Below are 144,179 nucleotides of genomic sequence, written 5' to 3'. Positions count from 1 at the left end.
GCAGACATATACAGAATGTGATGGGAAGTGTTAGTGGTCGCCCAATCCTCCCACTAGTCCTGTGACAGTGTTGAACAATACAAGAAATGAACAAAAACATAAAAAATAACGCATATGATAAGCAACATAGATGTCAGGCTTATAATTTAGTACAACAGTCTCAATATGACTCATCAATGACGCTTTGATACAAAGAACGCATATGATCAACAACAAAGAATAAGACTCATCAATGACGCTTTGATAATAGAAGTTGCAAAGACAATCAATATTACGAAGAAATTTACCATAACAACTCGGAAAATTGGGTGTGGGAAAAACTGCTAAGGGAATCTCTACATGATGGTAAAAAACACTTCGTTTTGAATATAGAATAGTTTATGTGTTATATTCATTCAACAAAACACAAACAGGGTAAATAGACATGACCTAAACCAGTGAATAAATATTTGCAACACTGTGAAATAGTGGATAGATAACTTCTCAAACGAAATAGACTGGTGAATATAGAATTTTATGACCAAAAAGATAAAAGGCTTTACATCGTGTCAAGCGGCTGATATTTGTGATATCTATACAAAGAAAACCTGATAATCTATTTATCGTTCTAATACTGGTCCTTTTCCCCTACTTAACACAGTTTTACTCTTGACGAAAGCCAGCTTGATATCGTCTCCTCCTCACACATTGTGACGTCCCTTATAACTTCTCCTCAGACATTTTGATGTCACAGTTAATGACTGCTCTCGTCTAAAAGCCGTGTTACAAGGATTAGGGAGCGACAAACAGGTCGATATGGGCGTAAAGTAGGACAATTATGTGTTTTATAATTCTTCAGGTGAAAATGCAAGATTTTGATTGGCTAATACGACGGAGAAAATGTACTCTATGATCTATCCCATTGCTGAACGGGCGACAATTTTTTTGAATGCCACCCTGTCATGCAGACCAATCAAAAATCGATAATTCAAAGGACATTAAATTGAATTTACATCGATCAATTAAAGACCATGCTCAAGTTCAAAGTTATGTTGATTTTTTTAAACATTTTGTACGTAACTTAGTAAAATATATAGCTAAGAAAGTCATAGGACAGATTGGTACCCAACGAAAAAGACTTATTGATCTTGACTTTCCCTCGGTTGATTATGTTTTCTCGGGGTAACAATCTGATCTATTACCCTCTCAGCTATTTATATAAAGTAGTCCAAATAATAATGAAAAATCCTTAATACCATCATTTTCGTGAAAATTGTTTACAATGAGTGTGAATTTGCATTGCTATAAGACGTTTTTCGGTATTTTATACATCCGACATTTTTGCATTTATTTTTTGTTTTGTTTCTGTTATGGTTTCGGTTAGATAATTTGTTATGTCTTGTCGTTTGTAGTCCAAACAATAGACTTTAAATGCCATTATTGCATATTATTTACATAAGTACGCCAACGTTAACTTCGTGGTCTGTCACTGAAAGAAGACAATTGAGTTCTGAACATCGGAGTAATAGTGTTGCCTTATTTCGACAGTTTCTTTATCGTTGCTTGTTTCACAACTGTTCCCATTTATGATAATGGCTATAAATTAAACTGTTAGTTATCTATAGCTAGATTAGATTTCTTCAAATAGTCACTACAAACCTTTTATATAAAATTTCTATTTAATTTTGCTGTAGGTTATTGTTCACTGTATTGTCGCTGGTCCTTGGGTTGTTTTCACACAGCCAAATATATTTATATAGTCTCTTTTTTTTTTAGATTGCTCACTTGATCGAATTGATATTGTTTCAAAATATATTTAATTGGGAACACGCATATAAGTTTGTAAATTTAATAGAACCATTACTTGATTATTGCTGTAGAAACATCCCAACTGCAACCTTCTGCAGATGAAATGTTTTGCACTTAAAATGCATAAAATATCAATAAAAGAGGATCGATTGTTTGTTTATATTTGTATACAATATTCTCAGTATTCGTACAGAAAAAATATTATTCTTAATATGAATATGACTTATCTAGCTAGAGCATTTACATAAGAATGCGTTTAGATAATAGCAAAAAAAAATCGTTTAAATATTTAAGTTATTCTACAAACAAAAGATTGTGACTTCAAAAGACATGGCACGAATTCAAGTATTTATAAGTTATGCGATTTAACATCTGACATCGATTGAATATAACTAATGTGTCTTTAACAACGGCACTATTAATTGGATAGACATTGTCAAACTGCTAACTTTAAAATACCAAATAAATATAAAAACCAGAAACAAACCAACAGTTGTAATTTTGAACTTTCATTTGAATATGAAGTATTGATATGTCACACTTTGATGATTAGTTTACCTAAAGTAGCACTCCACAGTTAGGTGTGTAGTTTCGCATTTTGGCCCCTGTTGATTTTTCCAATATGAGAGCTAGTGTGCATTAAAATTCATTTCTGAAAAGCTGAGTACTAAAATAGCCTTCGTATTGGGTTTATATGAACATCAAGATTATGTATGACAGTCCGTATTTGCATGTCCATCCCATACATTGGTCCGGCCATTATTGTAATGTTTGTTTTCCAACTTGTTTGTCGCACGAACTTTGTGATTAGATTTTACGAAAAAATGAGGCAAAAGACACCCATTTTTTATTTGAAGATTAATGTCAACAGTTGCTAAAAAGGTATCAATCAAAGTCATTGAAATTATAGTTTGATCCAAATATTTTTTTTTGAAGGGGGGGGGGGGGGTGATATGTGACATGATCACCCTCCTTTTTGTAATATATTATTGTTAATAAATGCAGAATGTTGCAGGATACACATAAAAAGAATTATATGTCACCCTTTTAACTTTTGAAAATCAAATCTATGGAAGATACTGATTACAGACAGATGCACATGTACAACACAACCAGTTAGTTAATGATGAAACATTTTGGGGCTCATTTTTTAATTTGAATTTCTAACTGTGGAGTGCTACCTAAGCTACCTTGTCGGGTGAAAACGTCGATTTTATTGTTTTGAATGATCAAAAGACGATATCGTTTTTCAAGGAAAATTTATGACAGTGTTGACTGCTGTAAATTTAATTTTGACGTTTTACCAACTAACTGATTGTTTTTCTTAAACTTTGTTGTCAATATAATAGAATTATGTGCGATTATCATACACGTGAGAGAATATGCAATTTAGAAAATCAGGTTTAATCCACCCTCTCCTAGATAAAGCAATGAATTTACCAAGCTAAGGAATATACAGTTGTTTTTCCTTTCGTATGATGTTTTTGAGCGTTTGATTTTGCCAGTTGATATTTGACTTCTCATTTTGAATTTACCTTGGAGTTCTTTATTTTGCATGTTGTTAAGCTTTGGTCGTTTTCAAAACCCGTCGAAATTGGTTTTTATAGAAACTGAGATTTTATTAATTCAATTAAATGATAGATATTCTAATGAACTTCTAGTTATGAACAAAATCTAAAATAAGGAGTCTTAATGCAACTGTCAAAATCATTTTAAATGCCAAATGAGATAACAAAAAATATTAGAACTTGTCAACTGCATGACGATAGCATTTTTTTGTTTGATATCTCAATGTTTGATACTCATAAATGATGACCTTTTCATTATACTTATACATAACTATATAACAAAAATGTCCAATACATAACAACATAAGGCCAATTATCATGTAGTTCACCGCTATGTAGTGGACGTTTTCACACTTTGGGGCATTTATTAGTTCCACTGATGCTTCGACATCACACAAACTGTGCTTTTTTCTATAAAACACAAAAAAAAAAATAAGGATTATAGTGATAAAGACAAGGACATTATGTATCATTGTGATTGTGATAAAAAGTCCAGCCGTGCGTTTCGTCTACAAAATACTCATCAGTGATCGTTGAGTTAAATAAAGTTAAAACGCCAAATAAAGTACGAAGTTGACGAGAATTGAGGACCAACACTTCCTTAAAGTTTTGCCAAATACAGCTTTTATAGCTTAGGCATGTTATATGAAAAAAAGAAAATGATAGTAGTTATAATATAGCAAGTAAAAACGTTTTCGTTATGTGGTTGACAAATTATCAAGTACACATTAAAACATAAGGTAAATCTGAAACCAAAGCGAACTACTATATACTTAAAGGCTGTATTCTCAATCTCATAACAGATTTTGTAAGATTTTTTAAAAAATTTAGATATATCTATTTTGGTATTTTTTAGTTGAGACATGCAGTTTGGTGACGATTTTTAATAAAACCCACGGATTTACTGCAAGTAGTAAAACTTACGTTGCTTTATGCAAGACACATACATTCAAATGATGATAAAGCCGGATTGTCCTCACAGGTCACCTGTACAAGAATATGGGCATATTTTGAAAATGACCCTTGCATTGTATATATAAGATAAAACACAATCAACTCGAGATACCTATCAGGTTTAAAATTTGTTTTTAGATTTCCTTATGTCTTATTGTCCCTCATGCATTAAAGAAATAATAATGAAGAGTTATTTTCTTTTCTTTCTTCTACACACTAACACATGTGTAAAAGATGCTAACAGAACAATATGACGCAACAACAAAGACCCACATGTTAAATAAGTGTCAATAGGTTTAAATATTTATCTTTTATATCAATGTGTCAGATATAAATAGCAATCAGTGGGATTGTGTTAAAGGAATGCAATACAAATGTTACATCCGGGTCAGTATGCATGTTCATATCTATCACAAAACAATAAAAACGTAAGTGTTTTTTTTTCTTTTTATATTATTTGTAACCACGCATTTTGTTATCAGTGACTTTAAGGTAAAGGTTATGTTTTATTGCTATTTCCACTAAAAATATTAATGTTACACTTGATTAAAAGTTTACAACTTAAATAAAATGAAGGTCAAACTTAAAGGTCAATACTAAAAAAATATTTCCGAAGCAGTTTTTCATCTGATAGAGTAATAGCTTTTGGAACAAGAGATTGACGGTAAATGCGAACCTACAAAAAATGTTCACATTTCAATGTGTTCGTAGATAACAAAGATACCAGGTTGATAATTTGATACACCAGTCGCGCGTTTCGTAGAGAAGACTTACATTTGTGCATTATAAACCTGTCGATGATGATATTGGGCAAGGTATTAATATGAATATAATAGAAAAAATTCAATTCGGATCAATTTTACTAGAAGAATATAACAGACAACAAATCAAAAATATTTATGAATAACATGAATAACCAGCTGATCAGATACACATTTAACCAACGCAATAACAAGAGATGCGGCGTAAACACCAACAAGATTGCATACAACACCGGAACCAAGACTCATTAAATGGCATGCACAATGATGCAGTCTTTAATAATAAACGAGTTACCTACAAAAGAAAGATACCAGAGGGACAGTCAAAATCATCAATCAAACATCTCCATGGCTAACCAAAAAAGACACACAGATAAAAAAAATAGTACACAAACACAGACGAGCCCTGACAAAACGGGGGGTGATCTCAGGTGCTCTGAAAGGGTAAGCAGATCTTGCTCCTCGTGTGGCACCCGTCGTGTTGATATTTTATGACAAACCCGGTAATCTAATTAGGTAAGTAAACTTCGTGAAAAGAGAAGGGGATTGAAGTTACGACATAAGAACACATCCGATCCCATCTGAGAAACGGTTATTCTATAACGGTAAACCCACTCGTAATGATGTCCGTGAAATGTATGAAGAGATGATTTCAACTTTACCAATTGGAACTTTAGGTTTAATAGCTTCATTGTAATTAGCAACCCAGGTAATGTCGTATCAATTAGGAGACATAAACGCCATATGCAGACGCTGCTGGAATGTTGCTACATTTTGTACCAAGAAATGAAAAATTCACAATTGGGAAGATGAAATCATATCTTTTTTTGTACAGTTCGAGTTTTTTTAACAACCTTCGTTGTTAATTTTAGACGTAAGTCAAGATATGAGGCAAACTTAAATGTATCTGTTGTATTCTTATCTCTTATTCGATGGGATAGATTCGTTCGACATTTTTTGAATTAATTAATGAAAGTACATCATATATATAGCGGAAGGTAAAGTTAAAATATATTGCTAACTTCTTATCATTCTTTCTTAACATTGCTCACAAGGAAGCTATTAAACCAAGAGTTCCAAATGGTGAAGTTGAAATCATCCCTTCGTAAATTTTACGGACGCCATCACGAGTTGGTTGACCGTTATGATATAACCGTTTCACAAATGATATCGGATATGTTCCTTACGTCGTAACTACAATCCCCTTCCGTTTCATGAATGTGACCTACCGAATTAGACTATTTACCGGATTTGTAATCACATAAGCAGCACGACGGGTGCCACATGTGGAGCAGGATCTGCTTACCCTTCCGGAGCACCTGAGATAACCCCTAGTTTTTGGTGGGGTTCGTGATGTTTATTCTTTAGTTTTCTACGTTGTGTCATGTGTACTATTGTTTTTCTGTTTGTCTTTTTCATTTTTAGCCATGGCGTTGTCAGTTTGTTTTAGATTTATGAGTTTGACTGTCCCTTTGGTATCTTTCGTCCCTCTTTTTCTAATGAAGGCAGCCTCATTATAATAAATCAACACGTACAATTTGACTTTCCCTTACATGTTTTTTGAAAGGCTCAGACAGATATAACGAAATGGAATGACTCAGTTACCTGTACCTTGTAAGGGAGTGCCACGTTTTATTAGTATTGTGAATAAATCAAACAGAGGCAATTAGATATTTTTATTTACTAGATATAAGATTTTTTAAAAGTATGTTGTAGTTGATGATCAAAAGGAACACTTAAGATAAAATATTTTCTAGGGAGTTGAAATATTGTTATGACGTACTTAAATTGTTGAAAAAGTACTTTTTTAAAACGATATTCTAATATTTGTTAATAGAAGATTTCGGCGACTCTATTCTAAAACTCATTTTTTAAAAATGTAAAATCTACTATCAACAGGCAGACATAATGCACTTTTAGTTCAATGATTGAATGTTACGAAATGTCAAAAAAAGAAGTATGGTATGTTAGCCAATGTGAAAACTACCAGAGAGATCAATTCATAAATATATGAGCAAGCAATGGCCTTCAACCCTGTGCGAAATTCCGCACCGGAAAAAAATATTGTAAAGGCGACAGTTCACAAGCGACAAAATAAATCTTAAGTTTCTAAAGGTCAATACAATAAACTGAAATGATTTTAAATAACCAACACAAGCATGATATTTTAGAGAAGCGAATCAGGTTTTTTGAAAACATCTTGTAAATAACTCTTTTTCGTTTTTACACATTGTAATTTATCAATGTTTAGTTCATTTTTCTTCGACATCAAGTGAGGAGCCTCTGGCCTTTGTAAGCCTTGTATGATTTTTAGTTTTAGTTTTCGGAATTTACTATGACGTCCACTGTCACTAAACTAGCATAGGTTTTGGTTTAGGGGCCAGCTGAAGCACGTCTATGGGTGCGGTTATTTCTCGCTGCATTAGAGACCCGTTGTTGGCATCCGGCTGTTGTCTGCTCTTTGGTCGAGTTTTTATCTCTTTGACACATTCCCCATTTCCATTCTCAATTGTAACTGACTTTTTAAGATGTAAAGAATCTTCTGGTTTATTATCGTATTCTATAATATGTATTACAGTTAACCTCTAACTATATCTATAAATAAAAGCAACAGTAGTATACCGCTATTCAAAAGTCATAAATCAATTGAGAGAAAACAAATCCGGATAACAAACTAAAACCTAGTGAGACAATCAACGATAAGAGGAAAGGAATAACAGGACCTTTGAAAGGCAACAAAAACAAACGTCAACTTACATAGACACGAACTGTTTGATAACAACTGCCATATTCCTGATTGAGTACACAATATTTTAACAACATGATGAGTTAAACCTGTTGTAATGACTATCCTAACTTCCCGCTTTATAAAAATGTAGAAAAATATCGTTTAAATAACAACACTATGTGACAAAAATACAGCAGGAACACGCAAGAGCATTCACCACAAAGAAACGTACATACTAATAATATGATATTTGACACAATATGCCAACCGCAGAACAGAAACAACGAACACACTCCATCAACGACAAACACAACAGGATATAAAAAAATGACACTGTTACGTTAATTATATGCATTCTCGAACTTTATATAATTATTCTACCTATACTCGTCCAAACAATTATCACGACAATGATGTTACGGAAAGACAACTATATAATTATTACGAACGATAAGACATAACGAACTAAAAATGAAAGTAGACAAAGCGTTGTCAGATTCCTATTATCAAATTAGATTGAATATGCTACCCATCATGAAGGTTGTTAATATTTGATCATCCTTAAGTATACACAGAAAAGTATAGTATACAATGGGACACATTAAAAAATTTGACGCAAAACCTAAATTCACCCCTTGTTTTTGGAGGGTTTGTGAAACTCAGTTTTGCCTCTCCATGTTTTGTGAACTTGTTCTTTTGATTTGATGCTTCATTCATTCATTAATGCCACGACGAAGACGATGCTAATGACGACAAATATGATAATGATGATGACGATAATGATGACGATGATGATGATGACGACTATTTCCGGATGAGGACATGTTAGAGTAAATTTGCATATTACTTCTGTTTTGAACTAGACCAGCCTGATAAGTATTTTTTGAAATACAAAGGTTTTCTTATCCCAGGCATAGATAACCTTAGCCGTATTGAGCACAATTTTGGGGAAATTTTGGTCCTCCATGCTCTTTAACTTTGTACTTGTTTGGCATTATAACAAGTTTGGCCTGAGCGTCACCGATGAGTATTATAAGTCTGATAGACGAAACCCACGGCAGGCGATAACTATTCATACTAAGATTTTCATTTCTATTATAGTATAAAAATTTCATTATTCGTTTGAGCGAAACGTTATGACAGAATTAAGCACAAACAAATAAGACCTTCCATTGGTTTGGCTTTTCTGTTGAAGGAGCTACCCACGCAATCAAATCGTGTGTCGGTTTTGGCGTTTGTAACGAATGCAATTCAAGAAAAAAAACCTTACCTATCAAAGTGTTTTCCTTTTATAAGTAGAGGAAAGAAAAATATATATGACACAAGAAGTACACATTTAACACACAGTTTAACAGATTTAAATATATAACAATATTATGTGCGATTAAAAATAGAATTTGTGTTCTAAATAGGGAGTGTAATATTCCTCTGATAAAAAGGTAGTTCCCGGGTCATTTTTCATGGTCATATAAACGAAATACAATAAGCCAGGTAAGTTTATTTCTATTTCATTTGTTTAGCATGCATTATGTTTACGATGCCTATCTAAAGAAACATGAAGTATGTGTGCATCTATTTTAATAATGCATTAAGTCTACTTGATAAAAATAACACGACAATAATAGTATGACAGTTTCTTTTGAAACAATTAGGTCAATCGACATAAAGTCATTTCTGATATATTTTTCTGTGATATTTATGACACAGATTTTCATTTTAAGGATAAAGTGTTCTCATTTAACTTTTTGTCATTTTTTTTTCTTATCGGTGTTTTCAGTTTCTCTCCCTGCACTGATTAACTTCACATTTCCACTTGATATATTCTGTTCAATTTTTTTTAAACTGGATTAAAACGTTTACACTTAAATAGATAACATTTCCTAGACTTTTGATATGGAGTTTTCTTATTCGTAATTCTATTTCATTGCCTCCTATATTAGAAAGACGAGATATAGTACGTATTGAAAACACTAGGAAAACGACGTTTTCAGTAGGGTTTATGCTCCTTATCTTACTGAATGTTTAGTGAAGTGACTTTATGATTTTTTTTAAATGTTGCTGTTTTCCGTTGTGCCAGGGTGCTGTCTGTTTTAGTGGACCTTGTTATTTCTAATTTCCCTATTAGATAATCTCCCGTCACTTTTGAAAAATATCATCTTCAGTTTTATTATTTTAAAAGTTTATGTTTTTTTTTTTTTTTATCCTTGTGACATGTAATAAATCAAAAAAAAGGAATCAAAATGTATGATAAAGGTTATAGGTCAATCAAAAACGTATCTTTTACATTGACAAATATGTATCTGGAGTTATACCAAAAACAACATAGTAGCCGAGTTTCAATTGTATGTTGCGTATCAATTTTTTTTTTATTTTATGTATTAGAAAAGAATAACCAATAAAATGTCAAACTCCAAAGAAAATTCGAAACTGAAATAGATAAAAGAAAAGATAGTATGAGTGCCAATGAGACAACTCTCCGTCCAAGCAATAGTTTGTAAACGTAAACCATTATAGTTCAAAGTAATGTCTTCAACACGGAGCCTTTGCTCACACCGAACAGCAATCTACGAAGGCCCCCAAAAATACTAGTGTTAAAACCATTCAAACAGGAAACCCAACAGTCTAATCAATATGAAATTCGAGAAACGATAAACATTTATGAACCACATCAACAAGCTACAACCACTGAACACCAGGAAATGTTATATTCTAATATGTTCATTGCACAGATTCGATGGTTGTATAATATTAACTCTAAGATATAATTGTCAAATTGATAGTTATTAATCATTTAGGACAGTGTTTTTGATTAAGGACGTTCCGTTTTGAATTTTCCTCGGAGTTCAATATTTTTGTGATTTTACTTTTTTCAGCGATTTAACCAAATGTTAAACTATCTCGTAAATGCCAGTTTCAAGTTTCAATTAACGACATCTTGTTGTAAATGCATTTTTTTTTATAAAAAGGGTAAACACATTTTTCTAGATCGGCGATGGCTGTGTTTTTCAAAAAGGGAAGATTTCATCACTGAGCAACGCGGGCTTAAAAGTATTGATCAAGGACAATAGCTTGATATCAGTACACAATCATTCAATGATTTGGAAAAGCATGTCTGTTTATTTGTTTGCTGCAATAGGTAAAAACACGTCAATTGTACTTTTTGTGTCAGGTTCTATAACTCTATCACGTTTGCTTTAACCTTTTAAATAAAAAAATCTAATGTCCACGTACATATTTTTAGTCAAGTTTTAACACACAAATAAGATAAAAAAAAACGATTATCAAAAGGTTTTTAAAAACTTCGACGAGAGGTTCGTATTCGGTCTTTAAGAATTAGTTTTGAAATCCAACTCCCTATGCTTCAATCAAAGGTAATTGGTATATTCATATGATCATCATGATCATTGAGACCTTTTCCAATGGGATCAATGCCAGTTGAATGGATTAACGATTTGCACTTTTTTACTCAGTCTGCGCTTGTTTCGGTTTGTTTTTATTATGTATTGTAAACTGCACCTCGTCGTAAACAAGTTCATTGCATGTACTGTTGATACATTTATTTTCATGGGTACCAACTTTCGTGGATAAAGGAGATCTTGTCTGTTCGTGGATAAAGGAGATCTTGTATGTTCGTGGATAAAGGAGATCTTGTATGTTCGTGGATAAAGGAGATCTTGTATGTTCCATGATAAAGGAGATCTTGTATATTCGTGGATAAAGGAGATCTTGTATGTTCGTGGATAAAGGAGATCTTGTATGTTCGTGGATAAAGGAGATCTTGTATGTTAGTGGATAAAGGAGATCTTGTATGTTCGTGGATAAAGGAGATCTTGTATGGATATTCATTTTTTTTTGGTTTTCTTGAGGTCTACATACAAGCCTATAGAAAATTTGCCATTCGTTGCACATTTAATTTCGTGGTTTACCTGAGTTCATGAAATCAACAAAGATTGGTATCCTACGAACTATAATGAATCCATAGTATACTGAATTTGATACCCATTGACAAGGTTAATATTTTCTAAATGTGTGTTAACCAAGAATCGGAATTATTTTCTTCCTGCAGGTTTCTGGACAAGAGTATTGGATATAACAGTCATAGATAACTGGAGTGGAGAGGAATCATAACAGGAACATTGAATGCCAAAAACATCTATAATGACATTCCTGCAAATGATATTACATTACAGTCTAGTTGTTTCTTTGTGCTTAAGTTTTAAAGATAATTGGGCGACATTCTATTTGGATATCAATTCAACATTGAACAAAACCGGTAAACAGGTCTCACTGAACTGGGGAGTGCATCATGATTCGTCTAAACTTAGCCTCAGTAGTGACAATTCAACAATAGTTTGTGGAAACAATGGAAGTCTTAAAATAGAATTGACCTTAACAATTGTTGTCAGGAAACAACAGAACGGAAGTCTTATTTGTTTAAACCATCATCATAAAAAAAATCGTGAACAGGAGTGCCAACAGTTTAAGCCGCAGCCATCGCTTGCTGGCTTTGTCACTCAGTTTCCATTAAATTGGATATTTGATGTATACGAAGGGGATCAGATAGAGGTGACAATAGTTGGTAAATCGTCGATAAAAAGGGTCAGCTCTTGGAACCGACTTTTATTGTACTACTTGTAACATAAATAAACGATATAAACAAAGGAATGGAAACATAACTATGTCAAAACATTCTACCACAAATTAAGAGCAACGATCAAATAGGGCAGCTTTACATTCATTTTTTGTTTGTTTGTTTATCAATGTTTTGAAATTTGTTCAGTAATAAAAATAGAAAAAAAAATGATAACTTTAGTTAGCAAACCTTTCGACGTTTATGGTTACCAAAGTTTTTCGTCTCCATTCTTTTTGGTATGCTAACTTTGTTGTATTCAATAGTCATGTGTAAGTCGTTTGTTGTAGGCATGCGCGTCTGGCGTTCACAAGTATGAACCTAGTTATCTTTATGAAGTTTTGTGTGCAGAAAATATGTATTTCTACGTGTTGTCACCCTCTTCGAATTATCAATTTGAAATGACCCTCCGGAATGTTTCAACGCCATGTGTATTTGAACTATTAAAAAGCATTATATTTGCAGAAAAGAAATATATTTAAATTTGCAAAAATGGCAATCTTTTTGTGTTTATACCTCTAACGTATAGTATGGATATTTCAGGGAAAAGATGGTTACATATTGCTAAATACAAGGATTGTTTTAGGTTGTCTGTGGTAGCAAATATAGCAGGTTTACGGGTAGACATATTGACCGTCCGTCCGATTCTCATAATTTCCTAGTACAACATTATCGATTCCAAAGGATATTCAAAACTGAGAGACCTTAATTAAATGTCAAAAGCAAACATTTAACACATGAAACAAATGAAAGACAACTGTCATATTTCTGACTTGATACAGGCTTTTTACCCCGAGAACATTAAATTGTGACTTAAACCTAGTTTTATAGCTAGCTCAAGCTCTAACGTGTATGACAGTCGCATACAAAAAAATATTGAATGTAAATGTGCACTATAAATCTAACCTTTCACAGTTCAGCTCCAGTTTTATTTTAATTATCCCACCATATTTTATGAAATCTATTGTTATAAGGGCTATGTGCTTTGAAAAATGGACGATACATGATGATATATGATGAAAAGAATCATTGAAAAACTGACAACACATTGGCAATACCCGCCACAAAAATACCAAAATAAACCCGGTTCAAAATGTCGAGGCTATGATTGTAATGAATTTTGTATTCATATTTCAGCAGAAAGCACATGTAAACAAGTGATATCATAGAACGTCGATAAAAAGTAAAATCACAATGAAGGGATGTATAAGTACAGAGCCATGTCAAATGAATATCAGAAAAAAGGGGACAAACGGTAAAAGTAATCATGTTATACAGACAAATACAATAAACGTATTAAGATGATAAACAACATCAGTACGCATAATCTATACTCCAAGTCGATCATGTACTATTTGTGAAGTTGATACAGTTCGTGCAATGTTTATGATCTACTCAAAACATAAACATACTTCAATCCAAACACTAATAGAAGTAACTTAAAGTAATAAGTAAAATCCAGCATAAGGTTATTTGTTTGATTAACCTTTCAAATGAAATAAAATTTTCAATTTAGCTGTTTAAATAGAAATCCTTTCAAGGTTGTATTGAACTTAAGGTGTTTAATTTTTTAAGCCTTGAACATCTCTGATAAATTGTGGAAATGCGTATCTGAAGCATTAAAATTGGCACCGTATATGTTATTTAACATCACAGGTAGACAGAAATAAATTTGCGAAATAGAAGACAGGCAGAATGTATGAGAACCATCTACTGGTACCGTTTAGCTATTCCTACTATTCATGTGATTCTTTAATTTATATTTAGTATCAAGATTCATGGCTAGGAACATAACATTACTGATACTATGTTAAGATAATTCAAGCGAAACAACACTGTCAGTGGTACAAGCTTAGAGTATCCATGCACAATAACTTGGTATTCAACGTGTTTTTGAAGTAAAATACCAAAAATAACAATACCAAAGGAAAATTCAAATCGGAAAGTCCCTTATCAAATGTGAAAATCAAACGTTCAAATACATCAAACGAATGTAGAACAACTGTCATATTCCTGGCTTGGTACAGGCATTTCCTTATGTATAAAAAGATTAAATCTGGTTTTATAGAAAGCTAAACCTCTCATGTGTATGACTGTCATTAAAAGTTAAAACCACATGCTATTATCTTTTATAAACGTCGGACTACTGATACTAGTTGAACATTATTTTTATATCTGTGACAATTTTATTATATAAATAGAATCGATTAGTCGACGTGATTCAAATTTTTGCTGACCCCGTTTGTCTGTTCGTACGTTATATTGTATGCAGGGATAAAGGTGTAGTTGTTTAACTTTTAGGTTTTATTTGATAGAACAGCCGAAGGATATAGCTTCATTATGATTATCAACGTGTTCTGCTTGTAAAGTAAAAATGTTCAAATTTTGCCTTATTTAACACATTGTTAAAAAAAGTTAAATAAAAAAATAAAAAATACCAAACACTGAGGAAAATTCAAAACGCAAAGTCCCTTATCAAATAGCAAAATAAAGACCTCAAACACATCAGACTTATGGATTACTACTGTCACATTTCTGACTTGGTACAGACATTTTCTTATGTAGAAAATAGAGGATATAACCTAGCTTGATAACTAGCTAAAATTCGCACTTGTATGGCAGTCGCATGATATCCTATTACATTGACAACGATGTGTGATATGAACAAACAGAAATAAAACTTAAAAATTTCAAAGAGTTCAAAGCCTTCACCTAGAAATTGAAAAAATCAACTTCTTCCGGTGTTTTGACAAATATTTTTAAATAAAGAACATTTGATAAAAATCTAATTCAATTGTAGTGTTTATTTTGATTATAAAATACTGATTCACATCCGGTAGTGAGGTACGACAACCGTCTTTGGGTAGATCAGACTAACCCATTAACCTGTAATACAGTGATTTATTGTTTAGGCAAGCATTGCAAGTAAATCACCTAATTATATTAGATATGTCTGCAATGAAAGAAATATGAAAAGAACTTAAAACTTTATCGTGGAAAAATATTAAAAAACGAAAATAAAACTTAATATCTTTTATGTTTTTTACATGTCTTCACTTTAAATAAAATCTGAATTAACATGAGAAAGTTTTTGTCAATTTTGGCAGTGAATCTTTTTGGTATGAGTTATAATCAAAATGAAAATGTTCCGTGGGACGTATATCGACCGATTTGTTTATAAGAGTTGTCTAGCTGCCAATACTCTTACTATTTTACTGAATTATATATTTTCATTCTTTTATTTTCGTATAAAAAGTATATACTGTAGCTCAAATATAACAGTTGTTATTATTTCTAGATATTTATATCAAGAATAGAAAAAATGGTGATCTTTTGTAATATGAGTATGTACTGGTAATCGACAACTAATTAAAGTTTATATAATCTCTCAATATACTGCTTTCAATTGTGTTTTATTATATAATCAAATATCATTTTTTCTTCTATAAAATCTAGAAAAGAACTGTTTGTCATTGTGTAAAACAAACGCAAATATTGTGATATGAAATGTATGCCTAAATACCCTCTTGAACTTCTGAACATAATTGTTGAATTTTTGCCTTATAATATAGCAAAATAGGAAATCTAAATAAAAGTCTCCCCCATTGTATTATTAAAAAGTGCATATTCAGTTTTCTCTTGTAGTGTTTATTTAAAACGCCTTTTTCAATTAACGTGTTTTACCATATATTGTCTAGTTTATTTATTAAAGGAATTACATCAAATATTAATGTTTCCGATTAAATTTTAAAAGCGGATCATCTTTTTTCTGAAATAGACCAGCATATTTTTTTATCTAAAGATTTAGTTTTTAACCTAACCGATTTAATCGAAGGGAACAACAGGGCTTTTACGTTTTTTTAAATACGAAATTGGCGAATGAGTGTTTTTCAAGATTTCAATTTCGCGATAAAAGATTAATTCAGCTAAAAATATAGCAGTTATATTTGTATATGTTAGTCTTGGTTAATTAACAGACATACACTTAACATTGGGAATCGAGCAGTCCAAGAAATTCGATTGATAAAAAAGTTACGCTTTGTGTCATCTTTTTTATTGCTCTATATTTATCTTAGAATAAACAAATCAGACATTTACCAAAATGCACATTTGCAAAAAAAAACGAAAGCAATGGCGGAAAATGGCACTATTTCGAACTTAAAATATTGACCCTTACTAGATATGTATATTGAAAGTCTCAATATTTTTTCAGGGAGACTAAGTTTAAATCGAGCAATAAATACATCATTTTGTTAAGCAGGATACATGAACTTTAGACAATATTGAAAAATAACGATATATTGACGATTTATTCTGATGACTTAATGTTTTCCTTGCGTTCTTGCTACCATTCTTTTGATAGTAAGAGATGACCTTCTGGAATAATCTTATAAGGTTTATTGAACCTGTTATATATATGTCATTCAGATGTGGACGAATCAAAATTCCAAAGAGCTGCTAAGTGTGTTTTATCAGAATCTTTCAATTTCACTATGATTTTGGTTTTTTCTGCACTTACATTTCTTTTCCCGAAATTCAATTGACAGATTTACTACATCGTCGAATTACAACAAAACAAGGATACGCATGTTTTCAAGAACTACACAGATTCCAAAAATTAAATACAACGACAATTTTATCATTTTGACCAACAATATATTTGTTGGATTGATATTTCAGCAGATAGTCTGATTCCAAATGGTTGTAATTAGCGACTTGTTTGATTTGTACCTTTTCACTGAATGCGATTGATCATGATGATAAAACATCAATAGCATAACAGGAAATGCTTACCCACAGTCGTTTATTAAAACTGACGAAGTCAGACTATATCAACCTAAGGAACAAATGACAAACGAAAATGCCACTTTACAGATTTGGTATAGACATTTTGGAAGAATCTGTAGGTTACACATAGTGTAAAAAAACTCATTATTTACCAGGACTAAACTTTATATATACGCCAGACGCGCGTTTCGTCTACAAAAGACTCATCAGTGACGCTCGAATCCAAAAAAGTAAAAAAAAAAAAAAAGCCAAATAAAGTACGAAGTTGAAGATCATTGAGATCCAAAATTCCTAAAAGTGTTGCTAAGGTAATCTATGCTAATAGATGTCTTTCCAAAGTCTAGTGGTTGACATTCAGTTGTTGACATTAGTTGCTGTCTGTCATGTATATGTTTTTCGTTTATCATTTGGTATTAAAACTGGTCATAACTGAGAACGATACTTTTCTTTTAATTTGAAAAATGTCGATCACTATCAAAAACTTTAAAATTACGGTATTTTTCTATCAAAAAGTTAAATATATTATACACCAATTTCCATTATTTATGAATGAATGTTAAATCCTCTGTAATATAATCTGTTAATATTATACGTTATTGATTGTCGTTATATAACGTTATTTATGCGTATTTTAAAGGTAAAAGTGAAACAAAATAGTTTACTCGGTTCAATTCTCAGTCTTCCCACACACTGCATAAAATTTATGAATGAAATTAAATGCCTCGATTTTATAGTTAATATTACTTTTTAACCTAAACCTCTTCAGTCATAGATATTAGAGAGGGGAAAATATTTGAGCATCTAATTAGGTTTATTTCATTCAAATGTTTACAGTTTTCTGTGATCGAGATAATTGTTAATGATTAAGTGATAACAAGAATCTGTTCTTGGATGGCCAAAAAGGCAAATAGTTATCACTACTCTCACAATTCTGTGTATTCATCTTTAACGATCATCAATAAGGAATGTTATATACATGATCATCGATAACGAATGTCATATACATGATCATCGATAACAAATGTCATATACATGATCATCGATAACGAATGTCATGTACATGATCATGAATGTCATATACATGATCATCGATAACGAATGTCATATACATGATCATCGATAACGAATGTCTTATACATGATCATCGATAACGAATATTATATACATGATTATCGATAACGAATGTCATATACATGATCATCGATAACGAATGTCATATACATTATCATCGATAACGAATGCACCACCATATATCATAACAGATAACGAATATACCGTACAGGATCACCGATACTTTATTCATATTTTATAAGCATGGAATGCAAACTTAATCATTTTAAACGAATGTATAATTCCTGCTTCCCAATAACTTTTGTATCATCCTTCATTACCGAGTACGAATGTGTAACTTCGTATCACCGATGCCGAATGTATAATTTCTTATCACCGATGAATTATACCGATTACGAATGTTGAATTCCTGATGAGTGATAAGTACAAAAGGTTCGCTAAATTGTTTGATTCTGTTTTCTCAAATTTCTGAAATAAGGAAGACCAAAGCTCGGTTGTAAAGAAAATAATTTAAAATATATATATATATATATAATCTTCATTTAAATGCTTATTTCCTGGAACTCAATAAATCGTTATTTAAAAGAGGGATGAAAGATACCAAAGGGACAGTCAAACTCATAAATCGAAAAGAAACTGACAACGTCATGGCTTAAAACGAAAAAGACAAACAGACACACAATAGTACACATTACACAACATAGAAAACTAAAGAATAAGCAACACAAACCCTACCAAAAACTATGGGTGATCTCAGTTGCTCCGGAAGGTTAAGCAGATCCTGCTCTACATGTGGCACCCATCGTGTTGCTTATGTAATAACAAATCCGGTAAATAGTCTAATTAATTCGATAGGTCACATTCATGAAACTCAGGATGTGTTTCTGAATATTTAAGATCAGAATGTACATAAAATAAACAAATTAACATAACTTATACAAGTGAAAAGTTTAGCTAGCTATAAACACAGGTTTAATCCACCATTTTCGACAGAAGGAAATGCTTATGCCAAGTCCGGAACATGACAGTTGTTATTTTTTTGTTTGAATGATTTTGCGCTTTTGATTTTTCCATTGTTTTGGTCTTTCCGTTTAGAATTTTTCAGAGTTCGGTATTTTTGTTATTTCAATTTCTTTTATGCAAAGGAAATTAAAATGAGATGAGTATTCTCTTTTAAATGAATTTTGGATTTGGTTCATGATAACGAATTATTCAGACACGGTTTTCTATTCAAAATGTCAATGATAGGTTTTTTTTGTAACTCAGTGGAGCTGTGTTAACTACTACAGTACTTAAGAATAAAACTCATCATACACATTAAGCAAACGATTTTAGTGTGACAAACAAGCCTCATCCGTGCTGTCGAATAAAATCAGCTTATAACGGAATGTCTTTTGTCATAATGAGACGCACATTCATCTTATGGATGAACCAATTTTACACCGTGACAGCCAAAATCAATTGAAATCAACTGTATAAGGAACCCTTATTCTTAAAGCTAGTTCCATTACATTTAATTGCAATTTTTTTTACTGCAGAGGTTTTTGAAAGTGAGTAAAACTGCAATACAAATTATGAGGTGTGGTACAAAGTTGCATAACTCGAATGTGAAATTTTATCATTAGACACACATTAGTCCTTAAAATCCGTCTATAATTAAATTATCGACTGATACATTCCGCTTTATATTATTTTATTATGAAATTCTATTATGTTTTCATCCAACGGAAATGAAGGGGACATATTATGATAAAAATAACTTCGTGACATATTTAACAAGATATCTGTAACAAGACATTTGTAATAAAAAAATCCATTTCTATGTATGTTGGCGTTTGGTTTGTTTTGATGCAGTTCAGGGTTTCTGTTGTTTCATTTTTTCCCATTTATAGTTGAGTTGTTTCCCTCGGGTTTAGTTTGAAACCCGGATTTGTTTTCTCTTTATCGATGTATGAAAAAAAAATCTACAACAGTTATAAATTTGTTGGGGAGGAAGTAGGGTAGTGTTTTTTTTTCAAGAACTTTTTTCATAGTTTTTATAATGATCGATAAATAATATCTTTCAGAGGCTTCACTATTCCGGTATTCAAATCTTGATAAATAAAACAAGAAAAAATCAGGATAAAACAAAACCTGAAAAATGGAGGAGAATGAATTGTTTTGCCTTGAAGATAATATTGTCTTTTTACACGCTTCTAATGTATTAGATTTACATGTGTTTATCCTGAAATTAGATGAAAAATGTTAATCATGATTATTTAACAATATATGATAATAACAATTATATGACAAAATAAAGTTCAAATAGACTTTTTAATATCATTTGTTATTATTAGATTTGTTATTATTTTTATACTGTCAAACAAAGATGAGGTTAAGCTTGCAATAAAGCCAGGTTTAATCCAACATTTTTGACATATTAAGTAAATGCATGTTCCAAGTCAGAAATATGACAGATGATTTCGATTTGTTTAGCTTTTGATTTTTCTACTTAATATAGGACTTTCTGTTTTTGAATTTTCCATGGAGTTCCGTATTTTAAGGATTAGTATCTTAAAGAGCTTTTCTCTTTTTCCGAATATTTATTTCCATCAAGGTTTACAGTCGGGTATTCAGATTTAACTGAAACATAGTAATGCATGAGTGAAAACTTGGAGAATTGACTGCTAGAACTAATGATGAGTCCTTAAAACCTGACAATCATTGAAAATAAAAGCAAATAATCTAACATTTCTTAATAGTTCAATTTCATTAAGTAGATTTATATATGAACAAAGGAAGAGTCCAAGAAACACTAAATGTATAGATTGATAGTTGTATTGATCAATTTATTGAAAATGTTAACACAAGAAAAAAGCTTTCTTAATTTAAATAATCGTTATCGTTAGATGTCTATATATCTATAGCTAACTCATATATAAGATAATATAAAGGAGACTAAGAAAACCAGTTTTATTCTTTGGTTGCACAAATGCACTTATTGTTAAACTGAATATTGAACTGAAAGTGTGTATACATATATATACTTTATTGAGCAGAACTATCATCATTTTTAACAAATCTAGAGCATTAGAATTATTATTTTTTTTTAATTATTTTTTTTTACATTTATATCAATCAGGTAAGAAAACGCATTAAAGGAAAAAAAAAACTGTTACATTAAACAGTGACCTCCTTCTTGACATAAAAAAGTAATATTTTTAAACGAATCTAAATAACACTTTTATTTACTTATTACTGTCATGTTAGGTCTTATTACCAAATCTGTACTCAAATAAAGTAAACATTAGACTCTAGAATTTGTAATATCTTATTAACCGGATATCTTATGAACCGCCTTCATTTTGTTGTCGATTTAAACAGTGCCGTGCGCTCGTCTTGTAAATATTTCATTCAGAGTGAATTGACTGCAAAACAAGATAGTATCTAACAAGCAGTCTAAAACACTTCACACGCAGGTTTCCTTTGTCTTTGTTTTCACAGTAAGCAATAGCGTAGCTTATTGTTTAGAAATTTTATCTTAGGTGCAATACGAGTATAACATTTCTTTTAATCAACGAAAATCTGCAAGATAAAGTATAAGTAACAAGATCCTGTGCTTTAGCATTATACCTTCATCTTATACATAAAAACAAAAGCATGTAATGCGACCATTTACAGTAGATATAGTGTCTGGCTAGGTTCATGTAAACAGAGTGACCACCTTATTTCGTGTGAATATGATAAAAAATGTAAACAAACTGACTTCTTATTTTGTAAGACGTGAAATGTAAAATAACGGAAATACTCAAAATTCTAAAATAGATGCTTAAACTTTATCTATCCGATCATACAAGGTTTGTTAGTATTGATGATAAAAAGCAATCATCACCGCTACATTTATTTGTGATCTAAAAGTTTATTTTAGATTTACAATGCTATAGACTATAGCTATTTAAACATAAGTTCCAACGAAAATATCAAAGGATATGTACATGTATATTTGAAATCTATTCATTCTTAGTTTTATAACGCTTTATCAAGATTCCTGAATTTACATTGAGAAGAAAATTTCTAGAATAAATTTGTTTTTCATATGTCCATATGCATTTTTTTGGGGAGCAGTCCTAGTTTTAGTACAGTCCTGGTATTGATCGAGTGATTAAACAAAATTCCAATGGCTTGAATTATTATATGTCAGTGCGATTACATTTAAAATAGACAAGTTCTTTTCAAAGTACGAAACTAATGTATTTCACTAGTTTAACTATATTTCAGTACGTAAATTCGTATATCTTTTATGTTACCAATTGCTTAAGCTTACAATTGCATGGACACCATCATTAGTATATTGTATTGTCATACCAGTGAGGGGTTTAGCTAGCTATAAAACCCGGTTCAATCAACCATTTTCTACATAAGAAAATGTCTGTACCAAGTCAGGAATATGACAGTTGTCATTCATTCGTTTGATTGTGCCATTTGATTAAGGACTTTCCGTTTTAAATTTTCCTTGGAGTTTAATATATAAGGCTATGTATTTGGATTTTTTTTTTATAATCCACTGAATTCAACTTGTATCGATTTCAATCTTTGTTATATATCAGTATTCTGCATATATATTTAAGCGTTTTTAGTTACAATAAAATATTTAGAAATAACCCAAATGAAATAAAGAGTAACGGGTTTTGCGCGGTATTAAAAGTTCATCCATAGTAATCACTAGCTTGTTAGTTTCTAGGTTATTATTTCGAATAGGAGAGATATGTTCGACACAAATAATTTGTGACAAGGAGAACTAGTTGATTGCGAATTCTCTCTAATACTCTAGCTGTTTCAACGTAAACACAAGGACCTCCATGATAAAGGTATTAGTGCTTAAATGCTAAGCACATACATACAGCGGAAAAAAATAAACTTAACCAAAACACATTTAAGCATTACACATATTAAAACCACTAAAATCATGACAATTAGAATCAATAACGTGAAAACTGTGTTAACATGTCAAACTTGTTAAAAAAATCTGAAAACAAGCGTAAGGTGAAAACAATTTCGAGGTGTTAGATACCAAAAGAAAATGTCAATCAATAATCGGAATTCAAACTGACCATTTAATAAGAAAAAAAACCAATTCTCTGTAATAATAGACCAAATACGAAAAATTTTGGCCACATTATTTTTTTTCGAATACTTTTTTTAAAAGTTAAAATGCTCCAAATTAACAATCAAATAAAAAAAAAATCAATAAAAAAAATCTGTATAGTCTGGTTGCCATGGAAACAACGTGACATCATATGTTTATTTTAGTATAGCAAGGAGAAATGCCTAACATTCTATTTTATGGTAAAAATGAGATAAATAAAGGCAACAGTAGTATACCGCTGTTCAAAACTCATAAATCCATGGACAAAAAACAAAATCGGGGTAACAAACTAAAACCGTGGGAAACGCATTAAATATAAGAGGAGAACAACGACATAACACCGAAACGTAACAGACACAGAAACGGACCAAGCATCAGACAAAACACCACGAGAATAACAAGTATAACATGAAAACCAAATACATGAATTTGGGATAGACAAGTACCGTGCCACGTCTTATCTCAATTTCTCAAAAATAAGAGAATCACAAACGACTCAACGTTAAAATGCAACACACACAGAAACGAACAATAATATAACAATGGCCATCTTCCTGACTTGGTACAGGACACTTTTAAAGGGGAATAAAAGTGGTGGGTTGAACCTGGTTTTGTGGCATGCCAAACCTCGCACTTTAATGGCAAAGTTAAATATAACATTGAAATGACAACATAATATTACAGGACTACAATACAAATTAATAGAACATATTAGACAAAGAAAAACATGATTAATAGATAACAAAAAGCATCAGGTTTAAAATTCAATACGCCAAAAACGCGCCTTGTCCACACAAGACTTACAAGTGACGCCCAGATATAAAAGATCGAAAGTGAAAAAAGTACAAAGTTGTACAACACTGAAGATCAAAAGTTGAAAAGGTTTCGCCAAATACGGCATTGTTTTTATGCCCGGGATAAGAACATTCTTATTATATAGAACAATTCATGCTATTGCAAACAGTAAATTTTATCAAATGAATATGAAAGAGATATACATAAAGAAACTGAAGTATTAACTAATTACAGAAAACTAAATCCGAATACCTAACGCCCAGATATAAAAGATCGAAAGTGAAAAAGGTACAAAGTTGTACAGCACTGAAGATAAAAAGTTGAAAAGGTTTTGCCAAATACGGCATTGTTATTATGCCCGGGATAAGAACATCCTTATAACTATAACATTTTTTGTTATTTTCATGGGTATAAGAGAAGATTCCAATCATTTAAACTGCTAACTGACAAATTTTTCGAATAAAAATAGTTTTTTGGTACATAAGGTGGTCCACTTAACACAAAAATCGGCATGATTTTTGTCATTTTTCACATCTGGTTTTACCGAAAACGCAGAAATCCTCACATAGAGGATATAAAATATCAAATTATGGATGTTTTGTCAGCAAATTCCTGCAAATTTGTTTGGGGTAAATGTTGCAGAAAGTTGCCAATAGAGGAATACTAGTCATTGTAATTTACCCTGAAATTCCCTTTTATTTACGTTTTATTTGTAAATAAATATTTTATATGAATATTTTCATGATAAAATAGTCCTTTCTTATGAAAAAAACTATTTTAGTTGTATTGAGGGTAATTATATATCCTGCATAACTGTTTTGTTCTTTATTTTTATTATAAAAAGTGGCAAATTTAGAAAAGATTAAAATTGTTGCTTATGGGGGATAACAACTCCCATTTTCCCTATACTGATAGCAAGGGAAATCAAAATCGATAAAATTTTAGTTATATAGTGCAATATAACTTTTGGTAAATGTGATTTTTATCACCAAGAATCAGAATTTCCGCAGGCATTTTGCGAAAACAAATTGTGGCGGTTAAGATTTATTATTGATAAAATACTTTGGCGAAAAAAATATAACGGTTCGTTGTCCATCTTGTTTATATTGTTTCAGGTTTCTCGGATTTAACCTTGAACTCATCAAGCGTTACGATTTTGACAGAAAATCAATAATCAGTTGATTGCATTTTAATAACGAAATCGGCTATAATGGACTAATAAGTAAAGGTGTTGATTTTATTAGGTCTTTCCACTTTTCGTGGAAAGACCTTTTGTTTTTTTTTCTGATTAATGTTTTTTTTTTTTCTGCCGTCTGAGATGCTTTTTTGTCTCACAACATATCGAGTGGATTTTTGGTCAATGATGTTGTACAGTAATGGGGGTTTCATAACTCACCCTGTGTGACCGAATACTTATTCTTATAGGAGATATCTCCCTGCGTCCCCTTTTTCTTGTCATCGCCATATCTCTAAAACCGTAAGAGATTTTAGCAAACTGTTTTCACCAAATTGTTCGTCTACTCTTAAGAATGATTTGGTTTATTTTGACTTGAGTGATCGGAAGACATCTTATGGGAGTTAATTCCCTTTGAAAATTTAAGATAGGCGATTTGTTGGATAAATTCATACGTTATAAGTCGTAGAGGCCTACAGTCTTTTGAAATAAAGTCCTTGGTCCATTTGAAGGAAATTGAGATCAAGGTCAAAGGTCAAGGTCATGTAATAAATTTTGAATTTTGCTTGGTATCGGTATTCCAAAGAAACTGTGACAGTAAATGATATGATGTGTTTGCCAAATAACTGTTTATAAAAAGGCGCAACTTCAACCTATTTAAGTCTAAGAGTTTTGGTTAACCCGTATAGGAGTTTTCTCCCCTTTTGCATTTGAAATCAGTATTTCTCCACAACCATACAAGTAATTGACCTCGGGCCTTCCGATTTGAGATCACTGACCTATGACCTTGAAATTGAGGTCAAGGTCAAAGGTCAAGGTCATGTTATACAATTTGGAATTTTGCTTGTTATCGTTATTCAAAAGAAACTGTTACAGTTAATGATATGATGTGTTTGCCAAATTACTGTTTACAATAAGGCGCAACTTCAACCTATTTCAGTCGAAGTGTTTTGGTTAACCCTTATAGGAGTTTTCTCCCCTTATGTATTTGAAATCATTATTTCTCCACAACTATACAAGTGATTGACCTCGGGCCTTCCGATTTGAGTTCACTGACATATGACCTTGAAATTGAGGTCAAGGTCGAAGGTCAAGGGCTTGTTATAAATTTTGAATTTTGCTTGTTATTGTTATTCAAAAGAAACTGTTACAGTTAATGATATGATGTGTTTGCCAAATTACTGTTTACAATAAGGCGCAACTTCAACCTATTTCAGTCGAAGTGTTTTGGTTAACCCTTATAGGAGTTTTCTCCCCTTATGTATTTGAAATCAGTATTTCTCCACTACCATAAAAGTGATTGACCTGGGGTCTTTTGATTTGAGATCACTGACCTAAGAACTCAAAATTGAGGTCAAGGTCAAAGGTCAATTTGACATTCTAGATTTTGACCTTTGCTAAAAATTCTTTCTGGTTCATTATAAAACAATTAAGTCTTCTGCATAAACCTATTAATCTTATTTTTTTTATCAGTTTGATTTACCACATTACATCAACATTTTCTCACATCGTTTTTTAAATTTCATTCGTATTATCGAGGTGGAAAGACCTTCAATTGTTCTCTGAAGAATTGGTTTTTAATTGTTTATTGGAATTGTGTTGTTGAGATGGATCATTGATATATACTTTGTCAGACAGAATTTTCCTATACTTTGCCAAACTGAAGATTTTACTATGCTTTTTTCAAAAATATAATAAAAAGTATGGGTCACCGTGCTATTTGTCAAGCTACAAGTCGTTCAAAATTGCCCTAATTTGCATAGATTCTTCATGAAAAAACGCATCTTTTGTGAATAAAAGGAAATCTATGAGATAGAATTTTGATTAGCAAATATGAAAATTTCACTATTTACAGTATAAACATTTTTCTATAAGTGATCTCCCCTTAAACGGCCAAAATGAAAAATTGATTCTAAAAACACAAATATTGGTTTTCGTTTGAACTGTTTGGATAATGATATAAATCACTTATTTTTCTGTATACAAATAAACAGTCTTACATGGTTTTTTTCCATTCCTTTTTTCGTACGTAAATTAGGTCGTTAGTTTTCTCGTCTGAATTGTTTTACATTTGTCATTTCGGCCGTTTATAGCTGACTATGCGGTATGGGCTTTGCTCATTGTTGAAGGCCGATAGTTGTTAATTTTTGTGTCATTTGGTCTCTTGTGAATAGTTGTCTCATTGGCAATCATACCACATCTTCTTTTTTTATATTTACACATTGTGTTTATTTATAATGTACATTGATGATTAAAAAATAGATATGTAGAATTTTTATTGATGAGACCTAAAAGCTGCAAAGTGATTTTTTTTTGTAAGCAAGTAGGGAAATTTAAAACAAAAAATATGTTTATATAAGTTGGAAAACTAAAAATGATCGAGGGGAAACCCTGACAGGAATTTATATTATTGCCAAATTCAGGCGTATTGTGCTAATCATTACAATGTAAAACAAGCAAAAATCTGAAGATTTTTCTATCCTATAATCATGTATGATGGCATAATCGAATTAACTCTGATTCAAAGGCCAAAACGATTTTTTGATGGAAACTTTATCTTTCTTTTAATATTAAGTAATAACACAAAACTAAATAATCCAATAACAATGCACATTTAAACAAATAAATCAACCTTCTTTTGCTAAAGATTGTTTAATAAAAATACAACCATACAAACTGATCCGAATATTTTTAAAACTAATATTTTTGGAGAACGGGGGGACATGCAGAAAAATATTTATTAAGAAACATGCTTATATGATTTTGCAATAAGGCCATACAAATAGCTAAGAGTATTCTTTATAAATATATGAAGTTTTCTCACATAGCTAAATTTATCTTTATTCAAAGCATATTATAAAATTGTTGCATTAAAAAACTACAAACCGTAACATCTAAAAAAAATGTAGTAAAGTTATACGTGAATTTCTAAGAAATGAACAGTTGACGATATAGCATTTCAAATAGAAAGCATGTTTGTTCATTTAAAGAATAACAGTCATCACTACAAAAGTCAAAAAGTCTGAAAAGACCGTTTTTTGTCTGAATTTGCATGAATTTTTACTCGACATTCTTTCTTTGTCTGAAATATTTTTACAAATTCTTGACAAAGTCTGAATTTGTCTATTAAAGTTCTTGATTTTTTTGACATATGCTTGTGATGAGATGATTGAAGCTGTTAATTTTCTCCTTGATAATATTTACGTACGTTTCGGCAACAAAGTTTATCGACAGGTTGTAGGTATCCCCATTGGCACTAATTGTGCCCCTTTAATAGCAGATTTGTTTTTGTACTGTTACGAATCACAGTTTATGACTAAACTCAGTAAAGACCCGTCGAAATTGCATTTAATTGATAAATTCAACAACACTTACCGTTATCTTGATGATATTTTTTCGTTAAATAATCATGAATTTTCTCAATATACTGCTGAAATTTACCCAAGGGAACTTACTTTAAAGAAATCAAATTTATTCGGTAATAACTGTCCTTTCCTGGATTTAGATATCTTGGTTTTAAACGGGAAACTCCACACTAAAATTTACGACAAAAGAGACGATTTTTCGTTCCCTATTATTAATTAATACACAACCTATGTATTACTGGTAAATTATTAAACCAGGGATATCGTTACCATAAATTACTTAAAACCTTTACTAAATTTTTCCATAGATATAAAGATTTGGTTTAGAAGTTTGGTTGTACCTGTAGAAAACTTATTTAAAACTATCTCAACAGTATATATTTCACCTGAATTGTGTATAGACACATTCCTGACAGTTTAAACACTTTCTTTTGTTGTTTTATACTCTATCGCTAAACTAAACTTAGAAGAATTAGGATACAATAATACATTGCTAATTATAAAAAGCCACATTTTGGTACAATAGTTGTTTATTTACCATATTAGCATTGAATATTATGCATGAAACATAAAATATGTCTACAGTGTGATTGGTTTCAATCATTAAGTAATTATTTATAAGATTTATAAATCAACATTTGTAATTATTTACAAACCCACATTTTAATTGGTTTATATCAATATACTCACATTTGTATTTGTTAATATTTTAAATTTCATACCTATATTTGTATTTATAAAAATATTTATATACTCAAATTTTTAATCATAGAAATATTTACATGCCCAACTTTAACTTGAAATAACAGTTTATTCTATAAAGAGAAATAAATATAAAGATGTATCATGTATATTGGTCATGATTTGAAATAACAGTATATTCTATAAGGAGAAATAAAGATAAAGATATATCATGTATATTGGTCATGATTTGAAAAAACAGTATATTCTATAAAGAGAAATAAAGATAAAGATATATTATGTATAATGGTCATGATTTGTAAAACTCAGAATTGTCCATTAAATTTAAGACACAATTCAAAATGTTCAGAATATGTCAAGCCATACTGAGAAAAAAAAAGAGTGTCGAGAACCTGTCGAGAAATTTCAAGACAGTATTCAGATATCTAGAATTTGTTACAAAATTTTGAGACCATATTCAGAATGTCGAGAATTTGTCGAGTAAATTTCATACAAATTTAATATAAATCAGAAATTGTCAAGAAAAATTAAGACACAAGTCATAGTTTTGGAGAATGTCGAGTAATTGTTTATGCAAATTGAGACAAAAATTGGTCTTTTCAGACTTTTGTACATTTGAAGTGCATCTTCTTCACTATAATCGTGTTCTGGATACAATTCACGACCACATTCATTACATGGTGGGCCATTATCTGGTCCACAAACGTCATCATGTTCCAAACGTGTTCCATTTTTATTATAGTTCTTTGGGGTTGTACATTTTTTTACAGCAGTAAAATTAACCACTAAATCCCTGCAATTTACCTATATCGTGCATTCTTTGACATTTCATCTTTGTCCCATCTATTAGTACCTGCATGCCGGGCCGTTTTCCAAGTTATCCGGCCCAATTAGTCCGTCTGTGCCGGTAGGAGTAATTTGCTGATTACCGGTCATTACACTCCGTCCACAATATAACATATTGGTAATGGTAGAATCTTTTGATTATAGTCATTTCCTCTGCATGGTCGGAAAACCATATTTACTTTATCCAACTCATTCATCTTTTTATTTGGTGAAATTCCAGATTTCAATCTTCAGACTATACCCCCATTTTCCAGTCGCTCCATATCCTCGTCGTCAGAGTACATCATAACGCTAAATTGATCGAATCTTGTCAAACCACGTATTTTTGTCAACGCTTTTATCTTTGTATTGGTAATCATCGGTATTTAAATATTGACATACCTATTGGCATCTTTACGTTTCAACTCGTGCTGAAATTATATGTGTACAATCAATAACTTCATGATTAGATGACTTTTCGAGAAAGGTAGAAAGTGAAAGTAACTGGATTCAAGTAGTTACGATTATGTAATTGTCCCAGGTTAGTGGGAGGGTTGAGCGCTCATAAACATGTTTAACATCGCAACATTCTTTATGTGTCGATCCCAAGTCATGAGCCTGCTGTTCAGTGGTTGTCGGTGGATCATGTCTGTCATATTTGTTTTGTTATAAATTAGGCCGTAAGTTTTCTCAATTGAATTGTTTCATATTTTTCATTATGGGGCCTTTTATAACTCACTATATTGTTTGTGTTTTTCTCATTGTTGAAGGACGTACGGTTGCCTCTAATTGCTTAAATCTACTTTATTTGAGCAGGGGTAGATAGTTGTCTCATTGGCCATCATAGCACATCTTCATATTCTTTATATGTGGTTTGTGAAAATATGAGATGAGACACTGTCTATTGAGTAAATAAAGGCAACAGTAGTATACCGCTGTTCAAAACTCATAAGTCCATGGACAAAAAACAAAATCGGGATAACAAACTTAAACTGAGGGAAACGCATTAAATATAAGAGGAGAACAACGACACAGAGTAACCGGACATCGCGAGATATGCATTGTCCTTTTTTTATGTTAATACCAAAAGAGAGAACAATGGATTTTTTAATTTCTCAAATCTTGTCTTTCTTGAATGACGTAGAAGAATATGTTAGATTCACAGTTCTAGTGTGAATTCCTCCTTTTCAGATAGACATTCAAAGTAATAATTTTTGCATATGAGAATAGTATTGTTGTGAGAGGCTTTGTCTCTGTTTCAACACAAATTAACCTATTCTATTGCGACGTTGCTGTTTACAATTATCTTATCCAATAGCTTCAATTATGTATCCCTGAAGCTAGATATTGAATATTTAGGGAGAATATTAAAAAAGGAAGATAGAGTTAGGTACATTCATATAGTTTCATTTTCACAAAGTCATATGTTTACCGGAATATGTATTCGCAGATTTTTTTTTTAACCGTGAGTGTCCTAGTGATAATTGGTATTCTTTTGGTGTGCAAGACTAATAACTAGGCAATCACAGATGAACTAAACTAGGGTTTGAGTAATAAACTCAACTGGAATGCTAATAGTTTAAATAAATCGGCTTGCCACTTTTAGCTTTTTTTAAATTTCCTTTTTTTGTCAATTTAAGAAAATGCACTAGACCTAAAATAAAAAACGACACCTGTTAGTTGCGTGTCTTCAACTGATCGTTTTATACTATATCTTTATATTATCCTTGATTCTTTCAAATACATTGCCTAGCTTTGATTCATCTGGCGCACTAACCCCATTGTCTTGCAAAGTCATCAAATGCATTCATTAGTAGTCTGAACTTCTTCTAGTTGATTCACTTGAAACTTTTGCTAAATATCAAAATGTGACCACGATTTTGAATATACAATTTGAAATAAAATTGAAAATGGAAATGGAATTTGAAAGAATGCGTTCAACTAGAAAAATACTTTATGAATGATCAAACAAAAATTACCAGTGCAGTACCTTTCAAAGAGATGACGCACAAATTTCAATATTGCAGTGCTCTTAATTATTGTTTAGTCGTTACAAGGGGGAAGTTAGGGATTAACAAATAAAGCAATTAAGCTGAAATCAACCAGGATTTATTTTTGTGCTATAGCGATCATTAAATAATGAAACTTGTTTAATGATAATTTAAGTGCATTTCGATATATATTTGTCTTGTAAATCTCTTAATTTGTACTCAACAACCTATGTTCCAGTATTTAATTCATTGATACGCGTGTGTTAAGTTATTATAGGATTGCTGTAATTAGGTCTTTCCACTTTTCTGTGGAAAGACCTATTGTATTTGTTCTGATTATAAGGTCTTTCCACTTTTCCTTAGAAAGACCTATTGTATTTTTTCTGATTATTAGGTCTTTCCACTTTTCTGTGGAAAGACCTATTGTATTTCTTCTGATTATTAGGTCTCTCCACTTTCTGTGGAAAGACCTATTGTTTTTGTTCTGATTATCATTATTAGGTCTTTCCACTTTTCTGTGAAAGACCTATTGTATTTGTTCTGATTATTAGGTCTTTCCACTTTTCTGTGGAAAGACCTATTGTATTTGTTCTGATTATTATTTTTTTTTCTTCCGCCAAATTTGTTTTTTACGATAACTTTTTGTTTCGCAATATGTCGCTTAGCTATTTCTCATATTGTACCGTATAGTTTATGCGCTTTTAAATTTCACTCTGCTTAGCCGAACCATTTTCTTTGTAAGAGTTATCTCCCTATTCACTGTTTATCATCAGAGTGCATCTCCTTCGTAACAAAAACAGATATCGACAAAATTCTTTTTACAAATTGTTCGTTACATCCTCAGGAATTTTTTTGCTAATTTGGATCGAAGCGATTCGATGAAAGTTTATAGAAGAGGGACGAAAGATACCAAAGGGACAGTCAAACTAATAAATCTAAAACAAACTGACAACGCCATGGCTAAAAATGAAAAAGACAAACAAACAACAGCACAAATGACACAACATAGAAAACTAAAGGATAAACAACACGAACCCCACCAAAAAACTAGGGGTGATCTCAGGTGCTCCGGAAGGGTACGCAGATCCTGCTCCACATGTGTCACCCGTCGTGTTGCTTATGTGATAACAAATCCGGCAAATAGTCTAATTCGGTAGGTCACATTCATGAAAGGGAAGGGGATTGTAGTTACGACGTAAGGAACATATCCGATAGAATTTGTGAAACGGTTATTCCATAACGGTGAACCAACTCGTGATGGCGTCCGTAAAATTAACGAAGGGATGATTTCAACTTCACCATTTGGAACTCTTGGTTTAATAGCTTCCTTATGAGCAGCAACCCTCTAGCAAGAAAATCATGATAGGAAATTGAAGCACGGGAATATCGTATCAATTGGGAGATATATACCCCGTATTCAGGTGCTGCTGGAATGTTGCTACTTAGAAATGGAAAGTTCACAATTGGAAAGCTGAAATCATCTCTTTTGTCGTAAAGTTTTATTTTCAACCGACCCTCATTATCAATTTCTAAATGTAAGTCAAGATATGAGGCCGACTTAAATGTATCTGTAGTATCCTTTATCTCTAGCTCGATGGGATAGATGCGTTCCACATAGTCACCAAGTTTTGAATTATTTAGTGAAAGAACATCATCTATATAGCGGAAAGTAGAGTTAAAGGAGATTGCTAACTTCTTATCTTTCTTCCTCAGAAGTTCCTGCATGAAGTCAGCCTCATAATAGTAAAGAAACAAGTCGGCAAGTAGAGAGGCACAGTTTGTTCCCATTGGAATGGCGACAGTCTGCTGAAAAACACGTCCTCCGAACGTAACAAATATGTTGTCAATCAAGAAATCAAGCATCTTGATAATATCAGTTTCAGATAATTTTTTGTTTGAATTAGAGTGATCCTTTACAAAGTAGGATTTATCCCTCCTATAGGAGTTATCTACCTCTACAAATAAATTTGTCGGTATGTGTTTTCAACTCATCAACTATTAACCATATAACCCTGGAATGTTTTTGTTTGAGGCCCTTAGGTCCTAACTTAAAATTAGTTCAAGGTCAAAGGTCAAGGTCAAGTTCTAAATTTTGACTTTTTCCATATACATTAAAGAACAAGTGCAAAATGTTTGCTTTATTGTAAAGAAGATATGTTACATTTGGTCTGATACAATTAAATGGCATCTTATAGGAGTTAGTGTCCCCGAAATGTCTCAATATAAGGTTATTTGATTATAACTTCAACTAAGTTCATTATAAAGCCATATGACCTTGTACTTTTTTCATATCAAAGTACTCAGAAACCATATATTTTGTAATTTAAATACATTTACTTATCACTAAAGACTAGAAGTGACTTTCTGTAAACCGAAAGTGGTCAATTATATCCCGGTTTACAGGCAAAAGTATATAGAAACTATATATTTTTGGAATCAGTGTGAAAGAAGCTATCATATGAGATCAAAAGTAACATTTACTTTACCGGAAGTAGCATATGATCTCCTTTAGTTCACCTTCAAGCATATCATATCCTTTTTTTTTTTTTTATCACATCAGTCTGAAGCAACTAGCTTCTTTTCAAAATTTCTTTGGTGTGGAAAGGCCTTCAATTGTTCTCTGAACAATTGGTTTTTAATTATTCATGCATTTGTAAACAAAGAAGGAAACAATTTCAAACTTAAAATAATATATTGAAGTCTCGTGGTATTTCAACCCTTTCTCAAGAAAAAGGAGTGGTTATGTTTTTATTTGACCTCAGATTTCAAGACTTCGCTCATTTTTTTAGTACACATACCTGTGTGCAAATACATAATACTACTTAGTTTATCAAAAACTGAAATGATAACAGTTATCATGTAGTTATGTAAATATATTTATTATGTAGCACAAAGAGGAATACCGATATATTAAGAAAATCAACAAACTCGGACGTAATTTGAGAACTGTTTCTGACACAAAAATACGAATATTGTGCTATCTATATTTGTTGTTATATAATTTCGAAATCATTTTGAATTAAGAAACGACCTCCCTCGTGCTTATATCTGATTCCTTTCCGGATTTGATATTATTTTCGGACTTTTTGGTTGTAAGTTTCTTCATTGGGATCTTATGTATATCTAATGTATTGCACAAGGAACGCGAGACACGAAAAATTTGACAACAAACAAAACAATTTTATTCTTTGAAAGCTGTCAATATTGTCCTTGAAAGAAATAAGTCCGAATTAATGTCTAGTTTACCTAAATTTGCATATTTTTATTGTTTTATTAATTTTCAGCATATAATATCAAACAGTCGTTGTTTAATTTTTGGTTCAATATTTTTGTTTTTCCCCAAATACTCCTTTAAAGGTCGCGTCAAGCCTTAACTAAGTGACAAAAGATATAATTCCCATTTTCCAATTGTGAACAATTCTATTTTTGGTGTAACAACGTTCTAATAGATACTGTATATAGATTACTAGTATATATCAAGGATGTGATATGATCTGATTGATTGATTGATTGATTTATTGGTGTTAAACGCCACTTTCAGCACTATTGTGATATTTCGTTGCGCTCAGTTTTTACTGGTGAAGGAAGCCACAGTGACCGGAGAGAACCAATGGCCTCGGCCGGAAAACTGACAATCCTTGTCAATTAAGATTGGAGTCGAGTGCACCTGTCATGTGCGGGATTGTCAATTAAGATTGGAGTCGAGTGCACCTGTCATGTGCGGGATTGTCAATTAAGATTGGAGTCGAGTGCACCTGTCATGTGCGGGATTGTCAATTAAGATTGGAGTCGAGTGCACCTGTCATGTGCGGGATAAGAACTAAAACCCTCAGTGTTGACAGGCTAGTGATACAGTAGTTGGACTACTCAGACCACTCGGCCACCGAGGCTCCCTGATACGTTTCTTATAATGATTTGCTTTTGTTTTAGCCCATTGTTTATAGCAAAAAAAAATATTATATTTATAGAACGTTGAATGAATATTTATACACATGTTTGAATTATCAGGCATGTTAAATGCTACATATCATATTTGTTGTAATAATCTGTAGAGTGTTTGTCGCGGAAATTTGTCTAAATCTTTTACCATTGCCTTAATGTTGTGCATGAAAACAAACTATCTAACAAACTTTTAATAATCAATCTATTAAATCATGATAACATTATAAAAGGTATTCTGTGTCTACATTCGTTTTTCTTACATTAACAAGGTCCAATATGCGTCAGAGAATTCAAACTGTGATTACGTAGTAAAAGTTTCTTTGAAATCAATGTCATACCTTATGTAACTAGTGATTAATATTGACAAGTCGGCAATCCTTTTTATATGATTATATACCCGGATTCGAAATCCTACACAAGCAAAATATCCTACATTTTTAGAAGTCCTTACTTCGTATATAAAAGACGGAACTTTCAAACTTTATGGCAATTCGTTAACTATTCTATATTATGCATTAGGGTAGGTATTTTGTTATAATTTTATAATTGATTCAAATGCGTACTAATTGAGCAGTTATTCATTTTAATTCATTGTATTCTTGTCTTTGCTTATGTCCTTTGTCTTTAGAGTGTATTATGATTTAGTCCTTGATTCAAATGAGTATCTGTTAATATTCCTAGACATGTTATTTATCTTGGTGTTACATTTAAATTTGCAAGTCACATGTTTTAATCTGGAATCGCATAGATTTAGAAGACAGAAGTTTACGGATGTTCTAATCCCGAAAATCGATTACAAAGAGACAAATTAAGGTAACAAACTGAGGTACTAACATTACATCCAACAGGAGCGAGGTCGGTTGCGTAGACAGGTTAAACGTCTCTTGTTATGAATGCATCACCCGCAATGCGAATCCAGATTCAGTCAATATGTCTCAGTCGGGAATAAAACACTATCGTACTGGTATTAGAAGGTATCAGACCAGGAAAACATGTCTCAAGGGCGTTTAGACACCAATACATCATATCGAGCAACCAATTCGTGATGGTGACGGTAAAAATATTGTAGCGTCGATTTCAGTCATCTTTTTCATAGATCTTGTCAGGCAGTTTTTGCGTAAGCAGCACGTCCTTGTTAGTAAAGTCAGAGAAGTTCAGGACTAATACTTTTCCTCAATATCTAGGCATGAAAGTATTGCATTTGGTGTTGGTTTTATATTCAAATTAATTGTAATTTAGATTTTTACTTGGTTTCTTCATTGGGATCTTATGTCTATCAATAATTAAAAATAGCGTATAAGTTTCATCAAGACGCTGGTTTTAATCACAATTGGAAGACGTGGTTTTAAAAAGACATTCTGCAATCCTATAGGGTCAAACTGTGCACTTTTTATTGCCGGCTTTTTCCTTTATATATGTATAGATTATTACTTTGCATATTTCATATCAAACACTTTATCGGCACTTTTCATGATAGCCGAAAGGCTCGGGGGATGATATCATCAACGAGGGCCAATGAAGGGTTTGATGTGAAATATGACATGTATTGATCCTTTCATCATATACTTCAGCAGAAGAAATACAGACAAAAACTATTTTTTTTAAATTTGAATAAATTGCTTTATGACTGACGACTAAATCCATTTAGATTCTAGTACTTTAATAATACACAAAGACATGATTTTAACAACTGTTAGAAATCTCTACGATACAATTATATATTTAATCAGTTAAACTGTAACTCAATCCGGTAGGCGTTACTTAGAATAAATGCACGTGTAAAGGTAACTTTGTTAAAGTAAAAACAAATAATTTATATCGTTACAATTCCTCTGTGAAGAAACTGTAATAGTAATTTAATGTTCTTTCAGTGAAACGATAAGAAATTACAGAAGTAATATTTACAGTATTTACAAAGCAAACGATTAATCGCTATTGATGTTTGCATTTCACAGAAAGGTTTCAAGTCATTAAAATAACCAGACACAATTTTGAAATAATTGTTGTAATGCCTTAGAACAGAGTTTACTATCAAATACAAGTGTACTGAATTATAATTAGATTTAGTTGACTTATACAATATATTGTCTGATTATTTAAAATAAATCTTAACATAATTATAAGGTCAGAGTAGACTGCTCTGCCTTCCTACCCCTATATCTGAGCAAGGGTTTAATTGTGACCCTTCGTGACTACTCAGATCTCGACTGACTATTCTAATTAACATAATCTTTATATCTGATCGGTGATCTAACTGTTCTGCTTGTGTAATGTTGTTCCGAATTCTTCGAGTGGTTTTCTATCTCTATAGTCATGTCCTTGTTTGAATGTTCAATTGGAAGTTCATCATCTAGTGAAATATTTTCACAGTTCTCATTTGTCTTTATGATATGCCCCGTATTTCGGCGATACGTATTTCCATTTGGAGTTTGAATGGTGGATGACCTCGGCTGGTCAAGTTGATCAGTTATTATAGCTGACTTCCACCGGTTATTGTCCTGATAACGAACGGTTTGTCTTTTCCTAAATTTCTGTTGTTTTTTATATCTCTATCATAGTAGTTCTTTTGTTTAATTTTGGTGTTTTTCATCTTTTGGCGTGTGGTATGGATGTTCGGGACCTTCGAAGTAAGTAGTTTCTGAGAAGCCAGTAATTGTCCCCTAATCCGTCTGTTCATGAGTTATTGCGCAGGTGAACTTACATTGTTTATTGGAGTATTTCAGTAGTCTATAAAGTGATGTATGGATCTCTTTCGTCAGCTTCAGTTTTGTCAAGCAAGGTTTTAACAACGTTAACATATTTTTCTGCTAGTCCATTTGTTGTTGGTGATACAAACTCGATGTAGTATGTTGAAAATTCCAAGTTTTAGCAAATTTCTGAAATTTAACGGATGAATATTGAGATCCAGAATCACAACGAATTTTGGTTGGTATGCCATGACGTGCGAATATTGATTTAAAATCACTGTTTTTGCACTGATGTTTTTCTAGCTTGGCAATCTTTAAATATCTTAAGTAATAATCCACAACCATCAAATAGTCAGATCTATTCCAATGAAATAAATCAGTTCCGACTGCGTGCTAAGGAAGATTTAGTATTTCGGGCGGCTCCTTCTATTTGAATTTCTGTGTTCTAAGCATATTCCATATTTTGTAATAATGTCATAAATCTGTCCATTTATGCCTGGCCTATATACAAAATCTCTCGCTAACTTCTTGGTTTTTTTTCTGTTCAAATGTGACATTCATTTAGTCTTTTCAGCATTCCATCTTGGACTAGTTGGGATAAATAAAAACCTTTTAAAACGATTCATTTGTCTTCCGTAAGTTCATCTTTACAGTTCCAATATTCATTAATTGTATTTGGTACGTCACTTTCAGGCCAACCTTCTAAGATATATTTTTTTAACTATTGACAACTTGTCAACTTTTTATGTCTCATCTGTTATTTCTTCCATTTTCTTATCCGATACCGGCATATTTTCAATTACCATGTTGGTGAAGAATTCAATGTCTTCATTAATGTTATCTCGGTCATCTTTTATGTATGCCTTTGATAGCATATCTGGTACGAACATTAATTTCCAAGGCTTATAGTTTACAGAAAAGTCATAAGTCTGTAATCTGAGTAACATCCTCTGTAACCTTGGTGGTGTATTTGCTAATGGCTGTTTCACGATAGCTTCAAGTGCTTTACGATCAGACTCGACAAGTATATATTTTTATATATGTACTGATGTAATCTCTCAAGTCCATACAATATAGCTAATATTTCTTTCTTAATGTTTGCATATCGTGTTTCGGTCTCGGTCATAGATCTGGAAGCAAACGCCAAAGGTTTATCATCTTGTAATAACAAATCTACAAGCACCCGATTTTGACCCATCACAGCTTACTTTGACTGGTTTAGTAACATTAAAATACGTCAGCACAGGATCATTGGTTAAAATGTCTTTGATACGTTCAACTTCGTCTTTGAGTAATTGTCTTATAGTTTCTGTTATTGTTGACATGTTTGGTACAAACTTTGCTATATAATTAGCAGTACCAAGTAGCCTCTGCACTCTTTATATTGTTATTTGTCGTGTCTTTTATTGCCTTGATTTTCTCTGGATCCGGACGGATTCCATCTTTGCATAGTACATGTCCTATGTACATTGACATATTTCTAAATTAAGCGGTAAACCTACTTCTTCACATTTCCGTCAAGCCTACGACAGTGTTCTTCTTCTGTTAAAACCCAAATGATATTTTCAAATATTTGAGAGATGCGTTTTTGGTATACCTCTTGTGAGCTTTGGATTCCGAACGAAATTCTCATAAAGCAGTACTTGACAAAAGAAGAACTAAAGGATGTCAACAATTGTTTTTTTTCATCCAGTTTGAGCTTCCCATAGCATTGGTTACAATCAGCTTTGAAGAACCATTTTGCGCCGAATGTTCTCAGTGTTATGTCTTCAATTGTTGGTAATTGGCACAATTTCCTTTTTTTATGGCAACATTAAGGGATCTTGGATCTAAACACACTCCTAATTTGTTTGATATTGGTTTTCTAACAACAATTTGTGAGTGTCAATTGTTTCGTCAAATTTCCTATAACATGTTTTCTTCCATTCTTTCAAAGTCTTTCAAGTTCTTTCGTAGCTTAGCTGGTATGTTTCTCGGTGCATTTACGACAGGCTGAATACTTTTGTCAATTTTAATGAGTTAAAGTTTCTCTAGACATCCTAGTCCATTGAATACCTTCGGAAATGCTTTAATTGGGTATTGTTCCGGTTTCATGGTCATGATTACTTGTATTAGTTCCAAATCATTGGATGCTTTTAATCCAAGTAGTGGTGATTCTTCAGTCTCAGTAACAAAGAAATCAAATTGTTTATCTTGTAATTCTAATTGACATTTACCTTGTACTTTCAGTTTATCACCATAATAGCTTGTTAGCGTTAGCGTTGACATTAATTTTACATTAAAGAGCGTGTCAAAAATTGCGGACGGTAAACTATTAACTTCTGCGCCAGTATCAACTTTAAACTTAATTTTCTTACCTTGAAATGTGTATGTTGTAATGCATTTATCTCTGACAATTTCCGTTTTCCTCTTTTCGGTGACGCTTCCAACGAAGAATTCGTCCTGATCGGAATCACTATTTTATTCATATTCCTCCAATGCGTGTACTTTACGTTTGGATCTGTAAAATTTTTGAATGTGATTCAATTTACTACATTTTCGGCACTTTTTTCCATAAGCAGGACAATTTCTTTTTTTCTGTCGAATTCCGTATTTTCCGCAATTGAATGATTGATCTTCCTTTCTTATTTGTTGTTGATTTTCATAACGTGGTCTTCTTTTGAGTACGTGCACAGCTTCCTCCTTTTTTAATGTCTTAATTTGTCGTTGTGATTCCTCGTCTGCTCGGCAAACAATTATTGCTTTTTCGAGTGTTGGTTCGTCATCTTTCAGTAATCTTCACTTAACCCCTTGTTGAGTTTGTCCCACACACAGTACGATCCCGTACAAGTTCTTTATTTATTGCGGCAAACGCACAATTTCGTGTCATGCTCCTTAAATCCATTACAAATTGATTTATCGACTCTGATTGTTCGTGTACCTATGTGTTGAATTTGTAACTTTCCATGGTTACATTTTTTTCTCGGTATGCAATATCTTTCAAAATGTGTGAACAGTGGTGCAATTTTGTCTTTGTCTGCTTCCTGGATATAAAAGGTGTTAAAAATATCCCAGCTTCCTCTCCGATGACAAAAAGCACACGTTGCATGTATCCTTTTCATCTATTTCGCTCATAGCTACATCTAACTATAACTCCATTGTCTGACGCCATTTCGTTCATATTTCCGTCACTGGAAAAGTTCATTTCAGGAGGCTGCTTCCATGTTACTTTTTTTCGGTGCCTGCGGCAAACAATAGTCTTGACATTCACGAGTTGTCTTACATCTGACACCATGTTATATTCATCAACTGCTTTATGACCGATGACTAAATCCATATAAATTCTAATTCCTTAATATCACACAAAGACATAATTATAACAACTGTTAGAAATCCCAAAGACACAATTATATATTTAATCAGTTAAACTGTCACTCAATCCGGTAGGCGGTACTAAGAATAGATGCACGTGTAAAGATAATCTAGTTTAAGTAAATACAAATGATTGATATCATTGAATTACCTAATACTTGTTTTTATGCTACTTTGTTATGTTTTTTCACTGACAACGTTTCATTGGGGTATATTTCCTGAATTTGCCGAGTGACGTCCAAATGCCATGCCATAACGTGATGGAAAGGCATGCGATAATAACCGGACGCGATTAGTAATGTTATTCATCAGCCTCCTAAGCACCATTTCGGAAAATATGGAAGTCACGTAAATTTAATGCTATTATCATACTGTAAAAAATATAAGTTATTTACTCTAAGTGTATGATAAACAGGCGTTCTTTAAAAAGATTATAAAAAGATATCATTATCATTTTACCTCGTGTTTTATATAAAGGATTTTCTCTCACTAAATTATTCAATTTTGGTAACTATGTTAAACGCATATCTCCTTTTAAACATAATATAAAGGATAGCACAAATACATTTAATTCTGCCGCATATCTTGATTTGCATCTAGAAAGTCTATAAAAACCGACAGAATCAAACGTTATAAACCAATGAAACGAGTGAAAAAACAACTTGTATATTCCTAACTTGGTACTTGTCATTGTAGTTAAATGAATCTTTGTTTCAAATGAAAATGTTTATCTACAATCAATCATATACTCTGAAAGTAAATATCTTTAGTAAATTTGTTACTTGATTTTATTTTTGATAGGAAGTTCACAAGTATGAATTTTGTTAGATTTTCGATAGTGTTGTTCCTCATAGACATAGTTTCATGCCACCCTGTGAAGAATGTTGGATTTTATAATCTGGATCCAAACAGTGTCATTGCTGTCCCAAAACGGAGTCCATTGAAATGGAGACAACTCTCTTTTGAATCGAATTTCAAATTAGCTAAGAAAGGAGAGGAGATAGTAGTACCAAAAGATGGCTTAATAAAGGCTGAAGTAACAGTTTCTGTCGGAGCAACTAAGAGAAGATTGGCAGTTGATGTTTGTGTCGAGTTGATTCAGTCTAACAACAAAACATGTCAGAGAATCAAACACGGAGATATAGTGTTTCTGAATGAAATATTTTCAGTTAAACGACATGATAGAATTAGAGTGATTGTATTAGGAACTGACCAAATATATGCTTCATTTGAATACAACCGATTTAGATTATATTACATATGACAGTTATTCAATATTAGAACAATTCGATGTAGAAACGAGTATTTCTTATCTTTTCCTTTTAAACGTCATTTCTGAAACTGACAATTTTTTATATTAGAGTGATGATTTGTTTTTTATGCCGATTCATCATCTACTAAATGATATTTTGAGTACGTCATTATTACCCTGGTAATAAATATTTTGTTGTAAGCCTGCTGTTTATCTATGCACTATGTGTACATCCTGCTGTTTACTAATACACTATTTGTATGTTGTAAGCCTGCTGTTTTATTAAATACAATTGAGAATGGAAATGGGGAATGTGTCAAAGACACAACAACCCGCCAAAGAGCAGACAACAGCCGAAGGCCACCACTTGGTCTTCAATGTAATACATTATGTGTACGTTGTAAGTCTGCAGTTTATTACCATAATCTTATAATTCGTATATGATTGGTATATCTACAAATAATTGAATCGGATTGGTCCGTTTGATTTCTTCTCTTGGTTTACACTTCGATATACCATGTTGCCAAATCAACTTTCATAACATTCAATGTGATATCATTACTGGTCTATTTTCTATTTTAATGCATAAAAGATATAAGACAATAAAGCTTGGAAAATGTACTGATTAAATTAATATAGCACTCCGCTAAATTTCATGAATAATCGAATTAACGTCACGGTAAAACGTGACGTTATAAGAACGAAAACTATCAAACTTAAGATTCGGATAATATCTCATTATAATGAAGTTTTGTTTATGTAGCATCAAGGCCATAAGCACCAAAGAGAGTCATTTAGTAAATTATCATGTCACTATCACAGCTCCGCTTAAGGCCTCCTCTGAACATTTGAAGGTCCCCACAATGTATTGGTTACCTAAACTAATCAAAAAACTCGTAAAATATCGTTTAATCACGGCCTTAAGTTAGTGTTCTACTACTGATCTTTCGGTGCTTTCAACGAGTTCTTTAACTACTATCAAAGAATTTATCATTAGTTTTTTTCTAATAAAACATATGAAAATAGTGGAATTAATAATTTTTGGAGTGTACAAAATTCTTTGGATGTTTTAGATAAATAACGTGCTTTTGAAGGTCCTTTTGATTTGGTTGACAGTTATGACTTTTCCAATCTTTATACTACACTTGCACATAATCTTATCAAACCAAAGTTTTTCTTTTTTATTAAATGGTCGTTAGATAAGTCTGATTGCAAATTTAGTTGCTGCAACTTATATAAAGCCTTTCATTCAAATGAGAAAGGTAAATATGCTAGATATTTTTACTGGAGGTGTGATGAGATGGTAAAAGCCCTAAATTTTCTCCTTGGCAACATTTATGTACGTTTCGGCAATAAAGTTTATCGACAGGTTGTAGATATTCTTATGGGCACCACACTTCTTACGGTGTTTATATATCCTAATGTGTTCGCTTTGCCCGTGTCTGTAGTGACGTTTTAGATTTCAATGAGCGTAATCTGTGAATAACTAATGAGAAATGTGGCTAAGAATTATAAGGATTCAACACATTGTTCTAGAGTTTATTGATGCGTAAACTGGGTCGCTTACTCACAAGTCCTGAAAAGTGTGTTATATGGTCAACAAATAGGATAGTTTTATCGTTAAAATCTATGATAAGATGCGATACAGCTTTTCCATAGCGCACAGTGTCCTTTGGCCCAGTTTACCCTTCCAAAGCACCTGAGATCACCCCCAGTTTTTGATGGGGTTCGTGTTGCTCAGTCTCTAGTAACTATGTTGTGTTTTGTGTACTATTGTTTGTCTGTTGGTCCTTTTCTTCTTTTTAAGCCATGGCGTTGTCATTTTATTATCGACTCATGAGTTTGAATGTCCCTTTGTTATCTTTCGCCTCTCTTTTACACATTGATAACCTGTAAAAAATGTGTTTTAATTCTATATGAATGTAGTGTTTTGTTGTTCATTAATATATATATAATATTTGCCTCCCACTAGTTTATATGATTTGTGGTGTTTTCTTTCCTCTTGTTATTCAGTATGATTTTTGTATGCTGTAGCCTCCCACTAGTTTATATGATTTGTGGGGTTTTCTTTCCTCTTGTTATTCAGTATGATTTTTGTATGCTGTTGCCTCCCACTAGTTTATATGATTTGTGGTGTTTTCTTTCCTCTTGTTATTCAGTATGGTTTTTGTATGCTGTTGCCTCCCACTATAAGTTATATGGTTCGCTACTGACCCCCTACGGATCCATAGAGGGTTAGTAAAATCCATAGGGGGTGAGGCCGGAGGCCGAGTCCCCTATGAATTTTATTCACCCTCTATGGATCCGTAGGGGGTCAGTAGTTAACCGTATAACGAATTTATCGGACGCTGGACTTTTTCTGCGGCGTTTTGTTGAAAAATAAACAATGAAACACAACAACATTAATAGATGACGTCGCCATTAACGCGTCATGAACCCCATATGAAACTTACTAACCCCATACGGTCTCATAGGGGGTCACCACGTGACGGCATTTAACCAATCACAGCGTGATAATTCATCTGTGGTCCGATAATAGTTTATATTATTTGTGGTGTTTTCTTTCCTCTTGTTATTCAGTATGGTTTATGTATGTTGTTATATCTTACTGTTGATTTATATGATTTGTGTATGTTGTATCTTTGGATTAATCGATGTAAGTGTTGTATGATGTTATAATATAAATAAGAAGATGTGGTATGAGTGCCATTGAGACAACTCTCCTTCAAAGTCACAATGTGTAAAAAGTAAACAATAATAGGTCAAAGTACGACCTTCAACACGGAGCCTTAGCTCACACCGAACAGCAAGCTATAAAGAGCCCCAACATGAATAGTGTGAAATGGTTAACTCGATCAGAAAGACATATAAACAAAAGCAAGCAAACACATACTGAACGAAAAAGTTCGACCCATGACACAACACATCACATTTCGAAAAAAAAAGATGCAGAACAATGTCAAAAAGACAACTTTTACCTGGGAAAAAATGGCGTTAAATAATGTAACGTACACAGGTAAATTTAATTATAAAAATTTTGTTGTTAGAAGTACAGAAACATTTTTTACCAAATAAATAAATTTGTAGTTCACAGTACGAGTACAAAAGTGAAAATGTATCGTCATAATAAATACTTACCTAAGGTGGTACATATTAAAAATAGTGAGACGAGATATAACACAAAATAAGTAAACATTGAATAACAGAAATGCATTACAAATTGTGTCAACAGGTCAAATTAACAAGAAAGTACGATTTGATACATTAGTACTCGCAGTTACTGAAAGCTAGTTAAAAGCCAAAAACAATTAATAATAAAAAATCATGCATCAAAGACTAAAATCAATTAAAACACATCCCAGGGATTTAGTGTTTCAACGCCATGTACAGTCAAAGAAGACATGACTTGTGCAATGCTAAAGTAAAAGTTTCTACAAGCAGAACGATAGTTAGGATTTAACCTTATAATAAATATGTATCATGTTATATATAGATAAAGCAATCTCTAAATAGAAAATAAAGTGGATGTGTAATTATACATCCCAAAATAACATTCGAATAGAATACAAATTTAGTTATGTCTTAATTTTCTGGTGAAAAAAAACATTAACAAGATAACCTTTACTAATAAGTTTGTTTAAAGGTTCGATGAGTTTACCCGGAACATATAGTGATTTCCGCGCGTTTAGTACAATATAACCGGAAAATTTAGCATGTGAAATACCGTTTTTGATCAATTTTCTACAGGTGCAACCAAATTTACTAATCAAATCTTTGTATCTATGTAAGAATTTAGTAAATGTTTTAAGTAATTTACGGTAACGAAATCCCTGACTTATTAATATACCAGTGATAGAAAATAAAAGGATATGGAGTATATGTACATGGGACAAAATCTCACATAATTGTAAGTTCATTTGGGTAAATTTCGGTAGTATAATTAACGAAAAAATATCATCAAGATAACGGTAGGTATTGTTGAATGTGTCAACCAAATGTAATAATGACGTGTCTTTACTGAGTTTGGCCATAAACTGTGATTCATAGCAATACAGGAATAAATCTGCTATTAAAGGGGCGCAATTGGTGTCCATAGGAATACCTACTTACTGTCGATACACTTTATTACCGAAACGTACATATATGTTGTCCAGGGGAAAAATTAACGCTTCAATCATATCTTCACATTTCTAGTAAATGTATCTATAAAAAAAGAAAATGTGGTATGATTGCCAATGAGACGACTCTCCACAAAAGACCAAATGACACAGAAATTAACAACTTTAGGTCACCGTACGGCCTTCAACAATGAGCAAAGCCCATGCCGCATAGTCAGCTATAAAAGGCCCCGAAATAACAAATGTAAAACAATTCAAACGAGAAAACTAACATACTTTCATTTTCGGTACAGAAAAAAGCTTTAAAAGAGTTACAGAAAATAATTTTGCAATGTAATTTTTCAAAAGACCATTTAATTAAATATGAAAACTTTTTCTTGATTAGATTGTGTAGATGTGTAGTGAGTAGTAAAATCATAAATGTCAACAGAATTAAAAGGACCATCAAAAGCACATATTTTATCTTAAACCTCTAAAGAATATTTAACACTCCAAAAATAATTAATATCATTATTTTCATAAACTTTATTACACAAGTTAATAACAAGTTCTTTGATAGGGAGGTAGTTAGAAGCACTGAAAGATTAGTAGTAGAACACTTACTAGATGCGGAAATTTGAATGGTTGTTTGTGTTATTTAGGTAACCAGTAGATAGTCGGGACTTTTAAATGTTCGGAAGAGGTTTTAAGCTGGGTAGTGGCAGTGATATGCTTGTTTGCAATTTGACTCTCTGTGGAGCTTACGGACCTGAATGTAGAAGAATTGATAATTTCGTTTTGGAGAACTTCCGTGTAGTATATGCGTCACGCCACCACTACATTATTGACTGCTTTGTCTGGAGTTTATTTTTTATTCTAGAAATGGGTATATCATGAACCCTATTATTAATTTCAGAGTAGTTTTCAAAATGAGATATATGAATATCAACAGTATTCATAATTTTATTCAAATAATTGTCTAGAGATTTTTTATCAGATTTTTGAAGTTTACACCAACTTTTACAGTAGGCAGACAGAGCGGCTTTAGTGACCTAACAACACTGTTTCCAATCTTTAATAGATAGAGGACGATATTTTGGTCCTTTCTTAAGAAAAGTTTTGAGGTCTCCTGTTATTAACATTATGTTAGTTAATATGATTTGTGTATGTTTTTACCTCTAGTTGGTTAATATTATTTTAGAAGATGTTAAAACTCGTGATAATTAATTAGTTTTTAACCTTTTTCCCAGCTTTTTGTTATGTGAATTTCGTAGACAGTTACCTTCTAATATTACACAAGTTCTTTGTCTTTGATTCTTCGTGTTAATTAATATGGTTTATGTATGGTACTATGTCTTACGATTTAGATGTTGTAAACTCCTGTTGAATAATACGTTTTCTGTACGTTGTTAACCTGCTATCAATTAATAGTGTATAATTTGTGTTTGTTAGTCCTTGATGGAGGGTTGGTGAATAAAAGAAAATTATGAAACTAATGGCAATGGTTCCAAGTTATGAAGTAAAAGTCATCCCGTCGACTATTTAACAGATGCCATCACGAGTAGATTTCCCGTTATCGAAAATCTGTTTCAATGATGACGACGGATGAAACTTGTTTTAACCATAATCCCGTTCTCTTTTCCTCGTCTTTGACGTCATCAAATTAGACTTATCAACGAAAAGTACTCACATGAGTAGTACTACCGTTGCCACATGTGGAGCAGGATCGTCTTATCCTTCTAGAACACCTGATATCCATCCCTTGGTTTTGATGGTTCAAGTTCCTAAGTTTTTGGGGGTTTTTTTCGATGTTGTGTTTTGTATACTGTTGTTGTCGTCGTTTTTCGTGTTTAGCAAGGCATTGCCAGTTTGTTATCGACTGATGAGTTTGACTGTTGTTGTCGTCGTTTTTCGTGTTTGGCAAGGCATTGTCAGTTTGTTATCGGCTTATGAGTTTGACTGTTGTTTTCGTCGTTTTTCGTGTTTGGCAAGGCCTTGTCAGTTTGTAATCGACTTATGAGTTTGACTGTTGTTGTCGTCGTTTTTCGTGTTTGGCAAGGCATTGTCAGTTTGTTAATCGATTTATGAGTTTGACTGTTGTTGTCGTCGTTTTTCGTGTTTGGCAAGGCATTGTCAGTTTGTTATAGACTTATGAGTTTGACTGTGGTTGTCGTCGTTTTTCGTGTTTGGCAAGGCCTTGTCAGTGAGTTATCGACTTATGAGTTTGACTGTTTTTGCCGTCGTTTTTCGTGTTTGGCAAGGTATTGTCAGTTTGTTATAGACTTATGAGTTTGACTGTTGTTGTCGTCGTTTTTCGTGTTTGGCAAGGTATTGTCAATTTGTTATAGACTGATGAGTTTGACTGTTGTTTTCGTCGTTTTTCGTGTTTGGCACGGCGTTGTCAGTTTGTAATCGACTTATGAGTTTGACTGTTTTTGCCGTCGTTTTTCGTGTTTGGCGAGGCGTTTTAAGTTTGTTTTCGACTTATGAGTTTGACTGTTGTTTTCGTCGTTTTTCGTGTTTGGCAAGGCATTGTCAGTTTGTTTTCGACTTATGAGTTTGACTGTTGTTTTCGTCGTTTTTCGTGTTTGGCAAGGCATTGTCAGTTTGTTTTCGACTTATGAGTTTGACTGTTGTTTTCGTCGTTTTTGGTGTTTGGCAAGGCCTTGTCAGCTTGTTATCGACTTATGAGTTTGACTGTTGTTGTCGTCGTTTTTCGTGTTTGGCAAGGCATTGTCAGTTTGTTTTCGACTTATGAGTTTGACTGTTGTTGTCGTCGTTTTTCGTGTTTGGCAAGGCATTGTCAGTTTGTTATCGGCTTATGAGTTTGACTGTTGTTGTCGTCGTTTTTCGTGTTTGGCAAGGCGTTGTCAGTTTGTTATAGACTTATGAGTTTGACTGTTGTTGTCGTTTTTTGTGTTTGGCACGGCATTGTCAGTTTGTTATAGACTTATGAGTTTGACTGTGGTTGTCGTCGTTTTTCGTGTTTGGCAAGGCATTGTCTGTTTGTTATCGACTTATGAGTTTGACTGTTGTTGTCGTCGTTTTTCGTGTTTGGCGAGGCGTTGTCAGTAAGTTATAGACTTGTGAGTTTGACTGTTGTTGTCGTCGTTTTTCGTGTTTGGCAAGGCATTGCCAGTTTGTAATCGACTTATGAGTTTGACTGTTGTTGTCGTCGTTTTTCGTGTTTGGCGAGGCGTTGTCAGTTTGTTATAGACTTGTGAGTTTGACTGTTGTTGTCGTCGTTTTTCGTGTTTCGTGTTTGGCAAGGCATTGTCAGTTTGTTATAGACTTATGAGTTTGACTGTTGTTGTCGTCGTTTTTCGTGTTTCGTGTTTGGCAAGGCATTGTCAGTTTGTTATAGACTTATGAGTTTGACTGTTGTTGTCGTCGTTTTTCGTGTTTGGCAAGGCATTGTCAGTTTGTTATAGACTTATGAGTTTGACTGTTGTTGTCGTCGTTTTTCGTGATTGGCACGGCATTGTCAGTTTGTTATAGACTTATGAGTTTGACTGTTGTTGTCGTCGTTTTTCGTGTTTGGCAAGGCATTGTCAGTTTGTTATAGACTTATGAGTTTGACTGTTGTTGTCGTCCTTTTCGTGTTTGGCAAGGCATTGTCAGTTTGTTATCGACTTATGAGTTTGAATATCCCTTTGTATCTTCCACCTCAATGTTAATCCTTTTTTTTTTTATTAACAATGGTTTGACAATTTTACGGAGTCCATCACGATTTGGTTTCACAGATTACACCTGATATGTACCAATTACCGTAACCATTGCTCAGTCCTCTTTTTGTCGAATGTGGCATCACCAAATAAGAATTATTACCTAATTTGAACTTCCATGAGTAGTAAAAGGGGGCCACATGTTTAGATGGATTAAATTACTACCGGACCACCCCCAGTGTTTCTAATTTTTTCTAAGTTTTTTAATTTCTATATGTTATGTGATGTAGATTGTCATTTCGTGGTTTCTATTTTTGCCATTGATTGGTCAGTTTGTTTTACACTTATGTGTCTGTAAATCCCTTTGGTATATTCAACCTCTCTGTTGGTGTCATCTCGTGTTCAGTCTGTCAATCCCTTTGGTATATTCCACCTCTCTGTTTGTGTCATCTCGTGTTCAGTCTGTAAATCCCTTTGGTATATTCCACCTCTCTGTTGGTGTCATCTCGTGTTCAGTCTGTAAATCCCTTTGGTATATTCCACCTCTCTGTTGGTGTCATCTCGTGTTCAGTCTGTAAATCCCTTTGGTATATTCCACCTCTCTGTTGGTGTCATCTCGTGTTCAGTCTGTAAATCCCTTTGGTATATTCCACCTCTCTGTTGATGTCATCTCGTGTTCAGTCTGTAAATCCTTTTGGTATATTCCACCTCTCTGTTCGTGTCATCTCGTGTTCAGTCTGTAAATCCCTTTGGTATATTCCACCTCTCTGTTCGTGTCATCTCGTGTTCAGTCTGTCAATCCCTTTGGTATATTCCACCTCTCTGTTGGTGTCATCTCGTGTTCAGTCTGTCAATCCCTTTGGTATATTCCACCTCTCTGTTCGTGTCATCTCGTGTTCAGTCTGTCAATCCCTTTGGTATATTCCACCTCTCTGTTCGTGTAATCTCGTGTTCAGTCTGTAAATCCCTTTGGTATATTTCACCTCTCTGTTGATGTCATCTCGTGTTCAGTCTGTAAATCCCTTTGGTATATTTCACCTCTCTGTTGGTGTCATCTCGTGTTCAGTCTGTAAATCCCTTTGGTATATTCCACCTCTCTGTTGATGTCATCTCGTGTTCAGTCTGTATTTCCTTTTGGTATACTCAACCTCTCTGTTGGTGTCATCTCGTGTTCAGTCTGTCAATCCCTTTGGTATACTCCACCTCTCTGTTGATGTCATCTCGTGTTCAGTCTGTAAATCCCTTTGGTATATTCCACCTCTCTGTTGGTGTCATCTCGTGGTCAGTCTGTAAATCCCTTTGGTATATTCTACCTCTCTGTTGGTGTCATCTCGTGTTCAGTCTGTAAATCCCTTTGGTATATTCCACCTCTCTGCTGGTGTCATCTCGTGTTCAGTCTGTAAATCCCTTTGGTATATTCCACCTCTCTGTTGGTGTCATCTCGTGGTCAGTCTGTAAATCCTTTTGGTATATTCTACCTCTCTGTTGGTGTCATCTCGTGTTCAGTCTGTAAATCCCTTTGGTATATTCCACCTCTCTGTTGGTGTCATCTCGTGTTCAGGCTGTAAATCCCTTTGGTATATTCCACCTCTCTGTTGATGTCATCTCGTGTTCAGTCTGTAAATCCTTTTGGTATATTCCACCTCTCTGTTCGTGTCATCTCGTGTTCAGTCTGTAAATCCCTTGGGTATATTCCACCTCTCTGTTCGTGTCATCTCGTGTTCAGTCTGTCAATCCCTTTGATATATTCCACCTCTCTGTTCGTGTCATCTCGTGTTCAGTCTGTCAATCCCTTTGGTATATTCCACCTCTCTGTTCGTGTCATCTCGTGTTCAGTCTGTCAATCCCTTTGGTATATTCCACCTCTCTGTTCGTGTAATCTCGTGTTCAGTCTGTAAATCCCTTTGGTATATTTCACCTCTCTGTTGATGTCATCTCGTGTTCAGTCTGTAAATCCTTTTGGTATATTTCACCTCTCTGTTGGTGTCATCTCGTGTTCAGTCTGTAAATCCCTTTGGTATATTCCACCTCTCTGTTGATGTCATCTCGTGTTCAGTCTGTATTTCCTTTTGGTATACTCAACCTCTCTGTTGGTGTCATCTCGTGTTCAGTCTGTCAATCCCTTTGGTATACTCCACCTCTCTGTTGATGTCATCTCGTGTTCAGTCTGTAAATCCCTTTGGTATATTCCACCTCTCTGTTGGTGTCATCTCGTGGTCAGTCTGTAAATCCCTTTGGTATATTCTACCTCTCTGTTGGTGTCATCTCGTGTTCAGTCTGTAAATCCCTTTGGTATATTCCACCTCTCTGCTGGTGTCATCTCGTGTTCAGTCTGTAAATCCCTTTGGTATATTCCACCTCTCTGTTGGTGTCATCTCGTGGTCAGTCTGTAAATCCTTTTGGTATATTCTACCTCTCTGTTGGTGTCATCTCGTGTTCAGTCTGTAAATCCCTTTGGTATATTCCACCTCTCTGTTGGTGTCATCTCGTGTTCAGTCTGTAAATCCCTTTGGTATATTCCACCTCTCTGTTGGTGTCATCTCGTGTTCAGGCTGTAAATCCCTTTGGTATATTCCACCTCTCTGTTGGTGTCATCTCGTGTTCAGTCTGTAAATCCCTTTGGTATATTCCACCTCTCTGTTGGTGTCATCTCGTGTTTAGGTCGTTTACAAGTTTAACGTGTATACAGAGTTTCTGATTATCATGATATAAGTAATTTAAATATGTACATTGCATTAATATTTTTAGTTGCAGGGTTTTGTTGCTTTTGATTGGTGTTAAGCACCTCAAGCTCCCTTGCCTATATCATGGCGGTCCTCGTGTATTAGTTAAAACAGTTAAAATAAACACATTTATTCTAAAACCAGTTGTTGGTATGATACGGGTTATGTTCTTCTCATATATTTTATGATGGTATGATACTTAACCCCTAACGGGCGGGATTGTGCTTGATTTTCAAATGATAAAGATATAATTTTTCAAAATTTTAATTGAGGTCTGGAACTGGCATGTCAGTGACTGCTAGTAGTTAATTTTAATTTTAGTTTCTTGTGTACAATTTGGAAATTAGTATGGCGTTCATTATCACTGGACTAGTATATATTTGTTTAGGGGCCAGCTGAAGACGCCTCCGGGTGCGGGAATTTCTCGCTACATTGAAGACCTGTTGGTGACCCTCTGCTGTTGTTTTTTATTTGGTCGGGTTGTTGTCTCTTTGACACATTCCCCATTTCCATTTTCAATTTTATTTTTTACAGAGTTTGTCTTTAGTGCCCTGTGAAGGCAGTAGAGTGCCTCCCCGTGCTTCAGGTTTATGCTCTTATACTATACTAGATTATGGAGTGTGTGTCCGAGCGAGAACTGCTCTAGTTCATTACTTTAGGAATATCTATCAATAAGTAGTATTTCAATATTCAGCCCTATTCTACTATTTAGTCAGCCATCAGTCCTACCCTGATATACCCTATCTTTTTCGGGTAATTAATACTGATAGCGTTTGACATTATTAGCAGAACAAATTTATCCATTTTATATAACTTAAATTATTGTATGCTGATTCATATTCTGGACGCCAATCTTTGCTCCTTTATTATATAATTCACTAACAAAACAATTATGAAGCTTAGAAATGAAAAATTACTAAATACTAAACTTGTTCAAAGGGTATCTACACGTCTCAATCTTCAAAATCGGTTATCTAAAAATACTACCGTCGCTAACATCTTTAACAATAAAAATCGTGGTTACCCTTCTATCGATAAGTGTCATGCCAAAAAATGACTTACATGTCCCGGTCTTTCCACCAACAATACGGTAAGGTCCACGTTTAATGGTCGCACATTTTCTTTAAATTTTGAAACTGATATAACTTGAAAAACAAACAGTTTTATTTATTTACTCACATGAAACAAACCGGGGTGTGGTATTCAGTACGTAGGAGAAACTGGACGATATTTATCTAAACGCACTCAAGAACATCTGTATCGTTTTAAAAGACCCAATAAATTCAAAAATATCATTTACCAACACCTTAAGAAGCACAACCATCCTTTTAAATATTTAGCAGTTCAACCTTTAGAAGTAGTAAATAAGCAGCCTGGTGAATCGCATTCAAAGTTTGTACGATCACGGAAAATAATTGGCGAAGGAATGTTTTTCAAGCTTTCAATTTCGCGATAAAGATTAAATCAGCTTTAAATATAATAGTTATACTTGTATATGTTTGGTCTTGGTTAATTTACAGATATACACCTAACATTGGAAATCGAATAGTTGTGAGCAGTCTAAGACATTTGATTGATAAAAAAGTTACGCTTTGTGTCATGTTTTTTTATTGTTCTATATTTATCTTAGAATGAACATACCAGACCTTTACCAAAATGCACATTTGCAAAAAAAAAAGAAAGCAATGGCGGAAAATGTCACTATTTCGAAATTAAAATGTTGACCCTTACTAGATATGTATATTAAAAGTCTTAATATTTTTTAAGGGAGACTGAGTTTAAATCGAGAAATAAAAACATCATTTTGTTAAGCAGGATACATGAACTTAAGACAATATTTAAGAATAACGATATATTAGCTGGTTGTTCTGATGACTTAATGTCTTCCTTGCGTTCTTGCTATTTTCTTTTGATAGTAAGAGATGACCTTTTAAATAATCTAATGAGGTTTATTCAACCTGTTATATATATGTCATTCAGATGTTGACGCATCAAAATTCCAAAGAGCTGCTAAGTGTGTTTTATCAGAATCTTTCAATTTCACCATGATTTTGTTTTTTTCTGCACTTACATTACTTTTCCCGAAATTAAATTGACAGATTTACCACATCGTCGAATTACTACAAAACAAAGATACACATGTTTTCTTTTATATCATACATGATATACTTTGTCTTAAGAACTACACAGATTCCAAAAAATTTAATACAACGACAATTGTTTTCATTCTGACCAACAATATATTTGTTGGATTGATATTTCAGCGGATAGTCGGATTCCAAATGGTTTTAATTGGCGACTTGTTTGATTTGTACCTTTTCACTGAATACGAATTATCATGATGACAACATAAGCATAGCAGGAAATGCTTACCCTCAGTCGACTATTAAAACTGACGAAGCCAGACTATATCAAACTAAGGAAAGAATGTAAAACAAATGTCACATTACAGATTTGGTATAGGCATTTTGGAAGAATCGGTAGGTTACACATAGTGTAATAGATGTCTTTCCAAAGTAAAGTGCTTGAAATTCAGATGTTGACATTAGTTGCTGTCTGTCATATATATGTTTTCCGTTTATCATTTGGTCTTAACTGGTCATAACTGAGAACGATACTTTTCTTTAAATTTGAAAAAGGTCGATCACTATCAAATACTTTGAAAATTTAAGGTATCATTGCTATCAAAAAGTTAAATATATTTTACACCAATTTCCATTATTTATGAATGAATGTTAAATCCTCTGTAATATAATCTGTTAATAATATACTGGTATTAATTGTCGTTTTATGACATTATTTATGCTTATTTTAAAGGTAAAAGTGTAACAAAATAGTTTACTCGGTTTAAATCTCAGTCTTCCCATGCACTTTATTAAATTTATGAATGAAATTAAATGCCTCGATTTTATAGATAATATTACTTTTTAAACTTAACCTCTTCAGTCATAGCTGTTAGGAGAAGGAAAAATTTAGGTTTATTTCATTGAAATTTTGACAGTTTTCTGTGATCATTTGAGATAATTGTTAATGATTAAGTGACAACACTAATCTGGTCTTGGGTGGCCCAGTAGCCAAGAAGTTATCACTACTCTTACAGTTCTAAAATCGAAAATTAGAATTCCGCTTGTGGCAAAGATTTTGATAAGTATTGCCCGACAGAAAATGTATTCTGCATATTCATCGTTAACGAATGTCATATACATGATCATCGTTAACGAATGTCATATACATGATCATCGTTAACGAATGTCATATACATGATCATCGATAACGAATGTCATATACATGATCATCGATAACGAATGTCATATACATGATCATCGATAACGAATGTCATATACATGATAATCGATAACGAATGTCATATACATGATCATCGATAACGAATGTCATATACACCATATATCATAACAGATAACGAATATACCGTACAGGATCACCGATAACTTATTCATATTTTATGAGCATGGAATGCAAACCTTTAATCACTTTAAAGGAATGTATAATTCCTGTTTCCCAATAACTTTTGTATAATCCTTCATTACCGAATACGAATGTATAACTTCGTATCGCCGATGTCGAATGTATTTTCTTATCACCGATGAAATATACCGATTACGAATGTTGAATTCCTGATGAGTGATAAATAGAAAAGGTTCGCTAAAATTTTTTGATTCTGTTTCTCAAATTTCTGAAATAAGTAAGACCATAGCTCGGTAGTACAGAAAATTAATCCAATTGATATATATATAATCTTCATTTATATTGCTTATTTCCTGGAACTCAATAACTTGTAATCTAACAGAGGGATGAAAGATATCAGAGGGACAGTCAAACTCATAAATCGAAAATAAACTGACAACGCCATGGCTTAAAACGAAAAAGACAAACAGACAAACATAAGTACACATGAAACAACACAGAAAACTAAAGAATAATCAATATGAACCCCACCAAAAACTAGGGGTGATCTCAGGTGATCCGGAAGGGTTAGGAGATCCTGCTCCACATGTGGCACCCGTCGTGTTGCTTATGTGATAACAACTCCGGTAAATAGTTTAATTCGGTAGGTCACATTCATGAAACTCAGGATGTGTTTCTGAATATTTAAGATCAGAATGTACATAAAATAAACAAATTAACATAACTTGTACAAGTGAAAGGTTTAGCTAGCTATAAACACAAGTTTTATCCACCATTTTCGACATAAAGAAATGCTTATATCAAGTCCGGAACATGACAGTTGTTATCTTTTTGTTTGAATGTTTTGCGCTTTTGATTTTGCCATTGTTTGAGTCTTTCGGTTTAAATTTTTTTAGAGTTCGGTATTTTTGTTATTTCAATTTCTTTAATGCAAACGAAATTAAAATAAGATGAGTATTCGAAGTTTTGAGCAAAATCTCATTTAAATTAATTTTGATTGGGTTCATGATAATGAATTATTCAGACACGATTTTCTAGTCACAATGTTAGTGATAGTTTTTTTTGTAACTCAGTGGAGCTGTTTTAACTACTACGTATATACAGTAGTTAAGAATAAAACTCATTATAAACATTAAGCTAACGATTGAATAAGACAAACAAGTCTCATCAGTGCTTTCGAACAAAATCAGCTTATAAGGGAATGTCTTTTGTCATAACGAGACGCATATTCATCTTATTGATGAACAAGTTTCACACCGCGAAAGACAAAATCAATTTATACCAACTGTATAAGGAACCCTTATTCTTAAAGCTAGTTTCATTACATTTAATTAATTTTTTTACAGCAGAGGTTTGCTCTTCAACTTTGTACTCATTGGCTTTATGAATTGTTTTGATATGAGCGTCACTGATAAGTCTTATGTAGACGAAACGCGCATCTGGCGTACCAAATTATTATCCTAGTACCTTTGATAACTATTGGAAAGTGAGTAAAACTGCAATACAAATTAGGAGGTGTGGTACAAAGTTGCATAACTCGAATATGAAATTTGATGAATAGACACACATTAGTTTATAAAATCCGTCTATATATAAATTATCGTCTGATACATTCCGCTTTATATTATTTAATTATTTAATTAAATTATGTTTTCATCCAACGTAAATGAAGGCCACATAGTATGATAAAAATAACTTCATATTGAACAAGATAACTGTTATAAGACATTTGTAATAAAAAGAAATCGATTTCTATGTATGTTTGCGATTTGTTTGATGCAGTTCAGTGTTTCTGTTGTTTCATATTTTCTCTCTAATAGTTGAGTTGTTTCACTTGGTTATATTTTGGAAACCGGATTTGTTTTCTTTTTATCGCTGTATGAAAAAACCATCTACAACAGTTATTAATTCGTTGAGGAGGAAGTAGAATAGTGTTTTTTTTTCAAGAACTTTCTCATAATTCTTATAATCATGATTGATAAATAATATCTTTTAGAGGCTTCACTATTCCGATATTCAAATCTTGATTAATCAAACAAGAAATAATTAAATCAGGATAAAACAAAACCTGAGAAATGGAGGAGAATGAATTGTGTTGAACATCGGTATACTTCTATTTATTTGCTTTGAAGATAATACCGTCTTCTCATAAGCTTTAAATAGGTTTGCTTGTGTTTATCCTGAAATTAAATGACACATATTAATCATGATTATTTAATCACAGCCGATAATAACAATTACATGACAAATGAAAGTTCAAAAAGACTTTATTTAATTTTTTATTAATTTTAATACTGCCATTCAAATGTGAGGTTTTGCTAGCTATAAAACCATGTTTAATCAACCATTTACGACACACGTTAATACATTTACCAAGTCAGGAATGTGAATGGTGTTTTCCATTTGTTTGGTGTGTCTTAGCTTTAGATTTTGTTACTTGATAAAGGACTTTCGGTATTTAAAGGAACAGTATCTTAAACAGCTTTTCTCCTTTTTTCGAATATTTATGTCCATCCAGGTTTACAGTTGGGTATTCAGGTTTAAATGAAACACAGTAAAGCACGAGGTGTAACTTGACTAAAGATAAGTTTATATAATCTTACAATTATTGAAGTCAAAAGCAAATGATAGCCCTTTAACCCCATCCCATAACAGTTCAATTTCATTAAGTAGTACAAGATCTGTACAAGATGTAAGTTGACTGAATATTGATCTGAAAGTGTATATACATATATATACTTTATTGAGCAGAACTATCATCATTTTCAACAGATCTAGAGCATTAGAAATATTTTTTATTTTTTATTTTTACATTTATATCAATTAGGTAAGAAAACGTATAAAAGGAAAAACTGTTACATTAAACAGTGAACTGCTTCTTGACATAAACAAGTAATATTTTTAAACGAAACTAAAGACCACTTTCATTTACTTGTTACAGTCGTGTTGGGTCTTTTTACCAAAACTTTACTCGGATAAAGTTAACACTAGACTCTACAATTTGAATATCTTATTAACTGGACCGTCTTCCTTTTGTTAGTGATTTAAATGTTGTCGAGCTCTCGTCCTGTTAATATTTCAGTTAGAGTCAATTGACTAATAAAAAGAAGATAGTATCTGACAGGCTGTCTAAAATACTTCACACGCAGTGTAGTATGTCTATTGTATTTGGTGCACAGTAAGTGATAGCCTAGCTTTATGTTAGAAGATTTATCTTAGGTACAATACGTGTATAACATTTCTTTTAATCAACGAAAATCTGTTGCCAGATAAAATATGAGTAGTAAGATACTGTGCTCAAGAATAATCTAATACATAAAGACAAAAGGATGCAATGCGACCATTTGCAATAGATATAGTGTCTGGCTAAGTTCATATTGCCAGAGTGACCACCTTATTTCGTTTGAATATGATCAAACATGTAAACAAACTAACTTCTTTTTTTTGTAAGAGTTAAAATGTAAAATTAAAAAAAAATATAAAAAAGATACTTAAACTTCATGTACCCGTTATACAAATTATATTAGTATTGGTGATAAAAAGGAATTATTACCTCTACATTGGTTTTTGATCTTAAAGTTTTATTTAGCTTTACAACGTTTTATTTCTTCTAAAATATAGGATAAATAATTATCAAAGGTATAATGCATATAATTTAATACGACAGACGCGCGTTTCGTCTACATAAGACTCATCAGTGACGCTCATATCAGAATATTTATGAAGCCAAAGAGTACAAAGTTGAAGAGCATCGAGGACCCAAAAATTCCAAAACGTTGTGCCAAATACCACTAAAGTAATCTATGCATGGAGTTAAAAAATCCTTAGTATTTCGAAAATTTCATATTTTGGTAAACAGGAAATGTATTAAAATTACCATATAATTGAAATTTATGTCAACACCGAAGTGCTAAGTTCTTGGCTAGTGATACCCTCAGGGACAAAAAAGCTATACTAATTAAATAAAGACAGATGTGGTATGAGCGCAAATCAGACAATTCTCCATCCAGGTAACAATTTATTAATAAAGTAAACCATTATATGTCAAGGTACGACCTTCAACACAGAGCCGTGGCCCACACTGAACAGCAAGCTATAAAGGACCCCAACAATTACTAGTATAAAACTATACAAAAGGGAACGCCAATGGTCTATTCTATATAAAAACGAGAAACGAGAAACACGTATGAACTACATAAACAGACTACGACATCACTGTACATCAGATTCCTGACTTAGGACAGGTGCAAACATTTGCAGCGGAATTAAAAAGCTATTGTTGCTTTTCCTGCTTTTAGTTAATAGTGCGCGCAAGATCCCAAACATTGATGTTACTAAATACTCACCACTGAAACGATGAATAGGTATTGAGGATACAGTACCCTTAAAAGTTACCTATAATAGTTATCAAAAGTACCAGGATTATAATTGTATACGCCAGACGCGCGTTTCGTCTACATAAGACTCATCAGTGACGCTCAGATCAAAATAGTTAAAAAAGCCAAATAAATACAAAGTTGAAGAGATAAAACTCATAAATCTATATATTTGAAGTTTTTGGACAACCCACTTAATTGTATATATTTCAAACTTTTTGTTATATATCGATATCCTGAATATAAATAATTTCAAAGCTTTTAGTTCAATAGAATGAAATAAAGAGTATCGGGTTGCGCGTGGTCTTAAAAATTCGTCCATAGTAATCACTAGTTTTAAGGTTATCATTTTGAATAGGCAAGATACGTTCGAAGCCAATAATCAGTGACCAGGAGTACTCGTTCATTGCGGATTTTCCCTAATGACTGTTTCAACGCACAAACGAGTACATCCTTTATAAATGCAATTGTGCTTGAAATGCTTAACACATACATTCAGCGACACAACAATGAAACTTAACAAGACACATTTAAGCAATACACATACCAAAACCACTTAGATCATGACAATCAGAATCAATAATGTTAAAAAGTGTGTTTACACGCTGAATTTGTTAAAAGATCTCAAAACAAGCCTAAGATGACAACAATTGAGAGGTGGCAGACACTAAAAGAATATATCGATCCATAATCAGAAACCAATGTGACCATTTAATGGCAAAACAAAACCCAACGAAACCAAACAATGATAAGCCAAAACCTACATCGCATAACATATAGACATTAAATGAGAAACCAACCTAATAACAGGAGATTTTTCTTTCCACCATGTGAACATATGATATGGCCAATTTTGCTGATCATGAAAGTACACATTTGGTGATATCAAACTCTACTGAAAAACATAAAATCACAAATATACTGAACTCCGCGGAACACCCAAAACGGAAGTCCCCAATCAAAATGGCACAATCAATTGATAAAACAAATATTGAATGGACAACAACTGTTATATTCTAGACTTGGTACAGGCATTTTCAAATGTAAAAAATGATGGATGGAACCCGGTTTCATAGCTCCAAACCTCTCACTTGTATGACAGTTGAATCAAATTACATTATATTAACAACGCTGCGTGAACAAAACAGATACAATAGGTAAAATTGTTATAATAGTTGGTACATATCAGATGCATCCCTGAACCAAACTATAAATGGCATCCGTGAACAATTGTAAATTAACAAAAGAGTGAAAACTAAGAAGAGGAAGATACCAAGACCTTTTAAGTCAATAACCAACTGAAACTGCCTTGTCAAACCCGAAAAACAGGGAAAATACATTCATTGTTATATAAAATATAATAAACAATAACAAAAAAAACAACCTGAGGAACACGAACTTTTGAAACAATGGAATGATATCAAGTGTTCTATAAAGATGAGACGATCCGGCACAACATGTGACAATCGTCGTATTATTAATGTGAGTTATTTTATGTCGTATACGCGAACAAGATGACGGATTTTAATTTAGACTTTTTAAATTTATCCGTAGTCCTAGGGTAATCAACTGATGATGGCATCCCTTAAATATCAGACGGGTTGACTTCCCTTCTTGAAAAAAATATGTCAAAAAAGAGGTACAGCAAGTAACATCGTTTTATATTCTAAATCTTCAAAAAACATATATGTAACAATGAAGCATAAAAAGACATATAGATAATATACTGCTTTCACAAAGTTACAACATACAAAAATCCTGATAACTAAAATGATGTTATCAGAAGAAAAAAAACTACATCGACCAACTAAAAAATATAACATTTATATGTAATGTAAATTTACAGTAAGTTATAACAACATGCAAGAACCATAATGACTAAGAAGAATTAAAAAACAAAGTTGTTAACCGAGTAATTGACTTTATGAAATCCACATATGTTCGATGAATACATTATAATCTAAAATGAAATAACACCCACCTCAAAAATTTTAATGAGATATTATCTTAATTTGAATATAAAATAGAAGATATGGTATGTCTTGGAATGAGACAACTCTCTACAAGAATAAACTGAAAAGGTTTTATTAAAAAATAGAAGGCCTACAACGTACTCCTAATGTATTCATGCAAAGGAGGCATGCAATGTACACATACTGTTGTAGTACACCGAAGGCTTACACAGTACACAATATGTATTACAAACAACAGGCTTATATAGTACACATAATGTATAAATAGACAACAGGCTGAAAATGTACATATTTTGTTAGTAACCAGGAAGGTAATCATGGTAGAATATACAGCAGGCTGACAATGTACAGATTTTGTTAGTAACAATGATGGTCATGATGGTAGAATAGACAGCAGGCTGACAATGTACAGATTTTGTTAGTAACCAGAATGGTAATCATGGTAGAATAGACAGCAGGCTGACAACGTACAGATTATGTTAGTAACCAGGATGGTCATGATGGTAGACTAAGTGTCGTACTTAACTGGCAGATGGTTAAACATCATAAAACAAATCAGCACTCTAATAAAATAATCGTTTCAGAAATGACATTTATAAAAGTAGAGAAATACTCGTCGAATGGTTCAAACATTAGATTACTGTCATATATAATATAATCTAAACCGGTTGTATTCAAATGAGGCATAGATTTGATCTGTTCCTAAAACAGTCACTCTAATTCTATCATTTCGTTTAACTGCAAATATTTCATTTAGAAAAACTATATCTCCATGTTTAATTCTCTGACATGTTTTGTTTTTGGATTCAATCACCTCAACACAAACAGCAACTGCCAACCTCATCTTATTAGCTCCGACTGCAACCGTAACTTCAGCCTTTATCAAGCCATCTTCTGGTACTACTATCTCCTCCCCTTCCTCAGCTAACTTAAACTGCGATTCAAAATCGAGTTGTCGCCATTTCAATGGATTCCGTTTTGGAACAGCAATGACGCTGTTTGGATCCAGATTATAAAATCCAACATTCTTAACAGTGTGGCAAGTAGCTATGTGTATGAGGAACAACATTGTCGAAAATCCAACTAAATTCATGCTTGTAGACTTCCTATAAAAATATAGTAGTAAATTTACCAAAGATATTTATTTCAGACAATAAGGATAATTCGTACTCCCATATATAATTGTGTTGAAAAGTTCTTGATTTGTTCACAGTAACCTATGTGTCAGTATTTAATGGATTTATACGTGTACGCTGAAATTATCATACTCCTGTTTTTTGTTTTAAATATGTCACTGCCTTTATCTGTAACGAATAATTTAGATCACACCAATATTGAAATGTGTGCGTAGTCTATTTGAAAGGTACTGCAATTACAGTTATTTTTCTTAAAAGTATTTTTTCTATTTGTAATCATTCTTCCCAATTGTATATTCAAAATTGTAGTCACATTTTGATGTTTATCAAAAGTTTGAAATCAATCAACTATAAGAATAAGTTCAGATAAAAAACGAATATATTTGATGACGATGCAAGACAACTGGGTTAGTGTGCCAGATAAATCCAAACTTTGCAATTTATTTCATAATAATACAGTCAAAATTGATCTGTTAAAGACACGCATCTGCAAGATATCGTTTTGTAGGTCACATGCATTTTCTGAAAATTGGCAAAGAGTGGAAATTAGAAACTAAACTATATATTTCCACCAAACATATATTCAAAAACAAGGAGATGTGGAATGATTTCCAATTAGACAATTATCAACCAAAATTGAAATGGGGTGAATGTCGGATCTAAAAGGCCCCGTCATGAAAAATAGCATTATAACAAATCAGTTCACGAAAACTAATATGACAGACATTAATCACAGACAATGCTTCTGACTTGGGACAGGCACATAAAAAAAGAGGCGGTGTTAAAAATATTTGTAAGCTCTCAAGCCCCGAACTAAACTTGGACAATAACAGATTTGTTTCTACTCGAATTTAATTTACTTTCACGTTACACATTTCTCGACAGTCATCAAATGATGATGTTATTGATTAAACACATGTATTCAAATTAACATAGGATATAAATATCTCCCACATTTTACATCATCTTTTGTTGGTAAACAATTTGTACTTTCGTTTTCATATTTCTGAAAAATCTTTTAACACTTTTTAAATTGGTGATGTAAATGAGAAAATGATTATTTCGACGGTCGCGTGATTGTTGTTTATCCTTCAAATGTGCGGATTCTAATGAAATATGTGTTTTCTGTAAAAATAAAGATCAATGGCTTTATCATATTGTGTGTTTTATACGAATACGTATTTCTTCCAGGAATTTTAATATTCCGATGAGAGGATGTAAGGTCTTACAGTACGATACTAGTATATATACATCTTACTTTTCGATTAATTCATTACAGTATTACATGTATAAGAATGGAGAAGGAGATAGATAAACATGCAATATCCCTCAGTGCTGTTAGTGCTTATGATGTCGACAAGGAGTTGGCCGCACTTCTGGAAACATCATATGAAAAAGCTCAACGTTCAAGCGACTCTATATATAGAGCCAAATGTTTTTATGAAATACAGACATGTCGTGAATTAGGGAATACAGAAGATCAGTGCAAGATAGGTGTTTATGTTAATGAAACTGTGTCGACTTATCATGGACATATAACTAAAACAATAAAAGACATTAACATTGCAGCACCGGGTATAAAACTGTACAAAACCGATAGTAACAATGCCAAAATAACAATAGGTGAGGGTAAAGAAAATGGGTGCTACACTCAAGGCATCTTTAAAGGACCACACGGTGCTTATGTACATTTGGACACAAATTGGAGTAAAGACTGGAAAGAACAAACTACCATACACGAATTACTCCATGCATTGGGGTTTCAGCACGAGTTCAAACGTAAAGATGCAGAAAAGTATGTCAATATAAACACCGACGATTACCAATACATAGACAAAGGCGATCACCAGAAAATACGTGGTCTGACAAGATTCGATCCGTTTAGCGTTATGATGTACCCTGAGGACGAGGAGATGGAGCGACTGGAAAATGGCGATATAGTCTGGAGATTGAAATCTGGAACTACACCAAATAAACAGATGAGTGAATTGGATAAAGTTGCTCTCAATTTGGTGTTCAGACCATGCATAGAAAATGACTACAATCCAAAGATTGGACCTGTTACAGATATGTTATATTGTGGACGGAGTGTTATGACTGGAAATCAACAAATTACTCCTACCGGCACAGATGGACGATGTGGACCGGATAACTGGGCTAACTGTCCAGCATGCAGAGTACTTATAGACGGGGTGAAGATGAAATGTCAAAAAATGCATGATAAAGGTAAATGGCAAGGATGGAGTGGGGTATTCTACTGCGGTAAAAAGTTTACAACCCCAAAGACATATGGTAAAAATGGAACAAGTTTGGAACATGATGGAGTTTGTGGGCCGGATAATGGGCCACCATGTAATGACTGTGGTCGTGAATTGTATCCCGAATACGAGTATAGCAAAGAAGTTGAATCTGATGATGACTGTGTTATTCTTTAAATAACAACAATGTTTTCAATTTGAAAAAGGATTGGCGCATGGTCAACGAAAATTTTCTTAATGATTCACCTGAAAATTTACTACAATTTGTGTCTGAGATGTTACGGTCTGTAGCTTTATGTGACATTATATTTTATAATATGCTTTAATATAAAGATAAATTTGGCTGTTTGTTAATAAAGAATACAAATATTTATGTGTTCCTATTGCATAATCGTTATAAGCAGGTTTCTTCATAAATATGTTTTATCTATGTCACCCCAAAAATATGTGTGTTTTTATAAAACTTTAGAAACAGCTGGTTTGGTAGAAGTTGGTGAAACATTCTTTTAAGCAAAAGATGGATATTTTTTTTCTTCAAATATGCACTTGATATTGTATTATTCAATTCAGTGTTACTAAAATTGAGAAAGGAAATGGGGAATGTGTCAAAGCGACAACAACCCGACTATAGAGCAGATAACAGCCGAAGGCCACCAATGGGTCTTCAATGTAGCGAAAATTCCCGCACCCGTAGGTGTCCTTCAGCTGGCCCCTACAAATATGTATACTAGTACAGTGATAATGGACGTCATACTAAACTCCGAATTATACACAAGAAACTAAAATTCATAATCATGCAAGACTAACAAAGGCCAGAAGCTCCTGACTTGGAACAGGCGCAAAATTGCGGCGGGGTTAAACATGTTTATGAGATTTCAACCCTCCCCCTATACCTCTAGCCAATGTAGAAAAATAAACGCATGACAATACGCACATTAAAATTAAGTTCAAGAGAAGTCCGAGTCCGATGTCAAAAGATGTAACAAAAGAAAATAAATAAAATGACAATAATACATAAATAACAACAGACTACTAGCAGTTAACTGACATGCCAGCTCCAGACCTCAATTAAACTGATTGAAAGATTATGTCTTCATCATATGTATATCAGGCACAATCCCTCCCGTTAGGGGTTTAGTATCATACTATCATAAAATATATGAGAAGAACATAACCCGTGTCATGCCAATATCTGTTTAAAAAAATGTGTTTAGTTCCGATGCAAAGACCCACCCTATAAGTGAATCAATATTAAAGCCAAAATATGCAATCTTTAATTACCTGACAACAGTATCGTAACTATATCCCTTCTTTATAAGTCTGTTTAAAGGTTTTGTAAGCTTTTGAGGTGAATACTGACATTTTTGTGCTTTGTAGAGAATACTAGTATTAGTCAATATTAAAATGTTAAAATTAAGTTTAATTTTCCATAAACAAATGTGATGGCCTTTGAATCGACGTTTATGCCATGATGCAAGATTGATTACATAGAAAATTTCTCCAGATGTTGTACATTGTTATGAAGAGAGCCGTAACACATGAATTCGGTGAAATATACAAATTCTTGGTGATAATAAAAGATGCACTTAACAAAATGATAAAAAGTGCAATATCGAAAGTAAATTGACAGTACAAAAAAGCATTTCTCCTCCATAGCCGACAATTCTAACATTTTTTAAATCTATCCTTTTTTTGTATCAAAATCAATAACCAATCAGTAACGCAGGATATAAGAACTATTTTCTATATGTCTTATAAAGGGTATCATGATTGATGTTATCGAAATTATGTTTACATGAGGACATTGTGCTTCTGAAGAACACATATCCCATGTGTTTTAAACTGGCATTGTAAATAAACACACTGCAGTTAAATAAAGATGGTCAATATAAAAAAAATTAAAGGGATGCCCCAGTTGCATACTATCAAACAAAAAATAGAAGTCCCTAACTCTCCCTGAGGTTGTTGATGTCGTTGTCAATTATATATTATTTTGGTATTCTAAGTCAGTTGTGTTGTATATTTACAAAATGTTGGCTCCTGGGTCTTGATAACTGTCTCAATTACAAGTTATGTCTGTTGAAGTTGGTCACCAAATTTTGTCAATATAACTATAAATCACTGTCAAATAAAAAGACAGTTAAGCTAACCATAAAACTAGGTTAAGGCTAACATCTATTTCTGAAAAAATCAGTGAAATATAAATTTTGCTTTTGATTTGTTCCGTTTGATTCGGGAACACAGTTATCGTTCTTTGATTCTTGAAGTCCAAAATCCTTTGTGTTGACAGTGTGTTATTTGCTATTTTTTGTATATCATTTCTGAAATCTTTTCTTCATGTTTAATGTCATATATAGCAAATAGGGAAATAAAAAAATGGGTCATGCATTTAAAATTAAAGTTTTCATTTTGGTCAAGCTTATACAGAAGACCCTCTTAACATAAAATTGTCCCTATTTTGAGTAATAGTTGCTACCTGTAAAGTGTGCTATAATTTTAGTATGATTTGTCCAAAATGTAGTACATCACACTGTTAAACTATTAATGACAAAGCGCTGGTTGGAATTTTTTTAATTCTTATGTATTGTCTAGAAATATGCGATACGAAATAACTGTGTTCACGGGCCGTTTATTTATACGATGAACAGTTTGGTGTAATGGACTTCTCCCATTATAACATTTTCTTGCCATACGGTATATTAGCTATCACATTTTTTTAAACAATGTCCCTTTTTGAAAGTTTTCCAATGTTTCTCGGTGTCTCTTAAAAATATTTCATTACATGCTTTGAAATCGTTATTCTTGAACGTTTTGTTTATCTAGTGGTATCATACGAATGCTTTATGAAGAAAATAATTTCAGTTTGTGTATATGATGAAGTTAAAATTATCAAAATACTTTGAAGGATGGCATTTTTAATTGAGTGTAATATTATAACCCACTTATTCGTAACTGATTACAAAACTTTCTTGTTCATAAACATATTTAACGGGATCAATGTGTATGTAACAGACGGTATGATATGAGCAATATAACGATAAATTAGTGAACACTATCATTTTGTCAAAGAATCGTTTGCAGCAATTCAACCTATGCTTTCCTTGAAATAATCAAGTTTCCTACTATATGCATGGTAAACCTATGCATGTAAAATTATCTCATACCTTTTCTGTTAAAATAGTAGTTCAGTGAATAGTTGATTTTTGTCTGCATCATGACATAAATGTGTTGATATATAATATTGGTACCAATCTTATCGTTTTATATCTAAATATCAGGTTATTTTTTTAAACCTTTTATCAAACGTATTCCACAGGGAATTGTGGGTAATCACCGTACCTTCGGGATTTTAGTGTTGAGATTAATTTTAACATACATATAGTTTTGGACTAAAGTCAAATAACATTGTTAGAATAAATTGACTATCAGTTATATATAGTTCGAATCAGATCTGTTGATAATATAAACAATAGGTGATGACTTTTAATACTCTATGACAACTAATAGAAAGGTTAATCTAATCCTGATATTTATATATATTTAAACACATATATTCTTTATTCTGATATAAATATCTTTTTCACTAGTACCTTAATAAGTCAGGAAATTCGTTACTGCAAATGACTTAAATCATTTACCAAATTCTTCCTTAGAAGCAGAAATTTGTTTTGCAAAGTTGGTTGTATTGGCAGTAAACGTTATTCGAACGGAATAGCACATTCTAAATCTTGCAGTGATATTGTTGACCGAGGCCGGAAATATAGAAACGATCCAGTGTAGTTTATCAATTTTTATAATAAACTTTTTCTCAAAGGTAACAAGTCAATAAAGGCAATAATAGTATACCGCTGTAAAACATTCATAATTAATTTAAACAAAAACAAATCTTGATAACGGACTAAAACTGAGGGAAACTACTGTAGGAAAACAACGGAACAATATAAAGGTTTAACTACAACAAAAACAAACGCCAACATACATAGAAACGGACGGTAGATAAAAACTGCTATATTCCTGACTTCGTAAAAATTGAAATAGTTTCAATATACATAAACTCGATTCCTCGTATACGTGTAACAACAATACTTTGATTATTACGTGTATAACAGGTATAACATTTTTCATAACATTTAAATACACTCAAAAAATAAATCAGTAGAGTCTGGCTAGTTTTTAAATAAAATCCTTTTGTTTTCTCTAGTTTGAAACGGATGCTCTGAAAGGGTAAACAGTTAAGGGTACTATCAGCAGCCGTTTTGGGTTAAATTCGATTGATGTGTTTAAGATTCGATTTTGCTATTTGATTATGTTTTCCCGTTTTGGCTTTTCCTCGGAGTTTGGTATTTATGTTGTTTACTTTTCGGTGTTAAACGAAAATTACGGAATTATAGAGCTGTTGTTCAAATATATGACAAACAAACGTAATTCATAAAGACCTTACTAACGCTTTGAGATATAAAAAAAAGTTGCAATACAGGAACAATTGAGTGTGGTTATTGGCAATTATCTTCTGTCCTTTTATATTTTTGTCTGTCTGATTTGCGGACGCATTAGATAACCGGGGTAGAGATGGATGAGAGGTCGAAGTATTCACACTACTGTTTCACGCACAAACCAACACTGCGACTGAGGGCTGAAATCCCGAACGGACAGGTGCACCCGACTCCAGTCTTAAACGACTACGATTATAGTTTTTCCTACTGAAGGTTGGTGGATCTATCCCAGCACTCCAGTGTCCCTTATCATTAAATATTGACCGCCACGAAAAAGCAAAATAGTGTTGGAGTGGCGTTTAACACTAATTAATCAATCAATCAATTAATCAATCGATTACAAAACAAACTAAAAGATAAATCATTAAAGTTTCTTGTTGCCGGAAAAATAGGAGTTGACGAGTTAGAGAAACAACACTTACCTCTAGCATGAGGCTGTGTGGTTACTAGACATTTTTCCATTAGGTTCGTGAACAAAGCACAAATAAGAAAAGGAAAATCGACTGAAGAATCTCTCGGTAAACGTTAAACGTTTAACAATCATCACTTACAATGTAGAAAAAAAGAATTTAATTTGGCATTGCTATTTGTAGCTTTGCTTAATAAATTTATTTGCCTTCCTAAAATGCTTGATCTTTTACTAATGAATGATAGATGTTTTAAAATCGAAAATATTTTGGTCATATTATTGCAACTGCAAATAGCCTACCTGTCAATTTGGTCTGGAATACAAGGTTCTGCAGCAGAATACTGTTTTCTTCTTTATAGGGTCTACACGAGGGAAATACTATATGTGGGTAAATTGTATTAAAAAATCAAAAAACATCCGATTTATGTGTCATTTGTTTATTTTTCAAATACGGATCTGCTGTCTTAACCACAAACATGAGTCCGTTTTATAGTATTTGGCCTCGAATATTTCAACATGGGCCCATTTTGATGAATTTAGAGTAAACAAAATAGATTTACAATTCAAAGCTGTAATTCACATCTGTAATAAACGGATGTAAAAGACATCAATAAATTGTTAATGCTTTTTTTTACTGTTTGTTACTCAATATTGACCTACATACATACCATGCATACAATGGTGTAATATTAAATGTACACAGTATTCAACCTGTTTACATTATTGATTTGGAAATGATCTTAACAATCAAAGACATACATATGAAACCTTATAAGGTACTCTTTAATTTTCATGATTGATTGATTGGTTGGTGTTTAACGCCACTTTTAAAATGATTGTGCTAGTTCGTGGCAGCCAGCTTTTGTTGATTGAGGAATCTGGTGTGCCTGTAGAGAATCCTAGATGTTCTGTAGGAATCTGAATCCTAGTCAATTAAGATTGGAGTCGAGTATAACTGTCCCATGCAGGATTCGAACTCACAATCCTAGTGTTGAAAGGATAATGGTACAGTAGTTTGACTACAGAGACAACTCGGCCGAGGTAAAAAGTAAAACCACAAAAATACTGAAATCTAATCGGAAAGTCCATAATCACATGGCAAAATCAAATGACAAAACACATCAAAAACGAATAGACAAGAGTACTTTAACTTTACTAGATTCCCATTAAAACTAATGAGAAATATAAATCAACTAACTTGGCACCCGTTCAAAACACATAAGGTACCAGTTAAAAATTAGAAGGTATCATTCTAAATAAAAAGGGTACCTTTTAAAATTGATTAAGCATCTATTGAATTTTGGCAGCAGGAAATACGTCGTAGAACTATGTGCAGGGATCTTGTGTAACACAATTTATCATGGAAAACGTCATTTCTGAACCATCAGGGTATCATACGCTCAATAAAATGATGTACTTTTACATCCATAACAGTACCAACTATGAGGAACTGTGTGTCGTCGCTTGGGTTCTAGAATGTCGTATTTGACTTTTGTTTGCTAACACTCTTTTTTCTGATGCGACTGTCATACAGGTGAGAGGTTTAGCACTATAAAACCAGGTTCAATCCACCATTTTTCTAAATGCCTGTACCAAGAATACGACAGCTGTTGTCCATTCGTTTTATCATTTGATTTTGCAATTTGATTAGGGACTTTCCCGTTTTGAATTTTCCTCGGAGTTCAATATTTTGCGATTATATTTTTTTCTCTCACACATATAGGAAAGAAAGAAATCTCCAATTTTTCCAAATATAACACATTTAGACCGATCAAATAATTAAAAACTGACATGTGACGCTATTGTCAAACTACAATGAGTTTAAAGTTGGCTTTAATTATTGTGTATACAAATTAGTTGATCAATAGCTGTGGGAATCTAGATCTTTAACACTTTTTATTTTTGTCAACAAAGCAATATTCGTCAGCCGAAAATATCTGTAATAAATTTATTTAACATTAGTTGCTTTTGGTAAGTTTAGGCAGTATATTTAGAAAATTATTAATTTTTTAACGAAAAAATATCATCAAAATAAAAATAAATCTTGTGGAATTTTTTAACACGATTTATACCGAGTTTGGCCATAAACTTTCATCTTTAACATTTGAATAACAATTCAATTTAAGGCGCACAATTAGTGCACATATGAATACCTACAACTTACCGAGAAACATTGTTGCCAAAACGTACCTAAATATTATCAAGGACAAAATAAGCAGCTTCAATCATCACACGACACCTCCATTAAGTATATTTAGCATATTTGCCTTTATCATTAGAGAAGAAGGCTTTAAATGTGTTCCAGCAAGTATATTTGCATTCATATTTACTTAATAAATATAATGGAATATGTAGACAGCTTTCTCTCAAGCAAACAATCCTAACTATAAAAATATCAGGGTATAAAATACAGGCACGGGAATATTTTGTTATATTTTAATAAATTTTATTGGTTTCATTTTATTTGATATTTCACTTTCACTCAGTGTAATAATAGAATATTACAATTAAATGACCTTATGAAAGTATTGAAATTTTACAAAAAGAGCATTGTTAATCTTGAACAAATTATTTGCCTTAAACGCTTTCTTTCATAATTTGTAGAGGTCACATGTGTAGATATATATATTTAAAATTTCAATTCATTTGAAGGTTAACTGTACAATATGACTTCAGTTATGCGCTTAATGGAATTTACGCGCTTAATGGAATTTACAAATTTTTTTATTACATATGATGTTTTTAATCTTATGTCCAATACTGTAACGATAGATATTGTTAACACGGATCTTAATAACAATAGAGGATGACAGATTTACTAGGCATTTTATATCTAATCACCTTTAATCAAACGGGTCACTACACGCTAAAGTATCATACATTATCATTGAAATACAATAGAATAATAAAGAAATAAAATCCAGATTAATAAAGGCAACAGTAGTATACCGCTGTTCAATGACTGTTCAAATAAGTATCTTACCCGATCCTATAAATTGTTAAATCAGATATTTCGGTTTTGAAATCTAAATATATACTCTAATGATCTTAATTTATTTTAAGTCTCCTGGAATTTAACTAAAGACGATGAGTTTTTGTCATTACTGTTTTTTGTTGCTTCAAACAGAAATATCACAAAAATAAGTTATATTTTCAATCGGCTAAATGCCGTATGCAAATCATCAGATTCTGAACATATAATTTATCAATAATTAATATGATAACCTGGCTTTAAAGAATTGTTAAACGATATTAGGGAAAGGATACAAGTTTGAGTATTATGCAGACAAGAGGCTCATCTGCGTCTTCAACAGTGGCCTCTTTTTGATAAAAATCATGAAATCAAAAATAGTTTAGTTTAGTTCAAACATATTTTATTTGTTCAAGTACAAATTAGATAAGGCACAAGTCAAACAAACTTATGAAGTCTTCTCCATTAAACATTTATAGCAATATAATACAAAAATATATGCATGAGCATGGATGTAAGGAATGGTATATCTATTTAAGGTAGATTTGTTCATTCCCAATCAGACAATTTTGAACTGATGTAATTCATTTCATCTGTCTTTACATTTTATAAATGAGGTACCAAAAGAAATAAAAAAGATTAGTCTTTCAAATTAAGCGTCTTTGTTCTTCATAGCATCCCAAAATATTTTATAGATTCTTGTACAACATAGCTTGACTTCCAAAACTGTGTCTCAGATTTCCAAAAACATCAATAGAACAAATTTTATACCACATTGAATTTAGTGATCTCTTATGAATTGATGTTGCAAACTTCATTGAAGATTTATGAGAGAATTAAATACAATAGGAAAAATCTGAGACACAGTTTTGGAGGTCAAACGGTGTTGTGCAAGACTCTATAAAATATTTTGGGATGCTATGAATAACAAAGAAGCTAAATTCATTCAAGTATGGACATCACAATATCGCAACTAATTACATACCAATTAATTATGTAATAATTATGTCATAATGAAATTATCACAATTTGAAAGATTAATCATTCTTCTTTCTTTTGGTACCTCATTTATAAAATTTAAAGAAGGATGAGTTGAATTACATCAGTTTAAAGATGTCTGATTGGGGATGAAAAATCTTTGTATTGTGCTACCTTAATATAGACAAAACAAAATAATAAAACAGAAAAAAAAATAAAAAAATGAATATTTAAAAAACAAAAACACAAAGAATAGAAAACAAAATTTAAAAAAGAACGAAAAAAAAGGACAAAAATAAGGGAAGAATTTAACTTAGCTGATGATGTGTGTGCGATCATTGTTTGCTTTCTAGACAACTTGAAATCTTTCCGAACTCTTAAAAAACTCGAGGACATTTTTGAAAATGGTTTGGTGTTGCTCTAGAGAAGGAAGACAACTACCCGAGGTTAGTAGTTTTATGTTAGTTTTACAGCCATATGGAAGCCGGCGCAGACTTTCAAACATGTTATTTCGTATGTCTGAATATAATATACATTTAAAAAAGAAATAATAGGAATCTTCACGATTAACGCCACAGCGGCAAAAAGGGTCAGAAATAATTTTGACCCTATATAGACTATAGTTTAGATTTTTTATGTGCAAAAAAGGCATTTGAGGTCAATTACTCCTGCAAGAATCCAATAACTGCGTTGTATACCTATGTGTAGCCATGTAAGCCAAGTTTGTCGACAGGTGCGGAGTAATCGGACAAATCGGACAAATCTTATTACAAGATTCCTAAGTAATGATTGTGACCAAGGTTTGTTTAATTTTCGCCGGTAGTTTTATATGTATATTTTGAATGGAGTTGATATGTGTAAAAGTTATCGGACGTCGGACGTGGTCGGATGACGAAAGCAGACGACGGACGTCAAGCAAAGAAAAACTACCAACAAAAATATCCTCACAGTACATTTCCAAAGCGCGCAGGCATTTGCATGTTTATCACACTTATTGTTGAACAAATACAATTTTGGCAAAACTGCGTGACTACATGTAAATCTCCATATTATAATCACACATACAGCTTTGCTTAATATGTTCAATACACCATGTCTATATAGGATATACTATTAACAGATGTTTATTTGAAAAAGGAGAATGTTAGTCAATAAATTGCTCGTATGATTTACTTTGCGTTGAATGCAAAATTATTGAAAAAACTCTTACATCCACGAGCAGTAAATACCAGCTTATACCAGTTAATTCGGTCAAACTAAATCTGAAAAAATAAAGATGTAAAGGGGGGGACCAAAGACTTTTCATGAAGTATACATTTGAAAGTATATCAATAAGAAATAACAATAAATCTAATAATTCAAACGATCGGCACACCTATTTCAATCCACCTGTTTATTTATTTCAAAAATGTAGATGTCAAAAGGGAGCTTCAATGAGATTGATAAAACGCTTATATTACACTTCAACTTCCCTTTATCTTTACACTGGTAAATAAAGTCATCCAACTAAATAGTTCAAACTTTGGTTACTATATTAACCACATTTATTATATGGAATATGCAATAAAAGATACTTCAGATACATTTTTAACATTTTTCTCATATCCACTATGTAATGACTATATGTCTTGAAGAATGCGCTTTGATGAGGTTTTGGAATTGTTAAGATCAAACCAATGGGGATAGAACAGATCAAAACTGTAAAAGGACAAGATAATTGCAGAATAAAGAAATGATCATTTTATATTGATTATTTACTTTTTCTAACAAGTCTCAACTGGTCGTGAAATATTTATTGATCTAAATATGTGAATGTATCTTGTTCCTGTCTTGAGAGAGAGAGATGAGAGTAAATATGTGAATGTATCTTGTTCTTGTCTTAAGAGAGAGAGATGAAAGTAAATATGTGAATGTATCTTGTTCTTGTCTTGAGGGAGAGAGAGATAAATATGTGAATGTATCTTGTTCTTGTCTTGAGGGAGAGAGAGAGAGATAAATATGTGAATGTATCTTGTTCTTGTCTTGAGAGAGAGAGATAAATATGTGAATGTATCTTGTTCTTGTCTTGAGGGAGAGAGAGAGATAAATAAGTGAATGTTTCTTGTTCTTGTCTTGAGGGAGAGAGAGAGAGATAAATAAATAAGTGAATGTATCTTGTTCTTGTCTTGAGGGAGAGAGAGACATATATGGTTTTCAAAAACGAAAGTCCAATACAACAGAAAAATGATGTCATAGATAGAAAAGGGCTTTCACCATGTATTTATTTTTGGTATTCACATGTTTCTTAAATCATTACACTATATCGGATATAAATCACAATTAATAAAAAGATAAGAACATTGTTTGAGTGTTACTTGATTGTTTAGGAATTTAACAGATATGTAAGGAATTAAATACTTAAAAGATTTTATTTACGAGGTCATTTTACACATCCGTCTTATTGATATTCATCAATTGATATTAATTGATATCGGTCATAATATACTTTTTGACGTCAATAGTGTTCATGCATTTCACTTTGTCAGTTAATGGTACAAATAAGGATTCAGATAATCATTCACAAGAAATAAAAACAGAAAGTAATAAAGCTGTAAATTCATTAAAACTGCTCCACTCTATCAAACACCATAGCAAGGCTTATTTTCGCCTGTCATTTCAAAATTTACCACAAAAATTTACCGCGTTTTTCTTTCATATTCATCACACAAATCTTTGAAAAAATTTTGAAAACTGCATATCAGTTTCTTTCGCCCCTCTTTTGTAACACTTGTTAGTATCTTTATAACAATAATATTCATAATTATGATAGTACAGTGTTTTTTCTGTTGTTATTTATACCATTAAAAAATGCACAGTTATTTTGATCGACAAAACAACAATCTACCTCCTCCGTCATAAGTGTTAGGAATGTTTATGACGTCATAATTAACAGAGCACAATTGCGTGTAACTTGACCAAGGTTTAAATAGCCATATATTTGTCCAGGGCAGACAAACGACTTTGGCAAATCTGCACTTATCGCATATGCAAAACTCAATGTTTTCGTAACAAATATGTGACAAATACATATAATCAAGACAAAAATAAACAATAAACAAAAATAGAAATTCGATATCTTTATACACTAACATCGTCGATGTGATTCACAATAAAGTAATTTACTAATTTTTTAGCAAAGTATAAATCTCACAAACATACTTTAAAATGCATGCCTTCTAAATATTTTATTCGAATTAAACACAAAAATTTTAATGATTTTTAATTCGTATCTCGTTAGTTTTAATGAACATCTCGTTAAAGTATATGGGTATTACATAAGTTTTAATGTGTATTTCTTTGATTGTTAAGATAATATTTTAATTAAAATTTAAAATACCATTGTATGCATAGTATGCTTGTTACATTACACAGATGAGAAATAAATCAATACATTGTAAAAGTTATTTAATCTTTAAGTTACTCAATATTGACCTATATTGTAAACATTTATTATCATTGTAATTTAAAAAAATAATTTATATTGTGTTCAAGTAAGCAGATCCGTATCTTTAAAATAAACGAATGACACATAAACCGGACTTTTTATCTTTACTAAACTTTACCTACACACAGTATTTCCCTCGAGTAGACCCTATATATAAGAATTTGTATCTCTGCGATTTGCTGCAGATTTTTGTCCCAACGACTTCAAGTTCACAGGTAGGCTATTCGCATTTTCAATGATATGGGCAAAATTTTCGTGACTTTTACAAAATAGCATGCACAAGTAAAAGATCACGCCTTTTAAGAAGGCAACTACATTAACTAGGAAAAATACAAATGACAAAGCCCAATTAATTTTGTATTACTGGATTCTTGTGTAACGGGTATTAAAAGAAGGACTAAATGTGACATGAAAACTCAATCTAATGTATTGTATGAGGAATTTTAATTATCTTTAAACTTTCATTCTATTGAACATAGTACATATCCGTGCTTCATACTATTTTGATAAATGAGTTATCGCTGTTGAGCAGCAGTATACTACTATTGCCTTTAACTATTTCGCGTCCATCTTTCTGTTTGGTACTTCTCCATCTCAAACTACTCGTTTATTAACTGAACGTGGCAGACTGCAAAAGTGTGAGGTATATCTCTGTCATCAACTAATCGTGACGTACTGTAGTATAAAAGTAAAAAGCTGTGGTATGATTTCCAAAGAGACAACTCTCTAAAAAAGATCAAATTACACAGATATTCAAAGCTAAAGGTCATCGTATTGCATTCGACAAAAAATAAAATCGATACTTCAAATAGTAATAAGCTATGAGTATTGCCCCGATATTACATATATGAGGCAATTTAAAAAGATAAAAATAACGGCCAGATTTATGTACAATATAATGAGACATAAAACAAATATAATAAACAACAACGAAAGGCAAGCTCTGATTTACAGGCTCCTGACTCGGCACAGGCAAATACAGAATGTTGCGAGGTTAGACATGATAGCGGGCGCTAAATCCTCACCTCACCTGTGCACAAAATAATCGTTTTCAATTAGTTTGAGGTTCGAGATTTTCTTCAATTAAACGTGTTGTACTGCAAACTTGATCACAGTTAGTGTGAGATATAATTTATGTCGAATTGTATTCATTCGCATTAAAACATTAACTATCGGCAACGTTATGAATATCCATTTTTATTCACGCTTAACCTACACATGGCTTACTTTAACTCATAGAAAATACTATGCTTTAAATTTTGAACACTAGAAGCGTGGTTCGACTATAGAGGACTTATTGTTAGTGCTTCAATGAATGGCAAATCTTAAACCTAGTTAATAACATTAACAGTACCAATTTTCCTGCACCAGATGCGCATTTCGACCATACATGTCTCTTCAATGATGCTCGTGGCCAAAATATTTGAAATCCAAAGCTTATATAAAAGATGAAGAGCTATAATCCAAAAGGTCCAAAATTAAAGTGGTTTCAAAGAATATGTCCTGTCCTGGAAAGGGAATCAATGGGTAACAGATTATCAAACTCGGTTTATTATTTTAACAAAAACGTCAGAACTTGAAAACTTTGCGCAGATAACTTTAAGAATTCGTTTAACCGAACTGCATCGTTTTAATAAAAGTTGATTTATATTCGAGTAGCCTGATATTATCTGAAATTGATTTTTTTTATATTTTTTTTATTTTGAGAAGGATCGAATCCTTACACAACTGCATCTGAGTGTATATGACAGTTCAATCTTTATCTAGTAAATAAAACACAAAATAATCGTTCTGTTACGTTTCATAATTCTTAAAAGTATTGACCTACTCAGATAAACATAAACATGCTGCATTCTTGCATATATTAAACGAATATCATATTCATTTGAACACCGTATATTATATTGTGAATGTAAAACAGGTAAAAGCCTGTGTTCCTAGAATAGTTTGAATACATCAATATTTATTACATGTATGTATATTATAACTGAATCCGATTTAATGCTACTGTGGATGTTTTGGTCAATAAAACAAAATTACGAGACACCAAAAAGACTTTTTCCATTATTACTCATTTTAACCCACACATAGTATTTTCCTCATGAAACAACAAAAAACAAATTAAAAAAAATACAAAGCTGCCAATCGGCATTTTGCATTCTTCCTATTACAGCTGACATACTTATAGGTGACATGTATGCTTTTTACATACTTATAGGTGTTCTGCATTATTCACGGATCAAACCTATAAGTATCAACAAGGAAGCAACGGATAGAGATATTCGAATTGAAATAACTGAAAACGCCTTAAATGATTTAGTGAAATTGCAAAAAACTCTATAAATCATGAAATCAAACTAAGAGAAAAACACTTTAAACGATAAAGACCAACTAATGAAAATGATAAAGTCAAATTTGGAAGTTGTTTCCTTCGTCTCTTGTTTTCAACTATCAACTATCAACTAGTCCACATCAACTGAATTTAGTGTAAAGATGTCATAAACAGTAGGAGAAAATATGACGTTGTTTCAATGATATAATAAAAATATCGACATATTGTATGAGTATTCATAACTGTGTAGCAACTCATATAATGTAATATTTTAATTTCTTCATAACAAAATCAATGTAGGTACCACAACGAAATATTCAAAAGAATTTATAACTGTTAAATGAATAATCTCAACGATTGTTCAAATTATCAATACATTGTATTGATTGTATATAAGGTCACGGGATGTATAAACTATATCACCATTAACATAAAAATGTGACTTCCGTTTAGCATAAATTATCTTCATATACTATCAAATGAGCGATAAGTTTACGTTGCTCATATCTATAGTCACGTGATGTATAAACTCAATCACCATTAAGACAATTATGTGACTTCTTGTTAGCTGTAAATTATCAAATAATCAGTAACTTTACAAAGATTGTATCTCCAGTCACGGGACGTTTAAACTACGTCACTAAAAATATAAGGAAGTGATATCCCGTAAACTGTAAGTTATCTACATGTAAAATCAAATGATCTCGAAGTTAACATTAATTGTATCTACAGTGACGGAACGCATAAACTACAAACCCATAAATATAAGGATGTGATATCCCGTTAGCTATAAGTTTTCTACATGTACAATTGAATAATCAATAAGTTTACATTCATTGTATCTCCAGTCACGGGATGCATAAACTACAACCCCATAAATATAAGGATGTGATATTCCGTTATCGTAAAGTTTTCTACAGGTGCTATCAAATGATCTCGAAGTTTGCATTAATTGTATCTAAATCAGGATACGTATAAACTATATCGCCATAAATGCAGGGATGTGATATCACGTAAACTAAAAGTTAAAAAAAAAAAAATCCCGAAGCTTTGTGTCTATGAAGTATTTAAGTTATTGTTACTTTATTTTATGTAGTGATACTTACTAGTGATACATGTATAACGTTTTAGAACCTATAGCTCCACTTCAAATCCAGTTAGGGCGTTAACGTTAATTAAATTATATCTTTTGCTAAATAAACTTGCTGAATAGTTTTTAAAAGTGTCTTCTTATGTAGATATTGGTGACAAAAGACATATCACACTTATTGAATCATCCCTAGTTTATTTTTTTTCCTACGTTTTTTATTCCTTTCTTTCCTTTTGTCATTTTTATCTATTGAGTGTGCATGAAGGTGAGTTGACGCCTTTTTTTTATTCCAATATACGGAAGCATTATTGTGTTTAATTGAAACGAGTTTAATCTAGCTGACAGAAATAAATAAATAAAATTAAGTTATACGGGTTTTAAAAATCCCGACAATTAAAAAAAATAGAAAACACTTAACGCCTTGAGTCAATGTGGTGTTTTTTGTCACCATTTAGTATGCACTGATGTCGAAGAAATCCTTTGATAGTAATGCTTTTAATTTTAATCGAGGTTGGATCCTCAATGCTCTTCAACTTTGTACTTGTTTGGCTTTATAAATATTTTGATATGAGCGTCACCGATGAGTCTTATGTAGACGAAACGTGCGTCTGGCTTACTAAATAATAATCCTGGTACCTTTGATAACTATTAACTCGTGTAATTTTGTAAGCCTTTACGATCGCTGTTTAAAAGCAGTACAGTTGATACTTTGCAAAATTTGATACATGCTTATGTTAAACCTGTATGATAATATGGAGAGGTGTATATTAGTGAACTTCAATTTAAAATATTTTTACCAAGATGTCATCAAACGAAATTGGATACACTGTCTATTTATCATGCTTTTTTTTAATAATATATAAATAATTTGCTGAAAGATCCCCTCTCCTAAATTATTGAAAACTATCATTCTGCATTGATAATAATATCTTGGTATAATTTAGATGCACCCTTTCGGGCTAAGACCCTCAAGGTATGTCTAATACATTATGATTAACAATTACAGAAAATTACATTCCCAGTTCTATTGTTAAACTTCATAGTTTCTATTTTTGAAAAAAGTGTAAATTGAATAGATTTTGACCACAGCTTTGTCGAGCCGGGTTTCTGGAAACCCTGTTTCTACATTACGCTAACAAAATATATTGTTATTCGTAACAATAGAAGTCAATTATTTAAATCTTTCAAATGACATGACCATAAGAAATTACTAATAGTGTTCGCTACAAATTGTTTCAAGATATTAAAAATACACATTTAAGGAAATTCCATTAGCGCAAAAAATACTAAGCATCTATTTCGAATACAAAAATATCCCTCAAATACTCCTTTGCTTGAGGGTTTTTTGTAGTTTTTTTTTATCCCAGTCATATGACTATTCTTAAGCATATTAATCTAAACAAACGGGGATTCTAACTCCTGGACCCCTTCGCGGGTTACCCAGTGGCTGAAACCGGGGGGAGTCCGCGGGTTGGACCCGAAATTTAATTTAACCGATCAATGCATTCGAAACGTTGGACACTCTCCCCCTTTTCTCTTCAGTTGGGACCCTCGGATGGATCTACCGCTGATTGACCCTAAAAAAAGGATTTCCTAGATTAAATCTGCATCTTTGTATGTTGAGCTTGTCTGGTAGTCGGTTTTTAATTGTAGACACACCCATCCCTCAGTATGTCCGAATATTACTGTTTGTTTATTCTCGAGAAGGAAGCACTTTTTTTTATATAAACAGTAAAATATAAAATACTCATCATAGATACCAGGATTAAATTTTGTATTTACGTCAGATGCGCGTTTCTTCTACAAAAGACTCATCAGTGACGTTCGAATCCAAAAAAGTTTAAAAAGCCAAAAAAAGTACGAAGTTGAAGAGCATTGGGGACCAAAATGTCTAACAGTTTTGTAAAATACAGCTAAGGTAAAATATTTCTGAAGTAGAAAAGCCTTAGTATTCACAAAATTTAAAAGTATTTCAAAAACATTTGTAAACAGTTAATTCATAAGTATAACTGTATCAATTAAAGTGCTGGCTACTGAACTGGTGATACCCTCGGGGAATTAAAACTCCATCAGCAGTGGCATCGACCCAGTGGTTGTAAATAAACACATCATAGATTCCAGGATTAAAATTTGTTTTTACGTAATATTGCCTTTATCTTTAGTCTCAAAATCAACGCTTTTCACACAACTTCGTCCGTCTTATAACCGTCTAAATTGACAACTGCATACAAGGAACAAGATATAAAAAAGAAGATGTGGTATATGATTGCCAATGAGACAACTATCCACAAAAGACCAAAATGACACAGACATTAACAACTATAGGTCACCGTACTGCCTTCAACAATGAGCAAAGCCCATACCGTATAGTCAGCTATAATAGGCCCCGAAAAGACAATGTAAAACAATTCTAATGAGAAACCTAACGGCCTTATTTATGTAAAAAAATTTACGAAAATACAAATATGTAACACATAAACAAACGACAACAACTGAATTACATGCTCCTGACTTGGGACAGGCACATACATAAATAATGTGGCGGGGTTAAACATGTTAGCTGGATCCCAACCCTCCCCCTAACCTGGGACAGTGGTATAACAGTACAACATAAGAACGAACTATAAAAATCAGTTGAAAAAGGCTTAACTCATCAGATGGACGCATTTTTGTTTGTAATAAGAATACAAGAAACGACAACCTGGACCTGCTGATCCATATTAGCACATGGATTTAACGGGAATATGCAAAACGTCAACTTTGACATTTGTAAAATATACTCACTTGTCAAAGTCTGAACGAAGATATTTAAAGAAAGGTTACTAGTGGGGTTTCATGTAAAAAAAAAAACAACAAACTTAAAAATCATGGTTTATTATTGTCTATAAATATGCTATCGGTTTGTCTTTATTTCATTTAATCATGTTAATAATCAATGTTAACAAATATAGGGGTAAGAATCGGGTGTAAATTAGTTATACACCTCGAGATACAGCGTATCTGAATAAAAAACCCTCAGGCCTCCGGCCGAAGGTGTTTCCTATCCAGACACACATATCCCTTGCTGTATAACTATTACATAATTCACTTCAATCTTAAAGACTCCTATTACTTTTATATGCAAAATAAACCACCTTTATTGGAGCATGTTAAATAATCTGTAATATCAAAAAGTACGTTATATTAAAAAGTACAGTAACACAAACACCAAACTCGGTGGAAAATTTAAAACGAAAAGTCCGCAATCAAACGGTAAAATTAAACGCTCAAACAGATAAAACGAAATCATTTTCCTGACTAGGTAACATTGTACAGGCATTTTTATGAAGAAAATGATGGATAAAACCTGGTTTTCAATTGTATGACAGTCGCTTAAAATTTCATTATATTGACAAACGATGTGTGACCTAATCAGAAATAAATATGTGTCAATGTCAAAATTTGGGGTACAACAGGATCTAATAAGAACGAACTATATAAATGGAGTTCGGACTTTTGTAATTTTACTCTGTTTGACCTCAGAAATCTATTGTTCAGTATAGTTGTCGTTTGTTGATGTGGTTCATAAGTTTTTTTCGTTTCTCGGTTTTTTTTATATTGAATACACTGTAGTTTTGCATGTTTGAATGGTGTAACACCAGTATTTTTTGTGCCCTTTATAGCTTGCTGTTCGGTGTGAGTCAAGACTCCGTGTTGAAAACCGTACCTTTATCTATAATGACTTTAAGAAATAATGACGTGTTTGGACAGTTGTCTCATTTTTACTGATACCAAATCTTCTGATATCTATCTCCTGTAGCACTCTGATTAACCAAATTTTCAAAAGTTTAATATCTCGAAATAGCAAAGATACCGATAAAAGAGTCATGATATCATTTGTACATATAACAAAGGGAAGCCTCGCCAACAGAAATATTAAATGTCAAATTTCAGTCAAAACATTTACAGAAAAGCCACAGCGACTTAAATGAATTGATAAAAGATGGACGAAAGATACCAGAGGGACAGTCAAACTCATAAATCGAAAATAAACTGACAACGCCATGGCTAAAATGAAAAAAGACAAACAAACAAACAATATAATTAATGGTACACATGGCACAACATAGAAAACTAAAGAATAAACAACACGAACCCCACCAAAAACTAGGGGTGATCTCAGGAACAGATAAAACGCGATCACAAATTTTCTATAAATTCTAGAAGAACTAAAACAAATTGTGTGTATCATTGGCAATCTTACCACATGTCCTCATTTTTGTTAATTGTTGGCATATGTGTATTTCTATTAACAGGATGTCATACATGCACAGTTTACTACTGTTAACTGCAGTGAATTATCTACGTATCAGCGGCGTTCCTGTCGGAAAACCAGTAGCCGTTTTTTACCCGCAGTTCAAGGGTAAATGGTTTAAACAGACGAAGTCAACGGTTATTCCTTGGAAACAGAACAATGACACGACAACACATTTTCGACTTAATAAGAACGGAAAGGAAATAACTTGTCCAATGAATGGAAACCTCCGATTTGATTTGGCTCTTACAATGACATCAAAGAAAAACAAAAGAATTCGAACACTGTTCTGTGTTGATTTTTATGGAAACAAGTCATGGCAAACTTGCCAGCCGTTCAGGTCAGCTGTCAAATATGAAGGACCTATTACATTATCTAACATTGTGAACGTTATTAAGGGTGACAAAATCAAGATTCTTATCAAAGGATCTTCCTTTATCAAACGAAATTCAGATTTAAACAGATTTCTTCTTCATTATGTTTAGTGTATTTATCAAACGAAATTCAGATTTAAACAGATTTATTCTTCATCATGTTAAGTGTATTTATCAAACGAAGTTCAGATTTAAACAGATTGATGCTTCAATATGTTTAGTGTATTTATCAAACGGCTCGAAATTCAGATTTAAACAGATTGATCATGTATACTCCTTATATATGTTTATCATAGGAGTTTAAGAGTTCAACAGTTTGGTTCTACATTATGTGTAGATTATGTTAGTTTGAAACTTATGTTGTATAATAAAGAAATATTGAAAAATTACGATCAAATATGTACTTATTCACTCAGGGATCTCTTGTAGTAGTTCCGTTGTTCTCATGTTCTGCCGTTTTCCTCTTAGACTGTGGATTCATTTATTTTCGTGGCTACCAACTTTCGTGGATAGATGAAAACTAATATGTTCGTGGATATTTGATTTCGTGAGTTTGCCGAGGACTGCACACAAGCATAAAGAAAACATTTCATTCGTTTATCATTTGATTTCGTTGTCCAACGAAATCAACGAAAATTGGTATCAAACGAATAATAATGAATCCACAATAGTTGATGTGGTTTGCAAAGTTTTGATTTTATACCCCAGAATAGTTTTCTCTTAATCGCATTATGACTTTTGTACATCTGTTTAATACTGTTACCCTTATTAATTGAGTAATGATGATGAGTATCAAATAAACTACGGGAATTATGTTTAGTTGACCTCATTATACTCTCCATAATTAGAAAACTATATCGTTTTTAAAGTACTGTTCGCTTTTCTTCAGCCCACGCCGCTTAAAAAAGCCATAAAATGACCAATGTAAAACAGTTCAAATGAAAACTAACGGCCTTATTTATGTACAAAATATGATCGAAAAAATAATATGAAACTCATTAAAAACGACAACCACTGAATTACAGGCTCCTGACTTAAAACATGCACATACAAGAATGTGGCGGGGTTAAACTTCTTAGCGAGATCACAACCCTACCTCTAATCTGGAACAGTGGTGTAAAAGAACAAACTAAAAAAGTTGAAAAAGGCCTAAATTATCAGGTGGATACAAGTATAAATACAAACAACAAAAACAGAGAGAGCCGTTGCCGGGTATTTATAAGTAATATACTGAAAAACATGTTAACTCGTAAATAGCGTGGTATATATAATACTTAGATTAATAAACTCATCATAGATACCAGGACTAAATTGTGTATATACGCCAGACGCGCGTGTCGTCTACAAAAGACTCATCAGTGATGTTCGAATCCAAAAAAGTTAAAAAGGCCAAATAAAGTACGAAGTTGAAGAGCATTGAGGACCAAAATTCCTAAAAGTTTTGCCAAATACGGCTAAGGTAATCTATGCCTGAGGTAGAAAAGCCTTAGTATCTCACAAATACTAAATATCATATTCTTTATGGTATTGAGAATAGTGAAGTTTATCTGTTTCCTACTTTATATATACAAATAACTATTGATACGATTTTTTCCAGGTAAGATATCTGTTGGTCGAACAGGTTTTTATATCATATCTATAAATACTTTTTTAATATTAGGTGTTATTTATTTTTATTTTTCCATTGTCTAATTCATATGAAAGACTAACCACATTCAAAAACTGAAACCTTGCCAAACATATGTCTACCTATTCATCATAATGGAAGAAAGTATATTGTTTAGCCAAATCTATAAACATATACTTTGGTTTTCCCCAATAAGGTAATAATAAACTGTATCAAACTTCCGGGTATACAACCACTAAGTTACTATTTATATATGTACAAATGGAAAAGAAGTTTGAATAGCAATGCAAAACGTGAACTATCAACATAAATCTCCATCGACAGCTGACTCATTCGGAGTTTGTTTACAGCAGCCAAGATATAAATCATTTGCAGACCAGAATACAAGACTTAAATCATTTCAATCTTGTACTTTCTGTGCAAATGTTGCAGATACTGTGAGAGCCGGATTTTATTATACTGGTAAGTAAATAATTATGTATCGCAATATACGTAGATTGAACAACAATGATTTGTATCATAAATAGACTAAAATGAATACTAAATACAAGCAGCAGCAGTTTATTGAGTACGGTACTGTTTTTTTCTTTCATTTCTTAATTACCCACAGAGATGTTTAAATCAATACAGAACAAGAAAAAATCTCCAAAAGCATAAACAGTGCTCGGACGATCGAAATATTCATAGTCGTCTTGTAAATGAAGTTTGTCTCGACATATTGGTGAATAGCTTATGTCAGACCACCCGACAAATATAAGAATAATCATATAGAAAAAATATGGCACTAGATTCATGTACCAAATATGATTCAATCAGAGTACAAGTATTGATTTATCTTCGTCAAAATATGCCAAAGCAAAACGTAAACTCCGTAATTAGCAAAACCAACAAAGGTCAAATTGCAGGGTTGAGAAGATGCCATGCAAAATGATAAATCTGAAGATCATGCAATTTTCTAAGTCGATCCGTAAGTTTCAAATAGGTCGACGTTTCTTATCTAACTTATTCTCATTAAATGTTCGTGTTTTCATTATTTCTTGTGTTCTGTTTGCTAAATATTGTATATGGATTATTTGTAGTGTTGTTTATGTTGTACCTCTGACAGGGTGCATAAAAATATTATATCGTATCGTTGCAATATCGAACTTTTGCATTTTTTTTCTCAATATTTTGGTGTCAAATCTCAAATGCTTCACTGAATTCTCTACCTTTAGTGTCAAACTCATCACCTCTCAATCAGCCTTTAAAGACCTTTGTCATTGTCAGTGTAAATATTGCATATCCATAAATGTAGAAGACGTACTTAGACGTACTGTTGAATGCTTTATTCATTATTGAGTGCAGTTTAGATGTCGTTTACATTTTACAATAGACGAGGAAGTACACAATGTCTTGGAATTATACAAAATGTGTTTTTCAATGCGAATGAAATAAATATTTAATTTATTAACTATTTATGGAAACCCTCTTATCGATCAGGAAGTTTGACCTAATAATAAATAGTCTATAAAAATTAATCGCTAACTAAATATATAAAACATGTAATATTTAAAAGTTTTGTCACACAAGGTTTGTTTAACCCACAGGAGTCATTTTGTTTTTGTTTTAAAAATCTTTATCTTATTTTCTCTAATTTCTGAATGAACTTGGTTGAAATATGCTAAACTTCTCATGACCAGCTGATTGTTGAATTATTGTAGTGTGAATCATTGATTGATTGATTGATTGATTGATTGATTGTTGGTTGCTTAACGTCCAGTGGCAAATATTTCATGCATGTTCAGGACGAGAACAAGTTAACAATAAATACAATAGGTAGGTCTTGTCATAATAGAGGCTATTCGGGATGATGGTCGTGGGAAATTTGAACTGCCACTGGAAAATGGGGGTACATTGGATAGGGACAGAAATTTTGCCTTTCAACAGGCTACCTCCGGACCCCTCGACGAGTTGTTGTAAGGGTTCTTAACGTGCAAAGAGCGTGGCACTGTTGTGCGAATCAAACAGCAATCATATTGTGCATGATGAGAAACAAAAGTATGCGAATTAGATACCAATCCACCGAATTATTTTTAGAACGACATGGTGAGCTAGACTTTTAACATACTAGTGTAAACCGCGCTAAAGTACGTCCATTATTCATAGTTCATTATTCATTATTCAATAATGAATAATGAAATAGTTCACTATTCACTATTCAATATTGAAAAATGAATAATGAATAATGAAATGGTTTATGTTTCATTATTCAAATTGAAGCGGTGAATAGTGAAAAAAAAATAAAAAAAAATTCACTGTGACACTTTAGCTATATTTTGATTCGAAATGACCATAAGACGGAGGACCTAAATGCCACAATATGCATAAAAATGAGGAAATATAAAATAGAAGATGTGGTATGATTGCCAATGAGACAAATATTCAGAAAGACCACAATGACACAGACATTAACAACTATAGCTCACCGTACAGCCTTCAACAATGAGCAAAGCCCATACCGCAGAGTCAGCTATTAAAGGCCCCGATAAGACATTGTAAAAAAAAATCAAACGAGAAAACTAACGGCCTTTTTTATGTAAAATAATGAACGAAAAACAAATATGTAACACATAAACAAACGACAACCAATATATTACAGACTCCTGACTTGGGACAGGCACATACATAAATAATGTGACGGGGTTAAACATGTTAGAAAATTTTGAATAATGAAATGGATATTTTGAATAATGGAATGGACTGCTGTGACCATTCAGCCCTAATTACAGATATATATTCTACCTCAATCGAAAGGTTATTAAGAGGAGAGGAACAAAATGTATATAGTCAATATGTTCCGCAACGCATTTTAGAGGAGTAACGAAGGACTTAAATATCGAAATACGCCTGAATATTGAGAAATAGCCAATTTTGAATAATGAAATGGATATTTTGAATAATGGAATGGACTGGCAGGACCCTTCAGCCCCTAATTACAGATATATATTATACCTCAATCGAAAGCGTATTCAGAGAGGAACAAAAGGTATATAGTCAATATATTCCGCAACGCAACGCATATTACAGTAGTATCGAAGGACTTAAATATCGAAATACGCGTGAACATTGAATATATATCTGTAATTAGGGCTGAAGGGTCACAGCAGTCCATTCCATTATTCAAAATATCCTTTTCATTATTCAAAATTTTCTAACATGTTTAACCCCGTCACATTATTTATGTATGTGCCTGTCCCAAGTCAGGAGTCTGTAATTTATTGGTTGTCGTTTGTTTATGTGTTACATATTTGTTTTTCGTTCAGTATTTTACATAAATAAGGCCGTTAGATTTCTCGTTTGAATTCTTTTACAATGTCTTATCGGGGCCTTTAATAGCTGACTATGCGATATGGGCTTTGCTCATTGTTGAAGGCTGTACGATGAGCTATAGTTGTTAATGTCTGTGTCATTTTGGTCTTTCAGGATATTTGTCTCATTGGCAATCATACCACATTTTCTTTTTTATATTTCCTCATTTTTATGCATATTGTGGCATTTAGGTCCTCCGTAAACCGTCTTATGGTAATTTCGAATCAAAATATAGCTATAGTGTCACAGTCAATTTTTTAAATATTTTTTTTCACTATTCACCGCTTCAATTTAAATAATGAAACATAAACCTTTTCATTATTCATTATTCATTTTTCAATATTGAATAGTGAATAGTGAACTATAATGGACGTACTTCAGCGCTGTCTAGTGTAACGTGTTTTGCTTAAAAACTATCTATTAAAAACGTAACGTCAATTGTCTTTTAAAACGGTGCATAGTAAAGAAAAAGGCAGCAATATCAATTTTAAATGCTTACGGTTATCAAAATCCTTACCACAGGTAGTCGACTCTTTAGAAAGCTGGATCAAAACTTCAAAGTTTTTTTTTAATTATAAAGATTGTTTAAAATTTTAACATTTGTACCCGGAAAAAATCTGAAACTATACCAACAAAATTGTTTATTGATGAGCCTACAATATATCCAAGATATTATGTATTAGTGTGAATTAAACATTCCTCAAATAATGCATTTGCTGGACTAACCGTAAACGTTACAATATTCAGATAAAGAAAAAAGTATTGTTATGTTTGGTTTAGAATACTGTATGTCAAGACTTAGATCAATGATGCAAAGCATTTTTTTTTTATATTGATCTAATATTTAAATTCTATCTGCAAGAGAACAAAGAAAAACAGTATATCCACGTGTATATGCTGAACATTCTTTTTTCTTAAAGAAAGCATTCATTTACCAAATAAGAACTGAACAACTTAAAATTTCGATTTTTCTAGGAGAAGTTCTGAAACCTTTGCAATTGTTATTATCAAAATGCATTTATATTTCTCATAGCTCTTTTGTTTGATTTGCTATGTGACTAAATCCTTTTGTTTATTCAAAATAACACGTATACAGAAAAGACTCGAAAGCTTAAAGTATAATATCAAGCTAAAAATACACCATATTTACTAGATTATATATCGTCAGCTATTAGAACTGGAGAACATTTACTTTTTGTTATTGTTTTAGGTACATCTGACATTGTTCAGTGTTTTTACTGCGGACTTAAGCTCCGGAACTGGGATCCGTCAGATGATCCATGGGTAGAACATGCTCGGCACGGTAAAAATTGTCCGTTTGTCATCAATATGAAAGGCAAAGATTACATTAGTAGTGTTCTTTACGTAAGTGTATTGTATATTGTATATATAGAGACGAGGTATAAAAAAGCGGTAATGACATTAAAGTTAATTCAAATATTGATTTCGGAACAGTAATGTTAACAAATATAAAATACTTATTAAACGTTTGGTAGCAAAGAAAAGAAGTTTAAAAGGTAAAAAAAAAAAAAATACCGAACTCCTAAGATAATCCAAAACGGAAAGTTCGTAATCAAATGTCAAAATCAAAAGCCTAAACACATCAAGGGAATTGATCACAACTGCCATATTTTCGGATTGTCGATTTCAAAGTTTCCATTACTAGGTTATTAAAAATAAAATAATGCTTCCCTTATGAAATTATGCTATATCTTTATTATAAAATGCATATGTTTTCGAGTTTTGAGATTTTAAAATTTACTTTACAGTCTAAAGATTTGGACACCGGTCAGGATATCGAAACAGACAGCCCTCCTAGTAAGTCATTTATAATAAAAGTTCTTTTCAATATAATATTTTATATTTGTGAAGAATGCGCATACAATTGATAAATGATAAACAAGAAAATAAAAGATTGAAACTAACTAGCTTTATAACAATGTATACATTGGAGATAGTTTGATATATGGTTTGACAGTTACAAAATGGAGAGGTAAACTTTCCTGATTATTTTACAAAACAATAAACGAAAAACTAAACTTAATATATAGCCACAAACTACAACTACTTAATTACAGGCTCTGACTAGGGATAAACAGAAACGGAATGAGGCGAGGTGGTACCGCCCAAACACTTCACTGACTTGGGATAAACACATACGGAATGAGGCGAGGTTGTACCGCCAAACACTTCACTTACATGGAACAGTTGTTAAACAATACAACATATGGACAAAACTTATTGGAGAGGGTTGAACTCATCAGACAGATACGAAACATATACAAACCCTAACAAAGACACAAAACACCGATTTGATTCCTGACACATGCATATTCATGAAACGAAATGTCCATGTATAACCATAATTATATCAATCTATATAAAGATAAGTAGTGGTTTTAGTGGGTATCTTAACATTTCAGGTTCACCAAAACAAGTGTATACAGATGATTTGATCTTTACAACGGCAGGCCAAGCATTGTTAAAGATGCAATGCTATAAACCAAGAGATGTAATGGAAGCAATTCGATTATATGTTCACAAATATGGTATGTAACTTTGTAAACTGTGTTCAAATAGTTTCAAAATTAAATATATAATGATATTGACACACCGTTTAAATATGGTTACATTTCATTTTGTTTAGAGAGAACGTGACCTGTATGCCAAAACAAAACCATAACCAAAACCAAAAGATTTGCATAAAAAAGATAACATGTTCAACTTGAAAGGAACCGTGATATAATTTCCAAAGCTCCACATTCAAAAGAGCTAAAATATTAAGTTGTATTTAGAAATGTCAATGCAAGTTTCTAACACATCCGTTTAATGTTTGTAGGAAAAATCGAGTTTACTGCTGTTGAAATCGCTACAGTTATCCACAGTGAGCTGAGTGAATCTATACAATAAATGAGAGGTTTGTTTGATATCCGAACTCCTAACCTTAGTTCTGACAGACTATTGAGATAGTGTATTTGTTCCAAACCGTATTAGTATTTGGACCGTACATGTACTTTTTCAAAATACTCGTACGGTCTGACTAATATTATGAAGTTTGTCAAGTTTATTATATACAAATGCATATAACAGATCAACATAACTTAACTCTCAAATTAATATAAAAAGTTCAATTGTAATTGAAATTAAAACTTTATATTTTAACTGTTTAAAAAAAGTCCTGCTATTTAATCTGTTAATCTCTTATATTTAGCATGTCGATCAGTAAAACATTACATTTTTGTTTGTGTAATTGAATTATGCTCACTGAAATTGAAGTCATTGGAAGGAAACATAATGTAGGGGGACAATTGTTTTAGAATATCTAGCAACTTTACAAAAAAATGCAAATGCTTAGGAACATGCATGAACTGCAAACATGTAAATGAAATAATATTACGTTACTTGTGATAGCAAGTGTCACCTTTGGGAGGGAGTACCAAAATAGGATTCAGATATACAATTAAACAAATATTTAATTTCGATTGTTCGCTTGTTCATTTTATGTAGACGAAACCCGCATCTGGCGTATTAAAATTATAATACTGGTACCTTTGATAACTATTTACACTACTGGGTCGATGCCACTGCTGGTGGACGTTTCGTCCCCGAGGGTATCACCAGCCCAGTAGTCAACACTTCGGTGTTGACATGAATATCAATAATGTGGACATTTTTACAAATTTCATGTTTACAAAACTTTGAATTTTTCGAAAAACTAAGGATTTTCTTATCCCAGGCATAGATTCCCCATGCCGTATTTGGCACAACCTTTTGGAATTTTGGATCCTCAATGCTCTTCAACTTTTACTTGTTTGGCTTAATGAATATTTTGATATGAGCGTCAATGATGAGTCCTTTGTAGACGAAACGCGCGTCTGGCGTACGAAATTATAATCCTGGTACCTTTGATAACTATTTACACCACTGGGTCGATGCCACTGCTGGTGGACGTTTCGTCCCCGAGGGTATCACTAGCCCAGTAATGAGTATCAACTATATGGTCATTTTAATAAATTTCCTGTTGACAAACCTTTAATTTTTCGAAAAACTGAGGATTTTCTTATCCCAGGAATAGATTACCTTAGCCGTATTTGGCACAACTTTTGAAATTTTGGGTCCTCAATGCTCTTCAACTTTGTACTTGTTTGGCTTTATAAATATTTTGATCTGAGCGTCGCTGATGAGTCTTATATAGACGAAACGCGCGTCTTGTGTATCAAAATTATAATACTGGTACCTTTGATAACTATTATCTTATCTAATTGTAATGATAGCAATTTGTAAAACAAAAAATAAAGATTTTAATAAATGTTTGTTTAAATTTAACCCATATGAACAATACCATGTATGGTCAGCTCGTAATAGACCGTACGAGTATACTCATACGGTCCGACCGTACGCGTATGGTTGGACCGTACGAGTATACGTAGACGGTCTTGATCGTACGCGTACGGTCCAAATACTCATATGGTGTGTAACATATATACTACCAATCTACTCAGCCCTTGTTAATATATAAATTAAAAATGTAGTAGTAGTCTGATTACAAATCTGACAAATTTTTAAGAGTAGGGAATTACAATATAAATACTCGAGTAGTAAAGAAAATTAAGTTTCCTTTGAGTAATTTGTTTTTTAAATTAAACCATTTCATCAAACAAAATATGTACGTTCAATAATCAACATTTAGACGTGGGTTTTGACTGATTTATGTTATCATACATAATAATTAAATAAAAGTAGCAGATCATATTTAAGTAAAATACCAAAAGAACATATAAAAGGAATGCACCAAAGGAACATATGAAAGTTACATATAAAAAATATATACCAAATGAACACACTAAAGGTACATACTGAAGGAACGTATCAAAAGAACGTTACAAAGTAACATACCAAAAGGAGATACCAAAGGAACATATCAAAGGTACATACTGAAGGAACATATTAAAGGAACACTACAAAGGAACACACCAAAAGGACATACCAAAGGAACATACAAAGGTACACACTGAAGGAACATATCAAAGGAACGCTACAAAGTAACACACCAAAAGGACAAACCAAAGGAACATAGCAAAGGTACATACTGAAGGAACATATCAAAGGAACGCCACAAAGTAACATACCAAAAGGACATACCAAAGGAACATACAAAGGTACACACTGAAGGAACATATCAAAGGAACGCTACAAAGTAACACACCAAAAGGACAAACCAAAGGAACATATCAAAGGTACATACTGAAGGCACATATTAAAGGAACGCTACAAAGTAACACACCAAAAGGACATACCAAAGGAACATACAAAGGTACACACTGAAGGAACACATCAAAAGAACGCTACAATGTAACAAACAAAAATGACATACCAAAGGAACAAATCAAAGAAACGCTACAAAGTAACATACCAAAAGGACATACCAAAGGAACATATCAAAGGTACATACTGAAGGAACTTATCAAAGGAACGCTACAATGTAATATACTAAAGGAACACATCAAAGGTACATATTGAAGGAACACATCAAAGGAACGCTTCAAAGCAACACACCAAAAGGACATACCAAAGAAACATATCAAAGGAACAAACAAGAGGAACATACAAAAAGGAACGTACTAAAGGGACATAACAAAAGAACATACCAAAGGAACATACCAAAAAAAACATTTCAATTGTATGCTACTGTCATACAAGTGAGAGATTTAGCTAGCTAAATACAAAAATGCCTGTACCAAGTCAGTAATATGAAAGTTGTTATCCATTCATTTGATGTGTTTGAGCTTTTAATTTTGCTATTTGATTACGGACTTCCCGTTTTGAATTTTCTTCGGAGTTCGGTTCTTTTGTTATTTTACTTTTTACAAAGGAACATAATCAAAGGGACATGCCATTGGGTCATTCAACTCGCAGTCAATGAGATACAGCAACTCTATTGTAAACAACTATAAAATAAAAAACCAAAACAATCAAGTTCACCACCTTCCCTAAAAACAAGAAGTAATAAAGGTGCTCCGGAAGAGTCGATTAACAAAGTTTTTTAGGTGAACATTGCTTTTTCAGTTAAAAAGTATTACGCCTGTGTTACTTCTGTTTTAATCTTTTACATAACGTTATACATGTACTTCAATTAAGAAATAATTCTGTCATTCCATGCCCTATGCACAATGTTACATGGGCTGGCATTATATTTGTTAATATCTTTATACCGAGCGCTTTGTTTTGTAGAAACCACCAAGTGATCTCTATCTTTATACCGAGCGCTTTGTTTTGTAGAAACCACCAAGTGATCTCTATGGCACCTAACGGTTCGGTCAAGAATAAATTTAGGACAGAGACGAACAGAAAATCAACTCAAAACTTTACATTTATAATTGGTGTAGAGTACTACAATATTCACACAGACAGTTCATGTTCAGATGCATGTGATTTCATTTTTATAATGTACTCTTGATTAATCTCGTTCATTTATAAATAAGGTAGTAACAAACAAAACATTATGACATTCGTGATATATTTTGTGAATGGGTTTTTAGTATTTATATTGTTGATTTAAACTGTATATCTTTGTTTGGAGGTTTACAAAGAATATATACAAAATAAACAAGTTGTCGCTTTGTTTTTATACCAATAGGCAAGACGGCTGATTGACTAATTTTTGTTCATGTGTTTCTTTAAGAATTGGAATTATATTAAAATTTGGTACGATTGTCGATGATTCAACTACCCACTAGGGTTCACATGACGTGTATGTTATAATCGACAATAGGAAACCATACGACCTGAGAAAGTGCAAAAACGCATCATTCTCAGTATTGAAAGGCATCGACATGAAAAATAGTAATCAATTCTATCCAACAAAAAACCTAAAGTCCGAATTTTAGAAAACATTTACGAAACCAAATATTACAGACACGATGAACTAACAACTACCGATTAACAGGTTCCTAAAAAAAATACGAACAAAGTTTTCTTTTTGGTTTTGTCTATAAACCAGGTTCACTTAAGAACTGAATGGCTATTTTTATACCCCACTACGATAGTAGAGGGGCATTATGTTTTCTGGTCTGTACGTCCGTTCGTCCGTTCGTCCCGCTTCAGGTTAAAGTTTTTGGTCAAGGTAGTTTTTGATGAAGTTGAAGTCCTATCAACTTGAAACTTCTACACATGTTCCTTACGATATGATCTTTCTAATTTTAATGCCAAATAAGAGTTTTAAACCCAATTTCACGGTCCACTGAACATAGAAAATAATAGTGCGAGTGGGGCATCCGTGTACTGGGGACACATTCTTGTTAAATTTTAATTTGGATGTTAATTATTTAGCGAAACACTTTTGTGCTTGTGTATGCAACTCAGAATGCGAAAGCGCAAAATAAAAATGTGCACACCATCAACGCTTTTACCACCCTGTAACACTTAAAAAGAAACATTTAATACTGTAACATTTTTATGCTACAACCGTGATATAAATAGTTATATATCAAGCTTTTCGTTTGTTTTGCAATACATTATTTTAACAGGGTTATAAATTGAATTGTCTTTCTTTGACTAGAAAACAAACCACATTACATCACCTTCATTTGTAAATATTAATTCAAAACAGTCGATATATTTTATTTTGAATCATGCAATAATATAATACTACAGTATTACTTATATATAAAATACATATATCCTAAAATAACACTTTACCACATACACACGTACACAAACCGAGTCGGACTATTTACAAGTACTATAAAATTTGGTATGCATTGTATTTATAAATGATGAGAATGTCTAATAACTGGTGGTTGCCAATAAGATAACAATCTGCCAAACACCAAAGGAAGGAGTTTGGGAGCGCTATTAGATCATTGTTGAACGTTGTCCTGCTACAATGAACAAAACCCATACCAAATAGAACTCCATAAAAAGAGAAAAAAATCAATGACATTGGTGTATACATGTAGACGTCATAAAAGTCACAGAAAAACATGACCCTGTGCAATGCCAAGATAAAGGTATCGACATACTGTAGATCCATGAAAGTGCATATGTATATAACAAATAATATTTAGTTTGCTTTTAATTTACTGCTAACAAAATCAATATTAAAAACCGAATGTTTAGAAATATAAGCTGAGACCTTAATGTATGGAACTGGGATGAAACTTCAATGTATGGAACCTATTGGAAATTTAATGTATGAATCAAATTTAAACTATGTAAACTTTACTAAACAAATGTGTCTATAACTGTCGGAACAACAAGGTAGCACTTAGGCATTGTTTATCAGCAAACACTCACTGCAATACTGAGAGTCCTGTTTGGACAACTTGTACCTCTTGTCCTCCTATCTATATTCTGTCAGCAAGTTTCAAACACTTCACTATTTAACTAATCCTGCTTGAAACTCTTTGCTCTCCTGCTTTCTGGTCTACTTCGTTCACTGTCTTCGGTACAGATGACAATATTACTTTTTTTTTATGTGACAATATTACATAAAAGCTGCCTACTATTTATACTAGGAACGCGGACCTCGAAGAGAGCACCCTAGCAACAACTGTACAGGAAAGGCGTCTTATGTAGCCACCAAGGATAAAGGGATGATTTTCGATGCCGTTTTCAACGATAAAAAGTACAAAGCAAAATCCGAAAATACATATCTGTTACTGTAGTAATATTAAGTAATTCGTAAACTGTAAATTCGTTAAATAAACACCCGATTCTGAGGGGGAGGGAGAGCATAGCGATATGACAAAGGAAAAGGAAATGTAAGAAGTTAAACTTAAGTTTTTTTCTTTATCTGACAACTTTACACACAGAAAGAGATAGAGTGTCATGTATAACAAATTCCGTCGACTCCCTGTACGTACGGGTTTTACTCAGTACCGTTGAGAGGTACATTCCCAATAGCAGTCGCCTGTATTAACTAAACTGCGGGATATATAACAAATATTGCTTTGGAAACTTATATGTATTCGTTTATTTGCTGAAAAAGGGTATGATAATACGGAAATATTTAAAGTTCTGCAATATTTGTGTTTGATATCAGAATAAAACCATGATAAATACTCATTTTATGATTGAGTCGTTTATTAAATGTGATACTGTTTAATTTTCATTAGTACAACTTACAATTTAAAAAAATAATACGGAAAAGGCCAAAAAAACTTACAAACGTATAGAATATGTATATACTTTTTTTTGTAAACGATCCAGGTTGTTTTCAATACCTTCTCTGAAGAAATTAAGCAAATTGGGTACTATATAACGATTTCAAACCCTTTACATCGTATGCTTCAGTGGCGGATCCAGAACTTTTCCTAAAGGGGGGGGGGGGGCGCTGACTGACGTAAGGGGGGGGGGGCGGCCCGCTCCAGTCATGCTTCAATGATTCCCTATATAATCAACCAAATTTTTCCCACGAAAGGGGGGGGGGGGCCCGGATCCGCCTATGTGCTTACCTCCGAAGAAGTAGTTAGTTTTGGTTCGTATTATGTCTGGAAAACATTTTTATTGTGTGTGTTAACTTTTGTTTTTGTCCATTGTTTTGTGTTAAGTTGTTGCTTTTGGAAAAAGGGGGTGCCGTGATAAAGATTTTTTAAATGATAAACATCAGTAATAAATTAAGATAAGATTTTTAATGTTAATTTGTAAATAAGTAACAACGCTATGCCGGAACTTAGGAGAAACACGTACTGTACTGCAGTGTATGAGGCAGGCCCAGCTGTTAACACTACCGAAGGAGCAGTGAAAGTCATTACACCCAGACAGATCATTACAGAACAAATAAAATTGAACATTGAAAACAGCTCTTTTTTAGAGCCACGCAATCTTTCGAAAAGAGTCTGACTTTTGTTGATATAAAACATAAACAAACAAAAAACCGTCAATAAAAATTAGTACAGAGGGGATGTTTTTTCTTCTTTTATTTGAATTTGTCTTCAAAGAAATAAGAATGACTTACATGGAGCGTGCCTGGATGTCTGTGCTAATTTCCTGACAAGGTTTGTATGTAAATTCTTTTATTTGCACTTAACTGGACTAGCAGAAGGTATAGAACCACTCAGAATTCGGACCCGGTGACAAAAGAATGTATAAGATAGTAGTACATATTCAAAATACAATAGTTCCTAAAGATAGGTGTAAATATAGATCTATGTAGAATCAGAGACATATATACACATATGTGTATATATGTCTCTGGTAGAATATAGATTTTAGTTATTAAGGTATCAAATTAAAGTTAGAGTACTGCGGATCCTTGTAGAACACATTCTGGATGATGCACATTAATCCCCATACAATTTTTGGAAGAAGAAAAACAAACCTAAATAGGAATGAGGGCCCAGAAAAATGGCGTGCCTGTCACAAGTCAGGAGAGTGTAATTCAGTGGTTGTCGTTTGATGCTGTACTTAATACCTAAATCCAAACACTGCCTATCAGTTCTGATTCTTAGCAATGTGTTCGAATTTCATAAAATATAGATGATGAAGACTTACAAGCTACAGTGCGGAAACGAAATCTTGCAATTTTCCAAGCTAGAAAGGGCCATAACTCTTGAATCACTAGTGACTCAATGCCCGAATTTGAACTCTGTCTGCGAATTTTGATTATTAGCATGGTTTATGAAGTGCACAAAATGTTTGACGAAAACTAAAGTTAGAGTTCGGAACAAAAATGAGACAGATAAACGGACGGACGGACAGATAGACGAAAGGACTATCAAGGGTAACAATTAAATGTTCACGTTGCCTACCGGTCAGCAGTCCTTTTGCGCCAATCACTGTTTTTCAGGGGTATCATTTGCGCCAAATTTTGTTTTCCAAATGTATCAATTGCGCCAATATTCGGAACTCATTTGCGTCAATTTACCTGTACACATATCTATAATACAAATTTTAAAATGATTTATATTAATTTATTCTTATTTTTGGCTGAAAAAATATCATATATTCGGAGATAATTCACCATGCCTGAGATGAGCATCGTGAGAGAAGTTACTTGAAATGCATTAGACAGTACATGTACAGAGAGAGAAGAAAACTTATTGCTTTGTTGAATGTCTAATAAACAAGAATGTGTCCAAAGTACACGGACATTATCATTTGCCATGTTCAATGGACCGTGAAATTGGGAAAAAAATCTAATTTGGCCTTACAAGTAAAAAGTTCAAGCAATAGGGAACATGTGTACTAAGTTTCAAGTTGATTGAACTTTAACTTTTGACCAAAAAACTTTAACCTGAAACTCACACTTTTAATTTCTATGTTCAGCGGAACATGAAAATGGGGTCAAAAGTATAATTTTGTTTTAAAATAAGAAAGATCATATCATAAGGAACATGTGTACTAAGTTTCAAGTTGATTGGACTTCAGCTTCATCAAAAACTACCTTGACCAAAAACTTTAACCTGAAGTGGGACGAACGGACGGACAGAGAGACGGACGAACGGATGGACAGACAGACGGACGAACGGAAGGAAGGACGCAGACCAGAAAACATAATGCCCCTCTACTGTCGTAGGTGGGGCATAAAAATATGCCAAAAGTGAAGAAAATAGAAGCTTTTCCTAATAATGTTTTAGCCGCATATGTTGATGACACAGTGCCTTGTTCCCACCGTCCGTATCGGCTAAACTCTATCTACCGCAAGACGTACCAGTAATGGAGCAAAAGCATTCTACAGGAAATACATGTATCATGAACTGTTTTGTGCATTTCATTCTTCAATTTTTTTATTTTTTTTTTTGACAATAAAGTGAAGTTGCAAGCTACTAAATACATTAAATTTCGAAGTACCCATGCAGCAACATTTTCGGTTCCAAGTCCGAATAATGGAGAAGGGAAGTCATATTTCTTCTAATTGGTGCAATCGTATGATTTATTTTTGGCGCAAATGATACCATGTAATTTTAAAACAGGTGGCGCAAACGTAGCATTTGAGAAAAAATGTTGTGGCGCAAAAGGACGCATTTTTGGCGCAAACGTATCTCTCCCGCCTACCGGGGGTATATTAAAGCTAGTGTAGCGTGGTCAATAACATCTAAGATTTGATGGTCATTTCTTAATCAGTTTGATGGTCAGTTCTTAATCAGTTTAATGATCTTTCATCTTGATTAATGTGACACTTTATACGATACATTAGTTGCACAGTTGAATTAATTGCAATAGCATTTACAAGTTTATCCAAATAATCTAAGACCATTAATCAATTATGCCTTACATAAATTAAGAACAGATATTAATAGCTCGATGTTGTGAGAAACTTTATATTGGTCTGTCGTTTTAAAGAGTTTGAAATAACTTTGCATTATATTTGAGAATGAAATAACATGTAGTTTTATATTGGAATTTAATAACTGTGAATATTATCTATACATGTACTGTTACAAGATTAAAGATGTGAACATTAAGTAGACTTAGTTATACATGCAGTTCTAACAGTGACTTTATGAAGAAAAATATGCGAGTGCTAGTTCCCTATATTTATATATAACGGACAAGATGGAGTTATCGATCCCTGATACATATTCCCGAAATAATGACATGTAGTTCCAAAACACACATACACACACAATAAAGCCCCGTTACATTAGCTGTCACAATAAGGGGGAGAGTGTTGGAGATGCCGTTTAACACGAACAATCAATCAATCATCTCTCCAATATCTCTAATTTTCCATAACTTTTATGAATATGGTGTTTTCCCGCTGTCTACGCAAAAGTTATAAACGTCCGTTGTTTATTGTTAAGTGAATTTTTTTTAAAGAAAACTGAATATGGACATGATACGTACACTTTAATTTTTTTGATTTTTGTAGTCTCGTTCCTCTGTTGTATAGAGGATACAAGAATAAATGCATCAATTGAACAGATAATTGTAAATATTGAACGTTAAAGCATGTTAAATAATAAGGTTAACTTAATCATTGTGAAAGTGCCAATAAAGTACATATTAAACTATATACATCATTAAACATCACCATGCAGGCTATATATCATTTCTTTAATAGAGTTCTATAAACATTTAAATCAGATTTCGTTCTTTCGTGTTTTTTTGCGTACCAAATAATAATTTAATATCAATTTGAGCCGTACATCCTAGTTGGTCTATTGCCATTAGCAGGTACATATTATTTGCTATATGTAGACTGCTAAAATTGAGAATGGAAATTAGGAAACACTTGTCCTCTTTTTACACTTTGATTGTCTTCCTTTTGCTTTAGATCGCTAGCGGAAGTAGCATTTCACACATGTATTGTGCATTGTAAATACGATTGAGGTAGAATGTTGCTTTTAAAATAACAAGGTTATTCAGGGCCACTAGTAAATGATTTGGCTATTATAAAGTTATTGTGTTTACTATGTCTTTTAAGTATAGTGGTATCTAGAACTGTTATGGTAAATGAGAATCCCGGGAGTGCGAAGATTTTGTCTTTGATATATAGTGCTCCATGTTCGCCCTTTTTGAAAAGTGTGGCCTTACATTTCTGTGTCTCGTCACTATATGCAATACACACAACGTTGATCGTATCTTTCCTCACATTTTTCCTATCAATATTTAGTGATAATCGTACTGATAAAATGTTGCTTTCTTGTACTGTAAATGTGTTGGTCTTGTGATCATAGGATACAAACTCGGTGACATTCCTGTTAAACCAGCTGACCCAACTCATACGATACAATGGTGGCATTCCTATATAAGGTTTATACAATAGTTGTGGCCGGCGAGTCGATGAAGTGTTATTTGATTGATGCCGCAATGTCACTTTATCACCACTTGGCATTATCCTCGCTAGGAGTACTATGAGCCCAACAAAGATAACGAAGACGAGTAACATACATAAATATTTAAAGCAGTTTCCGCATCCTTGTTTCTTGTTGCAAAGGAACATGGCTGTTAAAGTACCTGTTTCAGTTGAGTTTAATACGTAGAATGCACTTCGATTCTGTTAAATCTTGCTCCTTTGTATCTTTTAATACAGATATGTATTCAAATCTGTTTATGAGCTGTAAAAGATGTAATTCAATGTAAAGAAAGGCGACAACTCATAACATTCTTTGACACATACAAGTAATACATTGTAGTACCGACATACCAAAATAGTGGTGAAATTTTCAGAAATGTCTGTTTCCAAAATTAGGTATATGTATTACAGTAGATATATTTGTGATGTTCTCTTTAAAGGTTTGGTCGGATTGTGGCGTGTATTATTCATTTAAATACCAAGTAAAACCCCCGAAATTGTATTTAAAGATCTAAGAATAGAACTTGAACATGAGGAACAAAGAAGGTGAATACCGACATCTATTTATAATTTTATTTTCCAAGTATTCTAAAATTGAAGTCCACTAATAAAAGAAAGTAAATGCGTCTTTGTAATAATTATAGTAGATATTTAACATTCGGAATACGTCTTTGTAATAATTATAGTAGATATTTAACATTCGGAATACGATATAGTAGCTGTATAAATGTATCCTCACATCAATCTAGTATGCAGGTTATTCGTGTTATTACATACATAAATATTTAAACCAGTTTCCACATCCTTGTTTCTTGTTGCAAAGGAACATGGCTGTTAAAGTACCTGTTTCAGTTGAGTTTAATACGTAGAATGCACTTCGATTCTGTTAAATCTTGCTCCTTTGTATCTTTTAATACAAATATGTATTCAAATCTGTTGATGAGCTGTAAAAGATGTAATTCAATGTAAAGAAAGGCGACAACTCATAACATTCTTTGACACATACAAGTAATACATTGTAGTACCGACATACCAAAATAGTGGTGAAATTTTCAGAAATGTCTGTTTCCAAAATTAGGTATATGTATTACAGTAGATATATTTGTGATGTTCTCTTTAAAGGTTTGGTCGGATTGTGGCGTGTATTATTCATTTAAATACCAAGTAAAACCCCCGAAATTGTATTTAAAGATCTAAGAATAGAACTTGAACATGAGGAACAAAGAAGGTGAATACCGACATCTATTTATAATTTTATTTTCCAAGTATTCTAAAATTGAAGTCCACTAATAAAAGAAAGTAAATGCGTCTTTGTAATAATTATAGTAGATATTTAACATTCGGAATACGTCTTTGTAATAATTATAGTAGATATTTAACATTCGGAATACGATATAGTAGCTGTATAAATGTATCCTCACATCAATCTAGTATGCAGGTTATTCGTGTTATTACATACATAAATATTTAAACCAGTTTCCACATCCTTGTTTCTTGTTGCAAAGGAACATGGCTGTTAAAGTACCTGTTTCAGTTGAGTTTAATACGTAGAATGCACTTCGATTCTGTTAAATCTTGCTCCTTTGTATCTTTTAATACAAATATGTATTCAAATCTGTTGATGAGCTGTAAAAGATGTAATTCAATGTAAAGAAAGGCGACAACTCATAACATTCTTTGACACATACAAGTAATACATTGTAGTACCGACATACCAAAATAGTGGTGAAATTTTCAGAAATGTCTGTTTCCAAAATTAGGTATATGTATTACAGTAGATATATTTGTGATGTTCTCTTTAAAGGTTTGGTCGGATTGTGGCGTGTATTATTCATTTAAATACCAAGTAAAACCCCCGAAATTGTATTTAAAGATCTAAGAATAGAACTTGAACATGAGGAACAAAGAAGGTGAATACCGACATCTATTTATAATTTTATTTTCCAAGTATTCTAAAATTGAAGTCCACTAATAAAAGAAAGTAAATGCGTCTTTGTAATAATTATAGTAGATATTTAACATTCGGAATACGTCTTTGTAATAATTATAGTAGATATTTAACATTCGGAATACGATATAGTAGCTGTATAAATGTATCCTCACATCAATCTAGTATGCAGGTTATTCGTGTTATTACATACATAAATATTTAAACCAGTTTCCACATCCTTGTTTCTTGTTGCAAAGGAACATGGCTGTTAAAGTACCTGTTTCAGTTGAGTTTAATACGTAGAATGCACTTCGATTCTGTTAAATCTTGCTCCTTTGTATCTTTTAATACAAATATGTATTCAAATCTGTTGATGAGCTGTAAAAGATGTAATTCAATGTAAAGAAAGGCGACAACTCATAACATTCTTTGACACATACAAGTAATACATTGTAGTACCGACATACCAAAATAGTGGTGAAATTTTCAGAAATGTCTGTTTCCAAAATTAGGTATATGTATTACAGTAGATATATTTGTGATGTTCTCTTTAAAGGTTTGGTCGGATTGTGGCGTGTATTATTCATTTAAATACCAAGTAAAACCCCCGAAATTGTATTTAAAGATCTAAGAATAGAACTTGAACATGAGGAACAAAGAAGGTGAATACCGACATCTATTTATAATTTTATTTTCCAAGTATTCTAAAATTGAAGTCCACTAATAAAAGAAAGTAAATGCGTCTTTGTAATAATTATAGTAGATATTTAACATTCGGAATACGTCTTTGTAATAATTATAGTAGATATTTAACATTCGGAATACGATATAGTAGCTGTATAAATGTATCCTCACATCAATCTAGTATGCAGGTTATTCGTGTTATTAATATCTAAAAAAAATATCTTAAAAAATCTTGGTAATAAATATCGATCATCTTAAAAATATCTAAATATATTTCACCAAATATATAAAGGAGTGTTGCAACAGAAATAAAAATAATTGTGCCTCGTACTCTACACTTTCTTATTTGTACGTTATAAAAATAATAATTACTTTGTTTATAACACATGTAACAGTCTATTAGAATCAACACGCAATCTTTTGTATTTCTATTGCGTGTTTTATCTGCTATTTGTCTTTAAGTCGTTTTTTGGTTTCTTGCCATGTCACGAGTTTGATTAATATTTCTTCTGTATTTATCGTCTCCCCTTTACATATATGTAGATGATAATATATGTGTTCATGTTCAAGTAAATATGTAGTTAGAATGCTGTCTCATTGTCGTAATACGCATGTCTCTTTTCATTTTCACGGACAAAAACAAAAAAACTCACAAACAGATTTTTAAGGATAAAGGTTGGTACTTTTAAAACGTTTAAACCCGATGTATTTGTTTGCGCATGTCCTAAGTCAGAAATCTGATGTTCAAAAGTTGTCGTTTGTTGATGTTGTTCATAACTGTTTCTCGTTTCTTTTTTTCTAATTATTATTATATAGATTAGATAGTTGGTTTTCCCTTTTGAATGGTTTTGCACTAGTCATTTTTTGGGGTCCTTTGTAGCTTGCTGTTCGATGTGAGCCAAGGCTCCGTGTGCAGATCGTACTTAGACCTATAATGGTTTACTTTTACAAATTGTGACTTGGATGGAGAGTTGTCTCATTGGCACTCATACCACATCATTTATATATCTATTTACAAAATTAACTTAATCTCATGCTTCCAAAATGTGGTAGGTGAACTTGAAAAATTTTGTAAATGGATGTTAAATATAAAAAAAATATTTAGACATTTTAGGAAAACACCAAAACACGTTTTACTATTGAAGAAACAAAGATACTTAAAGGTTTCAAAAAGCCATTGTACAACAATTTTCAAGTTTACTTACAACATTTCGGAATCAAACTTATATAAACAATTGAGTTCGGTATAATTTTGTCACATGTGTAATTTCAAACGTTTCGATTAGTCTTAAAGTATGGTATTTTGTAATAAGAATATCACAGAGTCCATCCCGACTTTGTTTGAGAATTAGTTCTAGCCAAAACAAGAGTCATACACGACATGTTTGAAGCCCAGCGATGCTATTTGCATTATTTTGTATGGAAGTAATAATGATACTCACCGATAGCTGTTTTTTTTAGTAGCTTGATGTAGAAAAAATAATTTTACTTTGAAAATGTACCAATTATCACTCTCAAAACATCTATGTCCTTTCTTATGTATTTCGTATACACCTGTGCTTATTATATAACTATGTTGATTTACAAGGTTTAACGTATTTCTTTTATTTATAATTCCAACTACTTTAAGGTTTTCTTAAAATCTAATTTTGAATTTTTACCTAGTATTTATTTTTTAAACACTTACTGTTTGTATATTTATATTTTCGTAGAATTTGATACACCTAACCAATATTCCTAACGATAAGGTATGTGTACTAAAACGACGTTATAATATATTTAAAAAGACTCATTTCATTTCCTATTTTTCCTTTTTAAATCATTTGTAAGAAGCATTATTTTCTACGAAAAGATAAAATAATATATTGACAGTTGACAAGTTGTTTCCTGACTTACACAATAGAATTGGTAATAAACATACAGTACTAGGCATTAACTTATTGAAGGAGCTCCCACATGAAATCTGATGCTTTTTACATATTTTTTTTAATGTTTAATGACCACCTTTTAGGTATTAAGTGTATGTGACAAGTAAGATGAGGATCAAATGGAAAGATATATCCGGTCAAAGTCTAATTAAAGTAAAGTACCTTTCTTCAATGATGTTTCTGATGACAATTTAACTCGATTTGATCAGACAAGAAAGCGTGATCAACTTTTGCTGACTTTTACCATTACAATTTATTAAATATGTTATGTCTATAGCATTAAGTTATCTTCAACTTATCATGATGCTTTTATAACACATGTTTGAAACGTTTTTTTTTTTTATCCATTTAAGAAATGACTAATATTTTTTCTGTCGATTAAGAAATAACATAAAAAATTTGGTGCACACTGAATAACGCGCGTAGCGGGTTATTTAACAGTGTGCACCACATTTTTTTATGTTATTTCGAATAGACAGAAAAAATAGTACAGTCATTTCTTATAATTTAATTCTAAATTCCATTTTAAACCGTAGAAAACCATGAAAAAACGTTGATGACGTCACGATCACATGACTAAATTATGTAAACCAGAAGACGCGTTACATCCAAAATTAAATTTTTGCAAGTTAACAACAATGGCGTATGTGTAATCTCGGAATCAATACACAATTTAACTCAGTCAGTTATAGTTGTTGTACATTCGTTTCTTGTGTTTTAGTTTTTTGATTTTGCCATTAATATTAGATTAGGGGGTTTCCGTTTTAAATTTTCCTCGGAGTTCAGTATTTTTGTGATCTTACATTTCACCTCCTTATAGCTTGCACTTCGTAAATACAGCTGTTTCTCAAACCACGCCTCTTTTAGGGAGATCTAGAATATTCATAGAAATCAATTTTGTTTATATACTGGTTCTTAGTTATGCTCTCTGTGTTCCATCTCACAGAGACATAACTTGGGAATATTACCAGTAAATATACAGAAGAAGAAGAAGAAGAAGAAGAAGAAGAAGAAGAAGAAGAAGAAGAAGAAGAAGAAGAAGAAGAAGAAGAAGAAGAAGAAGAAGAAGAAGAAGAAGAAGAAGAAGAAGAAGAAGAAGAAGAAGAAGAAGAAGAAGAAGAAGAAGAAGAAGAAGAAGATGCTTTATTTCCATAAAATGGGCTCACAAGGAGCATAATATAATATCATTGTAATATAATATTCTTTTACAAATATAATAAACAACACATAGTTACAAACACAAATAAGAAACAACAGTTATCACATATTAGTATATATATAAAACCTTTGTCTCAGGCACACCTCTGGAAAGTAACAAAAAAGAATACTGTGAGTAGGCTAAATATACCTAGCTGAACTGCAAGAGGCACCAAGGGACGGTGCTATATGGCATGGTGGGTGCATATTAAAATGTGTATCGGGACATTAATGATATGGTAAGATATTGTAAGAAGTTGCACATAAATGGTATGTCATCCTCGTGCCTGGTGCAGAGGATTCAGTACTATTAAAGTGACACAACTGCAAGAGGCACCAAGGGACAATGCTAATTGACATGCCAAAGTGCACAAATTACAAAAAAGATAAAATATTACCAGTTTAATAAAGAAAAATAATATCACAAACAAGAAGGTAATAGAACTTGTACGATGTGTCCTGTACCCCACCATGCCAACCTCGTGCCTAGTGCAGAAAGCCTGATTAAATTAAAGTTTGGGCATAGTAAGTCAATAGTGGAATTCAAATAATTTCTCTTATCTTGTGATGATGTACATGAAAATAAAAAATGTTTTTCATCATCAACTTCATTTGAGGTGCACCTGAGACATATTCTGTCTTGTCGGAGAGTACCCTGATAGCGACCTTGTTCAATTCTTAGTCTGTGAGAAGAAATACGCAATCGAGTGAAATTTCTCCTCTGCTCAGGTGATTGTTATATAGTAAGGTATCTTTCAAGACCAAAATGAGTCTTAAAAGTGCTATAGCTACAAAGCTTCCCATCAGCACAATTGTGCATTTGGTTTCTCCACTGTATTTCATAGTGCTCATACAAAAACTTTTTAATTAAAATTTTGAATCTAAAGTTGCTTGCAAAGGTTAGACTGTCAACCCCATTAATTTTTTTTTGCAAATAGTTTAAAGATCCATACCAAGAGGGAATTTTTGATTCAAATAATAGCTTTCACTCTAAATATGCATCTTTAGTAAGGGAAAGGATGAACCCAAATTTTCAAGCCGGTGCCAGTATCTGATCATAGATTTGGTGATATCAAAATGTAAAGGAAATCTCCCAAGTTCTGAAAGAGTGGCAAGGTTTGTTGCTCTTTTCCACACACCTAGTAATAATTTACAAAATTTCATATGTAATCTTTCTGAAAAAAGTTTAGGATAGGCTTGATCAACTGTAGAAGTCTGAGAATTTAATTATTTTTTGAAAGGATTAAAAAAGCCCCAAATTTCCGAACTATACAAAAGAATGGGTTTAATTGTATGATCAAATACATGGAGGCTGTTTTTAATATTGGGATTCAGTGATAAAAAGTCCTTTCGTAGCTTGTAGTATGCTTTCAATGCCTTATTGTATAATTCCTTCTGAGCAAAGGAAAAAGATCCTGATGCACTAAATGTTATACCTAAATATTTACAATGTTGAACACAATCTATCAACATGTCATTAAAATAAAAATTATGTTTTATATGCCTGCCTGCTTTGTTAAATACCATCACCTTAGTTTTTTTTAGATTAATTTTCATACACCAATCTTTACAATAATTATTTAATTGATCAAGTTTACACTGAAGCCCCTTTTCCGAGGAAGAAAAAATGACAATATCGTCAGCATATAATAAACAATGAACTGGCTTTGAGTTAACCAAGACTGGATCAGGTGACTTTTCTAGATAATCAGGGAGATCATTTATAAATATTTTAAACAAATAAGGACTCAAATTATCTCCCTGTTTCACTCCCACCTTAGTTGGAAAAAGGTCTGTAACTCTATTCTTTAATCGAATACAGGATTTACTCTGGGCATACATACTCTTAATCATATTATAAAAATTTGTACCCAGCCCAATGTTTAATAACTTGAGTTTTATACCTGGGTGAATGACCGTGTCAAAGGCCTTCTGGAAATCAACAAAACAGGCAAACACTCTACCTTCTTTAGTATGACAATACTTATCAATAATGGTCTTAAGTATGAACATATGGTCAGATGGTCGCGCTTTCCTTGTGAAGCCAATTTGGCTATCTTTAATGATCTGATTTTTATCTAAAAATTTGCAAAGACGGGTGTCAAGAATTTTATTAAAAGGCTTCCCAAAAACATCAGTAATAGTTATTCCTCTATAATTATTAGGATCAGATGCATCATTCCCTTTATGAATTGGGAATATGTAGCCAATAGTCCAGGGTTCTGGGTATTTTCCATAAGAGAGGCAATTATTAAAATTTTTTAGTAAACAAGGTAACAAAGAGGTTTGACCATATTTTAGCATACTGTTAGAGATGTTATCCAACCTAGCTGCTTTCTTAATTCTTGATTTTTAAAGATGACAAAGCAGTAGATATTTCGGTTTCAGAGATCCTACTATCAAGTTCATTAAAGCACTTTCTTTTTTTCAAGAATATTTAGCTTTTCCTCTAAAAATTGCAGTCGTTCTTTAAACTCATCTTTTGGTTCTGTCAAATTTTTAAAATGATTCAACCAATCAAATGGTGCGACTAATGCACTTTTATCATCCTTTTCCTTACCCTGAAGTTCATCAATCAATTGCCAGTACTGCTTAGGGTTTTCCTCGTGCAGTGTTTCTATCTGCTTCAACAAAGACTGCTTGTACTCCCTGTATTTGTGTTTCCGTGTCTTAGTATATAAGCGCTGTAGTTTATAAAATTGACCTTTAACAGCAGGATCTCTGGGAAATCGAGAATAAATTTTCCCATAACTAAATAGGTTTTTTTCGCAAATCATAAATTCACAAACATATAAATCAACATCAAAACTAACTGATACATCAGAAAGAGCACAGAATTATTATGCCTGTATCACAGCTCTTTAACGCACATAATCATCGAGATGTTTCGGTGTTTGTTTTTCTCGTGATGATCTTCTCAATGGTGTGTTTGGTATAATGTCATCATCAATGATTTCTTCTATTTCCTCATCAGTCATTAGCTTAGATTTCCCAACCTTTTTCACCCTGTATAACCCCGATACAGATGAAACCGGACGTTGACGCGTTCGAATCGAACACACCGTGTAACACTGAGTTCAGACAGTAAGGAATTAATATTTTAAAATAAAATCCAATATCTATTCTTCGCATATTCTGCTAATATATTCTTTGCCATCATACTCATTACTTACTCCAAGGTTTTTGAAATTTGTGACATTTTTGTACACAAACATCGCAAAACGCACAACAATATTGATGATAAAACGTGCTTGGTATTTTTAAATATTCAAAACTTAATGTTTCTCGTGCCTAATAGTTTTAAAACATACATTTTTGAAAATTTCATAATTTAAAATTAACAAACTTATAAAGATCGTTGGTTTATGTTGTATCTAGAAACAAAAATATACAAGTTTAAAAGTGTCTTCATTTTCATGTTGTGTACGCTTCGTTGTCATAACACCTTTTTGTACTGTACGCTTCGTTGCGACAATATTGCGTTTGTCAATGAATTTTGCATGTATCAAATTATGCTTTAATATGATTTTAACCAATAAACATGTTTTAAAATAATAATTTACCACCATAACATGCAGACAGCAACCCGTAATATCCATTGTATTGTCAAAACACTCTTAGAGGTATTTTGTGCATGCAAAAAAAATTCCTTATGTATATATGAAAGTGTAAATTGGTAGGAAAACACAATTACTCGAGAAGCAAATATCACTGACTGAGCATACAGATTCACAGGTCCGATTTCTAATTTGATGTCATTTTTTTAAAGTGTTTACCATACGACATTCAATGTACGGATACACCACCGTCCCAGGTTAGGGGAGGGTTGGGTGCCACCTAACATGTTAATCTCGCCATATTCTGTATGTGTCCGAAGCCAGAAGTTCAGTGGTTATATATATATATTTTTGTTCACTATTTTATTCATAAATTAGATCGTTAGTTTTCTCGTTTGAAGTGTTTTACATTTGTCATTTCGGTGTGTTTTATAACTGACCATGCGGTATGGGCTTTGCGCATTGTTGAAGGCCGTACGTTGACCTATAGTTGTTCATTTTTGTGTCTTTTGGTATCTTGTGAAGAGTTGTATCAAAAACAAATCTTTTTGATAAAGACAGCAATCAAAAATAATCAATGGATTATAGGCTTTTGGCCTGAATAGGTTAGCAGAGGCGAGTCCGAGGGGTCATGGATTACAATAGAATTACATTAAGGCTAAAAGAGTATGTGAATACAATGAACATGTAATTTATAAAGCCACCGTTGATAAGTATAAAGTTTCTTTAACGTGGAGATATACAGATGAAAAGATCATTCTTAATATTAACTGGTTTGCTTTCTTAGATTATGTTTCTTTTTTTAATTTCCTCTTTCAGTCTTTCAGTCTTTCTACTGTAATGCCAAAATCTAACTAATTGGTCAGTCTGGTTATTTTAAGCATTTTAAAGTCTATACCCATCCATATGCATTTCATTGAAATTTTGACTTTTTGGAGAAGACCAAACTTTAAGGGACCATATTTATATTCCACTGTTACCCTTGGCGTTATCGGTAAATTATGCGGTTGAGCAAAGCATCACTCATCAAGATAACCTTACCTTAGACATTTGCTTTGTTGCATCTTGCATGTCTTTATAGTTATCAATAAAAAACGAAACTTTTCAAAGTTGGTACTGAACAATTTCTAGACCCCTTTATTTGTTAATGAGACGCGTACGTAATGGCTGATTGTCGGTTGCTTAACGTTCACTTGCAAATATTCCATACATGTTCAGGATAAGCACAAAGCAGCAACACATACTTCATGTAGGTCCAGGAAGGTGGCCCTATGGAATTACATCAGAGAAGTTTGGACTGCCACTGGATAAAATGAGGTATATTGAATAAGGACACAAATTTTGCCTTGCAACAGGCCATTTATGGATCCCTCATAAAGTTTTCGCAAGTTTCGTACAGTGTAGTGAGCGTAGTGCTCTCTCTATACGATACATTGGATCTTGTATTCCCATTCGAAGTGGACGTGACTGCGTACTTTTACATCCCACACATCTAAACGGGTGACCAACTTCGGGCAGGTTTTACTGCCGGTCGGAAAAAGACCAAAGTGACCATATCTACTAGTAGATCTCTCATTCACCCTTTACCAAATTATTACATAGATGAACAAAAATAATTTGGCTACTATGTAGAAAGTTTTGCTGTACCTGTTAAATCAAAACATCACTTAACATTGTTACAATATAATTATGCACATTTATGAGAACTCATAAGATCGTATATACTCTCGATACTCATGATACTATTTACTTATATTTGGCATTGCACGTCAAGTTTTAATTAAAATGCGTGTTATTACGTCTTTACCTGTTTGCGTTGGATATATACTAACTGCTACTTTAGTAACATTATTTACCTCTTAGTTGTAATTTGCTTTGAAATAACTTTCAGTTACTACAATAACACTTTTGTCAATATTTTATGTACATGGTGTGTGTGCCTGGACCGACATTTTGAGTTGAGCCAATTGCAATTATACAGTTGTTTTTATCATGTTGTGCTGTTAGTACATTGGTTATATAGATCTGCCATATTTTGTTTCGTTGATAACGTTATATATAAAATACAAATAGGAGATGTGGTATGATTGTCAATGAGACAACTCTTCACAAGAAGCCAAAATGACACAGACATAAATAGATCACTGTACGGCCTGCAACAATGAGCAACGCCCATACTGCATATTATTCTAGTCTGTTTCCCGGCCGTTATTGAAATTCTTGACAATACCGTCCGGTATGGGCTAATTTTACTATTTGAAATGAACGATCTCGAGCATGCGCAGTTACGCATTGTTGTTCCTCTTTGCCGCTTCGAAGATGGTAGTGGGTTACAGAAAGCCACGATACAGGTGAGTGGAGTAATTTTAAGTTGCCCATCTTGAAAGTAAGATAGCCAAAACTCACCCGATTCGTGTGGTATAATTTTTTTGAACAATTATTAATCGCCCACAGATGGGCAAGCTTTCGAAGTGGCCGCGAGGCCCTTCTTTTTGTGTCAAACTCGCAACTTTAGCCCAAAAATTTGTTAAAAACAACTTTGCAAGCTTTCTAAGTAAAATATAAACGTGCTGCTCGTTTTTTTGACGAGAAAAATCAGTAATTTCCTCTATTTTTACAAAGAAAGATTTGTACAAGTTGTATTTTTATGATGTGAAACATGGGCGAGGGGTCTCCGAAAAGGCGTACACAAGTCACAACCAATTTCAGAAGCAGTGATCACTGGTGATCCTCAAAACATGTCTACAACTCAAAGACCTGGGTTTATAGTGGACCCGGATTCGTTATGTTATGGTAGACCCCCTCCAAAAAAAGGGGGGGTCACCCGGTGTCATATTTATATAGAGGCATATACAGCCTCAGAACACATTTATTCTTCCCCTTGGCTACATTGCATTTTTTAGGCAGCAACCATTTGATTTTATGGGGGGGGGGGGGGCTATGGTTTTTTTTGGAAAAAAAGTTTGTTTCCAGTTTTTGGAGAAAAAAATAATTTGTTTTTGATTTTGAGAAAAAAAAAATTGTTTCACCCTCAGCTGCCACCTGCCACTATATGTAATGCTAAAATTGAAAGAAAAAAATTGTTTTCGACTTGTCGTGAAAAAAATAGATTGTTTTTCGCCACAGGCGAAAAAAAAAATTTGTCCAGAAAAAAAAACTATAGCCCCCCCCCCCCCCCAGAAAATCAAATGGTTGCTGCCTTAGTTAAAGTCAAATTGAATTAAAAAATTTGCACCGCTACAAACATGAAATAATTTAACTGCTTTAATATAGACCATTATTATTCTGATAAAATATACTTGTCCAGGACAATCCATCAGTGCTTTTTCTTTTGAGGGCCCTATTAGCATGCCAATGGTAGGATTTGAATCTTGAATAAATGACGAAGGCTAATTTCTACCCTACTTTCATTTTGGCCAAATCACTACTTTCACTTCCAACAATAATTTTTTTCCACATGTTTTACTTATTTCAATATAAATGCAACTGATAGGACCACTTTAATAGTAAACATTTCAAAGAAAACAGTAGACAGATTACTTGGGAAGAAATACCCTATATAATAATTGGGAACTTTATTCCTAGACCACGAACAAAGGGAATTAATTTTGATCTGAGGCCTACAGCTACATCAAGTGAAATTTTGGAAAGAAGTACAAATGTACAAACCTAAGATAAAAAAACATATTGATAAATTTAGTAAAGGTTCTCAGGCTGTCTGTATCCGATGACGCTTGGTGTTAGTCCAAATAATTATGAGGTATTGAAAGGCTTTTACAGTTTTTTTTTGCTTTGAAGCCTTTCAGCTATGTATCACAAACTTTGTGTGACCCTCAAAATGTCAGACAATAAATCATTTGGTCATACAAACCCTAAAACAGTGGGGCACATATTAATGCTTTCAGCACGGCCACCAGAAATTTCCACATTTTTCCTTCATAAGACCCTCAAAAATTATTTTACTAAATTTGTATCTATTTTAAATTTGCATGTACCAGACTCAGACATTGGGCTTGTGACTCAAGGCAGACTTTTGCAAGGCAAAATATGTATACCTTAAAGGCTTTAGAACAAGTACATTGTTTGTAATTGTTTACATTTTTCTGTCAGTTAAAGTTTTGGCCTTTTTAATTCAATGTAATTTATCCTAAATATTAGTTGAAAAGGCTCAACTCATCAGATGATCATCATGTATGTTTCAGTAATATTCATACATCATGTACATTGTACTTGCAAACTTTTCAAAATTTTGTGAGCTTGCATATGTATAGTGTATCAAGAAAATTTCATCTTTTCACTGCTTGACTCGTCATGTAAAAAAGAAAATCTGTAGTGAGAATCCTGATAACGGTCATCCTCCTCTAACAATGTATATTGTCACAAGTGTTTTAATCAACAGTACTAACTATATTGTTTAAGCTTAAACATCCTTTAAAATCATTTGAATATCTGTTTTAAATATCATTGTTTATATAATCTATACTATTAAACGAGAAGACCTCATTTTGGGTGTCGCTTCTCTTCTTTCCACAATACATTAATCAACACGCCTCTGTGTCCTTTGGGTACAGTGCATAGTCGCATTTGTCATCCATTCATATGATTATTCAGATTGAGTTATTTTGGGAGAAAAACGAGAAAAAAGGCATCCGGATATTGTCCCGTCATTGGACGAAATATTAAGTCAGATTAGACTTCCGGTTTACGTTTTTCTGTATACTTTGAACATACATATTCTACGAATAAAGTGTATTTTCAGAATTCTATCTGCTATCATTTTCAAGTTTACTATCCACGGCGGTCACAGAGTTTATTAAATAGAGAGGGTGTATACTATATCAATGACCACCATGGATCGATTAGTAAACTTAGAATTGAAAGTAAATCATGACACTTTATTTATATCATGTATATAGTATACAGATAAGCGCTAAAATTATTCATGTGAACTTTTGATACATTTCTGAAATTTTCCAATCATTTAATGATTAATCTTTTACAATTCAATTGATTACAAAAAAAAAGAAGGTGTGGTATGATTGCCATGTTGAGACAACTCTCCACAAGAGACCGTCCAAAATAACTATAGGTCACCGTACGGCCTTCAAAAACAAGCAAAGCCCATACCACATACTCAGCTTTAAAAGGCCCCGAAATGACAATGAAAAACAATTCAAACGAGAAAACTAGCGGCCTTATTTATGTACAAAGAAATGACAATGTAAAACAATTCAAACGAGAAAACTAGCGGCCTTATTTATGTACAAAAAATGAACGAAAAACAAGTATGTAACACATAAACAAACGACAACCACTGAATTACAGGCTCCTTACTTAAATTGTCATAATATATACTAAAAGTATGTTCATATTGAAATTGAGAGAAAACCAAAAATTCGGAATTTTGGAAATAAAGGAGGAGGGATAAAAAAAAAACATTTTCCTGTCCCCAATAACCCATGACTTATGATACTTTTGCTGAAATTCTCCATTCATTCAATATTTTATAAAATTCTTCCAACAACACTTTACATACTTTAAACTACGCTCTGAATGCCCGCGATTTCGCGGGTGTGTTCTAGTAGAGTATGAAAATTCAGGTTAACAAATCTCATGAGGGAATTTGAAAGAAAGCAGGTCTTGAAATTTGTTTATATTCTATAGATCTAAAACTTGTTTGATTAAAACATGTAAAAGACTATTTATTGACCTCACTTGGATTTGTGTTATCCGAATTTTTGAAATGAATGTTTATAGTTGAATTGTCTTTCAGAAATGGTTTACCAGTATTTGACACGAGAAGGCCTAGGTACAGTAGGACTAGCTTTCTTGCATGTTTGTCAATGTAATTTATCCTAAATATTAGTTGAAAAGGCTCAACTCATCAGATGATCATCATGTATGTTTCAGTAATATTCATACATCATGTACATTGTACTTGCAAACTTTTCAAAATTTTGTGAGCTTGCATATGTATAGTGTATCAAGAAAATTTCATCTTTTCACTGCTTGACTCGTCATGTAAAAAAGAAAATCTGTAGTGAGAATCCTGATAACGGTCATCCTCCTCTAACAATGTATATTGTCACAAGTGTTTTAATCAACAGTACTAACTATATTGTTTAAGCTTAAACATCCTTTAAAATCATTTGAATATCTGTTTTAAATATCATTGTTTATATAATCTATACTATTAAACGAGAAGACCTCATTTTGGGTGTCGCTTCTCTTCTTTCCACAATACATTAATCAACACGCCTCTGTGTCCTTTGGGTACAGTGCATAGTCGCATTTGTCATCCATTCATATGATTATTCAGATTGAGTTATTTTGGGAGAAAAACGAGAAAAAAGGCATCCGGATATTGTCCCGTCATTGGACGAAATATTAAGTCAGATTAGACTTCCGGTTTACGTTTTTCTGTATACTTTGAACATACATATTCTACGAATAAAGTGTATTTTCAGAATTCTATCTGCTATCATTTTCAAGTTTACTATCCACGGCGGTCACAGAGTTTATTAAATAGAGAGGGTGTATACTATATCAATGACCACCATGGATCGATTAGTAAACTTAGAATTGAAAGTAAATCATGACACTTTATTTATATCATGTATATAGTATACAGATAAGCGCTAAAATTATTCATGTGAACTTTTGATACATTTCTGAAATTTTCCAATCATTTAATGATTAATCTTTTACAATTCAATTGATTACAAAAAAAAAGAAGGTGTGGTATGATTGCCATGTTGAGACAACTCTCCACAAGAGACCGTCCAAAATAACTATAGGTCACCGTACGGCCTTCAAAAACAAGCAAAGCCCATACCACATACTCATCTTTAAAAGGCCCCGAAATGACAATGAAAAACAATTCAAACGAGAAAACTAGCGGCCTTATTTATGTACAAAGAAATGACAATGTAAAACAATTCAAACGAGAAAACTAGCGGCCTTATTTATGTACAAAAAATGAACGAAAAACAAGTATGTAACACATAAACAAACGACAACCACTGAATTACAGGCTCCTTACTTAAATTGTCATAATGTATACTAAAAGTATGTTCATATTGAAATTGAGAGAAAACCAAAAATTCGGAATTTTGGAAATAAAGGAGGAGGGATAAAAAAAAAACATTTTCCTGTCCCCAATAACCCATGACTTATGATACTTTTGCTGAAATTCTCCATTCATTCAATATTTTATAAAATTCTTCCAACAACACTTTACATACTTTAAACTACGCTCTGAATGCCCGCGATTTCGCGGGTGTGTTCTAGTAGAGTATGAAAATTCAGGTTAACAAATCTCATGAGGGAATTTGAAAGAAAGCAGGTCTTGAAATTTGTTTATATTCTATAGATCTAAAACTTGTTTGATTAAAACATGTAAAAGACTATTTATTGACCTCACTTGGATTTGTGTTATCCGAATTTTTGAAATGAATGTTTATAGTTGAATTGTCTTTCAGAAATGGTTTACCAGTATTTGACACGAGAAGGCCTAGGTACAGTAGGACTAGCTTTCTTGCATGTTTGTCAGAGGGATGACCCTAGTAAAAAGGTCTGACATTCCATACCTGATAATGAAAGAAAACACCAGAAACTATTTACTGAGGTGATTTTAAATAAACTAAATGGGATTTCATATATGAACATAATTAGTCCCTGATTCATAAAAATTGTACAGTATATTTAAAGTACAATAAAATTAAATCACTTAGTCTAGTGTTTTATTTATACTACTAGTACTGAGTACTTTTAAAATTGGTGATTATTAAAGAAAGACAACTCTTACTTCCAACATTTCTGGACAAAATGTTACTTGAATCAGTGATTTAGGATCACCATTTCAGTCTAACTGATATATACAAGTATGTACAAGTATTTATATACATGTATAAACTTGTAAGGTTAAAAAAATAAGCTAGTTTTCGATTTTACCTGTATAAGAATGATTTTTTTGTGGATAGAATCAGTCAATCTAATGATTTACCTTTATTTCACTTTCAATGTTGACATTCTTTTCTAATAACTGATTAATAGCCTAACACACATCAACCATGCATAATCCAGTTCTAGCTAAGCCTGCTAAGGGTTTAATTGAAGATCACATGAATAGGGATTCAATGAGGTTGAATTATTCACTTGCAAGTATCTTAACTCATCATCAGTGTTTATTAGCTTAATCACAAGTCAGAAATATGAAATTTTACCTCTGCCAAATGATAAAATCACAAGTCAGCATTTTTTTTTAATTGCTGCATTAAAAATATCAGAAAATACCATGACATATAACAAGAAGAGATATATATACAAAATGTATAAAAACTAGAAGGGGATTTTTTTCCATGCCACATTAATGGACATGATGTATGCATAATTTTTTGTTTTACATACATTGTACAATTTTTTGTTTTACATACATTGTACAACAACATGTATATATGTACAATAATATTTACTTTTTTCTTTCAGGAACAATGATAAACAAGTGAACTGATGGTTTAAAACTACCAAGATGTGAAGTAATGAACTAAAGAGTAATGTGAAGTCAGACAATACAACCTGAGGTGTCAGAATTTGTGCAAAATTTTTGTTATTTGCAGATATATGGATGGATTTTGTCAAAATATGAACTGAAACACTGGGATAAAATTATGGGTTTTTTTTCGTATAAAAGATCCAATTGTGTTCCATAAATGTATTTCTAATAATGAATTTAAGAATTAAAATCTATATTTATTTACTGAGTTTATTGCTGCCCAAAAAGAGGTTATTGTCTCTACTTTTCTACAACTTATTATTTCATAAATTGATTGTATATCTTCTATAATGTTTATGTGACAGAAAATATTGATTAATAGTGCCCTGTTGTTGACATTAGTCCAATATAGTAGTCTCTTGTTTGTTTGGGCAAACATAGAATGTATCAATTTATACAAACGGTATTGTTTCAATGGGGTTTAATTCAAAGTCTTAAAATTGTGGGGTCCTTTTCTATGCTATTTTGGATTTTTGGGTCCCGTTTTTAAATTGGTCAACATTGAGGTCTTAAGCATGTTAAGGGTCCAAAATAAAAAAAACTGTTTGAATTCATTAAAAAAAATATTGTTTAGTCTCTTTGATTAGCCAAAACTAACAGTGTACACACTATTTCTAATTTGTATGCCCCACCGCACAGTCCGATATTAGAGGGCCATTATGTTTTCTGGTCTGTGCGTTTGTTCGTCTGTCCAGTTTCAGGTTAAAGTTTTTGGTAAAGGTAGTTTTTGATGAAGTTGGAAGTCCAATCAACCTGAAACTTAGTATATATGTTCCATATGATATGATCTTTCTAATTTTAATGTAAAATTAGAGTTCTGATCCCAATTTCATGGTCCACTGAACATGGAAAATGATAGTGCGAGTGGGGCATCCATGTACTGGGGACACATTCTTGTTTAGTCCTTTTTGAATTTGGTCCATATTGAGATAATTTTAATTTTGTTTGATTACAACAAATATTAAATTTGTTAGTTTGGTTGATATGCTGGATATAACTGTGTGTTCAGAATTTTCATTTTGTGTCTTAATTTTTAAAATTGGTCCATTTTAAGGTTCAAAAGGTCCAAAATGAAACTTTTTGAGTCCTTTTGGAATTTCGTCCACATTGAATGTAAAAAAGATGATGTAGTATAAATGCCAATGAGACAACTCTCCACACGAGAAATCACAGAATCAACAACTATTGGTTACTGTACAGCCTTCAACAATGAATAATGCCCATACTGCATTGTCAGTTATAAAAGGCCCCGAAATGACAAAAGTCTTTTTAGGTCCAAAATGTAGTTTTGTTTGGTTTCAACATAAATTGAATTTTGTTAGTTTCTTTGATATGCTGGATCTAACAGTGTACTTGATACTATTTGATTTTGGGTCTGTCATGGTTTTCAAATTGGCTCATATTAAGGTCCGTAGGGTCAAAAATTAGTTAAAAATATATATGTTTTGTTGGTGGTTTAAAATGCTAAATCTACCCAAACATTTAGATTTTGGATACTGGACCCTAATGTAAATGCAGGTATATGTCTAATTTTATTTTTTTTACATGCATAGACCACATTCATTCGGTTTCGGAAACCTTTACTGTGTCAAATTTTAATCACAATCTAAATACAAAGCTGTATCAAGCTTGAACGTTTTGTCAAATATTGTTCAGCCTTCAGGGTTCAATATCTGCACTCGTATCAAGATATGACGTCTGGCTCATTTCAATTTTTGTTGTGTGAATTTCCATGATTATGAGTAATATGTTAACTATTTGGTATATTGGTTCCTTGCAATTTCTACATTCCTATCAACCTCTGCGGTCGTATAAAGCTGCGCCCTGCGGAGCATCTGGTTGTAGTTTCCAGACATTTACTTGTGTTTAAGAATATCTATCTAAACTTGTACTACATGTACAAAGAGAAGGCTGGGATTGAGTTTGAGGGTAATTGTTCTAGGGCGGGTACTATATATAGTATTTTATTTCCTGTATTAAGATATAGCTTCACCTTAAGTTTATATCTTTTCAACTAGTTAAGATGGCAACAGAAAAGACATTAAGAATCAAGATAATTTATATATGCCCGTTTACGGAACATATTGTGGTATAATACAGTTGCCTGTCTGTCCGTCCGTCAACATGTTGGACATTAACTTTAAAACCCATTTACCAATTTGCATAAAACTTTGTTTATTTCTATTGACGTGAGCTCCATTTTGTTTTATTTGATAAAGATTTTACGTTTCCGAGTTTTTTTTTCATTAAAAAGAATACTTTCACCAACATGCGAAATTTTGGTGAATTGTTTATATCTATTGACAAGAGCTCCCTTTTGATTTTTATAAATTTTAGATTTCACGTTTCTGAGTTACAGAGTCATATATTTGTCAGAAAAAGGAATTTCTCTAGAATTTGAGAAAAACTAAAAAATGCTTTCAGCCGTTCTCGTGAATCTTTGTAGTCCGAGATTACTCTGCAAGACGTGATCCCACAACCCAAGCTTGTCTGGCAAAACAGCTGTTGGATGTCAGAGTAATCTCGGACTAGAAACTTTAGTGAAACGTTTATATCTGTTGATGTTTATAATTTCATAAATTTTAGATTTTACATTTCTGAGTTATGGGGTTTTATTAAATTTAAAAAAGGTGGGATTTTCCAGTTTTCGGACAATAACTGAACAATGCGTCAGCAAATATTATGAAATTTTGGTGAATTGTTTATATCTATTAATGTAATCTCCTGTTTGATTTTCATAAATTTCAAATATGACATTGAGAAGTAATTTATTCTGTGAAAATGTGACGGGCGTATCATGCGCTCGTGTCATTACTGTAAGTGTTTGTTGATTTATATTTATAGCATACAAAAAAAAATAAAGCACTTTAAAAAAAGTTTGGAAGTTGAAAGAATTGCATGTACTTTATAATTGTCCAGGTGGGATTCTTCAAAACAAGAATAAGCTTCTTAATTAATTTTTTTTGGAAAAAAAACCTTCAATACACCAGTTAAAAGGAGGACATAGATTTTTTACTTATCTTATTACTAGGAACAGACATGGATCTATTTTGACATTTCACTTCTGTAAAAATATGAATAAAAAAATAATCTCTAAAAGGCCATGGTCAGGGCATAATTATAACAATAAAATTGAGAATTGAAATGGGGATTGTGCCAAAGAGACAACAACCCGACCATAGAAAAAAACAACAGCGGAAGGTCACCAACAGGTAAGCTGTTTTTATGTTTACCGGACAGGGATAGATAAAAGTGGGGATGTGGGATTAAAAAAATGGAAATGGAAAGGGGGGGGGGGGCTTGGAATGTGTCATTGCTTAAAGGGAGAGAGTTTTAAAATAACAACGATTTAGCCCCCCACTCGTGTATACATATCAAACAACAGCCTGATGGTGTACCACCAATAAAGTTTTTATTCATCATTTATGAGATTTATGAGGAAGGGATAGGAGGCCTTATCGATCTTACTTTTTAAGCTCAGGATTTCGGGATCCCCGGGGATTTCTTTCTCCGAATTTCGGGATGTCGGGATTTTAATTTATTTAAATTCGGGACCTCGGGATTTCGTGTTTTTAAGACCGGGTTTTGGGATCAGGACCCTTCTAAGTTAACCAACCTCATTTGTTGACCTATAAATTATATCGTCGCTCTATCGGCTATCTATGATAAGCTCGTACATTTCACGAAAATTATTGAATGAGGAAAGCAGTCGACATGTAATCTATATGTCTTTGTTGTAAAATAAAAGGCAGTTACTATATTGCCGGCACTGTGTGAAATATCTTACTTCAAACTGGCAAAACAGCCTATTTCTATAGAAATGGATATTTTACCGGCGCTGGAAAAATAGAATATAAGTTAGCAGATGAACATTTTATGTATACATGATAATAATAAAATTAATTAAAAATAATAGAGACAAGTCCCGTTAGAATAGCAAGTCCCTGGTAAGCTGAAGCCAAGTTGAAACCTATTTCATTTAAAGATATGGTATGCAATTCAAATAACTAGCTATTATTTCAAAAGCAATCAAGTTTTTTTTTAGCTATGCGATCGTCTATGTCATATTGTGTATATATCTTTTTTTATCAAATTTATGATGATGCAATAGATTTCTATAGAAATAGCTGAATTATATTAATCAGAGCTGATCAAATATCATATTTGCTATTTTTCCGATGCCCGATTAAAAGCCTTTGCTTTAATGATCTTTAATATAATTATGTTTCCCCCTATTATAAAATCAAGAAATAATGAGTTTGGGATGTTTCCACGAAATGATCAAGAAATTACTTCAGTCTGACGTTTAACGCCATTTCAACTGGTACCGTATGTGGACGTCGTCAAACCGGGAACCGAAACGTTCAAGTTCAAGGCCATCATTAGCTCATACCGACCGTTAATATTTGTATATTCCGAAGGCATACTGAATGTTTTACGGAGGGGACCAACCTAATATTATTCAAACTTATTTATGTATAAAAAAAAAAGAACGAAAACAAATATGTAACACATCAACAAACGACAACCACTGAATTACTCCTTACTTAGTTTTCTAGTTTTATATGTTTCATCTTCTTTTATATATCGGAGCCTTTTATAGCTGACTATACGGTATAGTTTTACTTCATTGTTGACCTTTGTATGTTGAACTATAATAATTGCTTTATACACCTACATGTACTTCATATAAACTTTGTTGGAAAGTTGTCTCACTGGCCAACACACCACATCTATATGAAAAAAAAACAGTTGGAATGCCATCTAAGGCACTCGGCAAACTAAGTTCAACGAGTTCTTATGGCTGCTTTCGTTTAGGCGAATTTGGACCAACATCGGCATTTGAAAGAGCCTCAAATTGTGAAAAGAAATAGTAATTAAAAAAAAGTTTTGGCAGTACTTTACTTTTTGAAACTTTATTTCCTCTGGAATATATTTATTAACAGTTTATTTCATCTGGAATAACGTTGAAAGTCCAAATTTTCAATAGAAACATTCCTATTAGATGTACACTGGTTAAACATTGTAATTTTGGCTTTGGATGACTGATATTTTATGTTCAACTACTTCGACTATGTTAACAGATAAAAATTTACAATAACATACAGAAAAAAGGTCGTCGATGCCATCTCGAATACCTTAATAAGAAAGTGATTTATGACAGTTTTTGTCAACGAACTGTACAGTGATTATTTAAAAACGCACAACGAACTCGACACATTTGGTGAGACGAACGATACAGTAAGAGAAAACTTAAAAAGTATGATATTGCGTTTATTTTGAGTTCTAGGGAACATTTGAAGGCACGTAGTAATTCAATGTATAGTTATTTATTATTGCTTAAGGCATTAATACGCAAAAGTGTATGCACGAAAATATATTCAGCATTGTTTATCTCGTAAAACGTATAAAATTGCACCACGTATGTGCGTTTTGCGTCTAGCAGATTTATCAAACGTTCTAAGCAATATATAAAACTTACAACAACTGTATAATTGAATAAATAAACTAACTTGCACACTGACATATTTATATATACTGAAATATGTTTTAGAGAGGCATTCGAAATTGTTGTCATCCCAAATGATGTCCTGATTATCGCTTCGAACGCGTCAACGTCCGGATTCATTTGTATCGGGGTTATACGGGGTGTTTTTGAAGTGTGACGAATTTCGGGTTATATCTTTTTGTTGTTCGTTCGTTGCCGTAATCATACTACCCTTTTTATTCTTGATTGTTAATGGTTGAGGATTGTACGGGGTAGATAGTTTATCTTTCTTTTCCTGTTTAACTAGTACGGTATCTCCTACTGTAAAATCAGGTACTTTTACTGAATGTTTTTTCTCGAAGTATAATTTCATTTTACTTTTGTTCTTGTGGTCTTCTTTTCGAACTTCACTGTCGGCTTGGTCATTTATTAAAATGTTCGGCATTTTTGTGTTAATTTTCCTTCCAAATAAAAGTTCTGCCGGAACACGTTAGTTGTTGAGTGTGGTGTTGCTCTATAATTGCGAAGAAATGTGTGTATTTCTTGCTTCCAACTACGATGTTCCGTTTGAGCTGCACGAATTGCTTTCCCTATAGTTCTCATGAATCTTTCACTTTCCGCGTTAGTGCGAGGCCATAATGGTGTTATTTTGCGGTGCTTAAAACCCATGTTATCTGCAAAATTTCGGAACTCTCCTGAATTAAACGGCGGTCCGTTGTCTGTTTTCAGTTCTTTCGGTATTCCAAAAATTGAGAAAGTTTTGTCTAATAGCGGTATGACAGACTTTGCGGTTAAACTGGTTAAGGTTTCAATTACAGGATACCTTGAGTATTCATCTATTATTACCATAACGTAATATCCATTCGGAAATGGTCCACAAAAGTCCATGCTGAGATTCTCCCATACATTATTCGGTATCTCAGACATTTGTAACGGTTCGAAAACATTTTTCGGGGTTGACGCTAAACATGGTATACATGATTTACATGTTAGTTCTACAAGTTTGTCTATTCCAGGGAAGTATACCTTTTCACGTAACAACTGCTTTGTACGTACTATGCCCTGGTGCCCTTTATGTGCAAGGTCAATTACACGCATCTGTAAATCTTTCGCAATAACGATTCTATTATCATGCAGTATGATCTCCATATCATTAACGGGAACGACTGTTAATTCGTATCGTAATCTTGAGAATGTATCTAGCGTATTACTCTCATACTTGTCCCACCTGTTTGATTTTAATGCAGTAATTACGGTTTGCAGGTCACTGTCCTTTTGTGTACTATCAGCTATCTCACTAAGGGTCATTGCCTTCGGCACAGCGTTGTCAGTTAAGTATCGAACATACTCTTCAGCTAATTGAGTATGTTTACATGCAATAGATGTAGTCGGGGTCGGATGTCTTGATAAATAATCGGCCGCGTTCACCTTTCCTGGTTTGTACTGTACTTTGAAATTGTATCCCTGTAATCTTAATCTCCATCGTTCAATGCGTGCTGGTGTTTTTGCCTTTGGACTGTTGAATATAGTTTCAAGAGGTTGGTGATCGGATACCAATGTAAATGATTGTCCGTACAAATAAAGGTGAAAATGTTCAATTGCCCATACAATTGCTAATGCTTCCTTTTCTGTTTGCGAATAGCGTGTTTCAACGTCTGTCAATGATCGGCTTGCGTATGCGATTATTTTCCCATTTTGTGTTAATAATCCAGCTAATCCAACGGGACTTGCATCTACTATCAACATTGTTTCTTTGTTAGGGTCAAAGTATGACATCACACGGTCAGCAACAAGTTCATTCTTTAACTTGTCAAATGATTTCTGTTGTTTAGTTGTCCATTCCCACTTGGAATCCTGCTTTGTTAATCTACGGAGCGGTTCAGTTATAGTTGAGTAATTTGGAATGAAACGTCCAACATAATTGGTCATTGCTAAAAAACTACGAATCTCACCTACGTCTTTCGGTATTGTCGTGTTCCTGATAGCGCTTATTTTTCTTGGATCGGTGATATGCCATCTGCACTAAAAATATGACCATAGAATTCAAGTTTGTTCTTATTAAATTCACATTTTGCCTTATTCAATGTTAAGTTCTTCTCTTTAAGACGTGCAAATAATTTTTCCAATCGTTTATCATGTTCGTCCTGGTTCCTTCCAAATACGATTATATCATCGGATATATTTCGAACTCCGTCTAATCCTTCAAGTGCATTACTAAGTGTGTTTTGAAATAACCCCGCGGCTGATGAAACACCAAAACTGAGTCGTTTGTATCTACGTAATCCTACGTGTGTCGTGAAGGTTGTGATGTTTCGGGATTCTTCGTTTAATTCCAATTGATGATATCCACTTCGAAGGTCCATTTTCGAGAATACTTTAGATCCGTTTAAATCCAAGATCATATCATCAAGTGTTGGTGTAATATGACGTGAACACAAAATAGCCTTGTTCGGTTCCCTCATATCCACGCATAATCGAATTTCGTTCTTGTTTTTCGGTTTAGGGGCCACAACTATCGGGGACACCCAAGGTGTTGGTCCTTCAACCTTTTCAATTATATCCTGTTTTTCGAGTTTCTCAAGTTCTGCTTCTACTTGTTTGCGAATGTGAAACGGAATACGCCTATGTGGTTGTATTACTGGTTTTACACACGGGGGGGGGGGGTAACTTCGATATTTTTTTGGTAGAGGTGTGCCATTTTTGCCTCAAAAAACGTACCCATTTTAATATAACATTCACTGAAATTCAGTACCTATAGTTATATAAATATTTAAGAAAGAATGACCTATACTTATATACAATATTTAAAATATGACGTCAAAACGTTATTGAAGAAGAAATCAGGAGACAAATTTCCGGGGTTCATTTGGGAACTTATTTGATAGGTGAACTTTCAAATGAATTGATTTAATTTAATATAATAATTGACCATTAATAATGTAGGATTCTCAATAGCATATTTATATATGATATGTAGATCATACCCCAAATCAATATACAGTTATCAAACGTAAATGCATTTTAATATAGGATGTCATTAAAAAGGAGGGTCATTCTTATATAAAATCTCGCAAAATTATGACCCTTATTTTTGGCACATCCCCGTATACCCAATAATAGGAAGTTACCCCCCCCCCCCCCCCCCCCCCCCCCCCCCCCCCCGTGGTTTTACACTTCCATCAATATGAATTTTCACTTTTTCATCTTTTAATTTTCCAATTCCATTGAACACATCGCTATATTTATTGCATAATATTTCATGTTTATCTGCTACTGCCGAAATGACTGGCACTATGCTTAATTCAACAGATGTATCATAGCACAATAAAGTGCTTTCATCAATAACATTAATACTTGATCCTGTATCAATTAAAATATCCACATTAGAATTATTGATTTTCACGTTGATTTTCGGTTGTCCTTTCTGTACTTTATTCACAGTATTTTCTCTTAATCCAAATACGTAACCATCATCTGAACTGCTGTCATGAGCATCGTCATGTTCGTAATTGTCAACTTTGTTTACTTTTCGTTTGAAAGTGCTAGTTCCATCCATACGTTTGGATCTACATACAGAAGCGAAATGATTCAACTTTTTACATGAGTTACAGCTTTTTCCAAATGCAGGACACTTGTTTGCATGCGGAAAGTCTCCTCCGCAGTTTCTGCAATTAGTCTTTTTCTTTACGTTTTGGTCAGTTTGCGTCTGTAGAAATCGTGGTCCGTTGCGACGTCTTCCAACTCCTTTTCTCACAGCATTTGCGGATTGTTTGTCTGATTGTTCAATTTCCGTTGCCTGTTTTTTGGAAAGTTCTAACGCTCTAGCAGATGAAATTAATCCTTCAAAGGTCGTGTCTTCCCGAAGAGCTTTTCGTCTTAGTCTAGTTGAATGACAACCTTGGATAATTTGCGATTTCACTTCTTTAGATGTTTCCGTAAATTCACAGATTACAGCTAGCTGGCGTAGTCTCGTGTGAAAACTGTCGATAGTTTCATCAGATGTTTGTTTGGCTTGCCCAAATTTGTAGATTTCATATTCCGTATTCTTTTTCGGAGCAAAGTAAGCGGTTAACTTGTGTTTAGCGGCAGAAAAGTCTTCTCCTGTATTGTCAAGGGTATCAAAGACTTCGTTGACATCTTCTCCAGCGTAATGTAACAAGAGTGCTCTTTGTCGTTTGCTGTCCTTAATGTTTAAACCAATGAATAAATTTTCTAGTCTACTTATCCATTTACGCCACCTTATTTCAGCATTATTCTCATGTACCGGAAAACTCGGAAAAGTTGGTAAAGATGCAGCCATGGTTTGATTATCAGTGTCACTAATTATTAAATCCATAGAAATACATTTTTAAACATTACCAACTTTTTTTTTATCCTCGTCGCCAATGTAACGTTTGTAGCCTATATATATTAACTAAGAGACAAGCCATGTGTACTGATTAAGATACTTTAATATAATGCTCCAGCTAACTAATCAACACAAACGACCTTATCTGTTATGTCCATCAACACAACACGTGCGTGAACTCTGAACTGTATAGATATTTATGAATGAATGAAAGTTACAATATTACACATATGAACTTTCAATTCTAGGATAAGATTTTTTTCAAAACTTCATAGTAAAAGTGGTACAGTTTTAGCCGTAAAAGGAGTTCGTATGGGAAATTACATTGTCAATATTTACAGGAATGCAACCTATAGAACGAAGACAACATTAGAGTGCAGCTCCTCATACTCACATAGACAATTAAATGACCAGTAACAACAGCTATACCTTATGACAATATAAAGAGTTTAAAAAACCAAAGAACACGCTCATCAAAATGCTTGATTAGTGATTGACAACAGATTTGTTACGTTCAGAGGACGTGTTTTTCAATAGACTGTCGTCATTCCAATAGGAACCAATTGTGCCCCTCTTCTTGCCGACTTGTTTGTTTCTTTATTATTATGAGGTTGACTTCATACAGGAACTTCTTATGAAAAAAGATAAGAAGTTAGCAATTTCCTTTAACTCTACTTTCCGCTATACAGATGACGTTCTTTCACTAAATAATTCAGAATTTGGTGACTATGTTGAACGCATCTATCCCATCGAACTAGAGATAAAGAATACAACATATACTGTTAAGTCGGCCTCATATCTTGAAAGTGTTCCATCTAAAAATTGACAATGAGGGTCGGTTAAAACAAAACTTTATGACAAAAGAGATGATTTCAGCTTTCCAATTGTGAACTTTCCATTTTTTAGTAGCAACAGTCCAGCAGCACCTGCATACGGGGTATATATCTCCCAATTGATACTATATTCCCGTGTTTGCATTTCCTATCATGATTTTCTTGATAGAGGGTTGCTGCTAACAAGGAAGCTATTAAACCAAGAGTTCCAAACGGTGAAGTTGAAATCATCCCTTCGTATATTTTACAGACGCCACCACGAGTTGGTTGCAATTGACCGTTATGGAATAACCGTTTCACAAATGATATCGGATATGTTTCTTACTACAATCCTCTTCCCTTTTATGAATTTGACCTACCGAATAAGACTATTTACCGGATTTGTTATAACATAAGCAACACGACGGGTGCCACATGTGGAGCAGGATCTTCTTACCCTTCCGGAGCACCTGAGATCTCTCCTAGTTTTTGGTGGGGTTCGTGTTGCTTATTCTTTAGTTTTCTATCCTGTGTCATGTGTTCTATTGTTTGTCTTTTTGTCCTTTTCATTTTTAGCCAGGAGTTGTCAGTTTATTTTCGATTTATGAGTTGGACTGTGCCTCTGGTATCTTTCGTCCCTCTTTTAGAGTATGATCATTTGAATATCTTAATTTTCTTTAATTCAATAATAATAATACAATTTCTTTTGTGTTATATTTTATTTCATGTTTTCGTCCATGGGCTTATTTGTTATTTTGTTTATTGCATACATACATCTTACTTTTATCATTACTTATATAATTACATAGAAGTGTTATCATATATCAGCACACTTCCAGGGTTTTGACCAGAAAAAGACACGAGGGTACAGCGACTCACATTGTCACACAAAAACAGTGATGAGATGTCAATTTGATGACAAAAAAATATGTGTAAAGATATTTTATCATTAAACTCATCATGTTTAAGTATTAGAAGTAAGAATTAAGTGTATATACAGGTATTTTAAAAATGTTATACATAAAGGCAACAGATGTGTATCGCTGTTCAATAGTGACTATAGTCCTAAATCGATTAACCGAAGACCAATCCGGGTCACAAACGAAAATCGGTTGAAACACATCAACGATTAGAGGAAAAAAACAGAAACACTTAGCTGTTATACAAAATAAGACCCACGCATACATAGAAACGAACGATCTTATAACAATTGCAATATTCCTGACTTGATACAGGACAGTTTTAGTAAAAGTGGTTGTTAGACCTCATTTTATGGCTAGCCACAAACTCCATCTTATATGGATATGTTGAAAATACCGCTAAAATGAAAAACAACATACCTGACAGGAATACAATACAAACACAAAAAAATCTCCGGACAGTGAAATATATGACTGAATAGATTAATAGTACATAACAAAATATAAATTATAGAATAAGAACGGACACATCCCATGAATTTACGAATTAATAAGAACAATGCTCTCATTTTTATCCGTTTCCATACACAAAAAAGTTATACTGTTACACACTTCATTTATATGATGAAAGGCAGACGACAGAAAAAAAGTTACTAAAATGAACTTAACAATAATAATTACTGGATTTCATATATGCGTTTATGTATTGGGAAGGGAAAAAAGATGGAGACAAATTACATTTTTATAGAAAGGAAGACGAATAATTCGTCAGAAGGGAGGAGTGAGTATAATAGGTTGAGGATTATAGTTATGTTGTATTAGAAAGGAAGAGTAAGTATAGGGTATAGATTATAGCTGTGAGATAATGAAGTTTTACATCGCTTAATATAGAAATGTTTTTTTATGGACATGTGGTCTGTCGAGTTGAAAAGTAAAACGGATTTTGAAATTCGGATCGAAGAACGAGCTTATTAATTGGTCTTTATGAAAAGGGAATGACTATACTGCAGTTACAACAATCGGCATGCATAAGGTACTAATGTTGCCATGAAATGCATATTCCTTTTTGTTTTTATTCTGCAATAGTCAATTAAAAAAAACGAATGAAACAGCAGAGTTTTACCCAATGCTTGACAATACCTAATGCAGAAAATATAAACTTGATGAATTAAAACAGGTAAAAACTGACCAATAGACAATAATATAGGAACTATAATATCATGTTTAGTTTTTTTTGTTGTGTTTAAAAACAATTCTTATGATTTCTTGTAATTAATGATACTCTGTAATATTGCCTTGAATCCCCAATCCACCATTGAAGGATTTATCCATCACTATGATGTTAGAGTTTCCAGGTATATTTAGTAAGAACGTCTGATCAACATTTATTGTAAAATAAAATCCCGGAAGTACAAACAGTTTATCCTTTACTTGAATAGTTCCTGCATCCAAGTTCTTATAAATTGTGGCCGTGCATTTAAAATTATCATTGCTGTATTCAATACACGCAGAATAAATTGTGTCTTTTCCCATGTTCTTCACATCAATTTGTAACGACAGCCAGATAAGAAGAATACCACTTTCTCTCACAATAAATCTATCCATCCGCTGGTTGTATTTGATAAAGGAGTTAGTGCTGGTATTTTTCCATTGGAGTCGAGATGGTTGGCCAACGATATTGCCAAGGAACGATGTCGAAGACGAATGCTGTGGATAGTATACTGGTTTACGGTCCTTTTCGTCTTTCTTGTTGTGAAGCACATTGGACATGCCAATAATCAAACCAATAAATAAAACCAGTACCAATACAAAGCCAATACACTTACTATGTTGTTTACAGCAGTCCGACATTGTCTTAAGTCATACTAGCTGTCCTGAAATTAATAACAATAAAAATGATGTATTTTAACAATAAAAATGGTGTATTTTTATAAGTAAGAAATGAAATTTTAATGTGTTGTTCTCAAAAGCATAAGACGAAACAAAATGGCTGCAGTTCATTTTTACTCATTGCTAGTCTCACAATGTTATATTTGACTCAAATATAACTTTTCAAATGATTCAATTGCGCCAAATAACATAATTCAGTTGAACCAACTTAACTGTGCATAAACATCTATTAAACATATTAGTCATAAAAAGCATAGACCTTCAAAAGAAGAATGTATGGAATAAACGGGCAATTATTTGTTATTGGAAGAAAAGGCGAATTTACGATAGCTTAGCATGAATGTTTACCAACCACAGGACCAAATACAAGTAATGGACAGGAGTAATTTTATCAGCACTAAGTAAGTGTTTTATTCACCGCAACCATCTATGCTTGTATTTGTTGTCAATGTTGTGAAATTTCAAGTCCATTCTTGCATGATATAAAGAAAGCGCAGCATTAATTCATGCACAACGCGGAACAGGAAACAACGTAATCTTGAGATAATATTCTTACAGTTTTCAATAGACAAAAAAATTGATGATAACCGATTGAACAAAATCATAAAACATATTTAACGCTTATAGGTTGTTATTTTTGCGTCTGTTTTGGTATAGGCAAATGGTAGTATGTTCTTAATACTTACGGTATTGAAGATTTTTCCACTTTGATAGGCAACTAGTATACAGACCACATGCAAAAATAGTCGGTAAAATAAATTCGTTACACGGTGTGCTAGTGACCGAATACGATTTATATATGGGTTCAGTAAATTCCAATTGGGAATATTCGAGCTTCACTATAATATTATGTGCCTTATAACATTGCCTACTAATATAACTTCACCTAGTTTATCTTCTGTTACGCAACCAAATATCAAATTACAGGTAGAACTCAAACCCTATGTTGTAGTAATCGCACGTTGAAACATTTGATTTTATGTTTCAATGGTTTATCATAATATGTGAAATATATACAGATCATCTAGAAGAGGCCTTTCAAGAAAACTTGTCATTCAAATTGGTACATGTGCCACACTAATTACTTGTCTTTTGAAAATGAGTAATTAACCATTGGTTCATCCACGTTATAGAGATAAAAAATGCAGACTTTTACAACGACATAGTTTCGCTAGCAAACTTTGAAATAATAGCCATGGTTAAGGAGAAACGTAGATATTTTTTTTTATAGTTAGGATTTTCCCTCTAGGAAATAAACTTAGTTTTGTTTAAACTATATTTCAACTTGTACCCATTTCATTCTAAAAGATATTAAAAAATGTTCACCTTAATCGTCCTACAATATTTGTTCTACTTATAACATTTAATTGCAGGTTTTCAAATGATTGATGTCAGAACACAAAGCAGCTGTCAGGATATATAAAATCAGTTGATCATGTTTGTATGAATGTATATGAAGCTTTTGTTATATTATAATCTTTCGAGATAATATGAGTACGTTTAGTCGGTTCGCTGACTAAAATAAAAATAGGAATAGTTTCGCAGAACTTTAAAATTCATATTTGCAAAACATAGTTAATCTCTAAAAGATTACTTTATGTAATCTATTCAATTACTATTGATTTGCAAATGTACATGTAGTTACGTTAAACAGCCATCATAAAGGAATAAATGTATAATGATTAGAAAAGCTATGATTATTTTCTTTTAAAAAGAATAATCTGAATATATCTAATATTTGGTCGATTAGAATAGATATTGATTTTTGAAAAGTCTAATTAGGGAAAAGAAGAATAACAAATATACTGAACTTCGAGGAAAATTCAAAAAGAAAAGTCCCTAATCAAATGACAAAATCAATAGCTCAAACACATTAAACGAATGGATAACAACTGTCATATTCATGACTTACAGGCATTTTCTTATGTAAAAAAATATGGATTAAACCTGGTTTTAAATGCATTTATTTTATTAAGGTGACAGTTATATTTCAGGTGTGACCTAAAGAGTACTATTTTCTTTTTAAACCAATGGTGCCTTTCTTTATGTTGTTTAATACAATATCACACCATAATTCAAATCGAAGTGATCCTTAATTTATAATGCGTCGTGTATATATATTCTCACAGATGAAGGTTCTATGTTATATCCGAACTATTTATAGATCATACCTTCAGTTATTATTTGCTTTTTTAAATATTGGTGTTTCACCAAGACCTTGTTTATAAATATTCCGTATCAACTTCACAAATAATACATGATGGTCTTGATCTATAGATTCTGCGTACTGATGTTATTTATCATCTTAACAACGTGTTATATTATTCTTTCATTTGTCTTTGTTCTATTATTAATATTACTTTTACTGTTGGATTGTTTTATGTGATATCCATTTAACGTGGCTCGGTACTTAAACATCCCGTCAATGTGTTTGCATTATCTTCATTTTTTTTGCCGGTGTGTTTTTTATATGCGACTTTTTGTGTTTCTTTGGTTCTTTAAAAAAAAAAACGCGACTCTGTACTTTATAAGATCCCGTCAGTATGATAGTGTTCTATTATATGTCATTATGATATATTATGAATTAGAAAATATGTTGAACCAAAAACGTCAAAATTATTCAATCGCGTAGTGGAATGAACTATTTGTGGATTTTTATAAATTCTATACAACTTTTGGACTATTTTAAATCTCGGTCTATTTCTGAAATTAATTCTTACATAATTTTGATTTATTCACCTGGTATGCTAACATTGGCCATGTGAAATTTTAAAATTGTTTGTATATACATTGAACGACAAATATATGTGACGTATAAATTTTCTGACGTCAGACACGTGAATCAATGAATGTAGATAGATGTTTTTGTGTTCTGTTTAACTGTTCCTTTTAAAATTGTTACACGGTGATGACTGCTGTACCCATGTTGTGACTATTTTATTTATTAATGTCTGTTTAATTCACGCATCATTGTAAATATAACGGAATTTGTTGAGACAGTTCTTGTCCATGCGTTTTTGATGTGTTTTGTCATTTGATTTTGCCATGTGATTATGGACTTTCCGATTAGATTTTCCTCTGACATGTCTGAGTTCAGTATTTTTGTGAATTCACTTTTTGCACACAGTTTCATGCGTGTAAAGTACTTCTATGAAATAGTAATGTAATTCATACTTACAGGCTTGCGTTCTGTATAGAAAACATATATTACATTGGCACAACAATAGTATACTGTAGATATTTTCTATTACATTGGCACAACAATAGTATACTGCAGATATTTTCTATTACATTGGCACAACAATAGTATACTGCAGATATTTTCCTTCCTTCTCACAGCAATTAGTATGTACGCAATTAACTTTGTTGTCTAATTTTGATACCTAGTCATTTAAGTTTTTTTAATATGATTTTTCACATTTAGATCACTGAACATAAATCGGTTAATGATTAAGTTATTAAATGTTTACGTAAGGATATATATTAAATAAATATAAAAAGACCATTCAAAATGCAATTCTGTCATTTATCCTTTTGCGCAGTGGTATAATTTAAAGACGCTTACTAAGTATTCAAGCAATTAAATGTATCACAGTACCTTGTACTTCATATTACATTTTAAACACGCCGTAAAAAAATAGCACGTTCAAATTTCTATGAAAAAGACCTGTTTCTAGGGTTTGCAGTTTTAATGAAGCCTCAATCCTATACGTACATATTATGAAATATTTGCAAACAATCACAACATCTCGACTGTATTTCAACAATCAAAATAGAAATAAGATATGTATGAATAAATTGACTGCTCTTTTTTTCTCAGATTTTCACTGTTCAAATTTGATAAAACCTTGAAATTCAATATATCTAACACGCATTACCTTTTTTCTTTTAACATAACCTACATTCTTACTAAATATTTTGCCTATAAATATACTTTAAATGTAAGGACAACAGATCAATTGTCCTTCTCAGTATTGTTTATCACATTTTCTATGAATTTGTAATACAAAACAACACTTCAATGTGTCACAAAAGTACTTTAATTCCAGAATTGTGGTCTGCTAATTCCCATTTTTTTTTAAGCATTACCATAATCCAATCTTTCTGTTACAGAGGTATGGTGCTGCATGCTGAGAGTTTGGTCGAAAAAAACCTCCTAGAATTTGACCACAGGATGATTCACTAACAATCAATTCGGTCTTAATTGTTCTGGTTTATCTATAACATGTTCATACACATCCAAGTTTTGATATCTTCCAAACAAGACTCTACAGGTTCTGAGATGTCATCCCATTTATATAATGGTTTGATGACTTGGTAAACTTGTTCATCATCATTTTATGCTGGACAACTAGAAATAGTTGTTAATCTTCAACCAGATCCAAAGTATATGTCTTACAAAGCCTTTTGTCTCTTTCTATATATATATATATATATACAACTCGTCTAAACATCAACCCAACAATGTTAGATCTGTAAATTTGCTTTCGCACTTGTTGGGTTGATGTTTAGACGAGTTGTGGGTTCGAATCCCGGCGAGGGAAGAACCAAAAATTTGCGAAAGCAAATTTACAGATCTAACATTGTTGGGTTGATGTTTAGACGAGTTGTATATATATATATATATATATAGAGAGAGAGAGAGAGAGAGAGAGAGAGGGGTTGATGTTTAGACGAGTTGTATATATATATATATATATATATATAGAGAGAGAGAGAGAGAGAGAGAGAGAGAGAGAGAGTTCTCTTTCTATTTTGAGATCATGGGCACTGATTCTGATTTCATATATGACACTTCTCAAGAGTTTTTTTTAAGATAGGCGAAATTCTTTAACAAAAAGAAGGGTTAGTTTGAAATTTACTAATTAACCTCTTTTGTATCTGTTCTTTTTGTGTTCCAACCTTTCACAAATCTATTCTAAAGTTTATGCATAACTTGATAAAAAAAATTAGCTTTACATCTTGAATTTAAATATTCAGCTTTTTAAAAATATAATGTATGGATGAATACCAGCTTTCGATGTTATCAGAAACCCTTTTTTGGTTGCACATATATAGTTATCATATAGTAACTTAGAAACTATGTAAAATAATTAAAAAAAAGAAGCTAAACCAATATTTCACTATAGTTGATAATACAATTTACAATATGTAAAGGACTATACCAAGTTTTCTCCTAGCACAGGTAAGCTAGAGGACTTCCTTTTTACACCTGAAATAAACTTCATATAATTATCTATAAACGGATTTATCTAAAATTCATTAATATTTTTGTATACCTTACAACAAAATTATTCATTTCCCTTTGTACATTATTTTATTTTGCGGCATTGTGCCCAAGGTTATGATTTACTTTCTGAAATTGTTTAACATCTGACTATTTATTTTATTGATTGTTTATGTTGTGTCATAGATCAAATGTATTCGTTCAGTGTATGTTCACTTGTTTGTGTTAATATGGCTTGATTTTATAGTGTGTCTTTCTATGTTTTGATGTTACATTATTGTTTCGGGTAAGGGTGAAGGTTTGTACCTATCAAATCATTTAAACCCGCTGAATTTGTTTGCACCTGTCCAAAGTCAGAAATCTGGTGTTCAGTAGTTGTCATTTGTTGATGTGGTTCATACATGTCATAAGCGTTTCTCGTTTTTGTCGAGCCTGCGACTTTAGTTGCAGAAAGCTCGACATAGAGATAGTGATCCGGCGGCGGCGGCGGTGTTAGCTCACTTCTTAAAAGCTTTATATTTTAGAAGGTAAAAGACATGGATGCTTCATACTTTGTATATAGATGCCTCATGTTACAAAGTTTCCGTCAGTCACATGTCCAATGTCCTTGGCCTCATTTTCATGGTTCAGTGACTACTTGAAAAAAAGTTAAGATTTTTTGAAATGTTAAATTCTCTCTTATTATAAGTAATAGGATAACTATATTTGGTATGTGCGTACCTTGCAAGGTCTTCAGCCCATTGGACGGGTTTCAGTTTTCACTTGAACTCGACCTCAGTTCATGGATCAGTGAACAAGGTTAAGTTTTGGTGGTCAAGTCCATAATTCAGATACTATAAGCAATAGGTCTTGTATATTTGGTGTATGGAAGGACTGTAAGGTGTACATGGACAACTGGCAAGTGTCATCTGACCTTGACCTCATTTTCATGGTTCAGTGGTTACAGTTAAGTTTTTGTGTTTTGGTCTGTTTTTCTTATACTGTATGCAATAGATCTAACATATTTGGTGTATGGAATGAATGTTAGGTGTACATGTCTAGCTGCCAGGTGTCATCTGACCTTGACCTCATCTTAATGGTTCAGTGGTCAAAGTTAAGTTTTTGAGCTTTGGTCTTTTTTTCTAATTATATGCAATAGGTCAACTATATTTGGTGTATGGAAATATTTTAGGATCTTATTGTCAGTTGCGCAAGTTTTATTTTACCATGACCTCCTTTTCACGTTTCATTGCTCGGTATTAAGTTTTTGTGTTTTGGTCTGTTTTTCTTAATCTATAAGCAATAGGTCAAATATATTTGTTTTATGGAAGAATTGTCAGCTGTACATGTCTGCCTGGCATTGTCGATCTGAC

The 144,179-nt window shown here is 32.6% G+C and overlaps 1 protein-coding gene and 4 long non-coding RNA genes across 6 annotated transcripts; 4 read left to right on the top strand and 1 right to left on the bottom strand.

Moving 5' to 3' along the window:
• Nucleotides 1-4,629: 4,629 nt before the first annotated feature.
• Nucleotides 4,630-12,652, top strand: LOC143049456 (uncharacterized). The gene is made up of 3 exons (XR_012970253.1): nt 4,630-4,738; nt 9,212-9,290; nt 11,866-12,652. It is a non-coding gene; the product is annotated as an uncharacterized LOC143049456 (long non-coding RNA).
• Nucleotides 12,653-36,611: 23,959 nt separating this feature from the next.
• LOC143049455 (uncharacterized) lies at nt 36,612-43,698 on the top strand. The gene is made up of 2 exons (XR_012970252.1): nt 36,612-36,727; nt 43,047-43,698. It is a non-coding gene; the product is annotated as an uncharacterized LOC143049455 (long non-coding RNA).
• A 45,726-nt stretch (nt 43,699-89,424) lies between these two features.
• Nucleotides 89,425-99,163, top strand: LOC143048735 (E3 ubiquitin-protein ligase XIAP-like). 2 transcript variants are annotated; one of them, XM_076222600.1, is made up of 6 exons: nt 89,425-89,665; nt 93,762-93,916; nt 94,321-94,369; nt 94,975-95,100; nt 95,391-95,468; nt 98,831-99,163. In XM_076222600.1, the coding sequence occupies exons 1-5, from the start codon at nt 89,488-89,490 to the stop codon at nt 95,459-95,461; spliced, it is 579 nt and encodes a 192-aa protein (XP_076078715.1). In that variant the 5' UTR covers nt 89,425-89,487; the 3' UTR covers nt 95,462-95,468; nt 98,831-99,163. The 2 variants fall into 2 exon arrangements, with proteins under 2 accessions (XP_076078715.1, XP_076078716.1); XM_076222601.1 differs by having other exon boundaries at nt 98,783-98,950.
• An 18,619-nt stretch (nt 99,164-117,782) lies between these two features.
• LOC143049454 (uncharacterized) lies at nt 117,783-124,343 on the top strand. Its single transcript, XR_012970251.1, has 3 exons — nt 117,783-117,939; nt 123,070-123,215; nt 124,076-124,343. It is a non-coding gene; the product is annotated as an uncharacterized LOC143049454 (long non-coding RNA).
• A 12,740-nt stretch (nt 124,344-137,083) lies between these two features.
• LOC143048733 (uncharacterized) lies at nt 137,084-141,131 on the bottom strand. Its single transcript, XR_012969924.1, has 2 exons — nt 140,779-141,131; nt 137,084-137,584 (listed from the first exon to the last, which is right to left on the bottom strand). It is a non-coding gene; the product is annotated as an uncharacterized LOC143048733 (long non-coding RNA).
• Nucleotides 141,132-144,179: the final 3,048 nt, after the last annotated feature.

This window comes from Mytilus galloprovincialis, chromosome 10 (assembly GCF_965363235.1).
Source record: "Mytilus galloprovincialis chromosome 10, xbMytGall1.hap1.1, whole genome shotgun sequence".
Taxonomy (NCBI): Eukaryota; Metazoa; Mollusca; class Bivalvia; order Mytilida; family Mytilidae; genus Mytilus; species Mytilus galloprovincialis.
The sequence above is the reverse complement of the archived record's forward strand: the minus strand, read 5'-3'. Positions and strand labels throughout refer to the sequence as shown.

Excerpts from the sequence above, each read along its gene's own strand:
- LOC143048735 (XM_076222600.1), top strand. The coding sequence starts at position 89,488 with ATGCAAAACGTGAACTATCAACATAAATCTCCATCGACAGCTGACTCA. Across the intron at positions 89,666-93,761 it reads AGCCGGATTTTATTATACTG|GTACATCTGACATTGTTCAG; the intron begins GTAAGTAAATAA and ends TTATTGTTTTAG. Across the intron at positions 95,101-95,390 it reads ATTATATGTTCACAAATATG|GAAAAATCGAGTTTACTGCT; the intron begins GTATGTAACTTT and ends TAATGTTTGTAG.